The sequence below is a fragment of the Ceratotherium simum genome, chromosome 11, assembly GCF_057802395.1.
Source record: "Ceratotherium simum simum isolate JZ-2026a chromosome 11, ASM5780239v1, whole genome shotgun sequence".
NCBI lineage: Eukaryota > Metazoa > Chordata > Mammalia > Perissodactyla > Rhinocerotidae > Ceratotherium > Ceratotherium simum.
Window position 1 is genome coordinate 45,163,380 of NC_141910.1, and position 144,179 is coordinate 45,307,558.

The 144,179-nt window shown below is 42.7% G+C and overlaps 1 protein-coding gene across 1 annotated transcript; it reads right to left on the reverse strand.

Annotated features, from left to right (window-relative positions):
- Window positions 1-5,901: 5,901 nt before the first annotated feature.
- VIT (vitrin) lies at window positions 5,902-108,220 on the reverse strand. The gene is made up of 14 exons (XM_087436422.1): window positions 108,025-108,220; window positions 85,903-85,972; window positions 77,294-77,359; window positions 64,712-64,868; window positions 58,969-59,102; window positions 54,272-54,349; window positions 46,598-46,789; window positions 41,275-41,331; window positions 34,810-34,872; window positions 29,927-30,074; window positions 16,428-16,531; window positions 13,164-13,390; window positions 11,042-11,555; window positions 5,902-7,306 (listed from the first exon to the last, which is right to left on the reverse strand). The coding sequence occupies exons 2-14, from the start codon at window positions 85,952-85,954 to the stop codon at window positions 7,128-7,130; spliced, it is 1,971 nt and encodes a 656-aa protein (XP_087292548.1). The 5' UTR covers window positions 85,955-85,972; window positions 108,025-108,220; the 3' UTR covers window positions 5,902-7,127.
- Window positions 108,221-144,179: the final 35,959 nt, after the last annotated feature.

The window sequence follows — 144,179 nt, forward strand, 5'->3', positions numbered from 1 at the left end:
CCAAAAGCCATCTCTCCTTCCCGTCTGCTGTGTGACCTTGGCCAACTCTTTAATCTCTCTGAGTCTCACTGTCCTCTCTTGGAAAATGGAATACTAACTGAGGATGTAATGAATTATGAAAATAAATTCAGCACATAGCCAACTCCCAATTATGGTTGATTGTCATTCAAGACCAATCCCTCCCAAAAGAAGTATGCAAGAAGAATGGTTTTGAAACACACGTTTATTCAACACCATAAATTTTGTGTGTATTCAGTGACATGTGAATGTAAAGCTGCAGCACACTTCATGGCACACTAGGACTTCATAACCCATGTCTATGATTGGTTTTACTATTGTCACTAGAATTTCCCTCGGCCTCCCCAGCCTGTGGGTGCAAACAAAGTTATACGAACAGTAACTACTCAATGGTGTGGGCTTGTTCTCACTGGCATAATGCAGGACCAAGTATTTTCAGGGATCTCAGAGGGATGCCCCAGATCTGCTCATGAACAAGCCTGTGGTCCTGCCAGGACAGTCTTGGCTTCTGCCCATGTGGGCAACTCCCGTCTGAGGCTGCCATGGCTCCACCGGTATTTTGTTTCCAGAGATCTTTGCTAATTGTCCAGGATTAGAACGACTCCAGGATGAAAGGGTTGATTTTCCACTTCAGGAGAATGCCCCCTCTCTTTAGGTAGAAACAGGCATGTGGATGTTCCAGGCCTTGCATTTAGGTCATAGGAGATGGAAAGATCTCCTAGAGCCTCCACACCAAATTACACTGCCGCTTTGCCCTCTAGAAAACTCTGTCTGCTCGTTTATTTTGCTTGGTGCGTATCTTAGCCATTACCACAATAGTTTGTAACCTTCGACTTGTCCCTGTTCCCTCTTACTTTAAAATGCCACACAACCCCCCCTATTGAGGTTGGAAAGAGTCTACCTTTCACTACAATTTCAAGGAGAACTTGTAGAGTATTATGATAATTAAAAAAATCAATATCATAATATCAGGATATTTACAGATGCCTTGGGGATGTCAGGCCAACAACAATTAAATTGATTTTAGGTCTTGTTTTGGTGTTTGCACGGTTTCCATAGCTTCCAGACCCTCCTGGTTTGTGTGCCCTGGGCAGTCATGTAAAGGCTCTTTGTTGAGAACCTGGATTCCAATTTGTCATTAATCTGAATACACTCTGCTCACCTCAACCAAGTGTGAAACGAGAGGAGTTGCAGAAAGGGGCTATTCAGCTGGAAAGGTATTTTTTATAACAAAGTTTCAGCTGCCAAGCCGAGTATAGTGTTTGCTTACTTGGGCACTTAGCGCCCACAGGCCCGGTTTGTGTACAAGAGATGGCAGGGATGAAGTGAAGCTCAGTGGTTTTCAATCACAGGACATTCAAAAAAGTTAAAAAAGAAAGAAAGAAAAGAAAAAAGCAAAGCCTGCGTTGGAATTGTGGTCTTTCAACCTTATTTGTTTTCCATGTGGATGGTTATTTCAATAGTACATTTCTCCTCAGTCAGGACTTCATCCTAAAAATAGAAGTGGATCTCAGAAGCAGCACTTCTGCCTGCCTGACATCTGAACAGTTTTCAACAGCTGGTGGCCTATAAACAAGTAATACAGTGTAGCCATTGAGGCCAAGAGAAGTGAAAGGAGTCTTAGAGAGACAGTCATTGGTTTTCTTGGGTAAAGCCTCTAAGCAAAACAGAGGGAGACTGCGGAGCTGGAAGACTACTATTCAGTCTGCATTTGGGTTTCCTAACTCAGGAACTTGTGGACCTGCATTCACTGGCATTCAAGACAACTCGATGCTTCAAAGAACTTCAAAAGGTTATTAATTGCAAGGTGATCAGACAGAACGACGTGAGTGCTCACCCGCAGCTGGCCACATCAGCTTGGTTTGCTGAGTGACCCTGCCGAAGGAGGCCGCATCGTGAGCTCAAGCCCTAATGGGTGGGGAGTTTCACTCAGTTGCCTCTCTGCAGGGTTGTTCAACAGTTTCCAGGTGAAGCTCATTCTGGAGGAGAGTAAAGTGAGGGGGCTGCCTGATTCTCCCATCCTGCTCCTGTCCGTCCTTCCCTTTCTGAGGCTCTGCTGTCTCCCTGACCTTGGAGTTCATGAGTTCCTCCAGTTTCCTTCCAAAAATTCCCCCTTTGTTTGAGCTACTGTGAATTGAGTTTGTGTTACTTGCAACCAAGAGAACTTGAACTAACACAGCCTTACATGGCCAGGTCCCTGCCTGCCTCTCCAGCTTCATTTCCTGACACCCTGCCTCAGGTTTCACTCTGTCATTCTCTCTGTGAATCACACTGTTTCATGGCTCCTTGCCTTTGCTCCCATCATTCCCTCTGCTGGGACGCCTTTTCCTTCTGGCTAAAATGGACTCTCCCCAGAAAACCCAGCCCAGGAAGCCTTCCCAAGCTTGCCTGTCACCTATTGAATCAGTCAGACGTTATCTGTTTCTTCGTGACTCTCCCACACTAGCCCTAAGCTCCTTGGGCAGGGACCGGGTCTTCTTCATCTTTGGACTCCACTGCCTATCACAATGCCTGGCGTAGCATAGGTTCTTAAAACATTTGTTGAATGAAACTCAAGAAGGCAAATAGAAAATGAGATTTTCATTTCTGCAGGAATAATGAGAGCAGAAGATGAGGAACAGAGTTACCCAGTGGATAGATACCTGAAGAAGATTCTGGTCCTAGAAAAACAGTGATTGTAACGTACAGTAATGAACCACAGAGGGGCATTTGAAAGAGTGGTGCAGTCTGGATGGAATTAGATCTTCTCGTTCTCTTGCCATTGTATCCTATTTCTCTCTTCCTGAGATATCTCTGCCTCCCATTCTACCAGTGCCATTGTATTAGGGGTTGGCACTGTCAGGTGACTTAGATTCAAAGTTCTCATTCCCTATATTTCATGTCCTTGATGATAGATGTGGAATGTGTCCACTAATGAGAAGGGACTAAGGAGGTCACTGGAAAATAGATAGGTCAGGATTCTGTATCCAGAGAGCCTGAGTCTATTTGAGCAAGTCCAAAAAGGAGGTGGCATTTGGACTGAGACTTGAAGGATGATTAGGAGTTTAACAAGAGGATGGGGAGCCCAATGTGTTCCTGGAGCTACAGGGCCTGTGGACTATAAAATCACCCATCTGAAGTGAGGGCAGGATGGCTATCCAGAGAATCAGGAGGAGGATGGGGGAAAGTGCAGTTTGCATTGGGCATTTAACAGCCTCTTCACTTTATACATTTAATAGACCCTGAGAGTTCATTGCAGAATTATACATATATTTTAAATTGTCAAGCTTACTAGAGAACCCCACAGGCAGCTACTTTGGTTATTTTGTGTGTCACCATTATAAGAAGCGAAGTGGGTAAGAATATAGACCCTGGAGTCAGATTGTCTGGGTGTAATTCCGGGATCTGCCTCTACCAGCTCTATGACCTTGGGAAAGTTAGTTGACATCTCCATGCCTCAGTTGCATGATCTTTAAAATGAGAATAATAATAGTACCTCTCTCAGCAAATCATAGGGATATGATAAGTGAGGTGATAAATGTGAAGCCCTTAGAATGATGCCCAGCGTGCAGCAAACATTCACTAACTGTTAGGCACTATTACGATTTTATTTCTCATGAGGTTGTTTGCAATCGTCAGTCATGCACTTTGTGCATAATCCTATGATATTAATTATTTGATTTTAATTATTCATTTGTGTGTGGTTTCCCACTGGACCTTGAATTCCTCAAAAAGGCACTAGTTGAATAAATGTCTCTTTCCAAAGTAATTGAATTCATGCTTTCAAGCATATTTCCTACTTATTACATTCATGTATTGGTAATCTAAGGGGAGAATTTAGGACTGTTGCGGGAAAATAACATTAGTATTTGGAAACTCCTCTTTGAGGCTGGAAAATCGTTGGACACAGAAGCATTGTCTTCTTTATAAACCCATGCTGCACCCTCCCACCCAGCCCCAGAGACTGCTGCTGCTGGAAACCTTGCTTCCCGGAGGTTTCATCCTGTTCTAAAGGGTTTAAGGAGCCCAGAGAAACAAGAAATATCTGAACCCTGTCAGTTTGGCTGAAAATTTTTAGCAGAGCCTTGTTGCAGAACTTTTAGCACAGAAACCTCTTTCAAAGGGCCCTAACTCCTGAGAGGTGGGAAAATTAAGCTGAGTGGAGTTTAGACATCATATGTCGCCAGAGAAGCTGGCCCGACGCTCCTTATCTGCTTGTTTTTGTTGACCTGGAGGAGAAAGGGCACGAAGGATCTTTTCTGCTGAGACCATGGAATGAAAGATAAAGTCATCTTAGGAGATTGGCTCTGAGTCTGCAGGACCCAGAGAGCTCTGCAGAGGCTGGTCTGGAGCCCACAAGTGTGCAGAACCAGGTGGGTGTGTGTAGGATAGGGATGGGGGTGGGCGTGGGTGTTCTGACCCCCCAAGAAGGCAGTCAAATGAATCAGTAGATTGGAAGACAGGAGATCTGAATTCTAGTTCTGTCCCTACATATCTGCACAAGCTTCTTCTGGCCTGGGTTTCCTTTATTGCCTTTGGAGGGTTTGACGTGGATCGTCCCTAAAGTTTTGTTTCTATTGTTAAGATTTTAGCCCTGTTCCAGCAGTGTTGGGTACAGTTTAGGTTGAGCAAGGTGGCATTTATATACAAGCCCCCCACTTCACCCATCACCACCAGGACCCTTATCTCCAAACTGCTCTGTGCAAACCCTGATCTGACCCAGCCCTTCTCCCACCCCAGCCTTCCCACTGCATCACGGGCAGTGCCTATCTGTTGTCAGCAAGCTCCCGGAAGCCTCATCCCCTTCTTGCTCCCACTTACCTGAAACCTGGTTGTCTTCTGCAACCTCCCAAGTGGAGGCTGTTCATGCTCTCTCATACCGTGTATTTCAGGAATGGGGATAGGTCTGCTCTTCTCCCCCATTGCCCTTCCAGTATCCCTTCTTTCCTCCCTCAAAGCCACCGGCTCCCTTGAAGATCTAGCCTCAGCCCTCCATCCCTGTCTTCTCCCAACCTCCCAGTCGGCTTCTCTCATTCACTGAAGATACCAAAGCTTGGCTCACTATTTCTCTCGCCATCCTGACTCCTGTCATCAGCTTTGGTGATCTGAACATCCACACAGACAATTCTGACAACACCATAGCCTCTGAGTGCCTCAACTACCTCACTTCTGATGATCCTTTCCTCCACTCAGCATATACTCAAATATTTGTGGACAACGTGTAGACAATGGGCATGTTTGAAGAGGCTTCATTTACCTTCAAAATTATAATACCTATAACTAGGGTGACCATATAACTTATTTCCCAAATTGGAACAATTTTGTGAATGAAAGAAGATAGCAAAATAATTAAAATTATATTATTTTTGGAAATATTTACTTATTGATGACAAATTGGTTTTTATATTAAGACTCCTATAAAATAAAACTTTTTTTATAAAATTGTTTTCCAAAATTAAATTTTTCTTCAAAAAATTAAAATAATTTATATGTGTACATTGAAGCAACATTGAAAAAACTCCTTTGTGTCGATTATCTGCACATTCAAAAATATAGGTAGAATAATTCTTCCTTGTACTTATTTATTCTTTCTCATTCTTTAATTAGTTTCTTAGTTGAATCTTTCACTAATAGTGTGTCACTGGTATCTTTAAGAAGAATTTCCTTTTTTAAAATAGTTTTTGTATTTTGAACAAATCTATTTGCAATTGCTTTCAAAGTAAAATTTATGGTTAATAAATTTGAAATTGCTGACAACTGTAATTGATTCTTCTCCATAGACCTCAATATTTTAGATTGTTGATATACTCTCTCTCCAGGTAGTGAGAAATTTGGTAAGCTCAATGCAAATTCTGCTAAATAGATGATATCTTCAATTTTTTAATGTAAATGTTTTGTCCCAAGTATTGACACAGATACTATCTCTTTGCCTCCATTCAGAGTAGCATTCTTCAACACATATTTTTACAACACATAGCTGTCGACATGTAAGTCATCTTTATTTATGACCCTCTTGAACATTCTCCCATTGCACATGTATTTCACCTCTTAATAGATGAGTCCTTGGTAGAAGCTGGAAGTAAAAAGCTGAGTTCAACCATACTCCATCCCAACTTGTCTTAATGCAACTATTAATAATATCTAATTAAATAAAAAATCCAGGACAAATGCTAAACTGGATGGGACCCAGGACAACAGGTATAAACAGGACTCTCCCAGGAAACGGCTATGACACTGACCCCTCAGAGGTAGCTCAGTGGTTGTCAATCCTGGCAGCAGAGCAATAATGCCAGAGAGCTCTTCAAACATGCCAACGTTCAGGCTCCATTCCCAGAGACTCAGATTTGATTGGTATTGGGACGGGGCCTGAGAACCAGCATTTTAGCCTCCCAAGAGATTCTAATGTGCAGCTCGGGCTAAAAGCATCTACACGAGCGTAATGCACTGATTTTAAGCCAAATCAACTTGATTCTCCAGGACCATTCCCCAACTGCTCCTAAAGCTATAGGCAGCAGGTACTCGGTGATGCAGATAATAGAGAAGAGGAGGTAAACTAGGAGCCACATTTTCTCTGCATCCCTGTGGGTGTGTTGTCACCTTGGGGCAGGAGTGAGTGCGCAGCAGGTGCTCTGGGGAACAAGAAGAGTGGAGGGTGGTCCCGTCACAAATGCTGTGAACAGTACCCACGACACAGTCAGAGTGATGGCATGTAATCCTTTCAAACATTTAATTAAGCAACTCCTATATTGTCACAACGCAAATGAAACTTGTTGAGAGTCACAGAATTCTAATGAGAAATCAAGTTAAAAAAACCTCACAGAAGCTCTAGTTAAGCCTGTCTTAAGAGCTGCACTCTATTCTGAGCATTTATTTTGAAAACAATTGTCAAAATGTAAAATCATCAGCACCCTCAAAACGACGTATCATTTTGCCTCAGTCTATGAATTTGTGATCCTCTTTCTAACTCCAAGTTTTGAAGTACGAAAAACCATGCTGGCAAAGAATGACAACCACGCATCTGTTGTCCAAGCCCTCTGTGCCTTGCTGCCCCGCATGCCCCATAAAGCGTTGGGGGTTGTCCCAGAGCCAGTCAGAAAGTAGCACGTGCTGGTGCCTTGCCTGCTCTGAATTCAGTTCCGAGGCTGTGAGTTGAACTCTGTACAAATGTTCTGGATGACCTTGGGGACAGATTTGTAGAGGTTGTCAAACTCGTCCACAAAGAAGGAGTGGTCCTTGGCGGGGTGAGTGGCGATGACTTCCAGCTCGTCCTGTGCAGCCCATGCCACGCCGATTGCATAGGTGATCACTCCTGTGGGGACAAAGTTTAGATGAAGCAGATGTGCCCGAGAGAAGATACTGCTAATGAATCCTTGCCTTCCTCTTGCTCTGTTGGCTATTGTGTTTGAACGCAATCGAATCCAACGTCAGAAATGTGCCCAAAAGCATGAACATCTGCTATATGCCAACAGTAGCAAAACTGATATAGTTGCTGTCTCATAGAAGTTTATAATCTTTGAGGGAAAAAAACAGACAAAATGGGGTAAATACACAATAATAATTTCATGTCCAGGTGCAGCAGAGGGGATGATATTTTGGGATAAGTGAAACTTTGGTGACATGCGGATCACACCACATGGCCCATGCCTGTGTGTAGAGCCAAACAAAATCTCAGAGAGCCTTAAATGCATCACAAGTCAGTTCAAGATCTTTAACTAAAACAGTAGAATTGAATCACTTTAGACTTGAGGGTGACTTTACAAGCCATAGAATCCAACCTCATTCCTGGTGCAGGAACCCTTGCACAACGACCCGGAGAGATGGTCACCCAGCATTTGCTCCATCACCACCATGAAGAAAGGGTTTCAAGACAAGAGAGTGGCCAACAGTGTTGAATGCTGCAGGGAGGTCACGTAAGAGGAGAAGGAAAAAGTGCTCATTGGATTTAGAAAAAACAAGACGTTGGTAGCTTGGTGAGAGCGGTTTCAGGGAAGTAGATGCCAAAGAAACAAAATGAATTGCTGTGTGTTGAGAGTGAAGAAGAAATGAAGACGTGGGGACGGCACATATAATCCTTTCCAGAAGTTGGGCTGTAAAGAGGAGGGGGCAGCTGGTAAGTGGAGCAGAACATGGGGTCAAAAAGATTTTTTTGTTTGTGTTTTAGGAAGGGAGGGACTAGAGTACGTCTAGATGCAAATGGGAAAGAGTATAGTGGGATTAAAGGAGTTGGACCACAACTGGAGGCAAGATGCCCTGGGGAGGAGAGGACAGATTCAGAGACTAGGCATCTGTTCTCAGTGGGAAAACTGGGAGACTGCCTGGTATATGGTACTTGATTTGGGTTGGGGGCAGCTGGACAGCAGGTGCTTGACCTTACTCTACAAAAGCCTATTCCCACACCACCTTCAGGCTGGCTGGAGTAGGGTGAGTGAGCCAGGTGGGCACAAAACAAGGCAGAGCCTGGGTGTGGCCTTCCTGCCCAGCACCTCTCCCCCAGCCACCCACCGTGGCTGATGTGGTGATCTCCAGCATCTTCTGGGTGCCCTGTCCTGCTGATTGGAGAGCCATCCACACCTCACACGGTTCTAGTCTAAGCTGCTTTTCAACTGTGGCTCATTAAGCCGCATTTAAGCTACCAGTCCCTTCTCTTACCTCTCTGGTATCTTTTCTCTGAATATTGTCTACATTGGGAAAAGCCATCTTTGGGCTTTAAAGTGCTGCCAAGTGGCAGTGAGAACAACTTTGCTGAAGAATGAGGTTTAGACTGACTAAGCCCTCGTTTCTGCTCAAAGATGGAAAGGCTGACCCCCAATAAAGACAACACAAATAGTATTAGGAATTTAGATTTTCAGGGCCGGCCCGGTGGCATAGTGGTTAGTTCGTGCTCTCTGCTTCAGCGGCCCAGGGTTTGCAGGTTCAGATCTTGGGCGTACACAGATGCACCGCTTGTTGAGCTATGCTGTGACAGGCGTCCCACATATAAAGTAGAGGAAGATGGGCACGGATGTTAGCGCAGGGCCAATCTTCATCAGGAAAAAGAGGAGGATTGGCAATGGATATTAGCTCAGGGCTAATCTTCCTCACAAAAAGAAGAAGAAGAAGAAGAAGAAATTTAGCTTTTCAGATTCTTGAGGCCATCTTTATAGAAAACCTTCTAGTGGCAATCCTGACAGATGGTCACCCAGCCTTGGCATGGACATTCTCAGGGACACAATGCTCATTGCTCCGTGTAATTTACATCTATTGGTCCTAGTTCTTTAAAGCTGCCCAGAACATGCCAGATGCTCTGATAGCTCCCAGGACATCTCCCTCAGTCTTCACTTCTGACGAGGAGGCCAAGGATAGCCTCTGGGTGAGGCCCAAAGGAGGCACATCTAGAAAAATAAGTGCGAGTGGAGCTGAACATGAGCTGGAGACAGATGTCTGGAGAAAGCAGGAGAGCCCCGGGCTTATAGTCAAGGGCTGGCCCACCTGGCTCTGCCTGCTCACTTTGGAACTTTGGGTAGGTTGTTTCTGAGCCTGAAACCATCTTCACTCTGCTGACATGAGCCCAAGAGACATTGTAACTGCAGGCACACAGGCCGTCTACCATCCTGCCACTAGGAGTACGCCCCACAGGCCCCACAGGGGTAAATCCCCACTGGGAAGACTCTGCCTGAACCTGCTGTCTGGTTACTTTGATTTCCAGAAGCCAGACCTGCTGGTTCCTAAAGGCGTATTTGTTTATTTTTACCCCTTCTTGTTTGGGGAAGGATTAAAAGCAGCTTTAAAGAATACTGAAAATCCTGCAAACTAACGCAGAAGAAGAAAACAACCACAGACCTGAGTGAGTCTTGTTCACTAGTGCTCATCTGCAGGTCTTTGGTGTTCACTGACCACTCGGGTTACTTTTTTTTTGCTGAGGAAGATTAGCCCTGAGCTAACATCTGTGCCAAACTTCCTCTATTTTGTATGTGGGTCCGTGCACGGGATCTGAACCCGCAAACCCGGGCAGCCAGAGCAGAACGCGCCGAGCTTAACCACTGTACCACAGTGCCTGCCCCTCAGGTTACTTTTATTGTCATACTGTTATCACTTGTGGTTTCCTCCAGGTTGTAGTTTCATGATATTTTATGGCACTTTTCAAAACAGTGATTATACATAGATCCCGTGAAAAACGCATTCAATGTGACTGATTTTCTAAACATTTACAAAACTATTTTGCTCATTTTTCATAGTTTTAAACTTTTTGTTGCCCTCTTACAAATTTTTATATGGAAATAGCTCTTTAAATATTTTGAATGAGAATATCTTCAAGGTCTCCCCAAAACCCCCAACATCTGGATAGCAGTTGATTATAAAAATAGTACTTTTCTTTTAAAACATTAGTATTTTCGGGCCGGGCCCGTGGCTTAGCGGTTAAGTGCGCGCACTCCGCTACTGACGGCCCGGGTTCGGATCCTGGGCGCACACCGATGCACCGCTTCTCCGGCCATGCTGAGGCCGCGTCCCACATACAGCAACTAGAAGGATGTGCAACTATGACCTACAACTATCTACTGGGGCTTTGGGGAAAAAAAAGGAGGAGGATTGGCAATAGATGTTAGCTCAGGGCCGGTATTCCTCAGCAAAGAGGAGGATTAGCACGGATGTTAGCTCAGGGCTGATCTTCCTCACACACAAAAAAAATAAAAATAAAAAAATAAAGCATTAGTTTTCTTCAAATTTCTAACACAATTTGTTGGTCTTCAATAGAGATCAGAGTAATGAGTCAAATTCCTTTTCAGCTTGGTGTGCGGTACCTCAGAGTGTGGGACACAAAGTCATCCAAAGGCCTTGGGTTTGCCACGACACTTTGGAAACTGCCTTGATATTCCCTGCTCGTTCCTTCATTGCTGCTCAGAGGGGCCTATTTAACTACACCCCTAATACGCTCTCTACAGTTTTGAACATTTTATTAACTTGTAGACAAAACCAATGCATAAAATGACAGTCGCTTGCCTGTCCCACCGGCCCGCTAAGCCCCAGAGAGATGCTCAGCACAGCCTGGTCAGCAAGAGCAGCTTACCCTGGTGATGGGCAACCATGGCCGGTATTCGGATGTCATCGTAAGACCTCCCATCAGTGATGAGGATCATTAACTTCCTCTTGTTGGGCTTGGACTTCTTGAAGAGCTGTTCCAGGGCGTAGCTGATGGCAGCCCCCGTGCTGGTCCCACCGCTCCAGTACCCCACCCTCTTGATGGCGTTGAGGATGTCTGGCTTGGTGCTGTAGTCGTCAAACCCGAACTCCAGCCGCTGCTCGTAGGTGTACTGCACGGCCCCGATTCGAGTGTCCGTTTCCGAAATCTCAAACTCTTTGCTGAGGTTGGCCACAAACTGGAGAACCGTGCGGAAGTTGCCCGTCCCCACGCTGCTGGAGCCGTCGATGACAAAGCCGATGTCGGCCGAGTTGAAGCAGGTCTTGCTGCAGGCCAGTCGCTCGGTGTCACAGACCCGCTTCACCAGGGGCTGCACGGTCTTGTGGAGGCTGAACCAGCTCTGCACGTTGAGCGAGTAGAAGCCGTTTGTTCTGCACACTGCCTGGAAGACAGAGGGGAGGGACACCTGCCGGGTCAGGGGTCAAATCCTCCCATCTATCACCATTCCCCTTGACCACCAGTCCGCACTAGTCTGCCTAAAGCTCTTTCTCCATCTCAGTTCACCTAGCCAAGCACTCACAGGGGCAAAGACCCCTCAAGCTATCTCTGGACTCACTCCCACTCCCTCAGCTGGGTCTCTGCTTTAGTGCAGAGCCAGCAGTTAAGCTAATCCTCAGAGAGAGATGAATCTTTGGTTTCAGCTTCATACTTATGCCTCTCCAGGCCCCTCAGTTCATTTGTACTGGCAGCGAGCCAGAAGATTGGCGCTGGAGGGCACCAATGCATGAGAGGATTAAAGGCAGCTTTTGTTCTGATTGGGAAACAAGACACACATGAGAAACAGCTAAAGAATGTTTCCAGAGCAGCCCTTTACCCAGAGAGAAGGGGTCCCATGCAGGTGTCAGCTGTTGTTCTAGATGTTCTTGGAGAGATTTGTTCACTAACCCCCCACCCTAATCCTAACAAAGTGGAATTATAACCCCTCTGTCATAAAGGAACAAACTGAAGGTCAGCTGTGAAGGGACGTCTCTGAGTCCTTGAGACTGGAACACAAATCTCTGCTTTTAAAACTCAAGCACTGTCCTCCAGACAACCCTGCCTTCGGGCAAATGAATATTTATTTACTTGTGCCCAAGCTTGTTCCAGAAAAAATTTAAGGCAGCTGCAAATAAACATTGAGCAACACGATTGGTGTGCTCCTGGAAGTGACCGAGCTGGTGTTCCCAAAGTGAAGCCTTTCCTCCTTGTTGCTGCCTCTCCTGGGGTCACAGAGAGAATCACAGACCTGAGGACTACAGATGAACTTGTATAATTAAAAAATTATTTTTGAACAAGAAATGACTTTAAAATGTCCTAGGAAATATTTTTAATTGGTTTCTAAAAACCTAAAGGGGTTTCACAAAACTTCCCATGGACTAGGTGACATTTGAGATGAGCGTTGAGGCGGAGCTGAATCCTAGCGAATAGATGGAGAGGAGGGATTCTCACCCGGCAGCCTGAGTCAAGTCATGGCGGGAGAGAGTGGTGGTGCTGGTGTGGACAGGAGCCCAGCTGCCTGGAGCATAGGGCCTGTGTGGGGGTCACAGTAGATGACCAGGAGCAGCAGTTGACAACCTGATCTCCTTGACTTGGAGCAATATCACCTTTTTCTTGTTTATCAGAGTGGTTAATTTGCAGTGTGCGTGTGCACATGTGTGTGAGAGTGTATGCGTGCCCGTGTGTGTGCTCCTGTGAAGGCTCGCTGGGCTGCCTGGTTGAGGTCCCTTGGGCTGTGGGAGGAGCCCAGGAGAGGATTCATGTGACATCTTGGGGACAGTGCTCCTCCCAAGTTGCCGATGCTGGCCTCAGTTCACCAGGTGTGATTGGGGTTTTGCTTTGAGAAGGTAATTCCAGGTTCCAGGCTTCCTAGTCCCTCACTGGAGCTCCCTCCTGCCTAGAAGTGAGCTTAACACTCATTTGAAGGAATGAGAAACACGGCGTTGCTGGCTGTTACATCTTTGCATAGTGCAGGGAATCCTTACGTTGGGTGGCTCTCCAGGCAGTTACATACCTTGTTTGCAAAGTTGGGCTCCACCACGTACTGCTTCTCATTTTCGACGGCACCTTCAATGGTGATGAAGAAAATGTTGATTCCTGACTCTCTCGCAAGCCTTGAAGCCTCCTCCACCTTGTCCGTGGGCCAGCCGTCCACTATTACCACAGCCACGTTGGGAGCGCCGCCTCTGTTTCCATTGACTTTGGAAAAGAAGTTCTTCGTCACAAAGGAGATGGCCCGGCCTGGAAGAAAAAGGAAACTCATGCCTGGAGTGATCGTGGTCATGCCGATTATAAACGCAGGAACAGATCTCAGCAGCATAAGGAGGTCCAGAAAAACACATTCCCTCCCTCCCTTGTTTCTTTCTTTCCTTTTCTTTCTTTTTACCACATTAACTATTTTTAGGTGTACAGTTCAGTGGTATTAAGTACATTCACAATGTCATGCAACCATCACCACCATCAATTTCCCTGCCCAGTTTCATTTTAAGCCTGTAACTTCTCTCTTGCTTTAAAAAGAAGTTTTAGGGACCAGCAAGCAGGTGAAGAAGACATTCTTGAGAACAAAAGGGTCCCTTCTCTGCCTGGGTGCTGGAAGCCCGCTAAGCCCCTAAGCGGGCCCAACATTGTTTCCGAGAGCGTGGGTGGGAGGATTTGAGCTGGAGTGATGGGAGCCCCTTCTTGGCCTCCTGCTGCCTGCGGGGAGCCCAGTGCTCCAGGAGCTGCTGGGTGTGGAGGGCTGTATTCCAGGCTCAGTGGTATATTTTGTCCAGTTCCATGCCAGGGGCACAGGTCTGGCTGGCCAGGAAAACGCTGTAGCCTCTAAGAACTGAGAGACTGTGTTCTAGCCCTGGCTGTGCCTATGAATAGGGTGACCAACTGTCCCAGTTTGCTGGGACTCTCCAAGTTTTAGCACTGAAAGCCCCATATGCTCCTGGGCAAACAGATAACTGGTCACCCTAGTGTCAACATAGCTGCATATGTTAGGGCAGGGCTCTCAACCTGGGCTCTGTGGACCCCTGGGGCACTGGGGGTGTAAATCCACAAATCCCCTGAAATTATACACAATATTTTGTCTATAGAAGTATTTGTTTGGGTAGAAAGACCATAACTTTCAAGGGGTTCTCAAAGGGGTCCTCAATCTAAACAAAAGTTAAGAACTACCTTCTTAAGATTTTAGGATTAAGAGTCATTACCCTCAATGTTTTGGTTTTGGCCAGCATATACTGGCTCCACTGGCTAGTATAATCTTACCTGTGAAATGAAAGGATCATATGGTTACATACGCAGTTGCTGGAGAAATGTCTTGGAGTGCCCATGTGAACTGGCTGCACAGAACACAAGTGCTAAGGGAAAACCTGGGCTGTTGAGAACTGCTTTCATAGCCAAGGGCTAATTTTCCTCAAGGCCCAAGGCACCCAGCAGTCCCCTCTGGCTTGATGTTAGATGCCTGAAGACAGAGCACCTTGACTTCACCCAATCTTAAATTTGAAGCCTATGGTCAATTAGTGCTCAACATACATTCCATCCACCTTCCGGCATATCTTGAAAGCAGAGGCTGGAAATCTGAAAACTACATTGTTGAGACTCCCTTGCAGCTGCAGTTCTGGGTTTGTTTTAGTTTCATGAATTGATGCACATATGAGATTTAGAAGATGAAAGTGAGGCAGAGACTGTACTTTTGATTCTGCTATTTCTGCTGACAAGTGTCTGTAGAGTATGTGACTTCTCTGGAGCAGCCTTAGCAGAGGTGCCTGTGTTGGGCAACTAGCTTTGTTGGTGTTGAGGTGGTGGGGTGCAGAACATTTGTCTTGTGGGTGTGAATGGAGCAGGCAAGGCATGGTTTTAGAGCCAGCAGCTATAGCAGAAGCTTCCTGATCATGGTGGCTTCCTGGCCCAAGCAGATTCCTGAAGAGGCTGTGGTGGCAGAATTGAGAAAGCCATTTCCTGATCTTGGAAGAGGCAGCAGCTTCTTGGAGGTCCTGGTTCTGCAGGAAGTCTTTAGAAGCCACACTTGAAAGCTCGGCCTAGAGTTCATTTCTTCAGCCCTTTCAATAATTCTGAAGACAGTTCAATACCCTGAAATAAATCCCCTTCTGCTTAAACAAGCTGAAATGGAGTCTGTTCTCTGAAGCCAAACCCTGATCAATACAGGGCAGAGATAGAGCATGTTATCCACTGAAAAAGGCATGATTATGGGATTAAGACACCTCTCTAACCCCTCAAGGAAATAGCGTGTCCTCTGAAGTTTTTAAGTTTTACTCCATGATACATTATTGGAATTTCACTGATCTAGCTATTAAATTGAAAATAAATCAGAAATCAACTCTATCATGTTTGTGATGAGGTAATACTGATTTGGGGTCCCAGATAGCAGTGACTTGGCCAGTGTTTATTTAGCATTGTTCAAAGACCAAAGGCTCTTCCTTTGCCAGGTACTAATATACTGATCTACAGAGAGGTACACTGAGGTGGGAAGGGAAATAATTAAATCAGATTTACTGTAACTTCGAAGATCCTCCTTCAAAGGTAATTCTATTCCTTTTGTGAGATCCATGCCAAGCAACTGTGGCTCACTTCTCCATTTCCTTGGATTTTAATGGTACAAATAAGTTCCCTAAGAAGTGGACACCCCTCCCAGTGCCCTCAAAGCCAGACTACCATTTATAAATTAATAATGGCATGGGCTCATTGGCAGCCTTTGAGCTTGGTTAGTGTGAAACTGTTTCCTAATGCCGAATCACCTCTGGGTGAACTGATAAAGTGGAATTTCTGGACCTGCCCCACTGAGGACAGACCTTGGACTTCCAGTAACACATCCCCACACCCCCAGCCACCACCAAGCCTCAGACATCACAGGAAACTCAGCTTGAAACAAAGACCATGCCTTTCTTTGCACAGTCATCACTATAACAGAAACAGATTGGAAGGAGCACTGTGGGTCTTCCTGAGTGGAACTGGTTAAAAAATTTAACGTTAAATAGTTGACGACTTGTAGACTAATCAGGAAACAGTCATAATAGCAGTCCTGCTTGTCCTGAGGAAAGCTGCCATCCCAAGGAAGCAGGCATGCTGGAACTCTCCATATGTGTGATAACATACGTGTGATAACAATTCTTGCCCCCTGAAAACATGATAATACTTCAGAAAAGATACAGATAGTATGTGAGTCATTTCTTGACGGATGATTATTATTTTTTCTTCCTCCTACATAGAAGACAACCATATAGAAAGAGAACCATGGTAGCAAGATGGGATGATCTGACTCCAGATCACATACCTGCATTAGAAAGCCCTCCTCTCTGGGTAATTTTCTCTATGGCAGCCTTCAGATCCCGGGAATTCATGTGCGTCTTGAGATTAAAGTGGGTAGCAGGGTTGTCTCTGAAGAGTTAGAACAAGAAATAAAAATTAGCTGAAACATTGTTACCTTTGGAGGAAAGCAGAAATCAGAGTTGCTTCTTTTATACAGTAGCCCCCCTTATCCGTGGGGGATACATTCCAAGACCCCTAGTGGATGCCTGAAACCGTGGATAGTACCAAACCCTATATATACTGTGTTTTTTCCTGTATATACATACCTATGATAAAGTTTAATTTATAAAGTAGGCACAGTAAGAGATTAACAACAATAGCTAATAATAAAATTGAACAATTATAACGATACACTGTAATAAAAGTTACGTGAATGTGGCCTCTCTCTCTCAAAATATTCTATTGTACCCTTCTTCTTGTGACGATGAGATGATACAACGCCTACGTGATGAGACGAAGTGAGGTGAATGACGTAGGCATTGTGACACTTTAGGCTACTACAGACCTTCTGACCATACGCCAGAAGGAGGATCATCTGCTTCCGGGCCACAGCTGACCTCGGGGAACTGAAACCGTGGAAAGCAAAACTGAGAATAAGGGGGACTATCGTGTACAAATAGAATGGAAGCTGCTTCAAAGCTGTAAGCTGTGGTTTATAAAATGCCCCAGTGTGGACAGAAGGGATGGAGAGATGGAAGGACTGGGGTCCTCTTCAGTGTATGTAGAGAAAAGTGGGCCTTTTCAGGACTCAGAAGGTGCGGGTTCTAGTTTTGACTGCGCTTTTTCCTAGCTGTGTGACCTTGAGAAGTCATTTAACTTCTCTGGGCTTCATCTGGATAAAAACAAAGATCATAACATTCAGATTGCTAAGGAGCAGGACTGTTGTCAAGTGGGATTTTGCAAATGTAAGGATGTCCCCAGGCTGCCCAGACCCCCCTCTCCAGGAAGAAAATCTCAGCGGTTGGCCACTCCCAAGGTTACCCCAGCACTGGGATAGCATTTTAACAGCGGAGTCCAGGAGAACACATCCCTTCATCTTTTCATTTTGTGACTCCTGTGACTGGGTGAGAATATTCAAATTTCACCCAGAAAGTCAACATGTATTTTATTGAAACCTGAAAAAGATTGGCTGGAGAGGAGTTGGAGTGAATTAAGTGGAGAAACAGAACGAGAATCCTTCTCTAGGGCTGCGTCTCCATGGGTGAGCCGTGCGAACAGGCTTGGGAGCAGCTGAACAGAGGGTGTGGAGTACCTTTCATGAGCAGGTGGAAAGCATGTTGGGAAGGACAAAGGCTCTGCGGGGTGGATGCGGGTGCCCATACCCAGGATGAAGTGGGGATGCACAGTAAATCACATCTCCTGAAGCACTGACACTCAGCCACTGCAGGGCTCCATAAGAGTGTCACCTTTAAGGTCACACAGGGCCCCGCACTCCAGAAGAGCCTGCAGTTGATTCAATGCTCTGATGTTGCTGTCTTGAAATTCTTCATCATTTTTGAACACAGGACAACTTATGTAGCTGGTCCTGGCTGCAGATTACTAAAACCTCAAGGAGAGGGAGAAGGAGACCTTTAAAAGCAGCCTTTCCACAGACACCAGGAGGAGAGCCAGGGAGCAGCAGCTTTAGGCAGTTTCAGGTGGGAATTCCAAGGGGACCTACAGTGGGTTCTTAGTGAGCCCTTTGGGGGATCTGGCAGTGTGCTCACCAGGGAGCCAATGTCCCCTTTCAGGACCTGAAAGGAGACATTCTCTGCCCCCTCCTCTCCTTCCCTTCCTTGCTCCATCCCTATTCTCTGACCTTCCTAGCTGTCTCAAGGTCATCTCTGTCAGAGGAGAACTCGTGAACAGGCCAGAAGGATGCCCCTCTGTCCTCCATTTTATTAGCGAATATGAGGGGCACAGCCTGGTTCTTGGACAAAACCAAAGCAAGATGCCCGGAGGCATGCTGATCTAAATGAGAAGGGATGTGAAACTGGGAGGGCCGGCTACCTTCAGGGAAGACGAAGCAAAGTTTAAAACAAGCTCAACCACGGTGGGCGTTGGGGCAAAACCCAGCCAGATAGACGCCACTAGGAAAAAACCAAGTTCTAGTTTAGGACTAAATAAAAGCCAACCAACCAACAACAACAAAGCAAACTGCAGAATGGAGACATGTGGGCGTTTTAGCTGAGCCTGACCTTACTATCAACCAACAGTGTGAAGCCTCCGTCTCTGAGGCTGCAGTAACACGACCCACGTGCAGGTCACAGGGAGGAGGACGCACAGCGAAGTGGTGCTGTCGTTTTCAGGGTTATGTTCTTCTTTCCCTCTGGGCTCGCCGGCTTGTGGGTTTGTATTCTTACAGATCAATTTCAGTAAATGCTGTACTTGCCTCCCAGCCATTGAGGCTCAAAACCTGGACTCCGTCTTTACTTGCTCAGTCATAGAACCTGTCAGTCTGGTCCACCAAATCCCGTAAATTCCTCTTGATACAATCACTCGCTTTCATTCCCTCTTCTGTATTTCTGTGGCAACCCCCTGAGTTCAGGCTCCCTTACCTCTTGCTGGTTCTACTGCAAGAGTCTCTGTGTTGGCTTCTACAACGCCAGTTGTACGCATACCTGCTAGAGAACTCTTCCTCACGTACAGCTCTGACTGTAAAATTCCTCCGCTCAAAAATCATCAGAGGCTCCCGTTGTGAAACTTCATATTTTGGCGTTTAAAGCCTATCCATAATTTAATTCTAATCTGTCATCTTCTTATAGTTCTCTGTCTTTCTCTCTCTTGATTCTGGTCAGAATGAGCTGCTCATTATTTCCTGGTTTTCTAACTTTGTGCCTTTGCTCATCAATTCTCTCACCTGGAAAACCAAAATTGTGCCCACACTCCAAGCTCCAGCTACTGGGAGCTACCTGTCTCCCTGATCCCTGGCCCCAGCTGACCGTCTCTGCGCCTGACTTAGCTTTCTCTAACCCACAACACCTTGCATACTATGTGGCACCTGCAGGTATTCAATTAACAGCATTGAAGCAACAAATATTTCTTCATTCTTCTTCTGTGCCTCTCTCCCTCTAAACCCTGGTGTCCCCCAGGACGTGGTGCTATCTCCATCATGCATCCTCCTTAATTATGTACTTCCCTGGGAGATCTCGTCAACTTCAGTGACCATTCACATGCCAACAGCTGTCCCGCACACACTGGTCGGCCCTCTCTCTTGAACCCCAGATACACACACGATGACTTCCACACATCTCCATCTGGAATGTACTCTGTAGTACCTGGGGGTGGTCCGCTGGCCCCACAGGTTTGATATTTCCCAAACTAAAGTCATTTGTCTTCCAAACCTGCTCCACCCAACCACCCATATCCCTTCTGTATTCCCTCTTCTGACTCATTAAGTCATCCCAGCAGTATGCATTCTTGATACTCTCTGACACCTTCTTCATCAAATGCCATGTGCTGTCAGACCAGCCTCTTAAGTAGCTCTTGTATCTCTCCCATCCTTTCCATCGTCAAATTTAGACTTTCATCTTCTGTTTCCTGAACTATTGCTATAGCTTCCTACCTGGTCTTCCTGTACCCAGGAAGGAAGTGGCCTCTGCAGAGGGAGTTTTATCTAATAGGCTCTAACGGAGGCAGATTATTTGGGAAGATAATGATGCCTCTTCCAAGGGGCCTAATTTTGTATTTGTAATTTTGTGTTCTTTGTCTTAAAAGGGCCCCCAAACTGCATAAGCTTCTGAGTCCCCAAAGTCTGGGTCTATTCTTTGGTGACCAAGGAATATAAACTTTTTCAATTCCTGAAAAAAAATGACTTGAAACAAACAAACAAAAATTATTGGGTACAAAATAAAAAATTGCAAAATCGATATTGACAATAATAAACATGTAATTGTCTACCAAGTATAACCCTATATGAACTTCATTAATTGTAGAATTTTTAACTCACCCAAAACTGTAATTACATTTGAAAATGATTTGCGGGCTAGATTTTCTCACTTTACAAGATTTCTTGAGTGTGTCTGACACTTGTGAAGAAATCATAGCTAATCATAAATTAAGTGTTGCTCTAGACAAATAACATAAAAAGCGAAAATATAAAATTTTCGTTCAAAAGTTTTTACAGAAAAATACATTTAAATGTGGAACCTAGTCACCTGGTCACATCCATGTGTTCCCCCAAGAACCCTGTGCAGGGGGCTGTCTTAATGTTGATCACCTGTCTCTTTCCCATACTATATGCAGAGTCGAGTCTTATTTGTGATAGTCATGTTCTGTGAGGTCACCGTGAACATCAAATTAGCAAATACTGAGCCACATAGGGTTAGGTTTCTATGGGCCTCAGTCACAACATTTTCATCAATAGATCAATACATAAACTTGTCTTATATACGTTTCTGTTTGAAGACAACTAATTTAATGTATGTTTCTTACATATAATCAATTATATACACTATTTCTGTATAATGAAACACTAGCTGAGAAGGATTTAACGTTATCCTGACCCTGGGTAATGTAACCATAAATTTCTTTGGCTTTCCGCCTCACAATGCTATCCACTATGCTTCTTTATTTTTTTTAAATCAGTCGTCATTTCATGAATTCATTAGTTCAGCCACTTTCCCACCTTTCCACCGCTTCATCACACACTATAGATGTTACTTTAGCACTTTCCAGAGCAGACTCAAGTGCAGAACAGCAAATTTCCTTTTTTCTGAATGTACCCAATCGCTGATTCATTAACACTGAACTCACGACCAACAGCACCATAACTCATGCCTAAAGGAAACTTACCTAACACTTGTATTTTCTCCATTAACACACCATAGCCTTCTTACACTTAGAACACTAGACTGCATTTCAGCACTACTCTTGGGAGCCACTTTATTTATTTATTTATTTGAGATATAATTGACATATAACATTGTATTGGTTTTAGGTGTACAACATAATGATTTGATATATGTATACATTATGAAATGATCACCAGAAAAGGTTAGTTAACATCCATTTCCACACATAGTTACCATTTTTTTCTTGTGATGAGAACTTTTCAAATCTCTTAGCAACTTGCAACTTATACAATACCTATTGTTAACCATAGCCATCATGTTGTACATTACATCCCCAGGACTTATTTATCTTACAACTGGAAGTTTGTGCCTTTTGACCACCCTCACCCATTTCATTGGGACCATTTTAAATAGCGAAATCGCCAATGAAAAGCACAAAAATGCAGAAAATGTGCACTAACTACACTGCAAAAAGGATACTTGTTTACAGCATGGGAGCTGAAACAAGAAGGCAGAGCATTACCTTGTTTGACCTCAGCTGGGAATATGCGTGTCAAGTGACTACTCAAATGTATCACTCTTCTGTGCATGTCTGCAAATGACTGTGAAAGTGCTGCGCGTATTGGTTTTGGAGTTACAAATAAGTTTTAGCGAGTAGGTGCATTCGCAGACGTGGAATCAGCAAATCATGAAGATCGACTGTAAGATCTTCATGAGAACAGGCACTATGTCCTAGTATTTTCTATCCCTAGTGTTTAGCATACAGTGGGTAATAGGTAATTGTGAAACAAATAATGAAAGAAACAAAAAAATGTCCTCTCCTCTCTTGGATCATCCCAGGCGCAGCTGAACACTCTGCCTCTGAGCTCCACACTGCTCACTCTCTCCCTCTATTACATCACAGAGGTGGATGAATCCATCTCCAGAGGCAGACAGATGAGCTATTCATATACCCAATGAATAGATGCTTTTAATTTTATTTGTTATTTCTTTTAAAAATATTGCCTCCCTTACTAGATGGTGAAGTCCTGAAGAACAGAATCTCTATTACATTTACTTATTTATTTTTAATGGATTGAAAGGTTGGATCAGAGAACCTCTGCAACTCTTTCCAATTGCTAAAATTATGATTAGAGGCAAAGCCACAGAGCTCATCTACCCAGGGACTTACAGGAAAATGTAATCAAACTACTTGGATGAATTTCACATCACTGTCCCCTGCCAATGGCATGGTGCTTAGTACGTGGTACACACTCAATAAATCTTTGTTTTAAATTGCAATGTAATTAAATCAGAGGAATGAATGATAAGTCTACCCTGCAGACTGTGGCAGCTCTCGGTAGTGTACGCGTCCTTTTTCAGCATACATGGGCTGGTGGCCTGACACCCTAATCTGATTACTTTCCAGAGATGGAGACTGTTTAACAAGTTCAAAAAGGTACACTTTTTTAACAAGTTCAAAAAGGTACCACTATATTTTTATGTAAGTAACTTTTAATTTGTAATTTTATTACAAGATCTCATTAAAGGAAAACACTTTTTTCTCAGCAATATCAAAGATTTCCTTTGAAAATAAGAGAAGAAAATAAACAAGGAGGTTTATAGCTCAAGGAGAAAATATAAAATTGTTCTATGTTTGGAAGAAGAGCTATACTAATGAAGAGAAATTATAGGGAGCCAGAGTTTGGCTGTGCATAGAAAGGAATAATTTATGCAATAGGAAACGACTGCCCTGCAGGTGATTAAGAAGAAGACCTGTCAGAAATGGGCATGGGTGATTCCTAGGCAGGCTTGGGGCATGGGGGCAGGGAGCTGGGAATGATCTTCAGTGTTGCCAGACCTCCCCATGATAAGACTCACCCGAGGCACTCGGTGTACCACGAGGTTACCAGGTCTCCTCCTGGCAGAAACTCGGTTCAGTAGGTCTGGGCTGGAGCGGGGAAATGTTTTTTTAAACAAGGGGTCCAGGTGAATCTTATCCTGAGAAAAGTTTGGGAAGCCCTGGATTCTGAAGGACTTCTGAGGCCTGGTCAGGCCTAAGGATCCCATTGGGTCAAAGTCCCAGAGGCCACTGGTTGACCCCGTACCACTTCCAGTCACATGGAGTGAGCCTCTGAACGGAATCTGTATGCCGGCAGAGACATGTGAACTAATCATATTCCCTAGAGTGACAACCTCCCACAAGGCATCACCTTCAGGTTACAGTAAAATATCCTGACTATATTTAGCCTTTCAGTTTTCATAATGCTAAAACGTGATGATCTATGGACTTAGTCACTGAGATGAACCGTGCCTGTGAAATCAGGAGGAGGTTCTAGGGTGCTCCTGGTTGCCCAAGGACATGCTGGCGGCTGCAGGTTCGGTGGCAGACTTGTCCCTTGAGGACATTACCTGGCTCAGAATGAGAATGACTCTGTCCCCATCCCCTCAAAGGACTGAGCAGCCTGGGCCAACCTGCGGAGGGACTTTGTATGACTAGCCCCTTTTGAAAGGACAGTGGCCTTTCTCGCATTTCCTAGGATCAGAGATCGGAGCAAGGTCTTATAATCAAATTTTGTTTTCAGATGAGTGTTTTTTTTGTAATTAGTAACAATAATTCCACCCCTCTACCAAAAAGTAGAAAATTACCCTGCACACCTCTTCCTGCTGGAGGAATGTGGACATGCGTCGTGCTGATCTGAGAGTTACTCTGGACCCAGCGGGCTCACAGGCTCGCTAGTTTGTAACCATGTCACACTGGTAAGTGCTGGGACATGGAATGTCGTGGTGACAGACACAGTGTTTGGCACTTCCCAAACTCAGACGTGCATCTGATCACTTAGGGAGCTTGTTAAAATGTAGATTCTGATTCTGCAGGTCCAGAGTGAGGGCTGAGGTTCTGCCTTTCTAACGACCTCCCAGATGATGCTGTGGATGGCACTTTGAGGAGCAGTGTCTTAGGGGATGCTGTAAGAATCAAGAAAATCAGCAGCAGGGCTGCCAGTGACGAGAGGAAGCAAGAAGAATAAATAAGAAGTCTAGAGAAGGGGAGAGAAAGGCTGAGAAAGGGGAGGGGATAGAGCTCCCGCAACCCTCTAGGCTGGTAACCTGGGGGAGACGGGAGGGACCAGGGGCACGGGATTCATCACAGGCCCGTGAGAATATTTGTGTCTTCACTCTCTGCTTGCACAAGAGAATCACCCGGGGAGCTCTAAAAATTAATGATGCCTGGGTCCCACACTCAGAAATTCTGATGTAATCGATCTGAGGTTTGGTCTGGGCATTGGGGGGGTGGTTTCAAAATCTCCCCAGGTGATTCTAATGTGCATCCGGGTAGCCATCTGCTTCTCCAGCAGAACCATCCAGGAATCAAGGGGGAATGATTTCAGGGGGGGCACTGGGATAAGCCCAGTCAATGCGCGATGGGAGTTCAAGGGGGACCGTTGAGTAGAAGTGGTGGAAGTCAAGTGCAGTCCTTGTATTTGTGCCTCCAGGAGAATTGCATGGTGGGGAATAGGAAAAGCCTAAGATTCTTGTGAAAATTGTATCCACAGCTCACTCAGCCTTGAGACTGTGTCCCTGAGGAGTGCGGCTCAAGGGCTCACCTGCCTGTCTCCCAGAGAGGAGAGAAGTGGCACACTGGGGTCTTTGCAAGTGTCATTAGGCCCTGGAGAGCCCTCCCGGGCAGAAGACAGGCAGCTGTTGTGGGATCCTGTTAGTTCCTGTAGAGGCGGTATAGACTGAGGGGGTGAAAAGAGGACTGGGCGAGAGATGGAGAGACCTGAATTCTGAACGGGAGCTGCCACTCCGTACCTGGGAAGCTGAGCTGTCCCTTCCCCTCTCAGGCAGTTGGTGATTCTCAACCTCGGCGACAGATTGGAATTACAGATTAACACACTAACTTCGGGGGTATTTGCCAGATTCTAGTTTACTAGGTCTGGGATGTGGCCCAGGCATCAGCATTTTTAAAAGCTCCCCAGGTAATACCAATGTGAAGTCAGGGCCCAGGCCTGCCTTCCTGCCCTGAAGTCCTAGGTGCTGAGACGCACATCTCCTGGCCCCGCCCTGCCCCCTCCTGCCTTTGCTGTAGACACAAGAGGATGTGACGGATGGTCCTCCTCGCAGCTGTTTCAGTTTCCTATTTCTGCTGTAACAAATGACCATAAATTTACTGGCTTAAACAACACACCTTTATTAGCTTACAATTCTAGAGATCAGAAGTGTGATATGGGTCTCCCTGGCAGGGCTGTGTTCCTTTCTGAAGGCCCAGGGGAGAGTCCGTTTCCTTGTCTTTTCCAGCTTCTAGAGGCCACCTGCATTTCTTGCTCATGGCCCCTTCCTCCACCTTCAACAATAGCAGTCGTATCTCTCCGACTGTTCTTCCATAGTCTCATTTCCCTCTGACTGACAACAGCTGGGAAAGGTTCTCTGCTTTTAAGGCACCATGTGATTAGATTGGGACACCAGATAATGCAGAATAATCTCCCCATCTCAGGGTCCTTAACTTCAATCACATCTACAAAGTCCCTTTTGCCATGTGAGGGAGCATCTTCACAGGTGCCAGTGTTCGGACATGGACAGCCGTGGGGGCCATGATTCTGCCCACCACACCAGACCTGACACCTTGCTTCCTCCCTCCTCTCCGGTTGTCCCACCCTCGGTGGCTCAGCTGATCCACGGGAGCCTCTGGGCATCCTTCCTGCTTTTTTGGGCAGAAAGGGAGGCTCAGCTGAGCGTCTGATTGAGGGTCTTCAGTCTGGGGCTGAGGTTGGGTGGGCTGAGAAGTAAGAAGAGAAAGGAGACGCGGCCCAACGCAGAGCCACTGCCTAACACACGGGGCAACGGTCACAGAGCTGTGAGCAAAGAAAATCTATTTCATTCTGAAATTAAGAAAAACCAACATTTTGCTTTAGTCTATGTTTTCCAATGTTGATATCCTAGGGTTGATGACAAAGTTCAAAAGAACATGTGCAATTCTGTTCCATTGATACTGGAATCGGGGACTAAAAGGAAATCCTATTGAAGATGTAGGGGGCACGCAGCACCTGTGGATCTGGGCTGCAGCTAAAATGTAAGCTGCTTGGCTAGTTCACCCTGTTTGCCAGAGTTCACTTAATAAGCTACTTGCTCTGGCTGTTCTTTCATTTAGCCCTTTAGTCTTCCTGTTGGTATTAAGTGCAGTCATGAGCCTTCCAGCTGTGTAATTCTGAATTAGAATGCACGTGCGAGACACAGGCTTGATCCGGGGCTTTGTTCAAGCACAGGGTCTCAGTCTTCTGTTTGGTGGAAAGCTTCAATTATGATGATGAGCGAAATCTTTGCTTTGAAGTCAATTTTGTTTGACATTTTAGGGATTAACCCAGGATTTAATATCTGCCCTCCCCCCAGCGGTCATGCATTTAGCTGTGCGATTTTGAACAAGTCACTGAACCTCTCTGAGTCTGTATCAAACCCCACCTCTCTTACTAGAGGCGCGAGATGATTGTGGAAGGAACAATCAACTGTGGTTGCTGAAAGGTGAACGCAATTGTGGGTTCCAAGCCTCTGCATGTGCAGAGCAGGGGGAGGTGGGAGAGGGAGCATGCCAGTACTGCAGTGGTTGAGGCTGGCCCCCTGGCGTGGACCAGAAGTAGGAACTCAGCCGGTGCAAAGAGCAGAAACCAAGAGGCTGGCAGAGGATGATGCTGCTCTGCTGAGAGGAGAATAGAGTGGATAAGCAGAGAGGTGTGAAGATGCAAGGAAAGAAGGAGGGAGGGAATGACCAACGACTTGTCAGTCCTGTGACATAAATCTCCCCTCATTTGGGCTACCTGGACTGGTTTCCTGTTTCTGGCACCCAAAAGATCTTTGTAGGATACTGAGGAATCAGGATGTGGAATGAGCATTGCATTTTGCAAATCAGACCATTTTTATACTTCTTGTATTTTTACTTCTTATGTGCCTTTTGTTTCCTGTTAATAGTTGGTACGAGTCTTTTAAATTCCAAATTTAAAAGTCTAAATTTAGACTTAAAAGTGTATATTCAGACTTAGCTCTCCTAAGGAAAGCCAAGGGAAGGAGTCTTCTAGGAGAGCTGTGTGGATCAGTGGCAGCAGAAGTGGAGGTGAGAAGCCGAGAGGAGGAGAGAGTCTGAGTTACATAGTATTTCCTCCTTGGCCAGCTCCTTCCCAGACTCAGCCTCACCTTTGAGCACTCATTCTTGATGGAGCCACTTCTCTGAGAGCCTCCTTTCCTCACTAGGACACAGGAAGGTGGAACCAGGAGCTCTCTGAGGTCCCAGCGCTCTGTGATTCCAAGAGAGCAGGGCCAATTCCCAGTGGTTGTAACGTGGGTGTCAGAATCGGGTGAGAACCCCAACACCACAAGAGGAATCAGATTCTCAGCCGGCCCAGCGCCAGCCCCTCCCGCTTTGCTTTTCCAGAAACACAGGCCTCACATCTGCATCTACCTCTGCCTCCTCACCCTTCCCTGCCCCACTCCCTCCCTCTCTCTATGCACTAAGAGCCTTTGGTAAAGATGGGTTGAAGGGGCCGGCCCCGTGGCTTAGGGGTTAAGTGTGTGCGCTCCGCTACTGGCGGCCCGGGTTCGGATCCCGGGCGCGCACCGACGCACCACTTCTCCGGCCATGCTGAGGCCGCATCCCACATACAGCAACTAGAAGGATGTGCAACTATGACATACAACAATCTACTGGGGCTGTGGGGGAAAAAAAGGAAGAGGATTGGCAATAGATGTTAGCTCAGAGCAGGTCTTCCTCAACAAAAAGAGGAGGATTAGCACGGATGTTAGCTCAGGGCTGATCTTCCTCACAAAAAAAAAAAAAAAAAAAAGATGGGTTGAAGGGACCCACCCAGGCGAGGAAGCCAGGCAGCTGAACTCAAAGCTATTTCAGCTGGGTACGTGGATTTCCCCTTCAGCTTCATCACAGCCACTCTCCAATTCATTTGTTCCCCACATTCCACTGATGGAATTCCTCAGCACAACCTATCATTTCATTATTGATCATTTCACCTAATCGGAACCCGAGGCTGGAAGGGAGAGGCAGCTTATTCAGTCTGTTAGCCCAACATTCATTTATTGGATGTCTTCTGAGTACAGAGCCAGTCACTGAATTACAGAACGTCAGGGCTGGCAGAGCCCTAATAAATCATCTGGTCCGCCCTCTGTACTTACAGATGGCGGCACTTACACGGAGAGGTTAAGTGACTTGTTTAAGGTCACACAGCAGAACTAAGGCCAGAATTCGAGATGCTGTCACCAGTTCATTCTGCTTTCCACCCCACCCTGTGCCCACAGGAGGGTGGAGATGGCTGATTAGTCTGTATGTGCATAAAGCGAAGGAAAACAGATGCACATTTCTCTTAAGTGTTCCAAATTAATAAGGACCCCAGACAGAAAAAAAGATGAATAGCAAAGACATTTTTAGAAAGTGAAATTGGAACGCATGGAGGTAAACTCTTTCCTGCAAATGGTGATCACATTAGGAAAACGTGAGGGAAAAATGTTTTTCGAGGAGAAGGAGTCTTTGTTGAATTGTTTTTCTTTCCTTGCTACATTTGTTCTTCAATCCATGTTCTCCTCAGCACACACTATTCTCCTGCCATTTTTCTTTTCCTTGACGTATTTATCACCTTATTTTCCTATTATACTATAAACTTTGGTATACACAGCTTTTAAAGCAGCTATTTTTAATGCAAGATGACACACCAAGCTTTGAGCCCCCCAGTAAAATTGAACGGGGACATCTGGCACTAAAATGCTTACATTTCCTCCCTAGAGAAGCCTGCTATCCACTCGCTATCTTTGAAAGGTAACACAGGAATGAAAATAGGTTGACATTTTGAAAACAAGAAAATAATGACCGAAAAAACGTATTTTCCTATTTCAAGTTAAAGTCCTCAAGATAGATCATTTGACATTGAGGGTTGGCATTTGCAGTAATTGGTTATTTTCATATATTTGACTTTGACTGTAAACAAGTGCCAGTTAATTCATCTACTAATTTTTCTTCACAGGAATAGAAGATAGTACTAAATGTGTTACTGGAATTTAATTCTAAAAATATAAATGTTATAGGTTCTTACGAAAATAAGGCATTTTTGTTTATTTCTTTTGACAACTCAAAAATAAATATTGTAGTGTCTTCGACATAACAACCTCAGTTAAAATGCTGCTCTGGGTGGTCCTCAGGAAATGTTTGAAGGGTTGGGAGACCCTTGGAATGTTGTCAGGTATGAACGTTTTTACCTTTCAGGAAGAATAAATAAGCTGTGAGCAAGAGGCACCAAGGTCCACATGAGTTTCCACTTCCAGGGCCAAGCTGCAGATCTGCGGGGCAGGAGGGGTCATGGTATGTCTGTGGGTCCTTTGTCGACAGTGAGATAATTATCCTGCCCTTAATGGTTCTTGGTCAAAAGTCCACCTATTGTTTGAGATTTGTGCTGGCTTGTTCTTTTGATTGTTTATTTTCTGTCGATATCTATATATACTGTTTCAGAGAGAAATCTACCTACCTCCAAGTGTTTATGAACCTGGCCTTTCCTTCTGGAAGTCTCAGATTTCTTAAGTGACATCTGCATTGCTTCCATGTCTTTCATTTACACTTGCATCAGGAAAGAGAATGAATTTGTGCCCTAGGAGGTGCTGGTGTTACTTGCGGTACAAAATTAAGAGTGCGACATCACTTGGTTTCTGGGTTCAGAACAGCACTCACCCATACTGAACGACACCCATCAGCGGACCGGCGGGGCCGACGTGAAGCGCTTGGGCGACGTCAGCCAGGAACTGCTTCTGGATTCGGAATCGACGTTTGCCAATGCTTGCGCTCCCATCGATCAAAAACGACAGGTCAATTTTGCAGTCTGGGGAATGGAAAAGGACTCTGTTATTCTGATTCTCTCTCACTGCATCACCTGTACATTCTCTCACTTCCCTTTCTCCACCAGAGCCCCCTGAGATTCTAATGAAAACAAGTAAAAAGAAGTAACAAGAAGCAGGGTATATTCATTTATTTATATCCATAACAGATTTTCACTGGGCACCACGGTCCTGGACAGTTGGGCTAGTACTTTATTTCCACAACTGTTCTAGAATTCTCTGTATCAGCCTTCAGATGCAGTCACCTCCCAGTCAAGTTTGGAAAGGCCCAGAATGGTTTCCTAGGCTCAGACCATGTAAAGTGCAGACCCCCAGACATGGGAATTCCCAAGACTGAGTCTCAGGAGCTGGTGGTCTTTTACTCTCATCCTAACTTTTTAGAATTATGTGTTGTATCTTTAAAAAGTGTGAAAGAATCTGCAAAGCCAGGGCTGAGGGAAGGGCGGGGATTGTAGGATGAGAAATTGATACCAATCTTCTCCTTCACTTCCCCACGTGAGGCAACCATAGAAATTATCCACATTTATCTACAGATATCAGTACTTGCTTGTAGCTATCTTAGATCTCCCCCCTTTCTTTTAGTTGTGATAAAGACTAGGATAGTTGTTCTGGTTAAGATCTCTGGACTTCTGTGACTATATATGTAGGTTATAATGGAGTTGGGGATGGTGGGGCTGCAAGCTATTTTCAGTCTTTCAAATGCTAATGGGAATTTCAAAAGCTAATAGAAGTTAGTGTCTTCTTTGCTCTCAACTGAAATTTTATCAGTTTATCAGTACGATAAAACTGATTATTCAATGCTGATCAGAAGTTCTTATTGGGAGGTATATATCCCTTTGATTAATAAAAAATGAGAATGAATTATTTAACAAGTGCAATTTGGGAGACAAAAATATTTCAAAACAGTTCCATGGCGGGAAGGAGAGGGAGAGAGAGTAAAGTTAGGAATTTCGGGACTGGGGTATCCTGGAGGACCCGTGGGCCAGCGCTGCCCTTTGAGGGCAGGGGTGTAGCCGCCCGGACAAGCCCAGATCTCTCTGAGCTGCACATGACCGCCCATGAGGCCACTCTTGGCTTCTGTTCTGTATATTGCATTTGCGTTGCTCCCATGTGACTGGAGTCTCCCCATTCCCCAGAAGGAGAAGCTCCATAGGCTCTGTATGTGCTGTCTGATCTTGCAGAGGTGCATGGCAATCCAAACCAGAGAAGTAGGCGATGACAGGGTCCTCTCTGGGCCTGTCTGACTTGGCTCCACCTGGAATTAGTGCCTCAGCTCATTAGCAGATCTTGCAAGCTTTTACCTCCTGTCTGCCTGGACATTCAGTGCATGCCAACTCCTCCTGTTCAGCTGGCTTTCCCTGTCCTTTGCTGCCCCAAAACTGCCTATGCCCAAGCGTGATCCTAAGATGAAGATTGGAAGAAGCAAATAAAATCAAGAAGTGAAGTTTAAACATGCCACTAAAGCCTAGGATCAAGCAAAAGAGAAGCAGAACTGCTCTATGGCTTGTCATGTTGGACCCCAAACAGGGCCAACTCATTCTCTCCCAGGTCTGGGCTTGCAATGTGAATTGTTGCCAGCAGGTGGCAGTGGTGTTCTTCAGGGCTTGTCCCGCACGGGCACCTAGGGTTTGATAGAAATTCGGACCCCTAGGCTCCACCCAGACCTGCAGAATCAGATCTGCATTTTAACACGATCTCCGGGTGACCCGTGTGCACATTAACGTTTGAGAAGCACTCCTGAAGAGGGGTTTTCCTTCCAGATGTCAGGAGATTAGTTCAATATGCCTTTTAAAATGAAAACTTTTTTTTTTTTAAATAACTATTAATTAGTGTAAGGACCAAAGGGGATTTTCTTTTTAAATGAAGAGTTAATGGATTTTGTAGCCTCTATTTTGGTTTTCATAACCAATTTTTTTCTCCTTCTTAAATCTTGAACTGTGTTCAGGATTGATGTGTTCATTTCATAGCTAGGTTTTAGGAAGGTGAGATGTTTCTCTATTTCCTTAGTTCTCTTCACTCACTAGCCTGATGGCTGACATCAGGGTCACCTTTGCTCTGCCTTTCCCAGAATGTTTTAACGACAGTGGTTCTGGCTCAGGGTATGTGCGCACTGAGATCTAGTGGCTTTCTCACATTGAGAAGAAAACATGCTGATCTGAAGATGACAACATCAATACTAGAGGATGGAATTGGATTATGAAATGTTCAGCATGAGCGATTTATTATGGTCACAGAGGATAGAGGTTGGAGGACGAGGAAGAAAAGGTAAGATACAGTGACTACAGAAATCAATCTACCAATTTTCTTTTTTTGTGTGTGTGAGAGGAAGATTAGCCTTGAGCTAACATCCGGTGCCAACCCTCCTCTTTTTTGCTGAGGAAGATTGGCCCTGGGCTAACATCCGTGCCCATCTTCCTCTACTTTATATGGGACGCTGCCACAGCATGGCTTGACAAGTGGTGTGTTGGTGCATGCCCAGGATCTGAACCTGCGAACCCCGGGCCGCTGCAGCGGAGTGGGCGCACTTAACCGCTATGCCACTGGGCTGGCACCCCCAATTTTCTTAATTGCTTTGGTTTTCTTCAACATACTACAATTTTAAGATTAACGCTTTGTGTTGTCCAACACATTAGGACAGTGTTTCTTAACCCTGGATCGGAGTTGCTTATGCAGCTTCAACAAATAAAGATGCCTGGGAATCACTCTGGGCTATGCTTCTCAAGGGTTAATGTGTGCAGTCCCTTGATTCTGTAGGTCTGGGTGGAGCCAGAGATTCTGCATTTCCAACAAGCTCCCAGGTGATGCCAATGCTGCTGGTCCTCAGACCACAATGTGAGCAGCAAGATCTAGGGAGAGTCTGATTCAGTAAGTGTGAGGAAGGAATTGGGCGTCTTTAATTTTTAAAAACGTCTTCAGATGATTCTCATACACAGCTGGGTTGAGACTCACAGCCCATTGGTGGCTGACTTGTAGCGACTATATGGGAGCAGAATTTGCTACCCCAAAATGTGTCTCTTTGGTTTGATTATTGTTACTTTTTTTAAATATTTTTTTCTTGTGATGAGAACTTTTTTTTTTTTTGAGGAAGATCAGCCCTAAGCTAACATCTATGCCAATCCTTGTCTTTTTGCTGAGGAAGATCGGCCCTGAGATAACATTTCTATTGCCAATCCTCCCCCTCTTTTTCCCCTTTTTCTCTCCAAAGCCCCAGTAGATAGTTGTATGTCATAGTTGCACATCCTTCTAGTTGCTGTATGTGGGACGCCGCCTCAGCATGGCCGGACAAGCAGTGTGTTGGTGCACCCCTGGATCCGAACCCAGGCTGCCAGTAGCAGAGCGTGTGCACTTAACTGCTAAGCCACGGGGCTGGCCCCTGGCTTGATTATTTTTAAGAACAAAAGACTCAAAGAAACTTTGACCTTCCCCTTAACTGCCTAAAAGAATTTAAGTAGAAGGCCTGTTCCAGGAAGGAGTTAATACCATAGATAACTACAGTATAATATAACTAGGTGTGGTAGACAGGGAGGAACTTAGCAAGACTCATTTGATCAAAGTCCTCTCCACTCTCATTGTTTCTGCAAGGCATGGCAAACATTTGCTTTTCCATCTCCATGTGAATTGCCTTCCTCCTTCTTGAAGTCCCAAACCACTACCCCCAACATCCTCTGTCTTTAGCTGAGGATGGTATTTAAGGTGGTGGCTTCAGCCATTTTGGCAAGTTACTCAGTTTTCCTGGGTTTCTCCCGTGTATACATGTTATTAAATTTGTTTGATTTTCTCCTGTTTTTCTGTCTCATGTCAATTAAATTCTCAGACCAGCCAGAAGAACCTAGAAGGGCAGAGGAATATTTCTTCCTTCCCTACATGACTTTCTGGGGGAATTTGCAGGTGCTTTCCTTGGCTTGCAACACACAACTCCCTCCAGGTTTTCCTCTTTTTCTCTAGTCCCTCCTTTCTGGTATCCTCAGGTATCTATTTAGGGTTGAAGTTCTTTAGGTTTAAGTCCTCTCTTTCTTCTTACTCTATCCTGTCTCCCTAGGTCACATTTTCTGTCCTCACAGCCTTGGTTTTGAATCATAGCTCATCATCTTCCAACTCTAAATGTCAGGCTGGGCTGTTCCTTCTGAAAGTCAGATCTGGGTAGTCAACTCTGTAGTAGACCGAATGTCTTAAGGAGGATGATAGACATAAATGATCTCCCGGCCCCCAACCTCCTCCATCCCAGTGGTCCTTATGGCAGCACCATTTATCCCAGTTGCTCAAATCATCTTTATTTCTCTTTCTTGCACCTCTACCTCCAACTTTCTAGATCTTTTCTTCCAGATTCTTCCTTCTCTATATCTCTTGAATTTGCCTATTTCTGTCCATTTCTACTTCCAACTCTGAGCTCTGTCTACCATCATCTCCAGTGGACCACTGTCCCTACTGGCCAGCCAGTCTCCTTTCATCTGCCCTTGTCTCCCATTCTATCCCATCCCATTCTTCACCCTGTTGCCATAGTGATGTTTTAAAAATCTAATCCTCTCCCCCTCATGCACACAGAAAGTTTAAATCCTTCAAAAGCTTCCCTTTCCCCTGAGAACAAAGTGACACAAGAGAGGAGATAAATAGATCTAGGATAGGAGAGAGGCGGGTTTGGGTGGGAGTGAGGGGGTGGAAAGGAAAGACAGCAGTCAGATGTCAAAGCCACTATGGGTTTCTAGTTGTCAATTAACTTACTTGGATCTCCCTCGGATACTGGCTCCGAAGACTGTGTGCTTAATTCTTCTTTTGGAACAAATCCTGGAAAGAGCAGTAAAACTTTTGTTGACTTACAAGAACAGGAAGCATCTGGCCTTACCCCAGGGATGGGGACAGTGGATCTTCACACCCAGCTCAGGGGGCTTGGCTTACTGCTAACTGTGCTCTTCTCCACACCACCCCCATCGTAAGACATAAGAATAAATTAATATTTACTGACAGCCTACTAAAGACACAGCACTCCGCCGGATGCTCAGGGGATCTGAAGTCAGAAGACTTGAGTTCTGTCTCCTGTGCCTGTTAACTTAGTCTACCTGAGCCTTACTTTCCTCATCTGAAAGCACTAAGCACTTTGCCAGTGTAAATGATCCCTCTGTAAACTCTGAAAATCTCAAGGTCAGGGCATGAGTCTCGCTCATCATATAAACCTTTACTGTGCCCACCACATGTAGGTCCCCAGTCAACATTTGGCGATTGAGTCAATGAACAAAGATGAGCGAGACACAGGGAGGACAACCTAACGGGGCTGGACGTAGACTGGAGGGGAGGAGATAAGATACAAGCGACTCAAGCAAGTAAGAGGGTCTAAAACGCAGCCCTCCCCTCCAGCAGTCTGAGATGAGAGGTGAAGATGCAAAAGAGTTTCATGGTTCAACAGGCTGTGAGTTGAATTTCAGTCTCAGAGATTTTCTTCAGAGCCATTTACACGGAAGCCAAGTTCACAGATATATCATTTAAAGAAATAAAGACAATAAATAGGAATCCTTTTAGGCTCCGGCGAAGGGAAACTTGCCGAGAGCTCCCATTTTCAGGACGCCCGCAGCGCCCTGGAGAGCCTCAGAGTGGCGGCGGGCGCTGGGGGCTCTGCTTGTTCTTGGCTGCCGTGAGCTTTCTCCTGGCTTGTTAGTTTTTCCAGTTTGCAAAACACATGATTTCATCTTCCTGTTAAAGGTCAGCTGGCTCATCCCACTTCCTCACATCCTTTAAAAAAATCCACTTTGAGTGTCTAACGGGATTTCTCAGCCAGGAGCCTTGGGAGGGGAAGAAATGCGAGTCCGGGGGCCTCTCTCACCTACAGTAAAACCTGCCCGAGGACCACCGAGAGCGAAGGCCGTGTTTGCTGCCGGAAACGGGGAACAACACTCATTCATGTGAGGGGAAAACCCGAATACCATTTTGCAAAGAAGGAAGGGGAAATAGAAGGCAGTGAGGGTCTAAACCCATTTTCAGGTGGAGAGGAGCTCACCCCCTTCTGGCCTTTTGTCTTCACGGTTCCTTTTTGTTATCCAATGTTGTCGCTTAACCCAGGCCTAACACGCCCTTTGCAGCATCACTGGACCCTAATGTGTGAGGTGACAACTCAGAAAGGCTGCTCTAGCTGAGCTCTCCCTCTGCGTCCCCGGCTGGCTGACTAGACCCTCCTAGTTCTGTATCCTGTGCATCTTGATCTAGTCATGGCGGGAGGTTGGGCTGTATAATTACCTGCATTTAAAAGGACCGATCCAGGTTTCCACAAGTCCATTTCCCCCGATTTTCAAAATTAAAAAGAAGCAAACTTGTTACTTAGAGGAAACCAGCAGAAGCTCTCCAGTGAACTGCCAGGATGATACCGTTTCCCAAGTGTGGCAGCAAGTTCAGTAAAGGAGCATGGGACCTGACTGTGCCATGAAGCAACCTGAAAGCCGTAGGATTTTCTCATTTAAAGCTCTTAAAGCCAAAGGCAAAAACATCTTTGTCCTTTTCTCTCCTTCACCGTGGACCAAGTAATGGAATAATAGGAATCTTGTGATTCAAAGGGCCCTAAAAGCTCATCCAATCCAATCCAACCTCGCAGCCTGCTTCTAAAGCATCCCTACTAGTGAGTGGCTGGCTGGTGCTTGAACACCTCCAGAGACAGGGAACTCATTCCATACTCAACCAAAGTAGTGCATTCCTTCTCGGATTATTGAGACTGGGAGAAAAATTTTCATTGCATCGATCTGAAATCTTTATCCATCCCTCCATCCACTCATCCCTCCACGCACACTTACTAAGCACTCTATATGTGCCCAATATCATTCTAGGTACATATGTCTCACCCATCGTCCTTGGAACTACACAGAACAAATCTGGCCCCTCCAGAGAGCAGGCAGTCCACTCGTTTCCTGAGGCTCTGCTTCACTCTGGGCCTCAAGCAGAATAAAGCAAAGTGGCACCTGGCATTCTGTTTGCAGTAAGATGCTTAACGCTCTCCACCATGAACTGGTGCTGATGAACTGGAGGAGTGGTCGGGAAATGGGGATTCTTAGCCAATAGTCCCTGATCTCTTTGGGGGAATCATGGCTGGGAGGGGCTCAGAGGCAGCACAAATGTGTTAGGAAGACTCATTAGGACACCAAAATGGCGGGTTTTCTCCCTCCCTCCTCCCCCCAGCTCAGAAAACTAGGGGCATAATCAACGGTTTCATTTCTTAAAGGCCATCGGCTTTGCTGCATGCTGGAATTATTAATACACTCAAAAGAAGTAATATTTTTCTTTGCATGATTAAGACGCCAGGCTATTTTGAAAGGTGGTCTGTGCTCTTGCACATTCTGATTTAATGGCCAGAACTGAGTCTAATCTGGCTCAGCCATTAAGCACATGCATGACCTTGAACAAGTAAGCAACCCTCGGTGAACCTTCATTTCTTTGTGAATAATATTAGCAGATTGGGTGAGATGATCTCCAAGTTCAAAATATTCATAACCACATTTATGTGGTTAAACTTGCTGCGTCTTTAGCCTTATTACTCTATCGCCACCTACTGGTAAAAATATACACTTAGCCCTTTTCCTAAAAAACGTGCTGGTGACATCCCAGGTTCTGTCCAAGGCTTTCAGCACCCTTGAATGTCATGAAGAATTAGAATGCTGGGTGCTCTGTCACCTCAGCAGAGATAAACAGTTCCTGACATCAGGGATTTCGAAGCCTCTTACTCCCCTCCTGAAGCCTGTCCTTCTATTAGTGCCACTGTCCTTTGTTGGTGACAAATTTGTACCAAATCACCTTTATCCAAAAGCCAAGGGTTGAAAAATATTTGGACAGCTGAGACTTGGTGTTTTTGGACTTGGTAGTAGTGAGAAGTAAATTTGTGAGAACATTTGTATTCTGGTGTCAAGGAGTAACAGGGTGGTGTAGGGGAAAAGAAGTTATAAGACCCATCCTGAGTCCTCCAGACACTAGCTGGGGGCCCCGGGGGGCTCGCTTACCTTCTCTGATCCTCACTTTCCTCCTGTGTAGAGCTGAGGTCATAAAGACTTGCCCTGCCTCACATGGAGGTAAATGTGTACAAAATCACTCTGAAAAGTGTAAGGCACTCTTAAAAGACAGGGGATTATTTTTGCGACAGCCCTTGCTTGGTCATCTCATAGATACAGTCAGTGTCTAACAGAAGTATTCATTCGGAACAATTTCCATGGTAGAAACCACTACCATTTACTGAGAGACTGCTTAGTGTAAGGCACTGACCAAACGCTTTATAAGGTTAAGTCACAATAACCCCGTGAGTTAGGTACAACTCTGACCCCATTTTACAGGTGAGGACACTGATGCACAGGGAGTGGCAGGGCTGAACTTCAAGCCCAGGCAGGCAGGCAGGCTCCAAAGGCTGCACTTAACCACCGTCTTTTTATCACACATGAGGAGTCCTTGTCACTTCAGCATCTCAGGGTGCTCATTTAGGGCACTGAAGAGCACACTCCCTGGCACACCACTTGTAACTCACATTAAATGTGAGGGGCCGACACCATCCCTGCTCTAAGACTCTGGCGATGATCTCTGCACTGGTTACAGCTCCTTCTATTCCCTGCACCTCTGGAAGTCACCGGCATAGGACCCAAGTGGGAGCTGTGACACATGGCCCTTAGGGCTCTAAAGTTTTATGGGTGGAAGCACAGGTGGCCCTTCCGCTCCCAGGTTTCTCCCCAGTGACTCTCCTGGGGTGCAGTATTCAGGAGGAGGCGGCAGTCTGAGAGGAGCAGGCTTCTGGAGCTAGGGGAGTCTCCACACCTCCCTTCCCCTCATCCGGCTTCATGCTCCGAAGGCTGCAAAATTCCCGTGAACTTCCTCTTGCTCTAGTGAAACCGGAAGCACTCAGAGAGCAGCTGCGCTGAAGGGCATGAGAGCAGCCCATCGCACAAGGGCTGTCAGAGAAGGCTGAGGACAGTCTGAGGTCCTGGGCCCGAGCCATCACACTAGCGAAGCATTGACAGTCCCAGGTTTACAAATGAGTTACCCTCCCAAGCTAGATGTGAGATATTTGTTTGGGACCTGGCAGCCTTTTCTCATGGAAACAACATTTACTCCATGGTGAGGTTTCCAGGCCAGTGAAGCTTATTTGATGGTACCATGAAGTCAGACAGCATAAGGATGATTCTGAGAAAAAGTCTCGGAGTTCTAACTTAAATCATCAGGAGCACACCACCCTTCCCTCCCACTGGGGATACAGCAGGAGCCACCATGCTAGCACCGGTGGCTCCCATCCCAGCGCAGAGATCCCTGGTTGCTGCCAACCACCCCCTGAGCCATGTCTGATTTGTGTGGCAGGTCTGGGTATTTGTGCCTTGTCCCAGAGGTGGGTCCCAGGATGGGCAAGGTGGGGGCACGGGCTCCCCAGGTGGGGGGCCTCTTAAGCAGACCCAGACTCATGAGCGCCCTTGGGCGCCTGGGCTGGCAGAGATTTTCTCTTTGACACACTGAGAGTTGACAAAGCAAAGAGACATTTTCTAGAGATTAAAACAACTTGGCATGCCCCAAACTCTGGTGGCCTGGAGTTGAGCTGCAGATGCCAGCAGTGTGTGGGGAGGAAGGAGTTTGCAAGAACAGCAGAGCCGGGATGGTCGGCAGCGGGCAGCCTACCCAGGCTGACATAGGCTCCAGCAGGTTTCTGGAAAGCAGCTCCCGAGAGTCCTGCCTTTGGATACCTGAGGGGGTTACACAGGGTCAGCTGAGTTATGCAAACAGCAATCTGTTTTCTTCCCCTATTTTGCTGCCTGGTGAAAGTGCCCCTAGTTCAGATTTTCCTTGGAAGTCAGCCGAGATCCCTGCAGTTGGCTCTACTTTTGGGGTTTGCAGAGGAGGCAAAGATCTTGGTCAAGTGGGCAAGAGGAAGGAGCACCCCGTGCTTGGCTGCCGGAACAGTCCCACGAGCCTGTTAAGGCCTAGAATGGCCTTGGAGTCCTTGCCCTGCCCAGCGATCTGATTCTTAAGCCCTTTGTCCAGGACAACAGCATGTACCTTGGCAAAGGCACAATTGTGAAGCTCATAGAAGCTGCTAGCTCTGTCTGGGGGACCGCACGGAGCCCCTGCTCCCATCTGGCTTCAAAGCGGAACAGAACCTACTGTCTCTAGGAATCTTTTAACATGTGAAGGACAGACAGGTATCCCCCAGCAAGAGAAAGACCTGAACTCTTCTCTTTTGGGGTTCCAGGCCCCCCATCCTCATGCTCCATGGCTGCAAATGGAAATGTGTCCTTCCAGCAAAGTCTATCAGCTCATGGTCCAGGCCCTGAGCAGAGTTTGTAGAAGCATCTAACCCTGTTCCATTTTCCTTTCTAATCTCTGCAGGCCTCAACCGTGTCTCAGAGAAGAGAACTTGCTTCATCCCTCTGCATTCCCAGTTCTTGGGCCTAACCTTTAAGGGACACACACAGAAGTGAAGAAAGGGGGCCAGGGAGTGTCATAATTCATGGGAGAACTCCAGGGAGGAGAGAGAATCTGTGCTATCCCCCACGTCACAGAAGTACCGGAGCAAAAGCGGCTCTGCCCTTTTCTGGGAAATGATAAAAATGTCTGTCTATCCTTTACCCAAGTTCCTCCAGCACAAACCCCAGAGAGCATCCCTGTGCAGGTTTATAAGAGCCTAGTTGGGCCGGCCCCGTGTCTTAGTGGTTAAGTGCGCGTGCTCTGCTGCTGGCGGCCCGGGTTCGGATCCCTGGCGCGCATGGACGCACTGCTTCTCTGGCCATGCTGAGGCCGCGTCCCACATACAGCAACTAGAAGGATGTGCAACTATGATGTACAACTATCTACTGGGGCTTTGGGGAAAAAAAGGAGGAGGATTGGCAATAGATGTTAGCTCAGAGCCGGTCTATCTCAGCAAAAAAACAGGAGGATTAGCATGGATGTTAGCTCAGGGCTGATCTTCCTCACAAAAAAAAAAAAAAAAAGAGCCTAGTTACTGAATCCTTAGGAATTTCTATCACAACCTCTACAAAACTGCCTTGAGGGAATGGCGACGGGTGACAGCTTTGTTTATTAAATGGCTTCCTCACAAGCTGGGCCCTTGAGCAGTACCTTTTGTTGGCATAACTGGTTTAAAGCTCTCTGTCCAAATCGAAATCACATGGCAAGGATTTGGAAAGACACACCGCCTGTAAACAAGCTTACCTTTCATCAGTAGCTGGAAAGCTGAGTTCCGGTTCTTACCTGGATTGGCGCCGGGGCTGTTTTGGCTGCTTGCGTAGACGGTGGTGGACCAGAGATCTGCAATAACATTTGACTGGTCATAACATGAATTTTAATCAAACTGTTTTCATTCTTTCCATGATCCAACCTAGCAAGACATTGCCAAGGTCAGAACCAAGGTAAAGCTTGTCTTTGGGCGATCTGAAGTTGCCCCAGAGAAGGAGGCATAGAAAAGGAAAAAAACTGCATTTAACTCCAAACGCTGACTGAAAATTCCAGGTAATAATAACCCTTGTATTTCACAATTGTCAAATAAGTATCTTTTTACTAAAGGGCCATATGTCTTTATACTTCATTATTCTTCCAGTAATTCTCCTCAACTGTGCCACTCCTGAGGAGGCTAAAGTAAGCCTTCGATAGAAATGTCACTTAATGTTTAGCAATTTGCTTAAACTGCGTTAACATGGTATTAATGCAAATCGCATTAGCTTTCAGTCGTTTTTAAAGATACACAATGGGTTATCCTTAACTACTCTGTGAGGGAATCAAATACACTACAGCATTCATTATTCATTGGGCAAGTTCTCTGAAGCAAGGCTTTAAAAGGGAGGAGGGAGATGGGAGATTCTGTGAAGAGAGAAGCAAAGTCGGTTTTGGCCATGTAAAAACCAGCTGAGGGAAAGAACCAAGACTCATGGAGGGGAAGAGATAAGAGGTCATGGAAAAATATCAGTTTTTCTTAGAACTAAATCTATCTGCCATCAACTTTTCACTCCCTTTGTCTTTGTTCCAATTATTTGGACACAAACTCAAAATAGTTTTATTTTCTCTCTAATTATAAAGATAACACACGCTCACTGTCAAAATATATACTATGGATAGCAAGAAATCACCTGCAATCCCCCTGTCCAGTGGTTACTGTTTACAATTTTGGTATATAGTGTTGTATTCCTTTTTCTATGCACATGTTCCCACATATAATACACGATTACAAAAATGAGATTGGTACCGTGCTGTTTAGCAGGCTGCTGCTTTGACTTAACAATGTGTCACAGGCCAATCTTCTGTCAGTAAGTGCACATATTCATCAAAATTTTAATAGCCGTATAGTAACTTTTTTAACTGTTCTGATGATGGACAATTAAATCATCTCCATTTATTTTTCTATTCTGAACAACATCTGTGTCTAGGCTTCTTCTTTTCAGTTGGCTGATAATTACCTTAGGATATACTCCTGTAAGTGCAAATTCTGGGTCATTTCTCCACACTCTTGCCAAAACTGTGTATTATCAGTTTCCAATGTGAATTGGTGCGAAATGACATCTTATTGTTTAATTTGCATTAATTTGATTCCTGGAGAAGTTCAACTCCTTTTGTTATATTTATTGGCCATTTATAGTTCTTTCCCCATGGCTTGTCTGGTCATGACCTTCACCCAGTTTTCTTTTGGAATGTTTGTCTTACTATTTGTGAGACTGGATTTTAAGAATAACCTTCTCTAGACACCTTAAGGAGGCTAAACTTTCAGAGATGAGGGACATTGCATGTGAAAGGGATGGGCAGTTACAGATGCCGGTCTGCTTCCAGTCGCAGATTTCACCACTTCCTCCTCCTCAGCTGCCCTTGGTGGAGCGTGGCGTGGAGTAGAAAGGTGAACGATCACGGCCATCACCATGCCTTGCCACTAGGCAGAGCTCTGCTCCCCCTCCCTTTACTCTTCCTTGTGGACACGTTTAATCTGTTAGATCAGCTGAGGCAACCATGACACTTCCTGGAATGAATCTGACTGGGCAAAGCCACTCTACCATCTAAGCTGCGGTAGCTTGAGCTGGCCCTGCAGCTGCGCCTGGAGGGATTTTCCGTCTTTTCTAGAACTCTTTCCTCAGCATATCTATGCATCTATTTCCCCAGGCTGCCCCCTCTGGCCCTGGGATGAAGCTCTGCGGCCACCTGGCTCCTGTGGGTGCCGTTGAAGTCCTTGGCCTCTCCCGTGAAGCACAGCCTCACTCCCACCCCTGGGAAAGGTCTCTATCGCTCTGGCTCTTGGCTCCCTTACCCCCATCCCTTGACCTGTTCCTCCCTGTCTTGTTAGGTTTGCACACGCATGGGTCAGTTAAGGGGCCATGATGTGGCCTTGGGGTCCAGCCCCATCTTCCTTGGAGTCCTTCCACTGACATCAGCTCCTCTTCATGGGCTGGGAGTGCCCCTGCTGCAAAGTTTCTACTCTGTCCTGCACTCCCTCTAAGCTCCTATGTCCTGTCTGAGAGGCAGCTCTTCACCTCATTGTAGAGCAAAGCTGACCCAGAGACCCCAAATAGAGATTGCTCCTGTTCCGGCCACATGCTTATCACATGTCCTAAGCTGGAGTGACCTACTGCAGGGATCTTGGTGGGATGCGTTCACCGATGCAGCCCAAAATCCTAGAATGGTGCCTGACACATAGTAGGCACTCAATAATATTTGTTGAATGAATAAGTGAACTAAGTTTTGCTTGAACACCCCATCCACAACCACTTCTAGAATCTTTTGGCTATGGTCACATATATAAGAGAAAAAAGAAACCCTTAATAAATGCAGTAACAGTAACTTACTTGTCCATCAGCAGTAGGAGAGTTGCTCTCTTAGAACTGGCAGAATATTTTCAGCTCATTTGAAGAAATAAAGGAGTTATCCATATACTAGATATTATTTAATATAGTTGGGCTAAAATATCACAGCAAATGTCTATAGCCATACATTAAGATAGGCATTCGTGAAAGTAGATTGGTGGTTATCTAGGGCTGGGGGAGGGAGGGATTAGGGAGACATGCTGAGTGACTGTTAATGGGTATAGGGTTTCTTTTTGGGGTGATGAAAATGTTCCAGAATTGATTGTGGCAAGGGTTGCACAACCCTGTGAATATACTAAAAACCATTGAACTGTACACTTTAACTGGGTGAATTGTATGGCATGCAAAAAATATCTCAATAAAGCTGTTATGAAAGAAGACATAGGCATTCACACATCAATTTGCACTTCTCTTCATTCCTACGGAAAATCCTTTGAATAGGCAATACAAGTCTTAAAAAGGCCTCTCTCCCTTCCTCCTTCCCCAATTTGGCTCCTTTCTTTGCAATTATGGGATATGCTGCCTGGAGTGCTTGCTGTGAATATTTGTCTAGCGGTCTGTGGGGCAGGGTGGACGCGGGTGCTGGGCAAGGAGGAACAAGGAACACTGATGGCTGGGAGGCTGTTGTCCAAAGCTCCTGTCCCCAAGCCAGGAATAATGAAGCTTTGCTAGGTTGGGAGCCACTGTTTCAAGTTGCTTGAGGTTTTCCATAAGCTCAGGGCCAACTTGTAACAGGATTTCCAAGCTCCCAGGGTAGCCAAATAAATACGCCACATGTTTAATTATATGTGTTAGGTCAAAATCGACATCCTCCAAAGAGACACCAGGAGCAAACAACTTAGCTACTCAAAAACGTTTGAAAGAATCAAGGGCTCTAAAAGTCAAGAGCCTGAAATTAAGAAAAAGGAAAACTTTGGGCTATGGGACCCCTGCCACCAGCATCCTTCCTAATTATTTCTCTTTTGCTGTTGGGCACTGAGTGCCTCTGTTCATATTAGCTTGAGTTCAACAAGAATAGGATGGTGGGGAGGGTCTAATGTATTTCAGAAATTATTTTTATGGTATTCTTATTTTTGGGATTTTATATCCTAGCTTTTTCCATGAGTCGTTCATCAAATGGAATAATAATCATCCCTATTTCATAGAGTTGTTGGGAAGATTAAATAAAATAATGCATGCAGGGTGCGTAGCACAGGGAAAGTATGAACTATGTGTGTTCCATTGTTATTTATTATTAATCACAGCAAGAGTTGGCTGTGTCTGAGACCCTCTAATCTTGCCACCCCATCCATGTCAAGAAGGGTCAGGCGCTCATGCAGGGTTTGTGATGCTTCATTAGTGCCTGGGGGGTTCCTTTATGGCAGGGATGTCTCCTGCAAGCGGAGTCACAGGAGATCCAGGCTGCTGGGGTTCGAATCCCAGCTCTGCTACTTCCCAGCCATGTGACCTGGGGCCAGTTTCCTCCCTGCCCTCGGTTTCCTCATCAATACGCAGATTAGTCAATTTAGAAATAATATATCTACTTCAGAGAGTTGTTATGAAGATTTAATAGGCTAATATTTATAAGGTGCTTAGAAGAGTGTCTAGCACATTGTAAGTGCTTATTTGTATTTGTTAAATAACAAGATGGATAGATAGACATCTGGGCTCTGATATGGAAGCAGGGAAGGGCCACGCTATGTGGCAGTAATGTTTGGAAGGTGGAGGTGAGGCTGAAAAGAACATGTCCTGGGCACTTTTTCCTTAAAAGTGGCACAAAGTGGGAAATAATTTTTAAAAATTGTGGAGATGGGGCCAGCCCCGTGGCCTAGCAGTTAAGTATGGCATGCTCCACTTTCGTGGCTGGGGTTCAGTTCCTGGGCGTGGACCTACATCACTCCTCAGTGGCCATGCTGTGACGGTGGCCCACATACAAAATAGAGGAAGACTGGCACAGATGTTAGTTCAGGGCGAATCTTCCTCACCAAAAAAAAAAAAAAAAAAAAATGCAGAGAAAATAGTGGCATTTCAGCTGTGGAATTTTCCACCCCCTTGCCAGAAGATCTTTAGAAATGAGATAGGTCCTTATTAGCCGAGGATGGCTTACATATAAGCCTGTGTAGAAACTGGAGATTGGATTATCAAATGAGGTTTTAAGGTCATGTTTGACATAATACTGAGATTAATTCCATAAACTGGGCTTTGCAAAACCTAAAACATGATTTAAGAAATGGATACAAGTGATGAGACAAAAAGCAATCAGAAAAGGAATAAAACTTTTAGCTATCTGGCTTTTCCTAAAGGAATTCTTTGGGTTTTGTTTGTTTCTAATATTTGAAGACTTCCAGGAGTGTATAATTTGTCACTTAAAACAAAACCAAACCCAACAGTGTTTACATAGAAACCTACTATCCATTCAACTGAGCTTTTGGAGAAATGGCATTTTGCAATGGGAAAGTTTCACATAATATCCTACCTTCCAAAATATAACAGCAGTCCTATTTTTGAATCTATATTAAGCCCCTTCTACACTGTTTGTTTAGCTCTTAGCTCAGTCTTGAATTATTATTGGGTTCAAGTTTATCACCTGAATCTGAGACACAACCACAGACCCCAGGTCTCAGGATGCTCCCCCCTCACCCAGCTCAAAAGGTGGAAGATGGGCACTACACGCGGGCGTTCAGACAGAGCTGTTACTCTAAAAACCCAGTCTCCCACTTTTCTAGCACATGGCAACACACAGTCTACCTACTGACCCAGCTCCCGGCTCCTGTGGCCCACGGGCTGCGGTCTGGGGCTGCTGGTGGGAGAGCCTGTAGATGGGGATGGCTTTGACAAGGTGGTGTAGGTGGCTTCGGCTGTGCTGGTCCCCAGTACCTGAATCAGGGTGACTGGCTGTGCAGTTGTCCCTGGAACTGATGGCTTCTGATAGGCTTTTGTGGTCTCACCTGTAAGAAAAGTGAATTAACCAGGGCCTACAAAATAGCCGGTAGACTCTTCGGGACAGAAATAAAATACATGTTTATTGAACACTAACTATGAGCAAAGACCTGTGCTAGCCACTGTGGAGGGTGGAATCCACCTGCCCTAAAGGGATGTACAATCTGGATGGAGCAATAAGCCGATAAGCAAACCAAAGCTTAAATAATAAAATACTTAAGTGACAGTTCAAAACTACAGCAACATAGACAAGGCAGAACATGATGAATTGCCAAATTACTTTTCCAGACACCAGAAGAAATGGTTCATTGAACACATTTTGTTGCTGTTTCAGTTAGCATTGGCCTAGGGATGGAAGTTACTCCCAGGGCTTTCACTATGACTTACTCTTAGAGAATGTGTTCTAGATGTTGTCGTTTAAGCTGGTTCATGACTAGTCGACTAACTCCTTTGGGCCCCCATTTCCTCATCTGTAAAACGGGGTAACGGAACTGATCAGACAGTAAGGATCATCTAGACTCCTCTTCCACATTGTGCTCTTCATCCGTCTGTGATGATTTAGATTGCTTCCATAATTTCAAATGGGTCCCAGTTTGTTAGTACTCTGGGTGCCCTGAGAATATCTCTGAAGGTTTAGGGGACAAGTGGTTTCCCACTGGGCATTGGGGATTGTGTTGAGAACCATAGGTCTGTGCCAGAAGGAGACACAAAATGGCCCCAGAAGTGAGCAGCGCTCCAGTCCTGGGAGAAAACAACAGCTGCTGGTTGCGTGTGCCTGCCAGGCCCCACAAGGGGAAGGGGTATGCCAGCTTCTATATCCGTGCATCTGTATTAGTTTCCTGTGGCTGCTGTAACAAATTACCACAAACCTGGTGGCTTAAAACAACAGAAATTTATTCTCTCACAGTTCTGAAGGCCAAAAGTTGGAAATCAGTATCACTGGGCTGAACTCCATGTGTTGGCCGGGGTGAGCTCCCTTGGGAGGCTCTAAGGTAGAATCTGGCTCCTGCCTCTTCCATTTTTTTTGGTGGCTGCTGGCCTTCCTTGGCTTGTGGCTGCTCCTCTCCACTCTTCAAGGCCAGCATCCTCAATTCTCTCTCTGCTCCATCGTCACATCACCTTCTCTGTGTGTGTCAAATCTCCCTCTGCTCCTTCTTGTAAGGATACATGTGTTGCATTTAGGGCCCACCCAGATAATCCACAGGATAATCTCCCCATCTAAAGACTCTTAATCAGATCAGAAAAGCCTCCCCACCCCCCTTGCCATATAAGGAAACATTCACAGGTTCCAAGGACTAGGACATGGATATCTTTGGGGAGGGGGTGCATTTTGAGCCTATCACAGCTTCCCAGCTCTGGCCTTAACTCTGCTTAGGGATGATGCATCTTGGGTACGCAGAACAGCAGGCCAAGGGGACAGCATGTGAGATAAGAAGGTGCTGCACTCTTCATGGGAACCATCCCACTTCCTCTCTGACATTGTACAGCAGGCTGGGAAAACTGTGTCAGACCATCATCCCAAACCAGCCATGCAGACAAACACGTGGTGGGGTGTTCAGACCCACTGCCCAGCACTGGCACCTGCTTGCTTCCCCCGCACCACACTGTCACCTTCTACGGGAATCACAGCATTGACTTGGGAGAGCAGGTCAGGAAACAGCACCCTGGAATTGGGTTGGAGTTCGGCTATCTGGTCTACTCTTGAAGGCTTTAGCTGGTCAAAGCAGGAAACAGATCCCTCATTTACCCTGGTTCTTGCTAACAGTTGGTCACCTTTAAATCTGCCTGTAGACTGTGCCAGACAAACTGCTAAAGAGCTGGTAGCGGCCTCGGGGGGTTCAGCCAGTTTTCACGCCATCCTTGGGCAAAACTGAACCTGCGTGATTTATGACATTTCCAGTACTTTAGAGGGATTGAGCTTCCATTACAAGTCCTAGGGAAGTTTCTAATTTCTCTAAAGTGCTCTTCTGTTTTACCCTCTGGTAAATACTACCAGGCATTAATGCCTCTTTAGGGAGATGCAGGCCTAGGTTTGACCTACTTCATAGAGGGAAAAGCCACTTAATAGAATCGTTTGTATATTTTATGAAATAGGATATAACTATTAATTTGGAGAGAACTATATAAATAAACTGACAGTACATTTTACTTGCAAATTATTAATTAAACCACAATTAATTAAATTAAAAATAAAACCTCTACTTGTAGAAGTATAGATGTACTATTTTCTACAAAAATAGTGAATATGTCATGCCACTTTAAACTTATTAGATATTGAAAATCTGAATTATCTTTTTCTCACACCATTGGCTAATTCCAAGGTTTCTGAACACCCCCGTCTGCCTTTGTTAATATTGATTTACTAGAGAGCAGATTAAATATCTTGAGGGCAGTCGTGAGTGTTACTTACTTAGAACACAAATGCTTTCAAGCATGTCATAAATTCAACCAACAGAGCCCTCTCTGGTCTTCCATGGTCTTCCATGGGCTGTTGTTTTTGCCTGCTCTCCTTCATGGGAATAGAACTGTCTTTAAGAGGGAGATAGAGAAAACATTCTACCCTAATTGCTCCCAATTCCTTACTGAACATAATGCCTGATGTGATGCAAAGTGAATTCATGAGACCAGGTTCCTTTTGAGCAATTTGAAATAAAACCAGTAACACAGTTTCTTCATATAACCTCAGGTACAAGGAAGTTTGGTCTCTTTTCAAAGATTTTCGTGGGAAAACATTTCAAAACTTCCCTTAAGCTCTTAACATATTCCTCTTTGGACAAGGTCAAGAACAGCTCCAGACAACCACCTTCTCAAGAGCAGCAGGAGGTCCTCAGAACTCCCGACACCTGGTCCATCACTAGGACCACAGTGGAGGTATTAAAATGCAAATTCCAGGGCCCTATGCACAGAGACTCTGATTCGCTGGGTCTGGGGTGGGCCTTGGAAATCTGATTTGAGAACCACAGCCAGCACCAGGCTGGACTCCTGGCTCCAGCCCTCACCAGCCTGGCCACTTAAAGCTTTCTGAGCGTGGCTCCTTTTGCTGTAAAATGGGGGTGGTCAGACCTACGTGGCAGGGCTGTTTTCGTAATCAGAGATCATGTCTGTAAGGGGCCCGCACAGTGCTTGGCACACAGTGGGGATTCCATAAATGACAGTAGCTGACATTTCTCATCATGATATGCCTCCTCCTCCCCCAGTGGAAAAAACTGCTCAGTTGGTGTCACATATGAGGTGACTAAAGGAAATTGAAGCCAATTTAGCAGCAATCCTAGAGGTCAGCGTGATGGGGGAGGATTTGGCTCTTCCCATGCTGACTCGTTACATGCCTCAGGGGTACACGTGAGGGCAGGACATCTAACGTTCACTGGGCATCTGCTATGCGTCTCTTTTACATAAGCATTCACGTCTGATATTAATCACAGTCCTGGAAACCCATCCAAGTATACCCATTTTCAAGATAAGCAACAGATTTTTCAAGATGTCAAGAAACGTATCTAAGGTCACACAGACAATCGATAGCAGAGCCAGGATTTGGACCCACATTTGTTTGTTTCCGAATTCCATTATTTTTTCCACAAGAGAGGCCCAAAGTGGAAGGCAAGTCATGAGTAGCTTTAAGATTCCTGAATGTGGTTCCCGTCATAGGGTGGCCTGAGGTCTGTCCAGGGTTCTGGCGGAAGCAGTCTATTCTCCAGAGATGGGGAAGGGTGGCTTGGTGGGTGTAGGCAGTGAGGGCAGGAGGTTCCTGGGAAGTCAAACTCATTACAATAAACTTGGGCTTGATTTTCTTCTGGGGGCGAGGTACTGTGCAGACGGTCAAGGGCAGCCAGGAGGGGGTGTCCTGAGACCCTTGCTCAGCAGCCTCGAATACAGATTTACTGTCCCTTGTCTCGCTGCCGGGCCAGGGATGTGCCAACCCAGCTTTTGGTGAACTTCTACAAACCAACATTGACTGGTTTTCAGTTAGTTCAGAGTAGCTTGGGGCTCTAGCCAAATAGCAGCTGCCCACCTCTGGTTGCTAACTGCCTGGGGGGCCGGGGGGGTGGGGTCATCCTAACCTGATTTACCTGTTAACTCACATTCCTGGAGAGAAGAAGAGGCATTTTGTAGGGGCGTGCTGAGACCTGAACAACTGCTGGCCCTATGTCTCCATCTCTTCTGCTTCCCCTAATTTCTAAAGGAATTTTATCATTTAAGGAAGAGGAGCAACAAAGGGGGCCATCCTTTTACGGTTCTCACTGGAGTTTTTTATTTGAATTGGTAAAACGTACTCTAGGGTGGGACTATAACTTTTTTTTTTTTTTTATAATTTTATTTATTTTTCCCCCAAAGCCCCAGTAGATAGTTGTATGTCACAGTTGCACATCCTTCTAGTTGCTGTATGTGGGACGCGGCCTCAGCATGGCCAGAGAAGCGGTGCGTCGGTGTGCACCCGGGATCCGAACCCGGGCCGCCAGCAGCGGAGGGCGCGCACTAAACCACTAAGCCACGGGGCCGGCCCAAGGGTGGGACTATAACTTTAAAGAAAGATTCCTCTGCCGTGAAGCTGGGCGAGGCCCCAAGTATCTCTTTTATGTTGGAATCCTTATGGGGTAGTTCAGAGTCTGGTACATAGAAGATGCTCACTACATGGTTCTTGAATGAATGAATGAGCTTGATTTTTCAGACTCTGACAACTGTGGATGATCTTGTTACAGGACAGTAATACCTAATGATAGTGTCATCGAAGGTTGAGATGGTTTGGTAGAGGGGACAAGTGACATCAGTAACACCTGATGTTTTAGCTATGACCTTTGCTAATTTTAAATTTACGAGGCAGCAAAGCACGAGAAAGCTTTCCTGGCTCTCCGGCCCTCCTCCTGGACGTCAATGAGTCAGGCCTATGGAGCACGTGCTTGCTGGGGGGGGACAGTGGTCAGCTCGGCCGTGGTGCTTGGGGTAGAGAGAGAAGTTTTGGAAACGATCTCTGCTGTTGAGGACGTAGAAGCCAAACAGATTTTATAATCTAAGTCATCCATCATTTGGCTGTAGTTTCTCTCCCCTCCACCTCTCTCCGCCCAACTTTACCTGCCTTGAGTGGATACAATCCGAGTTTGGGTGCTGTATGGGCCAGTTAGAACGGTGCCCTTGGGCAAGGTATTAAACCTCTCTAAGGGTCAGCTTCGTTGTCTGAAAATAGGAAGGACACCAGTCCTCTGCCTCAGGGTCACTGTAGTACAGGCGTCTTGTCTGGCACAGAGAAACACTCGATAATTGACGGCTGCAGTCACAGCAGGCTGTCGAGACCCTTCAGACCCTTCCTGTTGTCTGCATTCTGGCTAAGGCCCAAAGCTGAAGCCAGCAGGCCTCAAGTACCCCGTTCTGATTGAGGAGAGGTGCCTCTGGACTGCCCATGGGTAGGCCCATTCCAGTAGAACCCGCACCATCACCCAGGCCAGTCAGCAGAAGGAAAGGCCTGGAAGAAGGGGAGGGTCAGTAGCCACCTTTTGGGGAGAGCAGTGTTCAGGGTGAGAGGATGTTCCCTCCCTTCCTTGCTGCTTTGTCCTCCCCAAGCCAAATGGAGGGGCTTCAAGAGAATCACTCACCAAGACCGCTGGCCTGCAAGGAGAGGAGACGGGCCTTTCCTTCCCCACCCGCCTTTCTGAGCCACGGCACCCGTGGCCCACCTGGGGCACTGCAGGAGTGGAGCTTGCAGAGGAAGTGTTGGGGAATATTCTTGGAGTTTAGAAGTACTCTCTCTCTCAGGGTAAAAATAAGAGATGCTTGACATGTGGTCCCTTCATGTGCTTGACATGAAGTTGGGGGCCTTACTTGAACAGAGGGATGGTTTCTGAAGGGGGGAGGGGTGCTGCTGGAGGGGCTCAGGCCAGCAGGGCTCAAGAGGCCAAAGGAGAGGTGAGACGGGAAGAGAGAGGCGACCTCAGCCCATCCTAGTTCTCCTCAGATCCCGGAGGGGAAGAAGAGAACTCCAGTCCTTCCCATCACTCTATGGGAAGGGGCTGCCCAGAGGCTGCTGGACCAAGGGAGGGGACACCGAACTCAGAGAAAGGGATGGGGCATAGATCTTTGGCCAGGCAAGAGGGGGCCAGGATAAAGCTGAACACTGCTCCCGGGCGCAGATATCCACACATATCACCTACTCAGAAATCACTGAGAACTGCTGCCCTAGATGAGACAACAGAGAGGCCAAGGGCACCCACCCTCCCTCCATCGACTGGCCAGTCACTTAAGGACACCTCGGTCACCTATTCCTCTTCTGTGTGCACACACCAAATGACGACGGGTGATATCTCAGAAATGGGCCCTGAGCCACTACCATCCGCCGCCAGCTTGGGGGTAGGAAGTGGGGAAAAGCTGTATCCTTGCAATTAAAACAAAAACAAGTCTGGATTATTGGAATAACTAAGAAGTCATTAAAGATATAGTTGGAGCAGTAACTGGGGGAGAAAAGAAAAACCATTTCCTGTTTTCATGCCAGAGCTTCTCAAATCAGGACTCTATATACACCGTTATTAGCATAAGAAAACATAGGATAATGGTATAGTAAGGGGTTTCTGGAGCCAGACTGGGTTTGATTCTCAGCTCTGCTACTTACTAGCTATGTGGCAAAGGACAAGTTACTAAACTTCTCTGTGCTGCATTCTCCTCAAACTGTAAATTAGGGCTAAGAATAGTACATACCCATGGTGGTGTTGGGGTGATTAATCGCAATAATGAGGTGAAGCTCTTGGAACAGTACCTGGCACACGGCAAATACTCAAGAAATGCTAGCGTCTGTTGCTGTTCTTAAACCCTGTTCACCTTAAGTACATGAACAAAATCTGCTAGCCCATGGAGTTTCTGGAAGCAATGCAAAATCCCATTATAAAGTAACTCACAGTTTCTCTTTGTGTGGGATATCAAAGTACCCCCAAAGACATAATAATGCACAGCATAGTTCTCGCTTTAACACAGAAACCAAGAAAAAGGTATTTTCTTGGCCTGAGGTCTACCTGTACCCTCTTTGTGGTTCACATGATGCTGGGTAGGGACAACTTCATAGACTGTGTATCTCTGGCCTGAGTTGTTCAGATTAGCTGCTGGCTGTTATCACATAAGCTGCATCATCCACTTGCTTCACTTCATACCTAAGTAGAGACAGCCTTTTCCCTTTCAGCTGCCAGGGAAGATTTCCAGACAGAATGTCATGTCATCTTCCAAAGTAACAATACAATAAAATTCAAGGCAACAGTCATTCTGAATGAAAATGACACATAGAGATAACCTCCGAATTGTGAAAAAGAAAACCAGAAAATAAGGCCTCGCTCTTTGGCCCCAGCCGTCTTATCCCATTGATTTCTGTGCCCACGTTCCTGGCATCTGTTAAAATATTACTGGAGTCAGTGGAGCTTGACTGGTTAAGATGTTAATTTCTACACTACCTCCTAAAACACAATATTCCATGTTTACGAACTCAGAAGATTTAGATGAAGTCACACATGAACACTTACCTGCTTTGGCAGCTGCGATTTTAGATGATGAATATGTAAGAGCCGATGGGTAGGTTACACCCTTTTGGGGTTTACCTTCTGTAAAAGAGAAAAAAAAAATTATTTCTAGAGCTAGAGGTTTTAGATGGTTCTGTTCTGATAGGTTGATTTCCTCCTTCCAATTTATCTCCCTTGAGTACAATAAAATCAGTCAGTCTCCTCTGTGCTGAATTGTTGATTACAATAAGGAAGTCAAGTGGAATTTTGTTTTTCTGTATAGCCTGTGTTTTATTATTATTAGAAAGGAAGCAATAAAATGGAGTCATGGAGCACGACTCAGAGTTATCAGCAACCCTTATTTTGCCCGAGAAGATGTGACACGTAAGCTAAAGTTTTCATACACGTGGCTTTGAATGTTTAATTAGGTCAGGGGATGAATGTAAAAACACTCCCCATGCTCTCATTTTGGACGCTGGAGAGCTCTGGTCACAGGCTGGCTATGCATGAATGGCCGCCTCTCACTTTCATGGACCCTGTGGGATCCATTTGAATTCCATGGCACTAGAGAAACCTGAAAGTAGGTAAATATAGATCAGTCTTGAAAATAAGCACTAGTTGCCCACCCAAGGAGGGAAAGTTTAGATGCCAGGCGAAGAGAAGGAATGCTAATGTGTATCAGAGAAACAGTGGAGGCATAAAAAAGAAAAACGATCAGGGGATGGGGCTGGGTAAGCGAGTACCAAGCCTGGTATGACTGAAAGTTGCCTGAGAAGGCTGCCGTCTTCAAAGCTTTCCTCCACCATGAAGTGATGCCTGAAATTCCCCCTTAGGAGTTTTGTTCCGCAGTGAATCGGAAAGTCAAAGCGTCACTGGAAAGTAGAAGCCCCCTGAAGGCAGGTAATTTGTCTCTCTTGGTAACTTGAATTCCCAGTGCCTAGACCAGTGTCTGGCCATAGTAGATGCTCAATAAATATTCAGTGAAGGAACATCTTAATGCTTAGATCTCTGTTAAAATTCAGATACCCTTGGGAGGGGTCTCACTTGTTATCCAATATGTACATCCAATAATGAAACATTTTAACTCTCAATCTGAGGGAATATTTTTATAGGATGGGGCTTGGGGAGGAGGTGGTGAGGAGAGCCTAGTAGGGTAGAACAGAATTTAATGTGTGATTTTGGCAAAGGTCCAACTGGCACAAAGGATTGTAGAGTCACGAAGCAGACAGAATAACAGGGTCTTAGGAAAGTCCTCGGATGGGGAGTAAGAAAATCTAGGTTTCTGCTTCTATTTTACCATTAATTAGCTGCCTTAATCTCTGAGACTCTCATTTTTTTAATTCAGAAAATATGGATAATGATATGGACCAACTTACTACACAAAGTTGTAGGGATCTAATGGGAAAAAAAGTTAAAATGTTTTGGAACTATATATCACTATAGAGATGCAAAAAGGTTATTCTGGTATTGCCTATAAATGTCATTCAAAGTGAGGATGAGGCAAGTGTTTGAGCTTACTTGAGTTACTTCATCTCATTAAAGTCACCTGGGAGCAGAGCCTGGCATTTCAGGTCCCCCGCCCTTGCCTGGGCTTACTCTAAATAGACAATGATTGAGGTTCTATCCGACCCAAGGAGGGCCCCTTGGCTGTGGGCCTCACTTTACCAACAGAGCACTGCAGAGACATTGTCTCTATTTCCCATTCTTCTCACATCTAAAATCCTATGCTTCTTTCTGTTTCCATTCAGAAGGAAAAGGAGCACGAGCTCAGTTTTCTGAAATGGGGATCAAAGAACAAATGGGCAGTATTAGGAGGTCTATCTCTGACCTTTCCATCCCTGGACCGTCAAAAGATCGTGCTGACCACAAATGCACATCCCCTCTCCTGCCCCCTACCAGCCTGCCAAAACAAATTAATTAAAGGAGCACGGCAATGTGTGAAAATTGGAAATAAAAATCTAGAGAAAGGTCACAGAGGCATGAGCCTTCAGAGGAAGATTCTGACATGATCTGGCTAAACTTGTTGGCCGTGAACCTCTGAAGAATGGGGAGCACACCTCGGCACCAGTTAGTTGCTGCTCTCACGCTGCAGTGCACTCTCCTAATTCATCCATTCGAAAGAGACTCCCAGCCGTTGCAGAAGCACAAATGTTTATTATCATTGGCAGAAAGTGTTTTGGTTAAATGTCACTAGGTGGAATGAGAGGACACGGAAGTTGAAATTTATAGAGAATAATTTCAGCACATTGATTTTAATTTAAAAAATGCAAAACATCTCTACTCTCATGGAATTAATTTTTCTTTTAAACCTCTGTTGGGATTCTTGGATTGCAGGCTAAGCACTTCAGACAGAAACACTCTTATTTAGCCAGGAGCTACTTGGTAAACACCTACGTGGAGGTTATATTTCTCTCTAGGCTCAACAAACTTGTATTCTAGACCTTAGCATTTTCATATGGCCCCTATCCTGAATTTTTGTTTCAAGGCAAACCTCCTGGTACTGTGGTTGATGACCTCCCACTATCTGACATAGAAACCAGTCTAATTTGAATCCTCGGTGTGCAGAATTCCGTGGATAAGAGGAAACAGGGATTGTTCAAGTTGAGAAGAATCCTAAAAGGTCTGTTTGTGGTCCTATTAAAACTCTGATCAATGCAGGGTAGTAGGGGTTGGGGCATGGGACACCTAAAGATGCCAAAAAACCACCCAGATTGGAATATCTGCTCTGAGACGTTTTTCTCTTCCTTGCTTCAGCTGGTTTTCCATAGGTGGTTCCTTCTCAGGAGAGTCACATGGCTCCTAATATTGTTGGGATGCCAGGAAGGTTTTCTAGAATGTAGTTTAAAATCCTGTGGAGCCTCTTTGGAGAAAATGGGAGATTCAAAGTCCAGGGTAGGGTAAGTGCAAGGTGAAGATAGAACATCGTGTAGTGCTCAAATGCTAATGGGGGCAAGTCAAAAGCTTGAAGGGATCCTACTGGCCAAACTTGGAAAATTTGAGCACCAAAAGGAATAATGATGACAATAGATTATAACATATTGTATTTTTAAAAACAATCCATAAGTCCATTGTGGTACTTGAAAAAATAGGTGTGGAGTGTGGGGGGACCCTCTTCTTTATATAAGAATACTAATAAATGTGGAGGGAACGACAGAATTAGAACAACTATAATTTACTACCAATGTAATTCTTGCTACAGCAAGGATCATCAATGGATGTTAAAACCATTGGTTAAAACTTATTGGGGGACAAGCTATTCATGCTGTTTCAAAGTATCACCCCACAGATTACTTATTAATTACACAGTGTCTTTACCATGGAGAGATACTGTAAAGTATCCAAGTAATCAGATTTAGCATCACCAACAATTGGACAAACTGACATTATGGGCCTCCTGACATGGTCATTGTGAGATGACACAATGGATGTGCTATGATCCTACCTAGGCAATATTCTTGCAAAATATTTAACTTGAATCCAATCATGAGGAAAGAGTTGGATGTGTTTGTGGTCCAGATTGTGGGATATTGTACTAGACAACTGGCTAGGACTTCAAAAATGTCACTGCCATTTATGGCCAAAAAAGGTAGTGTGGTGGTAGAACGTTCTAGATTAAAGAAGACTAACTAGACATGACAACAAAATGCAATGGATGGTCTTTGATTGGATTGTGGATCTCCACCCACCTCCAAAAAATAAGAAATTACTATGAAGACTATTTTAGAATAATTGGATACAATTGACTAAGAACTATTTATTAGATAATATTATTGTATCAATGTTAATTTTTCAATGTGGTATTGGTATTGTGGTTATTTAGGGAAATATTCTTGTTTTTACAAGATGTGTGCTGAAGTATTGAGGGATAAAGTGTCATGACACCTGCAGCTTATTTTCACATGGCTCAGAACAATATATAGACAAAAGATAGGTAGGTAGATAGGTAAAGCAAGTGTACAAAATGTTAACAATTGGTGAATGTAGGTGAAGGGAATATGGGTATTCATTGTACTTATTCTTTTAATTTTTCTGTAAATTTAAAAGTTTTCAAAACGAGAGGTTAGGTTAGAGAAATTCACAAAAATAGACAAAAGGGAGAGGGCAGGTCACATAGCCCAAAGATACTTGGTTACCTCTTCGCGGTGAAATCACCATAGTCATTAGCTCACTGACTAATGACCTCTTTGGAAGAGGGGGAAAAAGATTGAAAATGATTATCTACAAAATCCCATGGAGCTAGGTAATGAGAACTGACTAGTGAAAATTAATTAAATAAAAAGAAATCTCAGATAAAATTATAGCTCAGTTCTCTAAGAGCCTATGTCCCTATTTACTCATTTACCAGAAATCTCAAGGAATAAGTTTCCAGATACGAGGCACATTTGGCTTAACTAAAGATGTGGTTCAAAAACCCAAGTTATTAAATGTAATTCACTTAATTAAAAGTTTGATTGGACTTACAGACAGCTGCAGTGTGTTTAAAATGAGCAATTGCAGCTTTTTAATATTCCCAGACTTTGTAGTGATTTATCACTGTAATTATAATTCATTGTTTCATGATGCTAATTATCAGAAGAATTAATACTTCAGATTTTCGTGAAATGAGGTGGGCCATAAACTCAAACTCACAGCACATTGAAAAGAGCACATTTCATCCCATGAGGTCACTTAACCCAAGCGCCCTTGTAGAACAGCAGCATTTCTCCAGTGTGCGGGCCTACCTGTGACAATGAAGGACTCTCTCCATCGTGGTAGGGATAACGATTGGACACCATTGGAATAACTCCCTTTATAGCCAGACTGTCCAGCAAGTTTCCGAACAAGTATTTTCCCTCCTGAGTTATCGAGCACGCCACTAGGAAGAGAGAAAAAATAATTTTTGAAGAAAGAACAAAAAATATTGTTTGGCATGATCAACAGGCTGTCAAACCAGCCAGCATCTTTATTTAGAGATAAGAAAGCAGCGAGATAAAGAAAAGGTTTATCTTGACCTGTAGCCCAACCACCAAGAATGGCACCTCCATGGAACAGCCCGGCATCTGATCTCCCAGGTGGAATGTCCATCTCCTTCTTGTTACAGGGCCTGATTGTTCCATCCATCAGGAATTTCTCTTTGCCACCATGCCTCAAATTTCTTTTCTTTGCTTCCCTCATTCCCACTAGTTCTTTTAAGTAAAACCTCTTTCCTGACAATTTCCAATTTGGTTTTGTGACATCACAGAATGATTCCAGTTATTTCAAAGGATGGTAAGACATTTTTAAAAGCAAATTGTTCCTTTTATTTGGAGGTTTTAGATACTGTTGTGACAGCAACTGACATATCTACCTCTTTCCTTCCACGTGAGACAGGGGTTCCCTTCTGGTTCCTAAATATCACTTTCACATTGTCATTTCCTTGCCCCAGAGCCTAAAATGGCTCCTTTGGGTATCTGTAATTTATGGCATGGGGGAGCTAAACAAAATACTTATATTTGTTCCCATCAACACCCTTCCTTTCCTCCAGGAATGAGAGTTGCTATTTCCTGCTCTTTCACCTTCATGGTGAGTCAACAATTTTCAACATTCAACTTCCCAATGACCCAGAAGGAAAGAAAATGATAATAATACTTGACATGTAAAGCACTTAATTGCTTTAAAATCATTCCTACATACAGTATCTCACTGGGTCCTCCCAGCAAACCTATGAGTTGGAGTGGAGGGAATGCTGTTATTCCCGCTTCATAGAAACAGGCTTAGACAGGCTGAGTGACTCACTCCAGATCTTGTCACTAGTAAATTGCAAGGCAGGGATTTGAACCCAGGTCTAAATGACCCAGAATCCTGGGTTTGTCCCGGTTGGTCACAGTTGCCTCTCAGGACTCAACAGCACAGGCGTCCTGGATGCCAAGTCTTCATCTTCCTTCACTTCTTTGCGACCCAGCCCTCTCTTCCCCTGGGACCTCTCAGAATCCAGTTACCTCACTTCTCCCAGCTGTAGCCAGGCTGGTCCCAGCTCCCCTGCCGGACCACACGATTCCCACTCACGCATCTGTTCGTGCTGCTTTTTCGTTCTGGAAAACCTGGTTCCCCCTCCTGCCTGACCAGGCCTGTGCAGCCTCCAGGCGCAGCTCAGTCCCCAACACCTCCTTCTCCACAGAGATTCTGACATGACTTAGCTACGCCCCTTCCTAACAACGCCTTAAAATCTTTTCTCACATCTAAGACTGATTTTATTTGGTCTTGTGCTGTTTCCTCAAAATTTCTTGAGTTAATTTTGTCTCCCATTTAGACTGGAAATTTTCTTATGGGAAGAACAATGTTTTAAGCTTCTGCATTGGAAGGCCTGTCAGTGGTGCGCGGTAGCTGCTCATGCTGGCTGGTGAAAACCAACTGTCAAGCTTTCAGGATTGTACGAGCTGGTTCATTTCACACTGGTAGCTCAAAATCAGCCATGGTGGGGGAATTTATACCACAGAAATTGGTAAACCAGCACCCACCCCCCGCTTTGGGAGAGCTGGTTGTTAAACATTCATTATCACACCACTGGCATAAGCTGAAATTCCTAATTATTAAAAAAAAAAATTTATCCCATGGTCCCTTTGCTTATAATTAATGGGGAAATAGAAATAACTCCTACCTTTTTATTTTCCCCTAGAGAAATTATTCTGCCCTTGGATTTATATTCCATTGTATGGAGAAAATGTGTGTGTGTGCAGGTACCGGCACTTGTTTAAGAGTCAGAAGCACTGCAGCTGCCATTCAGAGTAAGGAAAGGGTTGGGGCCTGTGCTGAGCTTCCCTCGGGCTGTTTGAAGGGAATGAGGAGGGCCCAGGGGGTTCTCAAGCTGGACTAGGCTGCGGACATCCTCGTGAGGGTTATGTAAGACCGAAAGCCCGGACTTTGGGAAAGGTGCAAATGCAGAACTATTGTGTTCTCGTGAGATTTTCCCGTTGCAGGCGAGAGTGAAGCCTCATCTTGTGGGTGGACTTAACTGGAGGATGTGGATCTTCATAGGAACATCAGTGGTGTGTACACTACAGGAGGCGATAGCAGTCCGTGAAGGTGGGATGCACAGGAGACTGGACCACTGTGGGATATGTGAGAGGAGGGAGAGAGCCTGAAAGAGGCTGTGGTTCTACTTATACGGCAGATGGAGGCTCAGAGTCATGGTGATTTGGAGAATTTATGTAAATGTGACCGTATTTGTATCCTCACTCAGATGTAGGTACTTCATATACATTCTTTGAAGGAGCAAAACCAGGTCCACTTCTTCGCATTCCTCGGACGCCCTGCATGATGCTGAACATGGCCTCGAGGTTTGCCTCCTCCCTGACCTGGAGAGTCAGCTTCTTGGCTCGGAGAAAAGGGACTGCCCACTTCGAGGCCAGGTTTTGAATGGCTGCCATTCTCATGGTGGGCATCTGGTCAGAAATCAGCGTGAAGAGTGCTCTGCATGGAGATGCCCTCTTCATCGCCCATCTCAGAGAAATCTCCTGTCTTCCCAGCTCTTGGGCCCACTTTAAATACAGAAATTAGTTCAGGGCAAGACTGAGCCAAAAAATGATGTCTCGGATATGTTCATTATGCCTTTGGTTTGAAAGAATCAAGGAAATCACTCATAATAAGACATCTGATTATGATATATTGTATCAATATTAAATCCTTTAAGCTAAATCTGAATTTCTAAACCAAAGTACGCTCTCTCCAGGTTCCCCGTTCTGACTGTGGGGGACTCTGGCAGGACAATGATAGGAAGTCCCTCAAGCACTTTCTACTCATGTTCTCTGTCTTAAATCTTGCCTTCTGAAAACAGACTCGTTCTGTTTGTGAAAAGCGGAACTGATAGTATCCAAAATTCATAACTGTTTTCCCTTAAGACATCTATTCATCCTCCCCACGGACAGTGATATTTCTTTCCAAATAGTTTCCCACTATATCGGTCACTGGTCCAGGAAGCTACAATGGCACTCAGTTGCTCAAGTAGCAAATCTTGTTTTTTGAAACATTCAAGCTCTCCTCTGCCCCTCTGCCCTCATCTATATTCTTCCCAGCAAGTTCCCACACTCCAACCCAAACACTAGCATTGCTGAGTCCTACTCCTTGTCAATGCCCTTATTTTCTCCCCAAAGGTGTGTCTGTCCATCATAAAGCCTTTCCCAACTCTGACTGCTCCAAAGTCTACATCCCCCGATGTCCTCTCTTGGTACACTACACAGTGCTGGGACCCCCTAGTTCTCATGTAAAGGTATCATCTGGGTGCTGGGCTGGAACTCAGGGAACACGAGTTCTAATCTTGAATGTGCAGCTAGCCAGCAATTTAATTAACTTCCTTATGCCTCAGTTCCTCTTCTAAATATGGAGATGCTAACAGCAGCCTCATAGAATTGAGACAACGCTAGAACGAGAGAATCACAGTGTCAGGGATTGCTGTCATTATGATGACATCTTTGGTGAGGTTGAATTGACTTGTGTGGCTCTGTACTGCATAGGAACATGGAAAGGCAAGAGAAAGGCAGCAAATGCCAGAGGAGGCAAGTGCTGACCATATCAAATCACAGTTGGAAAAATACAGGCAACCTTAAGACAGCCTCAGCCTCTGCAGCAGGTGTCAGTGTTTACACAGACACAGACTGGAGGGTGCTGATGGTTGTGGAGCTGTTTGGGCATGCACATGTGTGTGTAAAGCTGTGTGAGAGCATGCACACGTGTGCAAGTATGTGTGGGAGGCATGCATGTGTGTACAAGCACATGTGTAGGGGCATGCACGTGTGTATGCAAACAGTTGTGTGTGGGCATGCAAACGTGTATTCTTGCATATGCACGTGTGTGGAGATTTGTATACATCTTTCCTTTTTGCATGAAATTGATTTCAGGGTAAAAGCAAAATATTTTTATTCCATAGTCTGTTTAAGAAACAGCATTTGGTGGTGTTTTTCTTTTTTTTCTTTTTGTTTTTTTTTTTGTGAGGAAGATCAGCCCTGAGCTAACATCCGTGCCAATCCTCCTCTTTTTGCTGAGGAAGACTGGCCCTGAGCTAACATCTATTGCCAATCTTCCTCTTTTTTTTCCCCTTTTTCTCCCCAAAGCCCCAGTAGATAGTTGTATGTCACAGTTGCACATCCTTCTAGTTGCTGTAGGTGGGATGCCGCCTCAGCATGGCCAGACAAGCGGTGCGTTGGTGTGCGCCCGGGATCCGAACCCGGGCTGCCAGTAGCAGAGTGCGCGCACTTAACCGCTAAGGCACCGGGCCGGCCCTGATGGTGTTTTTCTTTAATGTTCCACTACTTATCCTTAAAGGAGACTTCATAGTCCCACTCCCATTAAAAAACCAGTTAGCTCATCATCTCTCTGTGATGATGGGGAAAAGAGGAGTTTGCCAATAAAATCTACTATTAATCCTTAAATCCTATTTTATGCATAGATTTTTTTCTTACTGCTTCCCCAAATTTCAGAGAGTCTACTGACTAGACACCTTGAAAGGGAATGAATTTCACATCTTCTCCTCTCTCTGACAGAGATACAACTGAACAATCAACTGACTGATGTGCAAGTAAAGAAAGGGAAAGAGACACCAGAAGCCTGAATAATTCAGAAACTTCATCCAGGATCCAGTGGCCAAGCATTGACTCAGAAGCCAGGTCTCAAAGCAGCGCTGGGTGGTGATTAGGAGTGTGGGTGCTGGACTTGGGTTCGAGTCCTCACTCTGATACTTTTTAAAAGTGTGGCTTTTAGAAAAGCTATTCAACCTTTCTTCATCATTAAGACGTGGATAATAGCAATGGATACCACATATGAGACTTGTGAGGATTAAATTAGATAACACAGTTGAAATGCTTGACACCTACACAGTAGCCCTACTCTCAAAGATATTAAGTAAACATACATTTCCCTGTGTTTTGACTCCAAGCTTAAGCAAAAGAGGTTGAGGATTCTGTGAAGGTCACTTTGCCTCTCCCCATTTAGGCAATGACTTAGTCCAAAGCATGTCATACCTCCTGTCCTCCTTCCTGGATCCCAAACCAACAGCTGACAAAGCAGTGCCACCTGTCACCCTCCTTCTCACTTTTCCTGTTCCCATTTGTCTGCAGGCCATCACCATAGCCGTGACATTTCTTCTCCAAGCTCCTGGACCTTCCTCAGTCACATTTCTATTATTTCCTCGCTCAGCACATACAGGTAGAAAAAAATGCTTTACGTCATCAAGAGCTTTGGCTTCCTTGTCATGAACATGAAAGAGGAGGATTCTTCTCCCCTCCCCATTAAGCTATAAAGAGAAGTCAGTCCTCCTTTCTGCAGAGCGCTGTGAAAGAAGATCCCGGACCACGCACGGCTTCCGGGTCATCCCACGGCACAGGGTTGCCAGAAGAAATACAGGATGCTCAGTTAGATTTGTACATTGTTGCTTGCTAAATCAGGCAACCCTGCACAGGGGGCTCCCTGCCCACACCCTGATTGCTAGTTATTAAGTAGCTCAGAGCCACCCACCTGTGAATCGCAGCGCCACACACGCTGGAGTAGGATGCATAGACGTCCGTGCCATAGACGTGGTATCTGGGGTCTTGGCATCCTGCTGGACATTTCACAACGAACTCAGGATTGATTATCTTCCCAGCTTTGACATCACAGTTGATCTGAGGCACAGCTGGGAATGCAAGATGAGGTCAAAATTACACCTCATGGTATCAGCTTATACATGGGGTGCCTCCGTTAGGTCCTAACTGTTCATTTACTTAATCTCTAAAAGCCAAGGCCTGCACTGACCCTGGATCCCTTCCATATAATGAAGGCAAAGATGTAATTAGGACATTCCTCAGACAAAAGGAACAACAATGACCATCCATTGCATTTAACCGGCTGAGAGCAAAAACAAAAGGCTCATTCCCATGCTTATTTGGGCAATCAGTTTATCGAAGAAGAGAACTCGGGGAAAAGACCCACCTCCTGTGGACAGAAATGTCATCCTGCATCCATGGCCAGAGAGCACTGGTTTCTCAGGCGCTCTGGAACTGGCTCAGGGAAAAAGACAACTCTCAGACACCTGACAGGAGGAAGGAAAGGTATTCCAGGAAGGAAAATGAGGGAGCCTGGGCCTTGGGGTCAGGAAGGGCCTGGACAAGTTTGGCCTGCTGCAGCAGAGGCCCCGTGCTGGTAAAGGAGGCTTGAGCGCTTGTGTTCTGTGTGGGATGAGGGACTCGATGGAAGGTTTTTGGACACGGGAGATAGATAAGGAGAATGATCTTTCGTCTTCGTCCTAGGGAATGGGTCCTAGATCCAGGGTCAAGATGGAAATGATCTTTTCTCATCCGCCTCAATGCTTGGTGGAAAGCTGGGCACTCCCCTGCTGAGCATCCAGGGGAAGCTCCTTCATACTTTCCTCCCTCCTTTTCGGCTTGTGACTGTCACTGCTGGGCTAGCACTATCCAGCAGGCAAGTCTTCTGGAGCTGAAAGCTTGCCTGAGGATGAGGTAGAGCAGGTGCTCTAGTGGCAGTACCTAAACGGGGGTGCAGCTGTATCTTCCTTGAAGAAAATTTCCCTCAAAAACTCCTGAAGGAAAAGATCTCAGTGATGATACTATGCTGGTGCCCTTGGAGCTGGGAATGTATTCCATTCTGGGCCCCATACTTGAGAAGGGACTCTAAAACATGAGCACAGTTCAAAGAGTAAGCAGGCTCAGGAGGCATCTGGAAACCACCAGATGTGAAGGCTGGCTGGCAGAAATGGGTTGTTTGGCCATAAGAAGGCAAGAATTTGGAGCCAAGCTGTCTTTACAAGTAGGGCTCTTGTGTGCTAGGACACCAGATGGCCGAGCTAGAACTAAACGGTAGACTTTCTATAGAGACAAATTTTGCCAAGAACTTTCTAGTAATTGAAGTTGCCCTTGAAGGAATGGGCTGCCTCATGAGCAGTGACTAGGCTGGAAGTATGCAAGTAGGGATTGAACCATTGAAGAGGAGATTGCTACATTGGGTGGGAGGTAGAAATAAAGCCCCACCCAGTACTAGGAGTCTGTGATTACATATGTGGATTCGGGATCTCTGCCAGGCCACCCACCCTCTCACTGGGTTACTGAAATGGTCTCAGAGTTGTTAATGGCTTCCAGCTGTATCCAAAATGCACACTTTTTTTTTTTTTTTTTTTAACTCTTATGTACCCGAATGGAGCAGAGTTGTGGCTCACTCAGATTGGACAGAGAACTGAAGTTAGAGCTCTTGCTCTTTTCTTACCTACCCCTCCCAGACAGCCAGGGCGGGGCCAGCCTGGGAAGTCCTTCTGCTGGGAGCCCAGGGGCTGAGTTTGGTCACAGGCTAAAACAATTTGTGGTCTACATTAAGAAGTGGAGCACTATGCTTAAGACAGTTTTGCGGTTTCGTTCTCCCCGCCACAGGTTGCCTCCTCTCCAAAGTTATTTTCTTTTTGTCTTTCAGTCTTTTAAACTCTGATACTCAAGTCTGCGCTTACTATTTTGAGACTTAGAGTATTTTTTTAAAAAGGCAGTTTTGGGGCTGAAGATGCCAGTGTAGTCTCTCCTTAAATTAGTTAATTGTCTGATTCCTGGGTGTAACTGAATACGTTCAGCTCTCCTCCTTTCCGCAGATCACTCCCCCACTCCCAAATGCATCTCCTCCCTTAGATGCAAAGAAAATGAAAACATTCCTTCTTGGTCCTTAGTTATTCGAAATAAGAGGTGATAGGCTCTGTGAACTGGGATTCAACTTGGATGTGACACTGGCTCCCTAAGATTTTGGATCTCCTGGCAGGCCCACCCAAATCTTCTGGAGTTGAGTAAACAGGGTCTATCTAGAAGCTTAATGCGTGAGTGTCATACGATGATCAAATCTGTTGAAGGACTTCAGGGTGCACACAGCACGTACAGTAGGATTTTCCATGAAATAGTTGGTTTAAAAAGACCAGGGGAAAAAATGTCACATGGGAATATTTTGCTTCCTGCTAGTCAAATTTTCCCCCTTCCTTTATGGGACATTTGTTTTTGTTTCTTTGTTTGTTTTGTCTTGTTTTTACAAAGCCCTGGGAAGTACCTTAAATAGGATCTGCTTTATCTGCATCCAACTGGATTAGCAAAATTGGTGAATTAACTTGTCCCACAGGGGGGAAAATGAAATCCAGCACATACGCTCATGCACTTGGGAAAAACAGGGTGCAGGGGCAAAGTGGGGCTAAAGGTCAAATATTTGTGAAATTTATGCAGAACATTAAGCTGGAGAGAGGGAACTAATTAGAATTTTCAGAGTAATTGCCAAAACACTGGAAAGTGTAATGTCTGAATCTAGCCGGGGAGAAGCAGCCATTTGCATCTTTTGGGCAGCTCTTCTTTGAGCATATGGAAACTGTGGTTTATTTTTTACAGTATTCTCCTAATTATTTGTGGAGTAGTCTATAGCCTTCCAAGAATCTTCCATCCATCCACGTAAGGCCCCAATGAAATGGTTTATCTTTGCATTGCCTCTGAAGACTTGAACTCTTCAATGCTGACAGCTTAGGTTTTTCTTTTCTCTCTTTCTCTTTTGTTGCTTAGGTTCATTTTATTTCCCTTCCCCCTTCTCTGAGTTTTATCAAAAGTGCAGAAATAAGGCTTCCTTAAGAGAACAAGTCAAAATTACGGCAGCTTAAGAAGCATCTTTCTCAGGTCTGAAGGGAGCAGGAAGACCTTTGGCAAATGCCCAAACAGAGTCGGGTGGGCAAGGATGCTAGGTCCCCACTATTAACCTCAGAGGAGAACTTATTTAGATGTCATACAAAAGTTTACTCCCAGGAACGTTTGGAGAAAGCAAGAAGAGGAACTTCCATTTCTTCCCAAGTGGACAGTTGCTGGTGCGGAGGGAAGCCCTGGGCTAGCGTCACTGAGATCCTGGGGGAGCCCAGATTTGCTTCAATGGAAGCTTTGCACAGAAACCTGTTCCTTGCCCATCTGCTCTGCTTCTCCTTCATGTGATTCCTTAAGGTTACCTGTAATGCCTTCTCATGGTCTCTATCACTTTCGTAACAGAGCTCACATTAGAGCATCTCAGAATCTGCCACGGATTCCTTCCCAGAGGCCCTCAGCACCAGCCATAGGGCGAAGAGAAGAACCATTTGCAACCCAGACAGTTAGAACTAGAGGATGCTTTAGGTGCTGCTCACTGAGGTAATGTGTCTTCTGTATTGATCTCAGAGGGGTCCTGAGCAAAACTGGTACTGTTTGAGCCACTATTTTCATGCAAAATTGGAATCTTAGAGTCAGAGCTGCAAATGTTTCTGCTCTGTGTTGGGTCTCCTGCCTGGTCTAATAACAGAGTGGTTATCGGGTGATATCACATACAATGAGCTAATGATGTAGCAAGCCAAATTGAAGTGTATACTCTGCTTCTTATTTTGCCATTCATCTTTTCAACGATGCCGGGCAGGCCACATTTTTTCCTGAAAACAAATTTCCTAATCAATTAGAGAAGCCATTGTAAGCTTGCCTCCTGGCTGTTAATGAGGAAGAATTATGATAACATAAAAGCACTTATGCATAAATAGTTTTCATATTAACCTTGATTTTGTTGGACTATGATATTCAACTACAGTACAGTTCTACTTTTAAGAGATTTATGCAAAAAAAGTTAGTTTAATGAAATTAAAATGACCATTGACACCCAGTGACCAGGTCATGTTAATTCTTCCTTTGTAGCGACTTCTTTTGCAAAGCACTCTTTTCCATTTTTCTTAAACAATCTTTGATCACATTGAATCTTGGCTCAAACACCATCAATAGCTTTATGTTGCCTTGAGGAAAAATTCCTAAATCCTTAAATCCCTTCCACAGTCCCCTCCATGGAGCTTCTGGGTTTGCCAATACTGTCCCTGGTACATTTCAAACGCATGTTATTTGCAAACTTGGCCTGTATCATTTCTCACACTTGGAACCCTTTTTCTTTTCATCTGTTTAAATGCTACTACTTTTTCAAGGTCCCAGTTCCAGTTGTATCTTCATTCATCTGCTGGAACATAAACATCACGAGGGCAGGGATTATTGTCTGTTTTGTTCACTGCTGCTCAACAGAATGTCTGCCGAATAACTGAATGAATGAACGAAACCAATCCATTAGCAAGTCCTGCTGGTCTTATTTCCAAATCTGCTCTCTCTCTCTACCTCCACCTTGATCCACGTTACTGACATTTCCTGTCTGGACTATTAACACAATAGCCTCCAATCTTGTCTTCCTTCCATGGTGTGTAAACTTTGCCCCAGTCCTTTCTCCACTGAGCGGTCAGTGTGACACTTTTAAAAATGTAATCAGATCTTATCATTCTCCTGTTGAAAATCCCTCATTGGCTTCCTATTGCCCTTAGGATAATGTCCAAACTCCTTAAAATGGTCTATTAGGCCCTAACGGACTTGGTCCCTGTACTCTTCTCTACTTATTCTCCTACCACTGTTACTTGGATGATGAAAGGTGCCAGCCAGCAAAGGCCTGGGAGAAGGACCTTCCAGGCAGCAGGAAGAGCCAGGGCAAAAACTCTGATGTGGGAATGGGCTTGGCGGTTTGAAGAACATCAAGGAGGCCAGTGTGCCTGGAGCACAGTGAGTGAGACAGAAAGAGGTCCGTGACGGGGTCTGGGAGGTCAGCGGGGTCAGATCACATGGGGACTAGATGAAGTAACAGTTCCACTGTGACCAAGAGTCAACAATTGCTCTTGCTAGAACTCTTTTCAGGACTGCGCAATATTCTTTTCAGAAGAAATTTCTTTTTTTTTTTTTTTTAAAGATTTTATTTATTTATTTTTTCCCCCCAAAGCCCCAGTAGATAGTTGCGTGTCATAGCTGCACATCCTTCTAGTTGCTGTATGTGGGACGCGGCCTCAGCATGGCCAGAGAAGCAGCACGTCGGTGCGAGCCCGGGATCCGAACCCGGGTCGCCAGCAGTGGAGCGCACTCACTTAACCACCAAGCCACGGGGCCGGCCCCAGAAGAAATTTCTTGACAAGCCTACTTGGGATAGAGACTGGGCTCCCAAGAGCCTGCATGAGGCCTGAACTGTTCAGACAGGCGAAGAGAAGAGCCTACCTGTAAAATGGGCTCATATATGGGAGAGGGAGGGTGGAGTATGAGACAGTAAGGGAGAGAGGGTGAGGGTTGGAATGAGGTGCTGGTGGAAGAAGATCGTGCACTCCACAAGCTGATTCCTTCTGCAGATCCTTGAAAGTCTGTAGTAAAGGCTCCAAAATATGACAAAATGTCAGATGCAGGGAAGTTTCTGGTAGGAGCTAGTAAAGTAGCTGAGTTACAGGGCAGAGCAGGACAGGAAGGCCACGGGAACACAGGAGGGGCTTCATAGAGAAAATCATGAGGAAGTACATTGCAGATCCTCCAGAAATCATGGGAATGGCTCCAGACTTTTAAAAAGGTTGTCAAATTGGTATTTACACAGGTTTAATCTGACTTCTGAGGATCCATGGTGGCCCAGCTAACATTGGGATGGCAGCACTCTAGATGATGAAACTACCGTTTTGGTCAATGGTGGGGCTGGATTTGAACCCAGATATGTCTGATTCCGACACTATACTACACTCTTGCCTGAGCCAAGCTTTTGCCAAGAAGGTGTGCAGCATTAAAGGTTAAAGAAATATTTTCCCTGGAAATAAAAGATTTCTCAAGAAGAATACATCCAGCAACAGTTGAAGGAAACATCAAACATGCAATAGAAATAGTTGATAAAGACAAACCCAGTAAAGGACACTGGCCGCAGCAGACAACTCTGAGCTCAAGCTTTCAGCACTTCAAACTCTATAAAGGTTGGTCCTTCTACCCAGTGTTCTTGCCAGGCTTGAGAAAATACCTCCATCCATACTCCATGGAAGGATGTGACAAAGCAATGATTGGATAACAGAGGTTAACTTACCTGTGGCAACACAGTTTTTGGGCAGCCACAGAAGTTTGTGACTCTAAAAGTAACCTATTTTTAGTTTATAAAGGAGTCTAAAACACATTCTTTCACTTGATCCTTACAAAACCTGGAAAGTCATATTGTCCTCTCATTTTCCAGAGAGGTAAGTTGACTTGCTCAAGCTCAGGTACCAATTAAGTGGTGGACCCAGGACCAGAACTCAGGCCCTCTGGCTCTAAACCCAAAGCTTTACGAGCTCCACCTGGTTGCCTCTTCCATAACTGAAGAGAAGGAGTCAAATTGCTGCTTCCCTACTCTAACCCTACAGGGCTTTTCTGAACTTGAAGATCACTGACAACCACCAGTGGGTGAATGCAGGAGATATCTTGCAAATAGTTTGTGGGTATGAGTGTGTTTGTGTTTGTGTGTGTGTACACATCTGTGCATTTTTCCCAAATACCTGCAAGGCAATTCTTCTAGTGTAATTTTCCCTGCATTGTTTTCCTGTTATTTCTGAGGATTGCCATGGTATAGTTTACTCAACTAAAAATCTGCACCACAGAGAGAGTCTGCCTCCCTTCTCACCCACACCTCAGAAGGAGGGCCAGAAAGTTAATCTTCTTCTGTTTTCATGGGCTGAGAGAGGGCACACACACCAATCTGTGTGGAGAACACACTGGTATTGGCACCAGGTGTCCAAGAAGGAAGCAAACACTGGGGATTACTCACAAGTTGCTATAGCTAACAACGTGTGACCCTCCTCAAGAAGCCGTGTGCATGTTATACAAAATCCGACAACCACAGAGTTGTATATCTCTTCATCAGTGTCCAACACACAAATAACCAAGTCCCAGCACAGTGACCTCCTCATTCCTGAGGCAGTATCTCTGGGAATCATCCACCCTTTCAAGGTCTATTGCAAAAATCTTTCCATGCCTTACAAGGTATTAAGGTTAACTTATTGGAGAGAACTGTGAATTAAAGGTTGTACATTTCACCCCAAGTTAAGACTATTTCAACAGACTCCAATGGAATGGAAATATTTCAGAATGTAGCTTCACTGCCAGTGCGGAACATCTTGCTGTAGGTTACCTTGCTGATTGTTGTCTTCATCATGTAGATTTCCTGCTCAGAAAACTCTCAGGGGTCCCCACCCTCTAAAGAATGGTGAAGAACAAAGTTTCTCAGACTGTCGTTGCCTGGTCCTCACCCACCTTCCAGCTGCATCTCCCATGACTTCCCCATGACTTAAACCCAACCACACCACTCACTGTTTCCTGACCTCATTTTCCACTTGCTCCCCAGGATATCTGGGCTTAGTCCACCTAGAAAGCCTCTGCCTGTAAAATTCTACTTATTTTTCATGTCCTACCTCAAATGCTCCTTCATGAAACCAGTATGAATCCTACTGCAGACTCCTTGTTATTCTTATGTAGCATTTACCCCAATTTGCTTTATTTCATGGTGTTTTTTGTTGTTGTTGTTAATTTGTCTGTCCATTCATCCACCAAATACCTGATAAGCACTAATTATATCTTCACGGTGTTTTTGGTCTAGTTGGGAAGAAAGACTGTATAAAAAAGCTCTTATAATAATGCGTGATAAACATATACTAGAGGTCGTGTAGCAATCTAAACTAGTTTTATGTGTGTATTGGCAATGGGAGTTGGGTCCAGGAAGGCTTTCCTTTGCATGCATTTATTTTATCTTACACAAATTGGATGCTCACTGAAATCAGAGACTTTGAGAGATGAATAGCCAGTAACGTGTTGCATGGAGTTCATCGTCATGGCTCTCACCTGTGTAATGCCAGCTCATCTGAACCCACCTTGGACTAAGGCCATTGCTTCTGGGCCTCTTCTGAGGCTTCCTTATATGCGGAAAAGCTATTGAGGAGACTTTACAACTTCAGAGCTTTTCTCTCTCTAGCACAGACACTCTGCCAGGCAAGGACTGTTCTAGAGTCGTTGGTGGACATAGTTTATGTGGAAACGTATGATGGGTTTATTACAGTGTGAGCTGAAAAGCTCCTGAGTTGAAGAATAGGCCTTTTTTTGAATGTGTAATCGACACATAAATGAAGTCAATCCTTAAAATTCATAAAGTATCATGACTGCCTCAGGATCAGAGTGTTATGAACACAGCTAAACCCTTCAATTGTTGTTTGGAGTTAGATTTGATTTGATTTAGAAAATAAGGTGATGTGATAAGCCAAGTGTGATGGAGTAAAGTTGTACCCAATACCACCTTGTATGCGGAAGCACAATATTAGCGTGGGATGAATGGTCGTGTATAGGTAGGGGGAGTAGAGCTGGAAGAACTTGTCCCATTTCTTTTCTTCATCTTTGCTTTCCCTTTTGTAAAACCTCCATGCCAGGTTATTTTCAACATGTACTACGTTCTTGGTCCAAAGGGCCCCAGTGGAGCTAAGCAATGTCCATGAGGGCCACTGGGGGCCATTGGCAGACCAAAGAAATGGAAAGAAGGAAAAGGAGATGAGAAGAAAAGGAAATGAAAAAGAAGAGAAAGTAGGGAGGAGAGAGAGCGACAATTACCTAAAGCAACAGTAACCATGTGTGTAGACAGAATAGATGCACTGGAATGGCGTATGGTCTCAGCCCAGGCTGAAGGATGATACTAGTGCTGTTTTCTCCTTTTCCTATCTTCCCCATATCTCTTCTCCCTCATTTCTTATTTGGTAAACCTTCATCGTCCAACACCCTTATCCGCCTCCAGGCAATAGATACTTCATTCCTTAGTCTTGGCTAGCTTGGGAAGAGGCATTGGAAAAGCATTTGGGGCTCAACCTCACATAGACCTGAGTTTTAAATCTGGCTCTGCCAACTCGTGGCACCGTGTCTTGGGCACTAGATCCTCAAGAGTCGAGAGGAGTGCCACATGTGCAGTAGGGGTCAGCAAATTGTCCACCAACTAAAATTCTCAAATTACCTCCTCTTTGTTACTTTACTTTCAGTCCTCGGGGTGGTGAAGACTTTTAGTCTTGAATAAACACTGGTGAAAATTGAGGGCTGGTTAGAAGAGAGGTCAGAGGGCACTGAAGAGAATCTGTGAGTTCACATTCATATCTGTAAGCAGCCCCGATCTTGGTTCTCTCTCTAGGCCGCCAGTTCTCAAATTTACCTGGCATCAGAATCACCTGGAAGGCTTGTTAAAACACAGACAGCTGAGCCCCACTCTAGAGTTTCTGATTGGGTGGTCGGTGGGGGAGGGACGGAGGTAGCGGGGGGCAGAGGTCCCAGGCGATGCTAATGGTGTTGGTCCAGGAAGGTGCTTTGAGAACCACTGACCTGGTCTGTTCTCACACTGCAGCCGAAGGGATTTGTACAAAGCTCTGCTTTTATGATTTCACTTTTCTGCTTAAAACCCTTCAGTAGCTCTCTGTAAGATATATTTTGAGGTGTCAACTGTAAGAGTAAAATGATAAGCTTTCTTTGTTTGGCAAAGAGGAGGGAGGCCAGTGTCTCCCCTCTTTCTCCTCTTGGAGTGTCTCCTTGACCTCAGCATAATAGGCCCATCATAGGCTGACCTTTTGACTTTACAACGCAAGGTTTCTGGCCTTCTGACCCTTGGATCCGCAAATACTTCCCTCCAGAAGGAACTCGGGGTCTCCAGCTATACAAGAGACAATCACCAGATGGGCGCATTTATCTCCCAAGGAGATAAGGGAAGTTGTAATTGTTTTACTGTATAAATTTGTGTGAAATTCTTTCCAAACTTGGTAGACGCTTTCCTCTGGCCTGTGCACGCATGGAAATCTGTGACGCTTACTCACTAATAAATTGTGTTCACTTTCTTCTCTCTTCATATGTTGGTACAAGGGGGTTTCTATGGCAGAATTGTTCTATTTCCTTAACACAACCCTAACCACTTTACTCTTCTCTGAAGACCACCTGCCAGGCCAGGCTGATGAAATTAGATTCTGTCTCCCAGGAACTTGGGACCAGGACTGAGAGAGATGCTCTGCACAGAGGGAGAGAGGGAGACAGCGAGGAAGGCACACTGAGGGACACAGAGGCACGGATTCTTGAAGCCTTTCCCTCTGGGGCACAGCCCAGCGAGTTCCATCTGCCCTCTCTGCCTTGTATTCTGCAAGCTACTCCGTGCCCTGCCCAAATCCCCTTTTGGCCTTGGATTTCTGCTAATTGCAACCAAAATAACCTGCGCTGAGATACTCCCCATTGCCCTCATGATGAAGTCCAGATTGCTGGACACGGTAACAGAGGTCTTCACAATCTGGTGCCTGCTTACTCCTCCACATTCACCTCCTACTCCATATTTCAGTCATTTTGAACTACTTTTTAGTTCTTTCTACTCTTCATGCCTTGGGCATGCTGTAACACTCTTTTCTCCTCATCTTTACCTGGCCAATCCCTATTTCGCCTTCAGATATCATTGTAGGTATGTCACTTCCTCAAGGAAGCCCTCCCAGATACACAGCTTCTACTGCATATTTTTGGAGTACTTTTAGCTCCTGAGTCCTAGCACTGACATAAGACATCATAATTGCCTGGTGACTTGTCTTTCTTCCTCCCTAGATTTTGAGCTCTGTGAGGGCCAAGACTGAGTGTTGATTGCTGTTCTATCTGGGTGTCTAAAACAGTACCTGGTACTTGGCTGGCCCCCAATAAATACTTGTCAAATGAATGAAAGATGTGCTGCCCTTGCCATCAGTCACCTACTCCAGTGGCAGCTTGACAACGTTAAATAGAAAAAGTGAAAATGACTTGGGCCTCAAGTTATAGACCATAATTTGGAAATACTTATGAGGTAAAGAATCAGATATGGCCCTGGTTTGAGAATATCCTATTATTACCTCCATTGTATCTTTTTCCCTCCTTATTTAATGATTGTGCCAGAGTCTCTAATTAGAGAAAAGGCCTCATGCATTTATCCATTCAAACGTGCTGCTTCGCTAGGGAGATTTTGAGAATAAGGTTAGAATTTAGCACATCAGAAATTCAATCCATTTGAGATCTCTCAAAGAGGTTTGCCCTTGGGTCATTTAGCACAGACATTCATAGTCACTGAAAGCTGTTGTCATGGTAATCATGGAACCTTTCATGATTTTTGTGTATCAGTTAATGAAGACACTGGAAACAACCCAAAGGAATTCATACTTGGGTGTGCATGTGTCTCCATATTAACCGAATCACTGTTTTGAACACACATCTGCCCCTGAGCCGACTCTCTTGGCTCTTGGTCCTGACAGGAATAAATAAACAACTGATTCCTTTTTAGTATTGCAGCCTAGGAGGCTGTGGATGGCTGCCCTTTTGGTCTCATTTCAACAGGAAACCCCACATGGACGATTTAAAGAAGCAGAAGAAATAAAAATGGTGTGTGAAGCAAATTCTTTCTTTTATTTCAAACTATTAATGTTGCTGATTTTAAGGCGCCTAAATTTAATGCCTTAAAGAAGTTTCAGTTGTGGAGAGCACAGAACATTGACTATATCTCAAGTCTTTATTTTATGGTCTTTTATAAATACACCTTAACTCAAGCCTCCATCCAGTGTGCAAATTTAGACGCAGATATCTCAGTGTGCTCACAACATCTGAAGATTGCGAAGCTTCCACAAAAGCCCAGACTGACTACATTTACAGGAGAGGGAAAGAAACTTCAGTCTTATTTCATTAAGCAACTTGTTTTTGGATTTTTTGTCATCTAATCTTAACCGATATACCACCCAAAAATGAAATTTATTTTTCCTCTTTCCATTGATTGGGTGTGAAACATCATGGGCTTTTCTGTGAGATTTGCCTTCTGATTCCAGGGCATGCTGGAAGGTGGGCAGGTTTGCTGGACCTTTGCATTAGCCCAACTGAATTTCCTGGTATGGGGAATCAAGACAGCATTTCAATGGCAGGAAATTACCTACCCCAGCTTAGCCATAAAGACATAGTTTTGCCTGATATTTGTATGTACATTTTGAATTATTCTAGTGTAGTGGAACTACATATCTTTCACCCTAAAATCAGGACTCCCATCTCAAATGCTTTTTGGAATGGGGTAGGTGAAAAATAAGAACCATTACTAATTAGTCTGAGCGCAAAGTAATTGAGATAAGACCAAAAAAATAAAAACAAAAAAATTACCCAAATTATCTACGACAAGTGTAGCAACCTTCCACACAGGAGATTCAGTCTTATATCAGTGAGGAATTGTAATTTTACTTACTGAACTTAGGCCTTTTAATCTTCTTTGTCATTTCTTTATTTGAATGTATTCCAGTCACCAGCAAAACTACATGAAGAAAATACAAAAAAAATCTAATCAATCTTATTTCACCTAAATACTTTCTCTCTTTTGACCCTTATATTTGCTTTAATCACACATTCAAGGTGAAACTAATTTTCCCTTAAATTAAGGTTGGGGAAATAAGATGTATGGTTTGTGTACTTTTCTTAGCATCTGCTGAAAGGGCCTTTCAAAAATACTTTTTGGATACCTGTCCTCTGTGTTGTCATCTTTAAATTTCACCACACCAACCCTACCATCTCCATTTTCACGAGGAGGTCATGTGGGCCTGGAGAAGTCCACTGATTTGCTTGGTCCCAAGTATAAATGATACAGGTAGGATGAGCACCCAGCCCCTTCTTGTGCTCTTTCCTCTGTTCCACACTGAGTTTTCAGATGGCCAATTTCCAAATGGCCAGAGAACTGCGTGCGCATGTGTGTGCATGCGTGTGTGACAGAGGGGGCTGCTGAATGGAGGGGATATGTAAAAAGCCTCAGAGGAGGGCTGTCTGGGAAAGGAAGACAAGGAGAAAGGGGACTGTGGAGAAGAGAGAGACTCGTCACAAGGTGTGTGGTGTGACCTGAGGGTGCCCTGACGTCCCTTCCAGTAGCGCCTGGTCTGTGCCCCACAGAGGCCAACAGCAGGTAGCATTTTTTTTTTTCTTTTTGGTGAGGGAGATTGGCCCTGAGCTAACATCTGTGCCCATCTTCCTCTATTTTGTATGTGGGATTCCACCACAGTATGGCTTGATGAGGGGTGCATCAGTCCGTGCCCGGGACTCGAACCTGCGAACGCCAGGCCGCTGAAGCAGAGCATATGAACTTAACTACTATGCCACTGAGCCGGCCCCCTCAAACAGCATTTGGATACCACTCTCCTTCAGGAAGTATAACAATAAGGGAAAAAGGGGGAACTCTTCATCCTTTATAATTTAAAGTCACACTACAAATTTGAGCCTTGTGTTTTTAAAAAATAACATTGACCAGTTTTTTCTTATTACCAAAATAATACATTTTCCTTGTAGAAAAATGTAAAAAACACACAAAAAATGCACAAAATATGAATGAACGTGAAAATATAATATTTTCAGTCTTTTTCTAAATGTATATATGCATTCATACAGGTACTTTTAAACAAACATTTGATCATGCTCATACTGTTTACAATGTTTTATAACTTATTTCTACTTGAGGTTATATACAAACATTTTTTCTCGTCATTAAATGTTTCTCTCACAATAATTTTAACTGCCTGCAAAGTATTGCAAGGTATGGATGTATCATAATTTAGCCATTCCCAATTTAATATAAAAAGCTTCATTTTTGCACCGACCCATTATTTCCTTAAAATAAATTTCTAAATAGGATTTCTTGTCTGAAAGATGTCCACTTAAAATTTTGATCTATATTGTGAAAATTTCTCATAGTAATTTTTTTATTGTCAGTGTCTGAAAATGTTCACTTCTCTGTTCCTACAGTAATTCTACTCATAGACAGAAAAGCAGTGTTTTTCTTTCAAAGAGCTAGTCCATTCTCTATTCTTCCTTCCTTTCCAGGCATTTTTCTTCCTTACTCACTCAAAGATGTACTGCTTTAACTTACCTGTATTTCAACTATTTTTTTGAGAAACCCACTGTCTGGATGGGGTTGGGACACTGGAGGGGAACTTGAGGCAATACAGTAATCAGAATAGGCATTTTACTTCCTAGTTTATGCATTTGTTTTTTTAACAGAACAAAGATGCTTGGTTTAGGCATAAATGTTCTTAGGAATTCTTGAATTGGAAACTATCTTTGAAGGAAAAAGTGGCGATGTCACCAAGTGTCTTGTTAAGAAAATTTTTTTTAATCTTATGATTATCTAGCTAATCTTTGCCAGTGATGCAGCTCCCGAATTATCCTGTTTTGACCGTTAGTGTTAGTTGAGGCCTGGACAGTTGACATAGCATGTCTTGCAAGAATAGGAACATGAAAGAGAACTGAGTGAGAACCGAAAGTCTAGCCAAGTAGAATGAAGGCTGACATTTTTAGATGTTATTTACTTCTGGGGTTTGGGTGGGTGTGAGTGTCCTGGAGGTCTGGTTTTTATAGTCGACTCTGTGTCATTTGGCTCTGCAAAGACCACATCTTCATTTTGTACAGAAAAATAAATAACTAGAACCCTAGAATATTTTTTAAAACAAGTACTAAATGAATATATGCAAAAAATTAAGCAAATTAAGTAGAGAGAGTAAGTGAAATAGTAATAAATTTGGGTATCAATTCTTGTAGAACACCAAACACTGTCCTTCTGGGTCTCTGTGCCTGTGGCAAGTGGTTTATAAGTCTTAGTATCATTAGGACTATAAATATTTCAGTAGGACCACCCCATCACCGCATTTGCTTGCCCAAGACCCTCCAGCTGAAAACATGCATAGCTGGGTTCAGTTGTACAGTAGTAGTTAATAGAGTCATTATTTTCAATGGTACACAGAGGCCCTCCCCTAGCTTAGATGCTTATAATTAAAGCTCCCCAGAAACCACTCCTCAAGGGAGGGCTTGTCAATAAGGCCTGCAAATTTGCTCGTGCCCTGGAGCAAGTCTTCATTCCTCATCAGCAAGACCTCTCTTGCTATGCTGGAAAAGGTGAATTGCTGTTAACTGGGTGAGAGAAAAATCAGTCTCATGTTCCCTTTCTTAGGAAGCTGGGCAGAGCACCGAGATGGCTGGCTGGTGCTCACTTCAAAGCACAAAGTGGAACACAGGTCTGAAACCCAGTCCCTTCTGTGGAAGTAGTGAGTTATCTGGCTACTGACACCATTAATGTCTAGAAGGCTTGAAGAAATTAAGTCTAGAATCCAAAGTTCTGAGGCCATCATGATTTACTAACTCTGCAGCAATGCTTCTCAATTTTTAAAAATTCAACGTTCCAGTTTTGAATAACACGAAAAGTTCTCATTTTTCAAAACTAGTGCTTGAAATTTCAAAACAAATTAAGTATTGAAATTACTTTTTCAAATAAAAAATTTTCCCCCCACTTCTCTCTCTCTTCCTCTCTAGTATGGTGATCGGTACAGCTAAGATAGCTGAAGTGTAATTGTTTTAAAATTCAATTTAAATAAATTATCATCCAGATATATAGATGGAGAAAATACAAATAAATTGGCTTGAAACAATGTAAATCTCATTAATGATAAAAAATGCTAGCTAAAGCAAAATTATGGGATATTTTCCCATATCATGTCAATAAATATTGAACACAAAATTATACTTAATCCTGGCCTGGATTTGGGATTAGGGCATTCCGGACACTGTTGGTAAAGTCTAAGCAGGTGGAGTCATTCTGGAAAGCCATTTGGTAATATATTTTAATAGCAGTAAAAACATTTACATTCTTTATCCTAGAAAATATAACCCCAGGAATATACCCCAAGTTATAATCAGAGAGATAGACAAAGATTTATGTAAATAGTGTTCATTACAGCAGTATTTCTAATGACAATCTGGAATAACGAAATTTTGGAAATGTCCCAACAACAGGGGAATCCTAAGCATTTATTACAAATGATGTGTAGAAGAATATTAGATGACCTGAGAAGTGCTCGGCTCTAACCTTAAGAGTGCTTCTGAAAAAATTTGAACATATGCTGAAAGAAATAACTGGAACAAATATACCAAAATGTTAATAATGATGGAATTATAATTCCTAGTTTATATTTTCTGTATTCTTCCCATTTCATAGTGTGTTCCTTATATATATTCTATATTTTGTATAGAGTATGTTTCTTTTCTAATTAGAAAAAGACAACATAGCTGTTTTTTAATTTGGTCACATTGAAATCATATAGACTATAATAACGAAAAGTGCTTTCTAAAATGATTGGCTTGTGTTCCATTGTACTTGTGCTCCAGTTTTCCTGTCAGTAATGAATCATCATCAAAATCCATCTACTTTCAAGAAAAGACATTAAGTGCCAGAACATCTAATCAAAGATCAAATCAGTAAGTACTTACTGAATAAGCATGAGGTGTCTAGAACTTTTATAGGAATGCCTAATTCTAGCCCACGAACTTCTTGTTAGATCCTTTTAGAGCCTCTCGATACTAACTCAGGCGGTGTTGACAAGGACTCTCTTCTTGACCGAACTGTAGTCAGGCTCCTCTAAGCCCTCTTCTCAACTAGCCTTCGAGTTTGGGCTTCAGTGTTCGTCTTTGTTGGGCTTGCATTGCCCAGTTTTAGCAAGTCCTGTTTAGAGAGAATCCCCCACCCTTGGCATCTGACCACCCTGGTCTACCTTTAGCAAGAATCCTGTCAGTTTGATTTAGCAAGTACCCCCCTACCCTTGATGTCTCGTCTTAGTAATTTCCATCCACTGACCCCTGAAACCGGCTCTTTGGATACAAATCCCCGCTTTCCTTGCTGTATTTGGAATCGAGCCCAGTTTTATGCTGAGGTCTCCTTTCCCCTATTGTACCAGTTCCTGATTAAAATCTGTTTCTAAAGCTTTAAATACTGTCCACCTCTGGTTCTCTTTAACATATCCACGATGCCTTCCTGAAAACCGATTTATAAACAGATCATTTTAAAGCAGTTCCAATTTCCCACATGCTTTAATTTGGGATTATGTACTCAACGAAACATTTAGCATCAAGTAAATCAGAGCTTCATAGCGAAGACAGGACAACTTATTTTGTACAATCACATAAATCGTAAAATTATGCTTCAAATCATAGAATATTAAAGCTGGGAAGAGCTTTGGAGGGCATCACTTTATTTTATGGAAAAGAAACCAATGTCAAGGTTAACACCTTGGCTAAAGCCGTGGTTCTTTGCGGGCAGAAGTTGGGACCAGAATGCAAGTTTGCTGGCTGCAGCCTTGTCTCTTTATTCCGCTTGCTCCCCATGAGTGCAGTCATGGTGCTCCAATGACAATGGGCAGCATAAAACTCTGCCATTTCATAATTTAAACATATCTAAAACAAACACGCTGGCTCTGAGATATATTAATTAAACATTTAATTGACATTAATTTAGAAGGCTTTTGAGGCATCATTGGATGGCTCTGTGTGATATTGTGATTTATAATAAATATATATTTTGGTCCTCTGGCTACAATTCCCGGCTCACAGCTACCAAATCCTTTGGAATTTCCTGAGCTATAAGAACAATGGGAGCATCTTTTGTTATAACATTTGGTTTCTAGTCCTCAGTTCCTGAAATTGCTCAAGAGCCATAAAGGTGAATGGGTGTCTCGTTATTCGTTATGCATAACAAGCCCTCTCAGTCACAACTGAGTTTATGTTAATGAGGTGATTTTGGGGAATCCTTTAAAGATGAGGGGGCTGGTTGCCAGGGGAACCAACCATGAACAGAGGGTTGGAACTTTCAGTCCCATGCCCTGATTTCCTGGGAGGGGAGAGGGGCTGGAGGTTGAATCAATCACCAACGGCCAATGATTTAATCAGTCATTTCTATGTAATGAAGCCTCCACAAAAACCCAAAAGGATGAGGTTCGGAGAGCTTCCATGTTGGTGAACCAGAAGGCTTCCACGTGCCACCACGCTGGGCACCAAACTCCATGGGGACAGAAGCTCCTTTGTTTGGGACCTCACCCTATGTATCTGTTCATCTGGCTGTTGATTCATATCCTTTAATACTCTTTGTAATAAACTGGTAATTTAGTGAGTAAACTGGTTTCCTGAGTTTCTGTGAGCGACTCTAGCAAATTAATCAAACCCAAAGAGGGGGTCACTGGAACCTCTGATTTATAGCCAGTAGCTCAGAAGCACAGGTGAATTTTTGGTTGGCATCCGAAGTATGGGAGGGCAGTCTTGTGGGACTGGGCCCTTAACCTGTGGAATCTGATGCTATCTCCAGGTAGATGGTGTCAGAATTGAGTTGAATTGTAGGATACCCAGCTGATGTCGGGGAATGGCTTGGGGTGGAGGAAAAACCCACACATCAGAAGTGGGCACAGAATTGGACTCTGATAACTTAAAAATCCAGCATCCCTAAGGAGAATAACTTACTTAGCCATATGTCTTGAGTGCCTATGAGATGTGCTGAGCACTGGAAATGCAACAGTGAGCAAGACACAGCTCTTGCCCTCAAGAGTTCACAATTTTGGGGGAGCCAGATTAATGACAGGTGAATGCCATGCAGCTATGATGCGAATCAACACAGGACACAAGGAAGCACAGAGGAAGATGGCCTGATCAAACGGAGGGCGAAGGGAAGCTTCCTGAGGACCAATAGGGTTTGTGGGCACGTGGGGGTGAGGAAGAGCATTCCAGGAAAGGGAATAGAATGATCAAAGACCTGGAGGTGAGAAATGACTCCACCCTCAGTGGAATGAGGTCCCAGGTCCCCGGAAGCCAGGGTGGGAGCTGAGGTAGAGAGGAGAGCAGGAGAGGACAGCAAGAGCCACATCAGGAAGGCCTCGCCAGCAAGTATGGCTCTTTAAGAGAGGTGGGCTCTGTCATGAAGACTAAGGGAAAACACTGAGGAGTTTAAATCAAGAGGGCTGATCCGACGTGGGCTTTGGGGAGATTAATCAGGGTGTGGTGGAGATGAATTAGAGGGGTAAGGATTTAGGTCAGAGAGGCTGTCACAGGACTGAGGAGGGTGACAGGGACCTACAGGAACTGTCCTGCGACAGAGACAAGACAAGCGGACGAATGAGAGAGATGCTGGGGGCGGGGAGGTTTGGTGGGTGGGCAGGGAGGGCGGGAGGGTGGATGTGTGAGGACGTAGAGAGGGGTATTTGTGATAGCAGTTTTCTTTCTCTACTATGATTTCTTGCTTTCTGAATGAGCCACTCTTATGGGAAGAGTTGCAGAAAGGCAGGCTGAGAGGGTGGTCAAGTCTCCCTTCCTGGTTCTGTGATGCCGGGGACACGGCAGAGTGGGAAATGGCCTCAGGGTTTGTTGGTTTGGTTGTGTTTGTTTTACAGTAGCTAAATTCTTCCTATTCCTAACCCCCTGTGCCACCCCCTCGCCCCATGTAGGAAACCTACTAACTTGTAGGTTAGTATGGGAGGGGAGACAGCCTCTCAAAAGAGCAAGGTGGAAATGAAGGACCCTGTGCTTCCGAGGTGAAAATTCTTTAGCAACTCAGTGGTGGAGTCAGGACCAGGACCCATATCCTCCCTGCAACTCCCAGTTCAGTGTGGCTTCGACCACACCGAGAGCCCCCTCGCCTTCCCAGCTGTGTCACCTCTTTCTCTTCCAGTCCCCAATTTTGCTGTGTAGACTCCCTCTGCATAGACTTTGAACATTCTGACCATATTATCGGTTGAATTGTGTCCTCCGTGAAATTCATATGTTGACGTCCTAGTCCCCAATACCACAGAGGGTGACCTTATTTGGAAACAGGGTGTTTGCAGATGTAATTAGTTAAGGTAGGATGAAGTCACATTGGAGTAGGTTGGGCCCCTATCCAATATGGCTGGTGTTATCAAAAGGGGAAATTTGGACACAGACACACATACAGGAAGAACACCATGTGAAGACAGAGGCAGAGATTAGGGTGATGCCAAAGATTGCCAGCAAACCAGCAGAAGCTAGGAGAAAGGCATGGAAGAGATTTTACCCTCACAGCCCTCTGAAGGAGCCAACCCTGCCGACACCTTGATTTTGGACTTCTCATCTCCAGAACTGTGAGAGAATAAAATTCTGTTGTTCTAAGCCACCCAGTTTACGGTACAGTCATGCGTCATTAAACGTCGGGGATACATTCTGAGAAATGTGTTGTTAGGTGATTCCGTCATTGTTCGAACATCACAATGTACTTACACAAACCTAGATGGTATAGCCTACTACACAGCTCGGCTATATGGTACTAATCTTATGGGACCACCATTGTACATGCAGTCTGTTGTTGTCTGAAGTGTCGTTGTACAGCATGTGACCGCATTCTGTTGTGGCAGCCCTATAAACTAATACAGGCTGAAAGGCCTTTGCATCTTTCCCTGGCAACAGTTTCGCAGTGACCCACAGGGTCACTCTACCTGACAACGCCACTATACAATGGGGTTAAGATTAACAGAAGATTACCCTTGTTCTTAGTGCTAAACTCATCAACACTTTTCTCTGGGTCTACCCAAAATTGTGTTCCCTGGTGATAATGGATAAGTTTAAAAGGTTTCATCTCTAAAAAGTACAAGTTGCCAATGGTACAAGTAAGGCCATGTCAGTGATAAGAATTGTTTTTGAGAAATTAAGAAACAAGGAGATCCGTAAATTCAGAATTTGAAATATGCTCTATATGAAATATTTGCTAGTTGTTGAAGAATACACACACTATGTGTATATTATGTGTGTATAATATGTAATATATAGAGACATACATAATATATATATTTGCTTTATATAAAAACATATATACACATACATCTTGAATTTGATCTATACAACATTCTCGCTTAAATTTCTCTCCAAAATGTTTATCATAAAAAGATACACTGAACTGTTTATATGCTCTGTCTTGGTTTAAACCTTCTCTTGGCAAGATTCTTTGGACCTCGGGAGAATGTTAAAAGTATATCCAGATACACATATAAAAGTACTTACCAAGGAACATTTCAATAACAGATGCCTTCATAGTGAGGACAACAATCCCCATAAATATGGAAACGGCACCCTGGAGAGGAAGAAACAAGAACATCATCATATTTCAGCCAAGAGTTCTGAATTGGACGCAAGGAGTGTGGGGAGGGGCTGCTTCATTTTGCATTGCCCTCTCGAGTCTTAGGATTCCAAGCTGTGGCTTTCTAAAATCAGCTCACGGAGATGGCAGTGGCCCCCGCGATGATACCTGGAGATCTAGTCTCAGTCAGAAAACCCATTCTAGCCACTATTCTTCAGAGATTCGGTCTTTACTTAGAACTGAAGAGGAATTAACTCCACAATTTCAAGAATATGGTCAACTAGTCTTCAAATTAGGACAAAAGCCACAGTTATAGTATTTAGAGAACATTTTTAGATTACAAATAAACAATTCATTCATTCATCATTCAATAAATATCTATCAAACTCCTGTTATATGAGTACAGATGGTTAGGCAAGAGGTGACAAAAATTGAAGGAAAAAACAGTTCTTGCTCTTCAAAGACTTATAGTTTAATAGAAGTGAGAAAACATACAGGGACACAAATAACCATAACGTTAGAGAGTGTGCAGGCCCCATAGGGCGTATAAGGGGAGTTTGTAGAGCAGTGGTTCTCAAACTTTGTTGCATATTAGTATCATCTGGGAGTTTTAAAAGACCCTGATGCCCAGGCTACACCTCAGACTAATTGAATCAGAATCTCTTGGGATGGGGTCTAGGTATTGTTTTTTCAACACTCCCCAGGTAATTCCAATGGGTGGCCAAAATTTGAGAACCAGTGGTTTAGAGCAAGGCTTCCTAAATCTTAATGTGCATGCAAATCACCTGGGAATCATGTTGAAATGCAGATTCTAATCCAGTAGGTCTAGGGTAGTACCAGAGATTCCCCAAGAGGCCAGGGAATTTTAGAAGAAGGAGAGATTATGTCAGCTGTAGGAAAGCCTCATAGAGGTGGTAGCAATTGGGTCAACTTTGAAATATGAATATTGAACATGTGGAAATAGGGTTCCAAGTGGGGGGAACAGCATCAACAGAGCCTCAGATGTTGGAAAGCATAATGGATATGAAGATGTTCTTGATCTATAAGGAGTTTTCCCCCTTCCCTTAAGGCTGTGAGGAAACTCTCAAAGGTTTATTCACACTACGATTAATTGAGCATACATTGTCTCAAATCCTCACAATAAGTCAATGTGTTAGATTTTAGGATCCCCATTGAACAGATAAGGAAACTAAGGCTTAAAAAGGTTAAATGTCATATGGTGATCAGGTAGTGGGTAAGATTAGAATGGAGGTGAGAGTAGGTGGGAAGGATCTGCCCTGCCCACAGGCGATAATGAAGAACATTGTACAGAATTTAGACTTAAAATACATCTGCTTTTCATTATCCTTATAAGCCAGCAATTCTAAACAGTGTCAATGATACAGTACTCCTCTCTTCTGGGTAGGAGGCTCCCACTACATCCCCTCCTCCCAGTGCCACTGCCATGTGGCCTAAAGCTGACATTCATAACCTGACACTCTGCTATGCCCAGTGGTGTGCTGGTAAACCTGCTCTCTGAAAAAAAAAAAAAGCCCTGATTTGTAGCATTTGTCAATTTCTGTGATGTAAATGGCTGATTTTGAAGCCACCAAGGTGATGTCACTGAAGGGAGATTTGGAAAGAGATCAACACAATCTGGTACTAGTTAGGTCCAGTGCAAGTGTACATCCAATCTTTAGATACAGTGCTATGCAGAGTTCATTAACAAAAAGGAATTATTAGGTGGTAATTCAAGTACCTGATGCAATTAACTTAAATAAAACTGTCTAGTATATGAGAGATTTTACTACAAACAATTAAATTAGGCAGCAAGAGTAACCCCAAACAGAACTGATCACTTGGCTAATTTCCAGAAACAATTGCAATGTGTTAAATTTTCCAATTAAGAGAGTTGACCACTGGTTAAGTAATAGGCAAATAATTGTTTTTAGCCTCAAAATAGAAGTAAATCATATATACAATCTATTAGGCAATTTGATGCTTAAATAACATTAAATAGCAAAAATTTACATATTTTGTAAATAGCGTGATAATAAGAAAATTTTCTTGTCTTTTACTAATTTGAGAAGCTCCAGAACAATTTACATGTTTCAGGTCTAAAAACTTAACTTTCCTGTGGGATAAATACAATATGTCAAGCTGCCCTACTGGAACCACCTAACCAGCTCTATCATTGGCTGCTGCTGTTCAGCACTGTGGATTTTGTCTCTGGGTCATCAACTTCTCTTTTTCTCACACCCACACCTTTTCCATCAGCCATGCCTGTTGGCTCTACATTCACAATATACCCACAATCTGGCCATTTCTCATCATCTTTACCATTGCCACCTGGTCCAGGCCATGCCTACTCTCACCTGGATTATTGCAATTAGCCTCGTAACTAGGCTGTCTCCTTCTTCCTCTGCACTCTACAGTCCACAAAGCAGCCAGCATGATCCTGTTCAAAGTAAGTCACTTCACGGTATTCCTCAGATCAAAACTCTACAGTGGCTCCCCACCTTACTCAGAATAAAAGCCAAAGTCTTGACAAGCGGCTCAGGACCCTACGTGATTTGGCCATCATTGGCCCTTCTGACCTTATTTCCCACTATTTGCTGGCTCACTTAGTAAGCTCCAGGCACACCAGCCTCCTGGCTGTTTCTAGAACACACCTCTCACCTCAGGGTCTGTGCACCTGTTGTTTCCTCTACCTGGATGCCCTACCTCCAGACGTGCACGTGATTTGCTTCCTCCTTTCCTTCAAGTATTTGCTTAAATGTTACCTCTAGGCAAATGTTACCTTTACTTAGACTGTTACCACCCAATTTAAAATTGTAATCCCTCTCCCACCCACCACCAACTGGTACACCCTATCCTTTTCCTACTATCTTTTTTTCCATGTCACTTCTCACCTCTGACATACTTTATAGTTTGCTTATTTTATTTGTTTATTGATTGTGTTCTCCACTACAGTACAAGCCCTACGAGGGCAGGGATTTTTATTTGATGTTTTTGTGTGCTCAATAAATATATGTCGAATCAACGAGTGAGTAATTAGGGCTCTCTCCTTTCTCTAAGAAATAAAAAAAAGGAAACAAAACAAAGGGAAGATATCTTGTGAATACACTAAAAACTCCTGAATTGTACATTTTAAAAGGTGTATTTTATGGTACGTGAATTATATCTCAATAAGCATTTTTGACAGTTAACAAATAAATCAAAAGGGAAGATGGAAAGCCGAGAGAAGTGCTCTCAGATCTCTCCTACAACTTTAGAAGACAGGAGGGACCCAACTTTTACACACTGGGATGGATGGATAAAAAACAACAGGATTCCAGGAAACACGCTAACTCCCGAGGGGTATCACCCAAGGGCTGACTCGTCAGTAATGGAACCCGACCAGAATCGCTGTGGTCTCTTGGAATGAGAATGTTTTGAGGCTTCTTTCTTTTACCACTTCAATTTCTCTCCTTGCTTGGTCCATTTACTCATATACTTAAAATGCAAATACGCCTTTTGAAATGTGAAAAAAATTCCAACCCTCTCTCAGCCATTGCGGAGCCTGGGGATGAGGACGGCCACCAGCACTGTTAGCAGTTGCTGCAGGCGGTCCGATGTCATGGAGCTGTGGGGTGCACAGTAATGTTGGAGCCTTAATTCCTCATGTGCTCACCAGGGTTCTAACAAAAATGGAACAAGGGTTTCCAAAAGCATGTGTTACTGATTCATAAATGTATGGATTGTGCTGCGAAATGTAATATAAAGAATCCTGAATATGAAGTTCTGGGGAAACAAATGAAGCCTGATTGTGAAATAAAAATATACATTAATATAAGTAGAGTATCCAGCCAATTTAATTAGATCTCTCGCTGCCCAGAGTTAGAAAAGAGCAAGTTGGTAATAAATAACAATATCACCTTATATTTATATAGTTCTTCAGTTTTTTTCTCTAATTTTTTTTATTGTGGTAAAATACACAAACATAAAATTTACTATCTTAACCATTTTTAAGTGTATATAGTTCAGTGGTATTAAATACATTCATAATGTGCTGTCATCACCACCATCCACCTCCAGAACTCTTTTTGTCTTGTAAAACTAAAATTCTGTGCTCATTAAACAATAACTCTCCATTTTCCCATCGCCCCAGCCCCTGGTAACCACCATTCTGCTTTCTGTCTGTTATTTTGACTACTCTAAGTACCTCATATAAGTAGAATCATACAGTATTTGTGACTGGCTTATTTCAAATAGCGTAATGTTCTCAAGGTTCATCCATGTCGTAGCGTGTGTCAGAATTTCTTTCCTTTTCAAGGCTGAATCATACTCGATTGTATAATATACCACATTTTGCTTATCTATTCCTTTGTTGATGGACACTGGGTTGCTTCCACATTTTAGTTATTGTGAATAATGCTGTTATGACATGGATGTATAAATATCTCTTTGAGACTCTGCTTTCAATTCTTTTGTGTATATACCCGGAAGTGAAATTGCTGGATCATATGGTAGTTATATTTTTAATTTTTTGAGGAACCTCCATACTGTTTTCCAGAATAGCTGTACCATTTTACATTCCCACTAACAGTGTACAAGGGTTCCAATGTTGCTATATCCACACCAACACTTGTATTTTCTGTTTCTTTTGATAGTAGTCATCCTAATGGGTGTGAGGTGACATCCCATTGTAGTTTTGATTTGCATTTTCCTAATGATTAATGATGTCGAGCATCTTTTCATGTGCTTTTTGGCCATTTGTATATCTTTTTTGGAGAAATGTCTATTCAAGTCCTTTGCCCAGTTTTTTTTTTTTTTTTTTTGCATTTCTTTTTTTTTTTTTTTTTTTTTAATTTATTTTTCCCCCAAAGCCCCGGTAGATAGTTGTATGTCATACTTGCACATCCTTCTAGTTGCTGTATGTGGGACGCGGCCTCAGCATGGCCGGAGAAGCAGTGCATCTGTGCACGCCCGGGATCCGAACCCGGGCCGCCAGCAGCGGAGCGCGTGCACTTAACCGCTAAGTCACGGGGCCGGCCCCTTTGCCCAGTTTTAAATCAGGTTGTTTTGTTGTTGTTGAATTTTAGGAGTTATCTATACATTCTGGATATTATCAGATATATGATTTGCAAATATTTTCTCCTATTCTATGAGTTGCCTTTTCCTCTGCTGATAGTGTCTTTTGATGCACAGCATTTTTAAATTTTCATGAAATCCAATTTGTGTATTTTTTCTTTTGTTGTCTATGCTTTTGGGTGTCATATCCAAGAAATCATTGCAAAATACAATGTCGTGAAGCTTTTGTCCTATGTTTTCTTCTAAGGGTTTTATCATTTTTCGTCTTAGATTTAGGTCTTTGATCCATTTGAGTTAATTTTTGTATATGGTGTTAGGTACGGGTTCAACTTCATTTTTTTTTTGCGTGTGGATATCCATTTTTCCCAGTATCATTTGTTGAAGAGACTACTCTTTTCCTATTGAATGGTTTTGGCATCCTTGTCAAAAATCATTTGACTATATATGTGAGGGTTTATTTCTGGGCTTTCTGTTCTATTCCACTGGTTTATATGTCTATCTCTATTCTGGTACCACACTGTTTTGATTGCTGTAGCTTTGTAGTAAGTTTTGAGATGAGGAACTGTGAGTCCTCCAGCTCTGTTCTTCTTTTTCAAGATTGTTGGCTATTTGGGGTCCCTTGAGACTCCATAAGATATTTTGAATGGGTTTTTCTATTTCTGAAAAAAAAGTCATTGGGATTTTGATAGGTGTTGCATTGAATCTATAGATTGCTTTGGGTAGTATAGATATCTTATCACTATTGAGTCTTCCAATCCATGAACATGGGATATGTTTCTATTTATTTGTGCCTTCTTTAGTTTCTTCAGCAATGTTTTGTAGTTTTCATTGTAGAAGACTTTCATCTCTTTGGTTAAGTTAATTCCAAAGTATTTTATTCTTTTTGATACTATTGTAAATGGAATTGTTTTCTTAATTTCATTTTTGGGTTACTCATTGTTAGCGTATAAAAATGCAACTGATTTTGCGTGTTGACTTTGTATCCTACTACTTTGCTGAATTCATTTATTAGTTCTAACAGGTTTTTTTTGTGGAATCTTTAGGATTTTGTACATATAAGATAATATCATCTGCAAATAGAGATAATTTTACTTCTTCCTTTCCAGTTTGGATGCCTTTTATTTCTTTTTCTTGTCTAATTCCTCTGGCTAGAACTTCCAGTACTATGCTGAATAGAAATGGTGAAAGCAGGTGGACATCCTTGCCTTGTTCCTGATCTTGGAGGAAAAGCTTTCAGTCTTTCTCCATTGAATATGATGTTTTCTGTGTGTTTTTAATATATGGCTTTTATTATATCGAGGTGGTTTCCTTCTTTTTCTAGTTTGTTGAGTGTTTTTATCATGAAAGCTTGTTGAATTTTGTCAAGTGCTTTCTCTGCATCGAGATGATCATGTGTTTTTCCCCCCTTTATTCTATTAAAATGGTGTATTACAGTAATTGATTTTCATATGTTCAACCATCCTGGCATTCCAGGAATAAATCCCATTTGGTCATGGTGTATAATTATTATAATATGCTGATGAATTCAGTTTGCTAATATTTTGTTGAGAATTTTTGCATTACTGTTCATAAGGGATATTGTGTGGATAAGAGAAACTGTAGTTTTCTTTTCTTGTAGTGTCTTTGTCTGGTTTGGTATCTGGGTAATGCTGGACTCATAGAATGAATTAAGAAGTATTCCCTACTCTTCAATTTTCTTGGAAAAGTTTGAGAAGAATTGGTGTTAGTTCTTCTTCAAATGTTTGGTAACTTCACCAGTAAAGTCATTGGGTCTAGGGCTTTTCTTTGTTAGGAGATTTTTTGTAACTGATTCAATCTCCTTACTAGTTATAGGTCTATTTAGATTTTCTATTTCTTCATGATTTAGTCTTGGAGGTTTTGTGTTTCTAAGAATTTGTCTATTTCATCTAGATTTTCCAATTTGTTGGCGTACAATTGTGCATAGTACTCTCATATAATCCTTTTTATTTCAATAACAGTGGTTGCTTCAGAGAAATAGAACTGGGTAAGTGGTGGTCAGAGATGGGAGCAAGTCTTACAGCTTTGTTCTATTTAAATCTTTACCCCGTGCAAGTATGTTAATAAACCAGAAATTAATAGTCTTTTGGGAAGAGTTCACATAGACAGATGATGCTGATGTCAAATGAGAAACTACAGTAATCTCCTAACTCCCTCCTTGCTCCTTGCTCTCCTTGCCCCAGGTCCCCCTTCCCTCCAGTTGGAAAGCACCAGCTGCCTAGAGCACAGGTCTGATTGTGCATTCCCTCTCTGAGAATTCTTCTTCACAGTCCACTCGTTCTCTACAAAATAAAGCCCAAACTCCTTAGTGAGGCATTAAAAACTCTTCATGAAACGGTCCAATTTACCTTTCAAACCATCTCACTGCAATTCTCTTCTGTAATCCTCTCCTCTGAGCCCAGCACACCCTAGGCTTTTGGTCTTTTCTCTACCCCCTGCACATCAGTGTCTTGGCTCATGCTTTTATTATCATTCTATCTGGAGTACCTTGCCACCCCTCCTCTGTCTCTTACGAGCCTATCTATCTTTCAAGGTTCAGCTCATGGGCCAACTCTTTTATGTAAATCTCCCTGATCTCCTAAAGTCAAAATTCATCTTCAGCATCCACTTAATCACTTAAAAAAATTTGTATACTCTGTGCTAGGCAGAGGGGAACAAGATGCAGGTCCTATTATCAAGTTGCTTTGAGTCTTCTAGAGGGAGACCCACGTGTGCTCATCATAACTAACATTAATTGAGCACGTACTGTTAGTTTTACATCAACTCATTTAATCTTCAAAACAACCTGATGAAGTAGGGGCTATTTCTTGCCTTAATTTTAGAGGTAAGGAATTGGAAGCATGCAGAGGGTAAGTACAAGGCTAGCCTTAGGACACAAGCCTGGCAAGAAAAGGGGCTGGAATTCAAACCAAGCATTCTGAGTCCAGATCCTGTGTGTGCATTTCACCACTTGCCATAACTGGCTTATAATAAGCAAACACACTTCCCTCATCTACATTCTGATTTAATTGATCTGAGTTGGTATCAATATTGCTTTAAAGCCCTCAGGTGACTCCACAGTGCAGCCAGGATTGAGAACCTGTCCTGTGGAGGGTACAGCGATGGCAAAAAGGATGGATGGTTAAATAGACCTGGCATGGGGATTGGAAGAGGCTTGAATTAGTTTAACTGGCAGGTTGGAAAACAGTGAGTGGATAGAGAAGGACTGAACACACGGGACAGGGGAGCTTCAGGAACTGAGAGCTACTCAGCCAGGCTGGGAGAGGAAGCAGACTGTCAGAGAGGAAAGAAGGGGCTGGTCCACCCTTGAATGTCATGCCTAAAGAATGTGGAATTGATCCTTTAGGCAATAGGGAGACATGGAAGGCTTAAAAATTATTTTCGCATTCATCATTTTTAATAAGCCCCTTAGAGGCTTGCTTGCACCCCTTCCTTGTAGAAGATCTGCCCTAGTGGAAGTCTAGGATTTATGTAATGCTGGTGTTCGTCTGATGTATGATGCTACATGGGGCAGCACCTAACAATGCTCTTTGTCCGCGAGGCAGAAAGAGCCAGTGTCCATCTGGAAACATTTAATAGCTAGGAAAGGCTTGCGTTGTATTTCCAAAATGCCAAAAATCCCTTGAGGACAGATGTCTGTGAATGGGGAGAGGCCACATCTGCAGCCTTGTTTTCTCCATCTCTGCCTGATGTAAGGCCTCAGCTGCTTGTCAGTGGATGTGGGTTGATCCAGTGAGGATGGAAAAGGAAGGCTGGCCCTGGGAGGGGCCTTTACAAGGTGGAGGTGGCCTCCATCTGCATATAAACCTTTAAATAGATCATATTCCCCTGGTCTGGGCCTGAAACACTGCATTTCCTGTTGCCATGACAGCAGTGGTCACTATTATAATCCCCTAGGATTTTGTGAAGGAGAGAGAGAGTGAGCCAGAGAGGCCAGTAGGTTTTTTCTTTCCTTATTTTCCCTCTCTTTCCAATTCCTTCTGTTATCTTAAAGAAGATAGCGGAAAAGTGTAAGCCAAGAAGGATGGAGAGATTTTGTCTTTTCTCAAAATGTTGGCCCCTAAGGATGCACCAGCCTACTTGAAGATGTGCTTTGAGTCGGGCTACATGCACTGAACACTGTTCGTTGCCTAAGCAGAGAACTGGCTTCCCCCCTTCCTCCTTCCTAGCACAAGTTTAATTTGGTAAAGGGAATAAACGCAGCCAGGGGACTCAGAGGAAGCTGGTCCATCCCCAGCTCCTGGGGTGTATCCTGATTCCAAGTCTAAGCCAAGGATGGTTATATATACATTCCCCCTTGCTGGTAATTGCTTCAGGACCTCAGGCTTGAGCCCATCAGCATAGGGCCTTCTCCAGATGATCGTGACTAGTTCAAGGGTGGGCCGTGTCCTGAGTTGTATCACACAGACAGAATGGAAAGACTCTAATCTTATGTTTTTGAGGGAGAGGTTGCTTTTCTTGTTGGAAATGAACAAGGGAGCAGGTTGTTCCAGGTGTGCTGGCAGCCATCTTGTGACGATGCAACAAGTCAGTCTGAGGAAAAAGCCAATACAAAACGAAGGAGAACAGCCAAGTGAATTATGGAGAAATGAAGCTGGAGCTCTGATTGTCTTGTGTCTGGAGGCTGGGCCCACCTCAGGACCACTTGTCACGAGAGATAATAAATTTCCCTGTCAGTGGAGCTTGCTGCTGAGAGATTATTCCTGACTGCTTCCTAACTCACAGTGCCTATCCCTACAGTGGTTTCTACTAGAGAAGACTGTAACAATATAGGTTTACACCAGAGTCTGCAGAGTGTTTTCTCAACAATTGTCTTATCTGAACCACCTAAGAATCTCTTGAGGAGGTAGAATGGACATTATTATTCTTATAATTCAGAGCAGTGAAGTGCCTTGCCTAAGGTCACATAGCCTAGATCTTCCCTATTTTAATCTTGTGCTCTTTTTACTGTATCAAACTCCTCATGTGATTGTTATGGTAAATTCCAAACAACTCCATGATTTACTATATGATATTATAAAATAAAAATTCCACTTCTCATTTGTACAGTAATTATCTCTTTTTAAATCCCAGTTGCGTCAATAACTTTAATTTCACAAAAACTCTGAAGCGTGTGGTCCTGGGAGAAGCAGGGAGAGCAGATGCCTTAGTTTCTGGCCACTTTCCTGATCCTATTTCCAGTCTGAAGGAGCTCCAGCTGGACTCAGTCTCCTGTGCATGACATAGATGTTTCTGGGCCCTTCTACTTGAGCCAGTTTGGGTTGATTTCTGTTTTTTGAAGCTTTGATTAAAATGCTTTTCATGTTTGTTGTTTTCGTTATGTCCTGTTTCCCTGAAATGATTAGTAGTAAGATGGAATCACTTAAAATGAAAAGGACACATGTACATGTCTTTTGATAGCATCCAAACAGGGGGCAGAGAGGCTGTATCCAACTCTGGAGCCAGGCTCTGGGAAGAAGCGTGACAAAGAATCCCATGAGCTGTGGCAGCCACTGAGGAGGAGGAACACAGCCTGCACAGCTGGGATGCTCTGGGAGGAAAAAATGGGAGTGGGAGACCTTGACATTACGCTGTCAAGATGTCACTGTGCAGTTCTGATATATTTATGACCGTGGTTCACAACCAGCAGTGATTTTGGCCCCTAGGAAAGATTTGGCACTGTTTCAAGACATTTTTGGTCGTCACAACTTGGAGTGGGGGATGCTGTTGGCATCTAGTGGGTAGAGGCCAGGGATGCTGCTAAATATCCTACAACACACAGGACAGTCCCACAACAAAGAATTATCCAGCCCCAAATGCCAATAGTGTCAGGGTTGAAAAACTCTGATTTATGAGAATGTTTATTTCCCGATCTATTTATAAGAATCTTATGCTTACTGATGTTCCAATCTAGGAATTTTCCATAAATATGATAGGTAATTTTTTTGATGACTAAGCTGTGAACTGCTCAGAATCCCTTTCTCCAGGGTCACTTTTGATCCCCATGTATGGTCAGCACAAATCCTAAAGCAAAGATATTCACTCCCGGGCAGTTGGGTGGATTAAAGAGCTCATCCGTGTGTTCAATGACTGATATATGCCTATGCCATCAGGTGTATTGATCCATGGGGCATGTTCCCTATATGTCAGAAAACCAAGAAGGGAAAGCCTTTTTGGTGCGTTTGTTTCAGGCCATCATTTTGTACCTTGTTAAGAACCTGACATATGGTAATGCTTATCACATCCACAAAGCCTTCGACCAATAGTGATTTCTAGTGAGGCTGCAAACAGTAATTACGTTTCTGAAGTGGTAGTTTTAGATCTTATATTGCCAGTGGGAAAAAATACTAGTTTGCAGGCATGCCCCCAAATGAGCTCTAAAGAACTCCTTCCAAGAGTTATTTATCCTCTGTACCAGAAGGCAGCGTGAAGAGCAGTAAATCTGGTGGGGGAGGGGCCAGGATCTCAGGAAAAGACAAGGTGGACCGTGACCACTGCTCTTGGTTACTCTGGAAACCGTGCCCAGTTTAAAAGATTCTCATGGAGCTTTGGAAGACGAGTTTCTCTCATCAGAAGCTTCTTTACCTAATGTGTTTGACACTGGACTAGCCCGGCCTCCTCCCAGTGGGTTTTCTCCCTTGGGCTTTGAGGTTTGTGGCTGCCAAGGGGCCAGCCGCTGTGAATTTGGAGCTGGGTGTTTGGTTCAGCCCAGCTGTGATCCCCAGAGCCTCCACTGGCCTGAACACTGCGTTTTGGCCTGCCTTCGATTCTGAGGCACAGAAAAACACTTTTGGGTCTGACATAGCCTTCGAGCTGAGGTAGGAAGGAAGATGAGGGCGTGTCTGCAAGATCCATAGTATCTTCCAGTCTGCCTCTTGGTAAAGAGTGGGTTCGTCTCAAATGACAGGGTTCCAGCTCTCCCCAAGCTGCCGAGAGGCAGGCGCGGGGCTTGGGTCAAAGCTCATGCTTGAATCCCAGCAACCAGAGGCTTGGGGAAAACAGAGCGTACGGAGGAGGGCAGTGACCGTGGCTGAGAATTGAGGGCTGTGGATGATTAAGTCCTGGAAATTGGAGGGGACCAGCAGAAAGAGAGTCATTTCGAAGCAGGAGACCCAGCTCTCCAAACGGAGTCATGCATCCTCATGCTCCAGGGCCCCCCCGCCACTGTTCCCAGCTGACAATTGTGGCCCAACTGTCTAGTGGCCCGTTACACGAGAGGGGATTTGTCCCTTTGCCCTCCCTCATGGAAAGCATTAGAAACTTACAGTCCACTCCAATAATAGTAACTATCATTTATTGAGTGCTTACTGTATGCTACACACTGCACATGTGTGGTTTTATTTCATTATCTTGGTGATCCTATCAGGTAAGTACTATTGTGCCCATTTTTCAGAGTAGTAAATTGAGGTTCAGAGAACTTAAGTAAGCTGTCCAACATTATAGAATGATTATAAAGTAGAACCAAAATTCCATCCTAGGCCTCAAACATTTAACCCCACTCACTACCCCTCTCTACCGCTCTACACATTGGTTCACCTTCCTTTTGGCCTTGGCACATCTATCCTAGGCTTTTTGAAATAGTCTGTTGACAATGGTGGAGATGCACATTGTAAAATGTATACACTGTGTAATAAAGTTGTCTTAGTTATAAGGTCAAGAGATTTTTTTTTTAGAGTCATATTTAGGCCTGAATTCACTCACAGCTTTCTCTCTCTCACAAATGTTATTTAGGGTCAAGTGATGCACCAGGCATATTTTTAAGTTTAACCAGGCATAACACACCCATCTAAATAAACATTTGAGTGTATTGTAATTGACTGTGTAATGGGATGTTAAAATGGGATAAGCCTTTGTCTTGGTTTCAGCTGAGACTAAATGCCAACTACTTCCATGTTTCGGAGTGCTCTCCTTGAGGCTCCTCTCATTAGCGCCTGAAGTGGGTGGGAGGAGGGGGGACCACCTGCTCCACTTCCACATTTCTATATCTGGCGGGGAGGAGGAGGAGGGGAAATGCCAACAACTTTTCTTAAAGTGATTCCTGTTCTCCAATCTCTAACTACCCTCTCGGCTTCCACAGCTTCTTGTGTAGTCTGGAGGGAGGCATCAGCCGGGGATCTCATTTCTTGGTGACCTTCTTTGGAAGTCCAGCTTGGACATCCAGTAACTGCATTTGAAATGACTGAGTGGTTGTGTCCCTTGGGGTGGGGGAGCAGTGGACTGGTGTCTGACTCGTGATAAAGACATTTACAAGACGGGGACTAGCTTGTGGCAAATGAGGCCACCTGTGTGTGAGTCAGCCTGGGGTCGCTTTAGGTCCTGCCCAAGCTGGGTGCATGGAGGGCTGAGGAGACAGCAGCAGAAAGTGGCCGGAGACAGATCACCAGTTGCTCAGGGGCTGAGGGAGGAACTGTAAACCCCCAGCCAGAGCAGATTCATATGTAATGGCATCCATCGAACTGCAGGTGAAGGGTCCCCAACAAAGGGGGGGCATCTCCGAAGAACCCATGGAAGTGCCCCATGGGAACAAGAAACAGCTGTATAGGCCTGCCAAGCTCAGAGAACTGGATGCCAGCTCACAACAGTGCCACCTAGTAGGGCCCTCTGTCCCCTTTACCTTTCCTCTCTGCACCCACTTCAACTCTGGACATGAAGAAATGACCATTAGCAGCCAAGGGGAAGGGGGTAAAGGCGCAAGGCAGAGCAGGGGGGCCAATCGTGCCCCCTTCCCATTGCAGAAAGCAAGCCTGCAGGTGCGGATGAAACTTTTAACTGTGAATGCCATTTTTAAGTATTACCTAAGTATTACATCCATATTAATGACTGAACTTGTTTGGGGGTGTAATGTAAGCAAGACCTTTTTAAAAACTGAGTGTGGCCTGAAATATTAAGAGACCTACTCAGATTTCATCCAGGGCAGAGGTAGGAACTGCCCCCAGAGAGTATGTGAGTGGGCATTGGGGTGGGTGTGCCTGGGGAAAGGGAGGAGTGTTAGGATGGTGCTCTCTGTGTCTGCTTGTCAAAGTACACCCTGAATCTCTCCTCTTTTCCTCCTGGCTCAGCCTGCTCCGGACACACTGGCCTTCCAGGCATGGTCCTGCCTCAGGACATTTGCACTTGCTCTTCTCTCTACCCAGAATGTTCTTCCCTTGAGCATCCACATAGGTTGCTCCCTGGCTTCCTTCACCTTGGTCTCTGTTTAAATGTCCCTTTATCAGACATTATCTAACCATGCAATGCAAATCATCAGCCACATCTCACTGCTCTGTCCAGTCCCCTTGTCCTACTTTCCTGTTTTTTGCAGCCCATATCACCACCAGACCTTTATGTGTATTTGTTTATTGTGTGCCCCAGATGGGCAGCTCTGGGAGAATGCAGACTATTTTGTTTACTCTTCTTCCCAAGCACGTAAAATTGTGAATGATACATGCCGGTGGCCCAATAAATATTTGTTGGTGCTGTCGTTGAAACTTATCTCTGCTTCCTCAGTTCCTTTCACCTTTCAGAGTACAGATTTACTCACTATATTATAAAAGCAAAGCCAGTCTGGGCAAGTGGACTTGCACCTGTACGTCCAAAGCACATTTTCTCTGTTTGGGACACAAAGGAATCCAGAGGAAGGAGTTTACCTAGCACCGAGATGCCAGCGACCGCATCCCTTGGAAACTATACTTTGGGTTTCCCTGAAGGAATAGGTACTTTTTTTTTTCTTTTTGAATCTGAGAAGAAAGAATGCAGAAACAGAGTTCCTTCTCACTATAGCCTGAAGGGTGATTTTTATGAATTTTTACCACATGTCCACACAACACGTTAGCCTTTCTCTCAGGGGAAGGGTTTGAGTCATTTTTATTAGAGTCTTGTCAATGTAGAGACCCTGATCAGGGAAGTAGTCGAAGTCAAAAGGAAGTAAGATTCTGTGACTCGCTGCTAACTTAGCCCTAGAGTGAAAATGAGGGACACCTTCTGGAAACTGGCTACACAAAGGGCTTGATAATGAGCTCTGCTCTTTGGCCTCCCCCTGAGAGTCAGGTCTTCCCAACACACCTGAAAAGTGATTCTTAAATCCAGAGATTATCCAAGAATGACAGAAATAAAACCACCCTTCCCAACAGCCTTCTCTCGTAAGTTCCTTGCCTCTCCCCTCCATCACTATTACAGTGATGTCTATACTTGCAAGGAGGAATAACTTTCTTAGAAATTTGACTTCACTTGAAAATGATGTGTGGGGGATCAGAATTTACTACTCTCAAATATGTCTCTTTGGTTTGATTTTTTTTTTTTTTTTGCTGAGGAAGATTGTCCTTGAGCTAACATCTGAGCCCATCTTCCTCTATTTTGTATATGGGACACCACCACAGCATGGCTTGATGAGTGGTGCGTAGGTCCGTGCCTGATATTTGAACCTGTGAACCCCAGGCCGCTGAAGCAGAGTGCAGGAACTTAACCACTATGCCACTGGGCCAGCCCCTGGTTTGATTATTTTTAAGAACAAAAGACTAAAAAGAAACTTTGACTTTCCCTCCCAACAACTGCCTAAAAAAATTTAAGATAGAGGCCTGTTCCAGGAAGGAGCTATCCCCATAGATAACTATAGTATAATATGAACTAGGTGTAGTAGACAGGGAGGAACCTAGCAAGGCCCGTTTGATCAAAGTCCTCCTCATGTCCCATTGTCTCTGCAAGGCACGACAAACATTTGTTTACCAAACGTTTGCTTTTCCATCTCCATGTGAATTGCCCTCTACCCTTTTGAAGTCCCAAACCACTATTCCCAACATCCTCCTTTGTTTTTAGCTGAAGATGGTATTTAAGGTGGTGGCTCTGGCCATTTTGGTGAGTTATGCAGTTTTCCTGGGTTTCTCCCATGTATACATGTTATTAAACCTTGTTGGATTTTCTCCTGTTGTTCTATCTCATGTCAATTTAATTCTTAGACCAGCCAGAAGAACTTAGACAGTAGAGGATTATTTCTTCCTTCCCTACAGATGTTTTCAAAGATGGTAAATATTAATTTAGTGCAGTGACAGGAAAACCAAGACTCTCTATAATTGCTGCCTGGTAGGTTAAGAGTGTGACTTCTGGAACTAGAATGCTTGGGTTGAAGCTGAGCTCCACCACTTACTAGTTCTGTGACCTCAGACAACTTACTTAACTTCTCAGTGCCTCCATTTTCTCATCTGTATAATGGGGATAGTAACAACCCACTCATATGGCTGCTGTTAGGATTAAATGAGTTAATATATGAAAAGGGCTTAGAACAGTGCCTGGCACATAAGAATAGCTCTGTAGGTGTTAGCAATTATTATTATTGTTGCAGTTGGCGTAGTGGTTAATCATGATTACCATCATCATCCTCACCATTCTCATCACCATCCTCTTGCAAAACGTGGCCCATTTAGACTCTAATTTAGGACTTAACAGAGGTAAAGCAACTAATTGAATCTCTCTCAACAAGATGTTGCCCAGGGTTAGCCACAGCTTGATCTTTGGACTTCTTGGTGAAGGAATCACATAGGTTTGTGACTGCCATTGAGCTCAATTCTTCTAGGGCCCCAGAGGCAGCAATTCTGTAGTTTTGTTCCTTCCTTCTCCGCTCAGAGATTTGTAAGCATCTTCAGCCCATTCTCATGAAAATCTTCTACATGGTTGTAGGGCAATTGGACCAATCAAATGGCTGAGGAATGACATCTAGCATTCTTAAAAAGAATTGAAAAAAGTATCTAGTAAAGTAATACGAAGCAGAAATGGGCCTACACATTTTTTTTTTAAATGATAAGTCCAGAATAAAATACAAACACCAGAATATTCTCTACACTGAATCCAAACCAAACCAACATCTCTTTTGTTCCTGGCTTGTCGATTTGATTCAGGAAAGGATTTTGGCATCCATTATCTCAGTTCACCTTTCCCCCAGGACATGAGCTCTGGAAGGTGGCAGCGGGTTTCAGCCGAGTCATCTGCCGTGTGGGGGACTGGCCTGTTGCAGGTTGCCGCAAGATGTGCAGTTTTGAAAGGTCTCAGCTCAGAGCCTCGCCTACTGCCTGCTTTGTGCACTTCCCAGGCAGCCCCGAGCATCTCTGATAGGCGGTCCCTAAGGATTTCTTTAAGGTTTGCAGTCTGTTGAAGGGGAAAAGTCTTCTAGCTGATTGAAAACAAATTCTAAATCCGGTACCCACAACTGTTTGTTTTACAGATGAGGTAACCATAGAAAAATGCAATAAACAAAACTGAAATAGCCTTTGCTCCGCTGTGAACGTGGGGCTCCGGGAATCTCGTTGGATTTTGGCCCTTCACCTCCTGGTCTGTAAACAGGATTTCACCTAGATGATCTCAGACTGACTTAAACTTGTTTGTGTGTGTGTATTTTTTTTTTTAATTAAAATTTTATTCTTCATCCCCCAAATTTCCATTTGGTTCTTTTTATGTTTTCTGTCTCTTTGTTGAACTTCTCATTTTGGTTTCCTGATTCAGTTAAATTATTTATCTGTGTTCTCTTGTAGCTCTCTGAGCATCCTTAGAACAATTATTTTGAATTCTTTGTCAGGCGATCCACGTGTCTCCATTTCTTTGGGGTCGGTTACTGGAGGTTTCTGGTGTTCCTTTGGTGGTGTCACATTTCCCTGATTCTTCATGACCCTGTGGCCTTGTGTAGGCATCTGTGCATTTGAATAAGCAGTCACCTCTTTCAGACTGTGCACTGACTTCTGTAAGGAAACACCTTCACCTGTGGGTGGGACACACTGGAGCCTGCTGTGACCACAGGTCTAGTGGTACAGGGCGCCAAGTACGGGGGCTTGTAGTGGCTCCAGATCTAGGGAGGCGTGATACCTTGACAGCTGTGGACCACTGGGGTCCACAACATTAACAACTGTGTGGTCTTTGGCGAGCACTGTGGGGGATCCACAGGGGCTGTTAAGGGTTGTTGGTTCCTCAGTGGCGCCTCCAGGCCCAGTGGCTAGGGACCAGGGCAGGCAGGGGTGATGACCGGAGCCAGTGGTGTGCACACACTCAACTGTGGGGCCAGCTGCAGGTGCCTGCGTCGTGGCAGGGGCCAGATGCAGACACACATGTAATGGCATGGACCAGGGCCAGCAGCAAGGGTGGGGGCCAACTGCGGGCGCACTAGCAGCTGCGGGGCCCCTGGGTGTCAGCGTGTACTCCTGTGGCTGCAGGGTCTCGTCACAGGCTGCGTATAGCAGTGGAGGCTGGTGACAGGAGTTGGGCCAGTGCGGTGCAGGTGCACAGCTGGAGGGGCTAGTTGCAGGTGAGCCCAGTGGTGCATGCCAATGATAGAAGTCAGGGCCAGATCCAGGCCCCCAAGTGACTGGCTTAATTAAAATTTAACAAGCAGCAGTGTTAAAAAGCCATTTCTGATGCCTAGCCTAAATTTGCCCTGGTCTATCGCTCCTTTCTAGCCCCATTCTCTACACTAACAGAAACTGCTCATTGCCACTTGCCCAAGGACCTTTCATGCCTGTAAAAACTAGCAGGTTCCCATTGCACTTTCTCACTCTCTCTCACTCTGTATGTGTTCAGGGAGCCAGGAACTTCACCACCTTCTGCAAACCACAGGGAGACACATTTTTAGGCAGCGCGAGGGGGACCTTTGGGGTTTCCCAAATTACAGACATCACAGAAGTTGCCTCTCTTGCTTATCACTTGCTGATAAATTGATTAGCTCAGATCCTCTGGATGAAGAGATGGCAACAAGTTTCTAATAATTCAATTAATATCACATTGTTCCACAAATCTATTTGCTTTCCACGTCTGAAGAGCTCATGTTTAAAAGTTTTGAGAGGGTTGCAAATGATGTTTCACTGCTGATCTGATTTCTTCTTTCCCGTCACATATCATAAAGGACATATTGCTAACATTTGGGTGCTGATGGTGTGCCAGGCACTGACAAACTTTTTGCCACAACCCTCTGAGGTAGGCACTAATGATAGACCCCTTTAACAGATGAGAAACTGAGGCCCAGAGAGCTTAAGTAACTTGCCCAAGTTAACACATGTAAGAAGTGGCAGAGCTTCTTGCCTGACAAACTCCCACAGGACCCACAGCACAGGAGGGCCACTTGGCCCTGGCCTTGTGTGGAAGGCTTTAAATTTAGATATTTGACATTATCTCCACATTAAGTTATACAGACAGTCACAGAAAGACACCAGAGAACTGAAAGAGGTCTGTCATACAACTTGAACCACACTGTCCTCAGATCACTGTGGATTTGTATATGTATACTGTACTCACACACAATTATGTTACATTTATGTAACATAAAATTAGGTTATATTTCATTTTTGTATATGTTAAAGCCTTTGGTTAGGTAAATATAAACATTTTAAATATACCTTAGGTTCAGTTACCCCATTTTATACTTCTTCATTTCGTAACATACAGAGAGTCTCAACAATGAAATCAGCTTGGCCACGTTTTGACATTGGAGATGTCCCAGTGTGCAGAACCATAGAACTAGGAGGGAAACTTAGAGACTTATCTTGTTCAACTTCTTAATTTCATACGTGAGAAAATGAAGACACAGAGATGTTGAGTAATCTCGCCAAGGTCACACAGCTAGAATGCCCTTCCACTGGCAGACGGACCTGTGTGCTCTGTCCTGCACCCACTGCTGTTGATACCTGCCTCCTGCCTCCAAAGAAGCAAGGAGAGAAGTTGCACACATGGGCACATGTTGATGGGAACATCCTGGAGTCCATAAAACATTTATTTTAAGGTGAGGGGGTTCAGAACAGGCCTCCCCCGGACGTGCCAGTTTGGAATGTGGAATATTTTGAGCTAAAGGCAATCATGACCCTGTGGGGTTGAGAAACTTTTACCTCTCCTTTAAAGAATTTAAATTGGGGGCCTTGCCCATAATAAGAGTTATTACCAGAAATAAGTTTTTATGACCTATCTGTATGGCAGGGCAAACCTCTAATTACTGAACATCTGCCCTTCTTACTGTCCTGTGAGTTACCTTCCTCTCCTCTGAAGCCTCAGGCCCCTATCCCATTCCTCAGCTCAAGGTGGCATACACACCTCACTTTACCTTTTTGTCTCCGAACTTCTCACGTATGTGGGGTTCCTGTACGTACAAAATTAACTAAATCTGATTTTCTCTTATTAATTTGTCTCATGTCAATTTAATTCTTAGACCAGCCAGAAGAACCTAGAAGGGTAGAGGAAAATTTCTTCCTCCTCCACAAAAGCCAATGACTCCTTCCTGTGTAATCTTTTTTTGTGGGCAAAAAGATTACATTTCTATAGAACTTCTCACATTTCAAAGCCCTTTTGGAACTGAGAATCAATATTGAACCTCATGACCACCCTGGGAGGGGGTGTGCGTAGGCATTGCTATTTCTGTTTTTCAGATGGGGAAACAAAAGTAAGAAATGTCACACACCTTTCCCAAGGTAACACAGCTAGGTAGTGGCAGAGCTGTTACTGTAATTTAGGACTCCGGGTCTGGCACATTGCACTGAACCACACTGCTTTCCTGTGTACAATGTGTCTTGTAAGAATTACAATTACAGAATTACAGACGAGAACAGCACAAGCATTTTTGTTCTTCTGAGGCTTCATAAACCATTATCTAACCCAGTGTATTTTCTCTGAAAGAAACCATTCTTTATGTGATCAGTAACTTGGCAAAAAAGATAATTAGATCATCTAAACAATATTCATAAAATGAACACTATTTCTGGATAGATGTGAAGCATTTCCAATGTTCCTAACGTATTTCCTTTCAGTGGTGAGGTGTAAGATCCATTTTAATGAAGCTTAGTCTGGGAAATCAGCATATTGCAATTAAAAATGCAGCCCTTGTAGTCTTAGAATTCTTTGTCTAAAGCCCTTTTACAGGAGAGGGTATTTTAATTCAATAAATAAAAGACAGGCACTTCCAGCTTTCCTACAGGAGGTGTAGCTACCACTTGCCGCTGACACAGACAACAGAGGAAATACACAAATAGCATTTGATCTCGCCTTGCTGCAGGGGTGTTTTCATCTTTCAGCAGACGGAGGGAAAAACAACCTCAGAACTTTACCAACCAAACCTTCCAAATTTATTACAACACAACGTAATGGCAATATGCTATTTTCTTAGTGCTCACATTTTTGAATAACCACCATGGCCAAGAATGCCTGGTTTTATTTTTACAATAAATCCAAAGAAAATCTTGAATTCCACTCTCGATTTCGGGATGGCAAAGATGCCGTGGGTTGTTCGGAGCAAACCATCAAGTCTAATCATTCAGTCTCATCCTCTCCGTTTAACCTGTGCCTGTGGCGTTTATTTCATGTTCACACTGGTTTGACACAAATCATGCTTAAAAGAGATTTCGTATCCTGCTTCTCTGTCCAAAGTTGAGCTACAATAGTAGACTTAACAATGCCAGCCCTTTCTTGGGTTTATCAGTAAGAGAAGCAATCAGCTTAAGAAAACATTTCCAATGTAAACAAGATACAGAATTGCACATGTAGCCACATTCCACTGAGATCTGTCTGAATAGAGAGAAGTATAGATCCATGCTAAATAATTTCTCTTTTAATTTAGCATCAATGTGCTCATTTCTCATATTGTTTTTCATACATTGTTATAAGCAATTTGTTATATTGCTACTGTATTCCATGTAAGAAGCAAGGTATAAAAAAGGGCAAGATAATATAGAGAGAGTTAAATGTACTTTAAAGTTCTACACAAATGTCATACTTTTCAACTTATTTTAACCATAATTAAGTTAGTTTAAAGATACAGTGAAAATCTTGTTCTAATCTTATTATCTTAGCACAATTTATTTATAGTTGATATATTACATAACATTAGTTGTTTACAAGAATGTCAACTACTACCCACTGCCATCTCAGTTCTCTTGAGACTGAAATTTGTACAGACTGATTACTTGGTCAAGGTATGTACTGTAGTTTCTTAGTGATAAATATGTATTTATAATAAGGAACGGAAAGCAAACTATCTACATAGCTTAGTAATTCATTGGACATACCTTGTTTGAAGAAAGCAATTTTTTTCAAAAATTTCCCACCACACAGAATGGATATCCTTTTCTCCTTAAGCTTTTCCGCATCACAAATCCCATCCAAATTATTCTAGAGAGGAAACAAGAGGTCCAAGCACCTTTTCTCTTCTTCTCAGAGCAGCTAATCAAACATTCCCATCAACCTCTCAGCACTTTGAAAAGCAGATTTTACACCACACACACGTGCACACACACACGCACACACACACACACACTGCTTCTCACACTGGTTTGAGTGCTGAATTAGGCGGTCCTCTTTCAAATTTCCACTCCCACTTGCTTTTTTTTTTTTTTGGTAAGGATTTCTAAATATTCTTTTCTAGCCCAAAGCACACATTTTCAGTAAGCAAATTCTACAATTAGAAATTCTAAAAGGTAGAAGAGAAGCACCTAGATAAAACGGAAAATAAAATATATACTTTAAAAATGACTTAAACAGGGCAATTAAATTTTTCCTTTCTTTCTTTTTCAAATGCCAGTGAACAGCTAAATTAAACTGCGTAAAGAAAGAAAACTGCAAGCCCCACCAAGCTGCTTCTACTGGACTCTCACTTTTGGAGTGAAAATACTTACTTTTCCTACATGTCAATAATATTTCTTTGTTCAGTTTGCTTCGGTCTTTTCTGTATTTTGGCAAGCTCAATGAAATGACTGTAGTCTACGCTGCTAGTAACAGGACATGAGATAATAATAGTGGGAAGCAAAACCTGACTCATATTTCAAAAAACTAATGATGGACAGCTCACATCATAAGTGAAATCTGCATAAGTTATTTACATACTAGTGTCATCAATTAAGTTGAAGGGATTCAGACGTAATACATGCACTAGCACATCACAGCATTTTAAAAACAGACCATACAAAAGTCCATCTGGCACTCCTTGAGATTCAAATGTCTGTCAGTCTGACAGAGCATCTTCTCTCCAGCAGGGCGGGAGGTAGCACAGAGCCATTCCTCCTCCTGCTGGGGAATGTGTACTCTCGCAGCCAGGAGGAGAATCTTCCCACCAGCAGCCCTCCCTCCCGCCCTCATCTGTTGGTCCTGGGATTGCTTCTTATTTAAGATTATGGTTTGAATATTATTTAACCTTTTTTTCTCCATTTGGTTCTGCATTTAAATTATTTCTCAATCCTGTTTCTTCTTCACAACCTCCTGAGCCTAGGTCCATTGTTGGTAAGGATGGTGCTGCCACATGGAGGATGGCCTGTCCCATCATTTGAGTCAGGGAAGGTTCAGATGAAATGGCAGCCCAAGCATGATTAATAATAATAATCATAATAATTTCCATTTACCAAATACTTTCTTTTGCTAGGAATGGTGATAAGCCCTCTACATATATCATCTCATTTAATACTTAGAAGAATCTAGAGGGGTCAGTACTATTACTTCCATTTTACAGATAAGAGAACTGAGGCTTAAAGAGATTAAGTAACTTTCCTAGGCTCACCAGCCAGAAAGGCAAGAACTGGGATTCAAATTCAAGGCTATCTGACTCCCAAGCGATGATGCTACGTTAAGACTTAGAGCTTCTTTTCTTTTACTAGTTTAATGTGTTTTCTTATCATGAATAAGGCAGAATCAAATGTAAGTGTCTTGCAAATCATATGCAGCCGTGCTCAAAGAGCAATGCAAATTAAAAGGCAATAATCTTTGCGGTGATGAAAAATTTTCAAAATTGATAGTGATGGTTGTACAACATTATGATTGTAATTAATGCTAATGAATGAATTACCTTAAAATGGTTAAAATGGCAAATTTTTTGTTATATTTGTTTACCACAGTAAAAAATTAGTAAAAACAAAAAAAAAGAGAGAGAAATTCTCTTTTAAAAAAACCAGTGCAATACCACTTTATTTTATCAGATTGGCAAAAATTAGAAGGCTGGAAAATGTCCATGGCACATATCCGGTGGCCCTGACGGGCTGCTGGTGGTGTGGACAAATGTGGCTATTCTAGAGAGCCATCCAGAAGCAGTCAAATTACTTATGTGCGCTAGAGCCCGTCAAACTCTTTGTGGGGTATATTCTCGGTGAGCTTCTCACACAGGGCCATGAGAAGTCCATCCTTGGAGAATTAATGAGTTAAATGTGGGACATGCACACTGTGAAATACTATGCAGTAGCTACAAGCGAAGGACAAGATGTGGGATTTGAACATTGATCTGCAGGCCAGAGCACCGAAGTTTCACTGTTGGTTTTAGCATTTGACATATGGCAAGTAACCTAACCTCTCTGTTTCTTAGTTTCTTCATCTGTAAAATGGGAAAAATAATAAAACCTGTATTACAGAGTTATGGTAATTAAAGAAGTTAATATTTGTAAAGTTCTTAGAGCCTTGCCTCATATGAAGCAAGTACTAAATGTTTGCTAAATAAATAAAATGTACTTATAAGACTACTGTATTCATTTTCTGTTGCTATGTAACAAATTACTACAAATTTAGTGTCTTAAAACAACACCCATTTATTATCTCCTAGTTCCCAGGTCAGAAGTCCAAGCATGGCTGGGTTCTCTTCTCAGGGTCTCACAAGGCTGAAATCAAAGTGTTGGCTGGACTGGGTTCTTATGTGGAAGCTCTTGGAAAAAATTCACCTTAAACTCAGTCAGGTTGTTGGCAGAATTCAGTTCCTTGCAGTTGTAGGACTGAGGTTCCCATTTTCTTACTGTCTATCAGCCCGGAGCTGCTCTTAACTCTTAGTGGTCACCTGTACCACTCACCACATGGCTCCCTCCATCTTTAAACCAGTCAGGGCATGTTGAATCCTTCTCATGCTTGGCTTCTCTCTGACTTCCTCTTCTGCAACAAGCCAGAGAAAACTGCTTTTAAAGGGCTTGTGTGATTGGGGTATGCCCACTGGGATAATCTTCTTATCTTAATGTCAACTGATTAGTAACTATAATTACGTCTGCAATATTTCTCTGCCATGAAACATAACATCGTTATGCCCCAGGGGCAAAGATCGTGGGGGCCATCTTAGAATTCTGCCTACCACTACTATTGATCTTAAAAACGTTATTCTGAGGGAAAGTAAGAAACAGAATGAGAAACATAACACAATACTGGGATGGTTAATTTTATGTGTCAACTTGACTGGCCACCGAGGGCCCAAATATTAGGTTAAACATTATTTCTGAGTGTGTCTGTGAGAATGCTTCTGGATGAGATTAGCATTTGAATCAGTAGACTGAGCAAAGCAGATTGCCCTCTCTAATGTGGGTGGGCCTCATCCAAACTGTTGAAGGCCTGAATAGAATAAAAGGCCGAGTAAGAAAGAATTCTTTCTCTCTGCCTGACTGTCTTCTAGTTGGGACATTGGTCTTCTCCTGCCTTTGGACTTGGGCTTGGACTGGAACTACACCTTCAGCTCACCTGGGTATATATCTATATATCTATATAGCTATATCTCCAGTTGGTTCTGTTTCTCTGGAGAACCAGACCATTACAAATACGATCATGAAAAATATACTATACGCACAGAAAACAACAATATACCTTTTGCAAGAACACTTATAAAGAATGTCTCCTCACCAGACCCGTGGTGTTTCAGAGCCTTGTACTTGCTTTTCTGGAGGGCTTTTCCTGGATATGTGCAGTGCATGGCTCACATGCTCACCTTCTTCATGTCTTTGCTCCAACCTCATCTCCCGAGTAAGGTTTTTCTTGGCTACCCTGTTCAAAATGCCACCCCCCCTACTCCGCATTTCCTCTCCCTCTTCTCTGTTTTATTTTTCCCTATAACACTTATTACCCTTTAGTAATATTTACTATTTAATTTTCATTGTCATCCCCTACTGGAATGTAAGCTCCTGGAAGGTGGAGGCTTTCATCTGTTTTGGTCACTGATGTATTCCCAGCCCTTCGAACTGACACATAATAGGAGTACACTAAGTATTAACTAAATGAATGAGTACAAATACATTACAACACTTGCCTATAGGGAGAGGGAATGGGAGTGGAGAGTTGGGATAAAATGGAATAAAAAACATTAAAGCGAAAGTCCTGGGGTCTTGTGTGGACCAGTGATGACGGTGCTGAGAATGGACTCAAAGGCTGACGGCAACAATACCTACACAACAGTCAAGTTGGTAGCCTCAGGGAAATCTTTTAACTTCTTTAACTAAAACAAGATCACAGCTTCCAGGTAAGCGGCCTTGAGCTTGCTATTTGGCATAAACTGAACTTCTAGATTATTTCTAGTTGAGAACAGAAGTTATGATGTTCAGTTTTTCCTGCATTCCTGCTTGAGATTCTGTTTTGCTTATAAATCACCTATAGTGGCTTGAAAGCATCAGTTCTTTCCTAAGTAACTATCTGTCACTATATAAACTTAGTGTCCCAGTCTTGTACTGTATTCAATACAAAAACTCAAATTTCTTTTAGAACATTCTCTATTAAAAGTTTTTATTATTGTCATAAACATTGAACTTGATGGCTCTTTAAAATACTGCCTCATTTTTTTTCACTCCAGAGATAGAACTCAGGGAAATCAATACACTATTCATATCACAAATTCATTCTTTTATGTGACTTTTTAAAATGCAGGATGACAATTTAAGAGTCTAAGTAATGAGGTAGCCTTTTCAGACACTCCTGATACTTTTATTGTGTGTAGGTATAAAACACAAGAGTTAACACCTTTCATAACACCAGCTCACTGAAATGTCTAAGGCTACATTGTGTTTGATGCCACATCAATTTTTCAGAAAAATATGATTTACCTTGAATTCCTCTGCAACAGTTTTGAGACTTTTTCTTCCTGCACTTTGGTAGAAGCTTACTGCACTGATCAGGAGTTATATCAGTTTCTTGGACACTGTTGAATATTACTGCTAAGGACACTTCTTCTTTGTAGTGTCAATGTGAATGGAAAATTGGCTAACATAATTAACTTTTGTTAAATTTATGTTATCCCTATCTGTCATAAGCAAAGAAGTTATTACAAGAAAAACCTATCTTTCAAAAAATTGAAGGAGCCAAATTGGGAGCATGGATAACTTACAAACAGGTAGATTATAGGTAGCCTAAAGAGATTTTGCCAAGGCGTGTAAAAGAGCCTCCAAAACTAGAAGGAAGAGTTCTTAAGAATATATCAGAGGGAAAAACTGATTAGAGATTAGATTAGAGTTATTCATTATGAGGCAAAAGGTAAACTTAATGGTGCAAAGGAGATAGCGAAGCAATAGAATTTATCTTCTCCCTCAGGCTCTTAAAAAACCAGTGTTGGGAAGATTGCTACTCCCAAATGCTTCCCTGGAAGAAATGAGCTGGAACCACTGTATCAAATATTGGACAACATCCACAAAATTCTAGGCCAAACTGACAAAAAATAAATGCAGATAAATCACTGTGATTCCAATAGTGTAAAAGAGATTTGAAATCCTAAATGATGATATTGGAAACCAGAGACTATAATGTAGATCCTAGCATTAAAAAAGGCTGCTGGTCTGGCAGATTAGCAAAATACAAAATACTTTGTTCAAATCAAGGGCTCAAAATGGTTGGCAAGAGATTATAGGCCTTATATCTCCCTTTTATGCCAAGTAAGCAAATGGAGTCTCAAATAAAGGATTGGTTCACTGAACACTGGTCAGCTGGGGCTCTGCTGATCTAAGCTCTGTAGTGCTGTGCTGTGCAGCTCTGCTTCTCACTATAGGTCTGCGTGTTGGCTGGGGAACATTTGTCCTACATGCGTTTCTTTTGATGCCCATCTACAGGACAACAGCTGTACAGGGCAAGAGCTTCTCATGGCAATGGCAAAGTCATAAGAGGGCAATAGGAAAGATGTGAGGCCTCTTAAGGCCTAGTCATTTCTGGCCTATTTCACTGGCCAAAACAAGTTTCACGACCAAGTCCAAAGTCCAGGGGCAGAGAATGAGACTCTACCCATAAAGAAGCTATGGCAAGAGTGTGGTGAAGAGAGGAGTGAAGATTTTTATAGTTAATACACTGGCATATTTTATCAGTGCCCTTGTTTGCCATTGTGTCTTTCTTCCCCCTTTTCTGTCTGGATTCACGTTTCTTCCTGCTGATAAAAATATTCAAGAAAATAAGAATTGAGGATACTATAAAATAATAAAATACATTTTCCTTAGTCCTAAAATCCATCATCTTACTTAATGGGGAAACTCTAAAGGCATTTCCACTATGATCAGAAACTCAGCAAGATATCTACTGTTTCTACTACTATTCAACACTGTACTAGAGATGTTAGCCAATGCAATTCAACAAGAGAAATCTATTAAAGGAAAAAGAATTAGTAAAGAATGAGTAACACTATCTTTATTTACCAATATAGAAATTGATACAGGTGTGTGTGTGCCTGTGTGTGTGTGTGTGTGTACATATATATATCTCTTAGCTCTGCTTGCTGAGAATGCCTAGAGACAATGAAACCCCACTACCGAGGAACATATGTAGAACAAAAGCTTGGTTTCTAAATATCATTATTCAATAAACAGAATCAGATACCCTTAGAAAATACCTGATTCTGGAGCTGGGGATGGGAATGTGTAAGACGTACCTGGAACATTTTGAAACCAGTAAATGAGAAAAATGATGGTAACATGTCAAAAGGATGCAGGAACCAATTTGAAGGACCTCTCAATAGCCAAATCTGGGACAATTTGAACAACAAACCAAATAATGATATTAATGAATTAAAACACATACAATAAAATAATAATTTGGGAGTGGTTTTACTGGTATAAATAAATAATAGAACAAATAAATAAATGGGGGAAAGGAATAGCTTTTCTTTACAAAAGAATTCCAACTAATAAATGAAGAAAGAATGATGGAAATACTACCATTCAGCAAATAACACAATAGTGGGTGAAAAGATGGCTAGAAACAGGATATTTAGGTGGTCTCAAAGTATCTCCCCAGAAGATATTTATTAACTAAATAGGAGAAAACAACATCTTTACAGTGGAAAAAACCTGGAAGACACCACTTAACCTAGTGATCACAGTTTACATCATCAGTAATTAGACAAATTGAGACCATGTGCCTCCTAATATGATGTACTGAGAAGAACACAACATCACTTCTGTGGTATTCTTGCCAAAAATGTATAACTGACCTTAATTATGAGGCTACATTAGACAAACCCAAAGAGAGGAACAGTCTACAAATGAACCAGCTAGCACTTTTCAAAAGTGTCAAGGTCATGAAAGACGAAGACTGAGGAACTGTTATGGATTAAAGGAGACTAAGGAGATATGACAATGAATGCAATATATGATCTTAGATTTGATATTGGACCACAAAAAGGATGTTAATGAGAAAATTGGTAAAATTTAAGTGAAGTCTAAAGATTAGATAATGATGTTGTATCAATGTTAATTTTCTGATTTTGACAATTATATTGTGGTTATGTGAAACGTCAGTATTGGAGAAGCTGGATGAAGAATATACGGAAATTCTTTGTACTATTTTTGTAATATTTTTGCAAATCTGAAATTATTTCTATATAAAAACATAAATTTTAAAAAAAGAAAAAAGATGTTGCCATAAATGGAAAATTGGATCAGACATAGGAAAAAAGTTTTAGCAGAAATAACTTTAGATTTGTGTCAGGAGATCTCTAGTCACGTCTTTTGGCTCTTCGGCCTTGAACAAGTCACTTGAACACTCAGATTCTTCATTTGTAAAAGGAGGAAAATAATTTGCCTGACCATTCTGAGTATCAAATGAGGAAAAGTTGATTAAAAAAAACCTTGTAATCTGTAAATTGCTACACAAATTGTTATTATTAACGATAATTATTATATGGCCTTGTTCTGGATAAGATCAGAGTATTCAGGAATCAGATCCTTTTCTTAATAGTTATAGCTGCTGTCGAGGAGAAGTATATAGCAAATTTTGAAGTTTTCCTGTGGCACCCGACTATGTTGGCTTGTAAATCTATGTGAATGAGAAGCAAATGGAAGCCGGGCCTTGATGGGGAGCAATGAAAGGAGATGCACTTGGAGAGAACCAAATTCTTGCTACATGCGTAAAGAAAGGGCTCTGAGTGCCTCTTAATGATACAGAGAAAGGGCTGGGTCTCTTACAGAGGGGACCCCGAGAATGACTGCACAAAGCCAGGGTCACACAGATCAACGTTTGTCATAATGTTTTAGTCTTAATGTAGAAAAAGATGGCAGATTGCCATTTGGAAAAGCATTTGGAAAAATATAGGTGATCCGCATCTGGACGGAGGTGGCCAGAGTGGTGGTAGTTACACTGTGGGAAGGTGGCCCTGAGAGTTCCCATCAGTAGTGCAATGAATAGAACTTCTGTTTGGAAGGGCAAAGTCTGAGTCAGGATGGAGTGAACTGCATAAAAGCCATGGAAGAAATGACCAAAGGGACGATCAATAGATTTAACAGCATTACCATTAAAACTATAACATGGTTTTAAAAAAATCCACACATACAGTATGAAGGAATTAAAGAGACAAGTGACCAAATGAAAGATCATATTTGCAATAAATATGAGAAAAAGTTAATATCTGTAAGATATGTAAATACTTAAAATCAATAAGAAAAGCTCAAGAGAACCACCAAATGGAAAAAACAGGCCAATGACATAAAGAAATAATGCACACACATACACGCACACACTATAAATGGGCAATTCACACGTGGGGAAAAAACCATTTAATCTGGATGTTCAAGTAATACAAATTAAAATGACACTGAAACACCATTTTAAGCTTGTTGATATGACACAGATTTGTGAAAGAAAATATTCAACATTAGTAAGCATGAAGACCAGCATTCTTGCGTACGACTCATAGCAAGCAGTAGAAATTGGTACAACAAAATTTGTACAGTCGTCCCCCCTTATCTGCAGTTTAGGTTTCCACAGTTTCAATTACCTGTGGTCAACTGTGGTCTGAAAATATTAAATGGAAAATTCCAGAAATAAACAATTCATAAGTTTTAAACTACATGTCGTTCTGAGTAGCATGATGAATTCTCCCACTACCGTCCCGTTCTGTCCCACCTGGGACATGAATCATCCCTTTGTCCAGTGAATCCACGTTGTATATGCTACCTTCCCACACATACAGTATGAAGGAATTAAATTTAGTCACTTAGTAGCCAACTTTATTATCAGAGCAACTGCCGCGATGCTGGCAATTCAGATAGCCCGAGAGAAGCTATTGTTGTTAATCTCTTACTGTGCCTAATTTATAAACTAAACTTTATCATAGATATGTATGTATAGGAAAAAACATACTACGTATAAGGTTGGGTCCTATCCATGGTTTCAGGCATCCATTGGGGTTCTTGAAATGCATCCTCCTGCAGATAAGGGGGGACTACTGTACCAATTTCAGAAAGCAGTTTGCCATGCTGTACCATGAGAGGAAAAAAACATAATCTTTGACCCAATAGTTGTCCTTCTGGGAATCTATCCTAGAGAGAAAACCAGAGATGCATTGGGTTGTATCTAAGCACAAGACAAATAAACAGCGTAGTTTAAGCTGCATTCCTGAGCTGGAGGTCACTCAGCCAAGAGCTTGGCTTTCACCCCGGTAGGCGCATGGGCAGGGCCTTTCCGGCGCTCTGATCCTGGAGCACCTCTTTGGTTCAGCACCACCCAGCGTTCTGCTGGGCTGTTCACTAAGGTGCTGGGTGTGCCCCAAGGCCCAGGTTGTTATTGGCACAGTGGCCAAGTGGAAAGCTTCTAGAACACCTAATAGACGGGGACAGGAGTCCAAGTTCTGCTGTGTTACTTGAGTGGTTTTTCCCTTCTATGCCTCTGGTATCAAGAAACAATGATAATAATAGTAACTACAATATTAATAATATTTATTGAGCATTTACGCTAAGCATTTTGCATATATGAAATCATTGAATCCTCAAGCATCCGCAATGACTAGCAATCATTTTAGAAATGAGATAACATAGGCAAAGAGATAGGGTGACATGCCCGGGGCCATACAGCTGGGACAAGGGAGTCCTGACCCTGGTCTCCACCCCAGGTTGCTGTGAGGATTAGAACAAAAAAAAAATATGTGAAAGAGATTGTTTAAAATCATACAGCAGGACTTACACATATTTATTGCTTAAAAGGTAATAATACAGGACATAATCTGGGCACCTGCCTTGGCAGCATTTGCTGATGCTCCATAATTCCACATTTAAAATTCGAATAAAGAAATCCTGACTGGTATAAAAATCAGTATTGAAAAATCTTTCTTTCTTCCTTTTTTTTTTTTTAAACCATAAGCTGGTTGAGAAGGGATGACTTGCTACTTGAGAAAAATGGGAAAAGGTGTGGTTTGGGTGAGCTTATTTTTCCAACTTTCTGAATGCAAAATTTAATGCAGACCGAGAGTCAGTTTTTCAGCAAAGGGAGGTTTTCTCTGGCCCGATTTGTCTAGCGATATTTCCTTCCACCCTGCTTTCAGGTTGAAGAAGTTTAATTTAATTTGCTGGGAAGAAAAATGTTTTGCTTTCACATGTTTTGTGATGTATTAACGTATAAAAAGATTAATTAGCATAAAAGATTAATTACAAAGCACTTGAACTAAATGAACGCTAATTATGATGAAAGCTGAACATAACCACTTCATTAGCAGAACAGGAAAATTGAAAACAGCCCGCTTAAGAGGGTAGGAAGTTGCCAAGCACGCGACGGGTGAGCAAAGGCAGGTGGGCAACTCTCACGAAACCGCTGAAGCCTGGTAGTCGGTGTCCAGCTAGTGGGCGGGGTCTCGGGGCAATGACAGTCTTACAGAGTTTAAGATTCCCTGATTTAGCAAAGTCATGTTTGGAGATGCTTCCACGTATTTCAAAACACTGAGTTAGAGACACGACTGGACCCAGCGGGTGTTAGGGTATTTTTTTACCTCTTTGCTTTCTGACAGCTTCTTCCTACCCTCCTTTCAAGGCAGCTCTTCTTCATCTGTTCCTTAAATACGACTTTCCTAAATGGTCTAGCTACGTGTGCCCTCCTTAGTTTGTTGTATTCACTTCCATCGTTTTAAGGACAAAGTGTATGCTGAATTCTTTCACATCCTTATCTCTGGACTCTCTCTCATCAGTTCTCCTAGCTATCATTCATCACCATCTTCATACTTCACAAGCACCTCAAACCAAAATGTCCAGAAAGGAGCTTGTCATCCTTCTAAATTCCTTGTCCTGATTTATGGTGGCCCAAGCACCCAGCTCTGTAGGTCAGAACCAGAGAACTGTCACTGCTCTCGTTCGGCCTCACTGTTTCTTTTCCTCAAAAAAATACTTTTTATTGAGTTATAATTTCATATCATAAAATTCACCCTTGTAAAGAGTACAATTCCATGGCTTTTTTTTTTTTTTTTTTTGCTGAGGAAGATTCGCCCTGAGCTGGCATCTGTGCCAATCTTCCTCTGTTTTGTATGTGAGTTGCCGTCACAGCATGGCTGACAAGTGGTCCATGCCTGGAATCCGAATCCGCAAACCCAGGCTGCCAAAGCGGAGCACGCCAAACTTAACCACCAGGCCATGGGGCCGTCCCCCTCAATGGCTTTTAATATTTTCACGGAATTGTGTATCTATCACCACAATCAATTCTAGAACATTTTCATTAGCCCACAAAGAAGCACCCCTTAGTCATTCTCCCAAGCCTTCCTCCTCCAGCCCCTGGCAACCACTAATCTACTTTCTATCTCTATACATTTGCCAATTCTGGACATTTCATACAAATGGAATCATACAATATATGTAAGGTGTTTGTGATTGGCTCCTGTCACTTAACATAATGTATTTGAGGTTCATCCATGTTGTAGCATATACCAGTACTTTCTTTCTTCTTATGGATAAGTAATCCATTTTCTCATTGTTTCTTGTCTGGACAAGTGTATAAATTCCTAACTTGTTCCTTTGCTTCCAGTCTTATCCCCTCCAGTCCATTCTCTGCGCTATTTCCAGGGGAATCTGTAAGCATAAATCTGATTACGTCCTGCTTAAAACCCTTTGGTGGCTCCCCACTCCTTGCAGGAGGAGGTCTAAACTCCTAGGCATGGCATACCACTTCTAGGGTGCTTCCACTGACCCACCCAGCCTCTGTCCCACCCCTCTCCTCCTGAACCCTGGGCGCAGCCAGAGGGGACCTCTTACTCTGTTTGTTCTGTGTGGGGTGACTCCTTCCTGTATTTGCACATGCAGCTCCTCTGCCAGGAGTGTCCTTCCTCCCAGACTTTGCCTAGCATACTCCTGCTCATCCTTCTCTTCTTATATGTCATCTCCTCTTTGAGTCTCCATAGGTCATTGAAGGCAGTTCTATTGGGGTATGTGTCATTTGCTATAATTATTTGTGAATATCTGTGAACTTGAATCCAAGAGCTAAGTTTTGCTCCTCTCTCTATCCTCAAGGTCTGGTACAGAGTCTGGAATTCAGGCAGAAATTGATAAATATTTGTTAAATAAATAAATGCTTGGAGATAGAAAAAAATATAATATTTTTAATATTGCTGTTAGTAGCTTACAAAATCATAATGTGAATATTTTTGTCTGAGCACATGTGTAATAACTAGTGTTACTAAATATCAGACTGTTCTGGGAAGAAAAGAAGCAAAGATACAATCAAAAAGAATAGAGGGGATTGGCTCTGTGGTGTAGTGTTTAAGTTCACGCACTCCGCTTTGGCGGCCCAGTGTTTGTAGGTTTGGATCCCAGGCGTGGACCTATGCATCACTTATCCAGCCATGCTGTGTCGGGCATCCCACACATAAAGTAGAGGAAGATGGGCACAGATGTTAGCCCAGGGCCAATCTTCCTCAGCAAAAAGAGGAGGATTGGCAATGGATGTTAGCTCAGGGTTAATCTTCCTCACCAAAAAAAAAAAAAAAAAAGAATGGAGATTTTAGTGCCTGTAAATGGCTTAATTTATTTATCAAAAATTCACTAGACACTTGCTGACCACACTATTTCACTCTGAAACTAATAGCTCAAGGATCTCGGTAAATAACTGGTTCGTAGAAAGAATCTGCTTTTGGAAAGAGAAATCAAGAATACAGTCCATTTACAGTTGCAACTAAAAGAATGAAATACCTAGGAATAAACTTAACCAAGGAGGTGAAAGACCTGTTCACTGAAAACTATAAGACATTGTTGAAAGAAATAAAGAAGGCACAAAGAAATGGACAGATATTCCATGCTCATGGATTGGAAGAATTAACATAGTTTAAGTGTTCAAATGTTCATGACCTAAAGCAATCTACAGATTCAATGCAATCTCTATCAAAATCCCAATGACATTTTTCATAGAAACAGCACACAGAAATCTTAAAATTTATATGGAACAACAAAAGACCTCGAATAGCCAAAGCAATCCTGAGAAAAAAAGAACAAAGCTGGAGGTATCACACTCCCTAATTTCAAAATATACTACAAAGCTATAGCAATCAAAACAGCATGGTACTGGCACCAAAACAGACACATGGCTCAATGGGACAGAATTGAGAGCCCAGAAATAAACCCATATATTTATGGACAGCTAATTTTTGACAAAAGAGCTAAGAACATATAATGGAGAAAGGAAAGTCTCTTCAATAAATGGTCCTGGGAAAACTGGTCAGCAATATCCAAAAGAATGAAAGTAGACCATTATCTTACACCACACACAAAAATTAACTCAAAATGGATTAAAGATTTGAATGTAAGGCCTAAAACCATAAAACCTCTAAAAGAAAACATAGGCAGTATGCTCTTTAACATTGGTCTTATCTTTTGGAATAAGTCTTTTCAGGTAAGGGAAATGAAAGAAAAAATAAACAAATGGGACTAAATCAAACTAAAAAGCTTCTGCAGTGTGGTATATGTACACACACACACACACACACACACACACACTGGAATGTTACTCAGCCATAAAAAAGATGAAATCTTGCCATTTGCAATGACATGGATGGACCTTGAGGGTATTATGCTAAGCGAAATAAGTCAGATGGAGAAAGACAATTACTCTATGATTTCAGTCACATGTGGAAGATAAACAAACAGACACATATATATATATGGAGAACATATTTGTGGTTACCAGAGGGGAAGGGAATGGGGGGAGGGTGAAAGGGGTAAAGGGGCACATGTGTAAAGTGACAGATGGAAACTAGGCTTTTGGTGGTGAACACAATGTAGTCTATACAGAAGTTGAAAAGTAATGATGTACACCTGAAATGTATATAATGTTATAAACCAATGTTACCTCAATGACAAAAAAATTGTTTTAAAAGAAATATAAATATACTACAAAGCTATAGTAACCAAAACAGCATGGTACTGGCACAAAAACAGACACACAGATCAATGGAATAGAATCGAAAGCCCAGAAATAAACCCACACATCTATGGACAGCTAATCTTTGACAAAGGAGCCAAGAACATACAATGGGGAAAAGAAAGTCTCTTCAACAAATGGTGTTGGGAAAACTGGATAGCCATATGCAAAAAAATGAAAATAGACTCTTACCTTACACCATACACAAAAATTAACTCCAAATGGATTAAAGACTTGAATGTAAGACCTGAAACTGTGAAAGTTCTAGAAGAAAACATAGGCAGTACGCTCTTCGACATCAGTCTTAGCAACATCTTTTCAAACACCACATCTGACCGGGCAAGAGAAACAATAGAAAAAATAAACAAATGGGACTACATCAAACTAAAAAGCTTCTGCACAGCAAAGGAAACCATCAACAAAACGAAAAGACAACCTAACAATTGGGAGAAGATATTTGCAAACCATACATCTGATAAGGGCTTAATCTCCAAAATATATAAAGAACTCATGCATCTCAAGAACAAAAAAACTACCATCCCAATTAAAAAATGGGCAAAAGACCTGAACAGACATTTCTCCAAAGAAGATCTACAGATGGCCAACAGACACATGAAAAGATGTTCAAAATCACTAACTATCAGGGAAATGCAAATCAAAACTACAATGAGATATCACCTCACGCCCGTCAGAATGGCTATAATTAACAAGACAGGAAACAACATGTGTTGGAGAGGTTGTGGAGAGAAGGGAACTCTCATACACTGCTGATGGGAGTGCAAACTGGTGCAGCCACTATGGAAAACAGTATGGAGATTCCTCAAAAAATCAACGATAGAACTACCATATGATCCAGCTATTCCACTGTTGGGTATTTATCCAAAGAACTTGAAAACACCAATTTGCAAAGGTACATGCACCCCTGTGTTCATTGCAGCCTTATTCACGATAGCCAAGACTTGGGAGCAACCTAAGTGCCCATCAAGGGACGAATGGATAAAAAAGCTGTGGTATATATACACAATGGAATACTACTCAGCCATAAGAAACGATGAAATCCAGCCATTTGTGACAACATGGATGGACATTGAGGGCATGATGCAAAGTGAAATAAGTCAGAGGGAGAAGGTCAAATACCGTATGATTTCCTTCATTAAGTAGTAGATAATAACAACAATAAACAAACACATAGGGACAGAGATTGGATTGGTGGTTACCAGAGGGGAAGGGGGGAGGGAGGAGGGTGAAAGGGATAATTGGGTACATGCGTGTGGTGATGGGTTGTAATTAGTATTTTGGTGGTGAACATGATGTAATCTATGCAGAAATAGAAGTACAATGATGTACACCTGAAATTTTTACAATGTTATAAACCAATGTTACTGCAATAAACAAAAAATTTAAAAAAATAAATAAATAAATAAAAGAAAGAATCTGCTTTTGAATTTCAATGTGCAAAGTTCCTTTCACCTATACGCCATGAATTTTGATCACATAATTCTTGTAGTAACTGAAGGCGTGATCAATACACTTAGGTATCAAAGGGATCTGTTGCCACACACTAAATCTAAGAAGCCAAAATAGAATTTCTTCTTTTTAGGAGGTGAGTGATTGACTCTCACTGAATTGATCAGCAATCTATACATAATTCTGATATTGAAGTTAATTCCATGGTTTGTGTTTGATATTTTTGAGGAATTAAAAAAGATTTCAGTTTTGTAGAGTTCTTCCTATCTTTATTTTGTAGCAACAGCATGAGAATATCCTTTTGGAATTCTCAGTTGATGATGGAATGGTAAAAGTTAACTGGTTTGGCAAACAGGTTCACAAGGTTCACAGTATTCAAAGGCAGATCATAGCTTTATGTGCTGAAGCATGTAAGTCCAAGTGAAGCAATGTTCTCAAACATCAAGAGTTAATGAAAATGGAGATGGGTAAGCTACCCAAATATTATTTTTGTCCTTTCCTCTGTACCTTTCTCCTTCTCTTGTTGGAAAATTACTTGAATTAGCTAGCTGGATTCTTAGAATTCAAATTCTGATTAGTAAAGCACTACAAATGTCTCTCAGCCCCACTCCCCAGGGCAATCCTCAATTCTCCCAAATGTTTTCCTGGGTGAATCTGTGAGAATTAAAGGCTCATAGGCAGCAAGAAAGATAATGAATTTCTCTAAAGAAGTTTTTTTCCTAGCCAAGGGCAAACCTTCACGTACATTATCGAGATGATGATTGCCTGACAATGGAGCATAGACCATCTCAAAATCCTAGTCTTCTGGCACCTGAGAAATAGCAATGACACTCAACTTCTGAAAAACCTGGCCTTGCACATACTCTATGCCAAACAGAATTTTCAAGGAAAGAGTTTGTGTGATGGCACAGAACCTTGCTATTCATGTGTAGAGATATATTTGATGAAATCCTTTTCTTCTCTGAATTCTAAAAGCATTGGTTGGTTTTATCATCTAGGAAATATTAAGTCATACATTGCCTTTTCGTTCTCTAGTTGTTTCATGTGTTAATCTTTTCTTTCCAACTGGATATTAAGAACACTAAGAGCAGGTTCTGGGATTTAGACTTTTCATTTTCCAGTAGTCTGGCAAATACAGTCAATGCTGGGAAAGACTTTGATACAGTTTTAGACTAACATTCTTACTGATTAAAATTATAAACTCTCAAAAAATGTCAAAAACTACTCTTTGTCCCAAACAAAATCCTATCAAGTTATTTTATGGATATCAACAAACTGATTCTAAAGTTTATATTGGGAGACAAAGATCCAGAATAGCCAACATAATATTGAAGGAGAAGAACAAAGTCAGAGGACAGAGGACAGAGGATAGACAGCCGGAAAGAGACCCACACAAAGATAGTCAATTGATCTTTGATAAAGGAGCAAAAGCAACACAATGGAGAAAGGAGAATCTTTTCAACACACAGTGCTGCAACAATTGGACACCTACATGCAAAAAAAATGAATCAAGACGTGGACTTTATACCCTTAGTAAAAATTAACTCAAAGGAGATCATAGATCTAAATGTAAAATGTGAAACAATAAAACTCCTAGAAGATAACATAGGAGACATTCCATATGACTTTGCCATGGGTATGGCAATGACTTTTTAAATGCAACATCAAGGCTCCTGACTCATGAAAGAAAGAATTCATAAGCTGGACTTCATTATTAAAAATTTCTGCTCTTGAAAGACAATGTCAGGAGAATGAGACGACAAGCCACAGACTGAGGGAAGATATTTGCAAAAGACATATCTGATAAAGAATTGTTACCCAAATTTACAAAGAATATTTAAAACTTAACAATAAGAAAATGAACAACCTGGGGCCGGCCCCGTGGCTTAGCGGTTAAGAGCGCGCGCTCTGCTACTGGCGGCCCGGGTTTGGATCCTGGGCGCACACCGACGCACCGCTTCTCCAGCCATGCTGAGGCCGCGTCCCACATACAGCAACTAGAAGGATGTGCAACTATGACATACAACTATCTACTGGGGCTTTGGGGGGGGGGGAAGGAGGAAGAAAATGAACAACCTGATCTAAAAACGGGCAAAAGACTTGAACAGACACTTCACCACATAAGATATACAGATGGCAAATTAGCACGTGAAAAGATGTTCCACATCACATGCCATAAGGGAATTACACATTAAAACAACAATGAGATACTACCACACATCTATTAGAAGAGCTAAAACACTGACAAGAACAAATTCTGGTGAGGATGGGGCAACAAGAATTTCCATTCACCGCTGGTGGGAATGGAAAATAGTACGTCCACTTTGGAAGACAGTTTGGCAGTTTCTTACCAAATCGAACATACTCTTATCACACAATCCAGCCAATCACACACTTTGGTATTTACCTAACTGAGCTGAAAATTTATATCCACACAGAAACCTGCACAAGGATGTTTATAGCAGCTTTATTCACAATTGCCAAAACTTGAAAGCAACCACTATGTCTTACAGTAAGTAAATGGATAAATAAACTGTGGTACATCCAGACAGTGGAATCTTATTCAGTGTTAAAAAGAAATGAGCTATCCAGCCATGAAAAGACATAGAGGAAACTTAAATGCATATTACTAAGTGAAAGAAGCCAATCTGAAAAGATTAAATACTGTAGGATTCCAACTATGTGACATTCTGGAAAAGGAAAAACTATGGAAAGAGTAAAAAAATCAGCGGCTGCCAGGGGTTAGAGGGGAAAGGTGATGAATAGGAGGAGCACAGAGGAATTTTAGGGCAGTGAAACTATTTGCATGATACTATAATGGTGGATACATGTCATTATACGTTTGTCAAAGCCCATAGAACATACAACACCAAGAGTGAACCCTAATGTAAACTATGGACTTTGGGTGATAATGATGTGTCAATGTAGATTCATCAATTGAAACAAATGTATCACTCTGGTGCTAGATGTTGATAGTGAAGGACGCTGTATTTATGTGGGGAGAGGGGGGATATGGGAACTTTCTGTACTTTCTGCTCAATTTTTTGTGAACCTAAAACTGCTCTAAATATTAAAGTCTATTTTTTAAAAAATCTACTCTTTGGAGACACTGGGGAGTGACCCAAAGATGGAAGAAGGGGGAGGTATGTGTCCCTTAAAAGAAAACTACACTGCACAGGAGCCAAATTTACCTGGTTTTTGTCCTAAAAGCACTCTCCAGTCTGTGCAACCCTTGGAGGACAGAATTCAGGCTAGAAGTGCCTGTCTTATGGAGCTGAGAAGTCAAAGGTTGGAGTCTGGGGAATCCAGAGCAGCTGGATATTGAGGAGAGAAATGCTATAAAAGAGAGCCACAGAGTAGGGAACCCAAAACTGACATGTAAACCTCCCTCAAATTCTTGGCAGATGTTGAATTGTGCACCCAAAACTGACATGTAAACCTCCCTCAAATTCTTGGCAGATGTTGAATTGTGCACATATGGAATGAGACTTCAAGAAACTCCAGGGAAAAACATCATCTAAAAGGCTGAAAAAGTTGATCAGAGACTTCTGCAGCTGCCCGCTGCTGGGGAGACAGAATTTGGAGTTCATGTCCTGCTAAGTTAGTTGGGCTTGGTAAATACCTCAGGCTGTCCATTGAATTCATAGAAGGGCCATGCCTTAGGAGGAAAGACCACATCCTAGGATTAAGAAACCCACCATAAGATTAATGTCAAATTTACATAGATGACCTGAATAAAGCCTAAACCAGGCCTTCAAGAGATAGGTGATCCATCAGTAATTTAACTGCTAGAACAAAAAGTAATGTTTTTCAGAGGAAGATGAATCCAGAGTTTCTAAAATATATCATCTGCAGTATTCAGACTATGAAAAAAAAATGCTATATACTGAATGATATTAGAAAACGTGATCCATAGACAAAAGAAAAAAAAGTCAACAGCAAGAGACAGAGAGACTATACAGACCTTGGAATTAGTAGACAAGGACTATAAAATAACTATGATAAATATGTTTTAAAAATCTACAGAAGTATATGGATACGATGGTAGACAAGATGAAAACTGTAAAATTGAATGAAAAGAGCCAAATGGGAAGTCTAGACTGGAAAGTATGATATTTGAAATAACAAATTCATTGGATGGGATTAACACAGATTGGACACAACAGGTGAGCAAATTTTAAGACATGTCGATTGCAATTCTTGAAACTGAAGCACAGAGAGAACAGATTGGGAAAAAAATGAACAGAGTTTCGATGACCTGCTGGATGGCATCAAGTGATACAGCATACATATAAGTGGAGTCCCAGAAAGAGAGGAGAGAAAATGAAGCAGAAAAAACATCTGAAAAAATATTAGCCAAAATACTCCAATTTTTACTTAAAAAACAGAATAGATACAAAGAAAAACACATTTAGGCACATAATGTCAAACTGCTAAGAATCCATCCAGAGAAAAAAAGATATATTGTGTACAGGAAAACAATGATAAAATTATCATTGACCTTTCATCAGAAACAATAGAAGCCAGAAAACAATGGCATGACATTATTAAAGTGCTGGGAAAAAAAAGTCAACCTAGAATTTAAATCCAAAGATAATATCACTCAAAAACTAGAATGAAATGAACACATTTTCAGATACATAAAAACTGAGAAAATTTGTCACCAGCAGACAAGAAATGCTAAAAGGAGTTCTTCAAACTTAGGGGAAATGACACGTAATGGAAATTTGAATCTTCAGGAAGAAAAGAGAAACAGAAGAAATAGCAAATATGTGATTAAATGTAAAATATGACTTTTTCTCAAGTTATTTAATAGTTAATTGCTTAAGCAAAAATAATAAAGTATTAAGAAGTTTAACATATATGTAGAAGTAAAATATATTAATAAGATAGGTGGGTTGTATCAATGCCCTTATCCTGTAATACAGTTTTGCACAGTGATACCCCTGGAGGAAACCGGGCAAAGGGTACACAGGATCACCCCTGGATTACAACTCCATATGAATCTGCAATTATCTCAATTAAAAAGTCAATTAAAAAAATCAACAAATTTACTAAAACAAACAAAAAACCTTTCCATAAAGTAAATTCCAGGCATAGATGTTTTCACTGGTGAATTCTATAAAACCTTTGAGGTGGAAATAATACCAATATTATGCAAACTTTTACAAATAGAGAAAGAGAAATCATTTCCCAACATGTTTGCGATTCATCTGTGTTGTGATGTGTATCTGTACTTCATTCCTATCATTCTGTTATATGAATATACAGCAATTTAAAGCTGCTATGAGCGTTCTTACACAAGTGTTTTGTGCACATAGGTTTTAAATTTATTTTAGTAAATACACAAGAGAGGAATTCTAGATCATAGTGTAGATGTGTGTCTAACTTTACAAACTGAATTGAGCTCTAGTCTGGTTCTTTTCCTGTTGGTTCTCCAGTCTTAGTTTTCTTGTCTGTAAAAGGAGAGATTCAGATTATTTGATCTCTAAAGACTCTTCTGTTCTCAAATACTGTAATTGTGTGGTTAAGCCATTCCCAGAAGTTTTAATTTGTAATTAACTTTTTATGTGAAAATAATATCAAACTTACAAAAAGTTGCAAAAATAAAAATAGTACAACACCCATATACCCTCCTTTTGTCTAAACGTACCTATTGTTAACATTTATCCCATTTGTTTTGTCATTTGTGCTATCCGTATCTATATATCTATAACTATAACTTTATCTATCTATTTACACAGAATTTTTTCTGAACTCTTTGAGGGTAAGTTATATACATCATGGTCCTTTATCCCTAAATACTTCAGTGTGTATTTCCTAAGAATAGGGATATTTTCTTACATAACCACATTATGGTTATCAACTTCAAAAATTTAAGTTAATACACTATTTTATTCTAATCTACTATCCATATATGATGTGCTTTAGAGCATCGTACTCCCTTTCAATGCAGGATCCAGCCCAGGGTCAGGTACTGCATTTAGTTGTCATGTCTCTTTAGCCCTCTTTAATCTAGAACATTGCTACGGCCTTGCTTTGTCTTTTGTGACATGAACATTTTTGAAGAATACAGTTCGTCTTCCTTTTTATTTTAATAGAAAATTCCTCATTTTCTGTCTGCCTAATTTTTTCTCCCAGTTAGATTCAGGTTATCCATTCTGATCTGGAATACTGCACAGGTAGGTGATGTTGTGTCCATTTTGGGGTATCACATGGAAGTTGCATTTTAACAGAGATGGAAGCTCTAATCTGAAGGGATGACATTTTAAGCATGATTTTCAGGATTTAGTGTTGGAGATATGGCACATTTTCTGCTGAAATCTCACTTGATCCTTTTATTCATTCACACAACAAATATTTATTGAACATCTACTATGTACAGACACTGTTCTAGTTGCTGAGAATACTGGCAAACTAGAAGGCATGATTTCTCTCCTCATTGAGTTTACATTTTAGTCAGAGGTATAGACAAGAAACAAATAAACAAACAAACAGTATAATGTGGATCTTGAGAAGAGGAATGAAAAAGCAATTTTTAAAGATGTTGTGGTGGACTGTGGCAGGGGCAATGGGGTTTCGGGGGGCTAATTTAGTCATTTGAGCTGAGACCTGAATGATCAGAAGGAACCAAGTACAATGACCCTAAGGCAAGACAGGGAAAAGAGAAGTTTGGAGTTAGAAATCAAGGAAACTTCAGAGATCCATTCCCAAGGTCATTCTCAAACTTAATCTCACCATTATCTGCACAACTTCCAAAATATCAATTTCAATTCCAGTCTCTGATTACTTTTCCTATCCTTCCACCTTACCTGCTGTAATACCTCTGCTCCGACAATTTTTGAAGACTCATTGAGGCTTTCAATCTCAATGACCCTGGCTTTGTTTTCACTTTCCACCACCCTCATGTCTGCATTTCTGTCCTTAGCCAGAATGGGTTCTATGGTCATGCATTCTAAACTCCTTGACTCTTCCACCATCACAATCATCTGGCTGAATTCCGACCGTGGCTAAACCTAACTACCCACCTAGTCCTCACCTGCACATGAGCTGCTGAAGGCTGCCTGAGAAAAACACACAATATTCTGAGTTGTCTCCCATTAAATTCATGGCCATAAATACCACGGGCAGTCAACACTGCCTGCTGCTTCCTTCTGCCCTCTTGTGTTTGTTCTCCCACTCTTCAAAAAGACTATCTCCCACCTGCCCCTCTGTCCTCAAACCATCAGTATCAACCCCTCCCCCACAACGTCCACTCTCACCTGTTGATTTTGTCTCCAACTTTCCTTAGGAAGAAAGAAGCAATCCAACAGGAATACTCTCATCTTTCCACAACCAAATCTACAAAATATCTGTATTTATAGCCTCACCCTTCCTTTCTGTTTCAGAAATTGCATCTGCCTCTCTCCCATCCCCTGCTCACTGTCTCAGATACACCAGCCTTGGAATTACACCCTCTTTGTCTTGCCATATCAATTTCTCCTTCTCTTCCAGAGCATTCTCATCAGCATACTAAGATGCTGTAAAATCTGCCATCTTGAAAAACAGACAGACAAGAAAGACTTTGTCCCATGACTCAACATTCCCATCCAGCTACTGACTCAAATTTTGCTCTCTTCACACACAAGCTCCTCTCTCATTCTCTCCCCCACCTTTGCTAACGGGGCTTCGGTCCTCACCACTCCTCTGAAACTGCTCCCGCTAAGGTCACCCAGCACTTCCACAAGGCCGGTGCAATGGCCACTTTTTTGATCTCCTCTTACTTGACGTTTCAGTGCATTTGACATGTCCTCCTCCTTGAAATGCCTGCTTCTTGCAGCTACCCTGGTTTTGTCCCACCTCACTGACTACTGCTTCTCCATCTCCTTCACTGGCACTTCCTCCTTCGCTTTCCCTTTGTTGTTGGTGTCCCCAGCGCTCAGCCCTGGACCCTTTTTTCTATTGTACTCTGCTCCTAGGTCATCCAATTATTTCTGCAGTTTTCTCTTCACCTATATGCCAATAAACTCTCTTCACTGGGACAAACTGGTATTTGCTGTTTGAAGTGTTTAAACATAATTGGCACATTACAGTCTGTGTCGTTGGCCTTTGGATTCTAATTTAAAATGCCTAACAGGTTTTTAGACTTGTGAATTTTAGTGGAAAGGTATTTTGAAATGTTACTAAGCCTGCAAAAATATTGAAATGTTTCAGAGAACTTAGAAAGTCACTGTACATTTAATTTATTATATGTATCAGAGTTAAATACCTGGGAAGGTTTTTCTTGTTGGGTCAAGCATTTGAAGTGCTATTTACAAGAAAATCAGATATATTAAATGTATAAATGCTGTTAAGTTGTTTAAAGGAATTTGGATTGTAAAGGGGATGTTTAAAGAAATTCAGCCTGTTCAACTTAAATCAACTCTATCAAATATTAATTAAAGACCCCCTTAAAAGGGATTATATTTAAAAAAAAAAAAAAAGAGACCCTGCATGTGAGGGTCTCTAACCCCAAGCACTAGACCTGTGATGCCAGTGGCAGGGCAGGGGGTAGACTTGGAGAGTGGTCTCTTCCCTTTTACTGCAACAATGGATATCCTACCTGGTTAGCAAATTAAGATCTGTCTTGAGATAAGAAATAAATAAATAAAATTTATTATTTAAAAAGACTATTACTTATCATTAAAGGACTTCTCTTATGGTAAATTATTTTATGATTTTAGCACAGGAAAGTTCATTTCCTACCACACATAGTCAAATGTATTGCAGTTTGTTTTAGTTTCAAGCTTCCTGGTTCTAAATTTATAAGTGAACTCCAGTCAACCAGACTGAAAATTCTCCGTGTGTGGCCTGCCCTCCCTCTTCCCCTAATTTTGTAGTTGGAAACACCTTAAAAGGAAAAATAACTCCCCTTTGGGTAAAGTAAAGCAAAAATGTAAACCACTTCTTATGCTATCTCGAACAAATGTATGTTTCCCATTATTACATTTCATGGTTAAGAGTAGGCTCTTGAGAGAAAATGGGGAAAAGAAATAGAAAAATATCAAAGCAGATGCATAAAATTGTAAAAATAGAAGAGAGGGCTGTGTGAGAGTTTACTGAAAAAAAAAAAAAAGAGTAAACCTATCTATTTACTTTTCCTGCCAGCTGAGTTTTTATTATCTCTAAGAAAAGGTTGGTGAGAATAAAATATGGACTGTCTCCATCAAGCATCCCAGTCTCTACAGAACTCAGGTTGCTGTTTACCCTCCATCTCTTTGGACAATTGGTTCAACCCCTGATGCAGTCTTCCTGTCTAGAGGACTTCTTTCTTCAGCAAAATATCCTTTCACTCACCACAGGACAATTGTCACTCTGCCTTCCCAAAACAAAGGACATATCTCCCCCCACCCCATCTGCCCAAATGCCTAGTGAATAGTCTGGAAACTCCTGCAGAAGTGCCCATACATAGAAATGACAAACTCGAGAACAGCTATAATTATGAATCATCATGGGGTTACTAGAAGGTTCAGGAAGGAGAAGGAGGGAAGGATTGTACTATGGGAGTTAATATTGGGGAGGAGGTGCTGGATGTACTTTTTAAAACTGGTTTTTATGCTAGTTTCTGGAAAATGTCTCCATTATGCCTTTTTCCAAATTGCAGAGGTAGGTTTGAGGGTGAAGAAGTGAAGGAGAGGCTGTTTTTTAAGTAAGATTGTACAATATATGTTTCATTGTCTCTGAAACAACTGGTCACATCAGTCTATCATTCAATTCCTCATTCAAGTTTTGTATTTTACAGCCATAATCTGTGAGCTTATAACCTTTGAGCTATATGCAAAGGCACCTGAATACAATATATGAGCATAAAAACCTCCCTCTCTCTGCTCTCAAAGACTTTTGCAAAGAGACAGACGGCATAAAGAAAGAGGTTCTTAAACGATGGAAATCTAAGGAGCATGTGTAGTTAGTTTCTCTGCAGAGCCAATAGTGCATGATCAGAAAACAGCGTAATGAATAAGATTGAGAATGTGTAAATCAATGTTGATGTCAACAGCAGTGAAAAAAAAGAAGAGATGGGAGACAAAGTTAGGGTGCACTGAACTCTTTATAAGCTCTGGGCATTTGGGGGACAGTATCAAACTATTACGGAGCCAATGAGAGGAATTTGACAATGCCTAAGAGGGCTAATTAATGGAGGCTTACAAGAAGATGAGGCAAGTAAATTGGAGTTCAGCTCTCTTTTCCTTTCTCTCTTCTTTTTTTAAAACAGCTTTATTGAGATAAAATTTACATACCTAAAATTCACTCATGTAAAACGTACAATTCAATGGTTTTTACAGAGTTGTGCAGCCATCACCATAATCTAATTTTAGAACATTTTTATCATCCCCCAAAGAAACCCCAGTAACAATTAGCAGTCACTCCCATTCTCTCCCCTTTCAGCCCCTCGCAACCACTAATCTGTTTTCTGTCTCCATGGGTTTGCCTATTTTGGGCATTTCATATAAATAGAATCATACAATATATGCTCTTTTGTTACTGGCTTCTTTCATTACGTTATGCAAACGTTCATTTGCATAACGTTTGCAAAGTTCACGTTGTAGCATGTATCAGTATTCATTCCTTTTATGGTCAAATAATATTCCATTCAATGAATATACCACATCTTGTTTATCTTGTCATTAGTTGATGGACATTTAGGCTGTTTCCACTTTTTTGCTTTTATGAATAATGCTGCTATGAACATTCACGTACAAGTTTTTGTGTGGACATATGTTTTCATTTCTCCTGGGTAGATACCCAGAAATGGAATAGCTGGGTCATATGGTAACTCTATGTTTAACATTTTGAGGAACTGCCAAATTATTTTCCTAAGTGACTGCACTATTTTACATTTCTACCAGCAATGCATGCGAGTTCCAATTTCTCCACCTCCTCGTCAACACTTGTTATAGTCTGTCTTTTGATTTTAGCTATCCTACTGGGTATGAAGTGGTGTCTTATTATGGTTTTGATTGGTATTTCTACAATGACTAATGATATTGAGCATCTTTTTGTATACTTATTAGCCATGTTTTCTGTGTCTCTTGACACCACACATTCATTCATTATTCCCCAATCTTCTGTTCTCTCCTCTCTTTGGAGAAGGAGCACAAAACCTGGATAGGCAGGACCAGGATAGGATAGAGGCCATTTTCTGCGCTGAAGCTATCTCCCAAGGAAGCTCAAGGACAAATTCATCACTATTGATTCTGAATCATTAAAATTACTAATTTTGGTTTAATTCAAGCCAATAGACTTTTATTAAGTGCTTTTATTAAGTGCTTTTATTATGTTCAAACTAGTGGAATATTACATACTTACTGACCATCAGGCTTGAAATCTAGTAGAGAATGCAAGTTAAGCCCATCAATAAGTATAAAATAAGGAAGAATTAAGTAAATATCATAAGAAAAGTACTAAAGAGTGCTATCCACGGGTGAAGTAAAAACCTTCAAAACGTGCTTACTCTTTGACTCAGCAATCCACTGCTACAAATTTATCCCAAGGAAGTAATTACATATTTCCACAAAAGTTTAGGTACAGGGATGTTTATTCAAGTATTATTCCTAATTGTGAAAAATCAAACAGTTCGATAGGTAGGTAAGTAAATTACAATACATTCATAAAATAATTATGCATTTATTTAAAATGATTTACAAATATCTTTATTATATAATATGCAGAAAGTGTGGGAAATCTCCAGGAGCCAGGAAAAAAGAGAAAAATGAAAAGCAGAGTGGTAAACAGGTGAGCTGGTGCTGCAGCGGGCCTGGGGGGAAGGGGTTAGTTTCAGTTATCTAGGTGTCAGCCTGCAGAAACAGAAACCAGTTTAAGAGGCAAAGCGTTCATTGGGCCAGCCTCAGTGGTCTAGTAGTTCAAGTTTGGCACTTTCCGCTTCAGTGGCCCAGGTTTGGTTCCCAGGCTTGGAACCACGGCACTCGTCTGTTAGCAGCCATGCTGTGGTGGCAGCTCACATTAAAAAAAAAAGAAAGAGGAAGATTGGCAATGGATGTTAGCTTGGGACGAATCTTCCTCAGCAAAAAAAAAAAAACAAAAAACCACAAAGCATTCATTTGGGATCAAAGAATTGCAATTTGGAGAGCACAGATTCAGGTATAAACCCAAATAATGTTCCTATTACAGGACAGGGGCTTAGGGTTTTTGTGGGAAAAGGAAGGATGACATGAGTTGTATTAAAGGAGTTCCTTGGTGGTAGATGAGGTAAGGCTAGGTTTGTACTTCATGGATTGGCTTGAGATTCGGTCATCAGGCAAAAGGCTAGACTTGTACTGCATTGATGGGTTGAGATTCCATCATCAGCAAAGTCCAGTTCCATCAGTCTTTATGGTCAGGATAATTTTGTCCTTACTGACTTCTTGGAATGTTGGTGATTCTGTCCAGTTTGGAAGATAAAGAAAACAAGCCATGCAAGGCAATTCCTCTGAAATGGCTGCTCTGGCTCTATTTTAATATGGCTCCACTCCTGTCATCTTTCACATAGGGATTTAGGTTTTAACATTCACATGAAGACAGGAGACAAGAGCTGGGATCTATTAAAGGTCCCTGACTGCCCAGTGCATAGCCAGATTCCTTGAAGGACTACAACCTCGGGGGGGGGGGGCGTCAATTAGGGAAAATCTCACTCAGCAGCAGAAGTGACATGGAACTCCGTCTGTCTTGGTTAGTCTCTGGGTAGAAAATGTAAATTTATTTCGAGAATTTGTAATCATGGACCCATAACCTGTGTAGGTGTGGGGCCCAAATTATGCTACCTCAATTTAAGAGGAGTCCAAGGTAGGAAATTTTAAAAAATTTTCTCCTAGTCAGAGGCCCCAGGGCATCTGTCAGAGGAAAAGAGAAGCCTGCCTTGGGGACACAATCCTGCAGTACGGATCGCACAGGTCACCAACAGATCAAGTTCAAGGAAGATAAGCACATAATCTACAATTCAAGGTCAGTTTCTTGTACTTCAGAGATTTTTTTCTATAAGATTCTTCATTTTTCAAAAGTTTAAAAAGAAGATCCAAATTCATTCTTACCACTTTCATCTTTAAATGTTCCTTCTCGTTTCTTTCTGGCAGCCTGGAAATCCTGCCTTGGTTAAAGTGTAAAACCGTGAGTGACAAGTCCATGTCAGTGAGGATGATTTCTGGGTGGAAATGGATGAGCTCTTTTTTTTTTTTCCTGAGGAAGATTGTCGCTGAGCTAACATCTGTGCCACTCTTCCTCCATTTTCTACGTGGGTCACTGTTACAGCATGGCTGACGATTGGTGTAGGTCCGTACCTGGGATCTGAACCCAGGCACCTGGGCTGCTGAAGCAGAGCGTGCCAAACTTAACCACTACACCACAGGGCTGGTCCCTGAATGAGCTCTTTTAATTTGCCAATAATAACATGCTGAAACTATCCTTCAGATCAGAAAACAGGTTTTTGTTTTGTTTTTAAAATTTCCCCACTTACGTTTTTTCATTGCTGGCATTTTGTGATTACCCCATTATTTTTAGTTGTAGGTACTCCTGTTTTTTATCAGCTTCTCTGAACTATTGTCACCTATTTGATTAATTGCACGGTGGTGTGGTTTTGTAAATGCCCACCGGTATATCTGTAATTCTGTGCTTTGCAGCATCCACTCAACTTTTTACTGGCTCCGTCTACGCTTTCAGTTTCTCCTTGGTGTTTACAAATGGTGCACACTCTTCAGGTATCATAGCACGCCCTGCTTTAAGCATCATTATTTATTCTTTTAAAGGAACTAGTGCTATTTAATTTATAACTTGTAAAGAAAGTACTGTTACTATTATTGCTGTGAGAGGACTACTACTGCTTTTGGAATTTACTGCTCTAGGTTTCTGTGGACTTGTACTTCCTCAATGATGGTGTAAGATATTTTAACGGAAATTCAATTTTTTTGAAGACTTGTTCATCGCTTTAGAAATTCGTCTGGCTGGATCTTCTTGTTTTTGTTCTTTCAGATGATTCTACTTTTAAGTTTTAGTTTAAGCTTGGAGGTGGTGTCCTCCACAACAGAAGTCCTTTAGATTACAAAGAGGAGAGTGAGAAGCAGGGAAGCTATGTCTTCTGAGAGTGTTTATGGTCCTGGAGATAATCCACCTGAAAAACGGGACACCCAGGAAAGTCATAAGGGCTGTCCCCAAATATTGTGATAATGGAGGAGAGGGGGAATAATCAAGGAAGAGGTTCTAGCTTTAATATGCAGAAGAGAATGTTCATTAGAACCGTGCAACGACCAGACAGACAACACTACAGCTGAGGTGCTTGGTGCTAGTGGGGTTTGAAGGATCAGGCACAGCCTTCAAGTCCAGACCCAAGGCTTAGCTCCCTTTTAGACCTGCCCAATACGCATTCCATAGGAGGAAGAAAAAGTAATTGTGTGAATTATATACACAGTTCTCTTAAAATTTAATAGATTTAATTATGAGATGAAGCTTGGAAGCAGGGTGTCATTATATTTTATGCCCGTTTTTATCTCTTACCTTTAGGGGAAGAGAATTTTCTGTGATCTCGCCAATGTTCTTGTTATGATTTAAATGTTCTTACCTTTGGGACTTCGAGTGTGGAAGAATAACACAGCACTTTGGACAAATAGTTTTTATTTTGTCTCTACTCTTTGGAAGAGTCATTAAAGTACACAAGTTAGAAAATATGAAGGGTATTTTGTTTCTAAGAAATATAAATTCATCTATAATACATATATTAATGCACTCATGGATACGATCTGTTCTTTGCATTTGTCCATTCCTAAATAAATTTAGTAATAGCTTCTAAACTAGAGAAAGTTTCTCTTATAAAAAGAAAATCTTATAAGAAAACAAAACAAAGTAGAAAGAAAAATAGCAAAATCCTGATTAGATGTTAATTGTCCCATAGTTCCACAATGGGGCACTATTGAGTTGTGGAAATTGCCCTTTCCATGGGCAGAAAGGGAACCTTGATACAAATGATCACCTAAAAGGCAATGCTTTGGTTTCTCATCAATGAATTTTGTAACATGTATTTTTCTTTTTTCTTTTTTAATTTTTTATTTATTTATTTGTTCCCCCAAAGCCCCAGCAGATAGTTGTATGTCACAGTTGCACATCCTTCTAGTTGCTGTATGTGGGACGCAGCCTCAGCATGGCCGGAGAAGTGGTGTATCAGTGCACGCCCGGGATCCAAACCCGGGCCGCCAGCAGCGGAGCACGCGCACTCAACCGCTAAGCCACGGGGCCAGCCCAGTAATATGTATTTTTCTTAAGTGAAGATAACAAATCCTCACCAGAGCTGAGTATCTATTTTGTATAAGCTCACTTCAAAAGTGCCACAATCTCCTGTTGAATGGTATCAATTGGACCTGAATTCTTTGGCGACATGAACAAGCATAACATTTTACATTAATTTTAGAAATTTTAAAATGTGCAAATGATGTGCTAGATTAAAAATTGTCTTCTAGGGCCGGCCCCGTGGCTTAGCGGTTAAGCAAGCGCGCTCCACTACTGGTGGCCCGGGGTTCGGATCCCAGGCGCGCACCAACGCACCGCTTCTCCGGCCATGCTGAGGCCGCGTCCCACATACAGCAACTAGAAGGATGTGCAACTATGACATACAACTATCTACTGGGGCTTTGGGGGCAAAAAAAAAAGGAGGAGGATTGGCAATAGATGTTAGCTCAAAGCCGGTCTTCCTCAACAAAAAGAGGAGGATTAGCACGGATGTTAGCTCAGGGCTGATCTTCCTCACACACATACACACACACACACAAAAATTGTCTTCTAGACTTCGCATTTGTGAATACAGAAAGAATTATTTCAGTCAGATTATTTTTAAGTATTCCCAAGGCCCTAAAGTCCCATCAACTTTGAGTCTTCTCCAATGTCATGCTGTGTACCAATCATAGGTTGAGATGGTGTGATATATAAATGAGCTGTGATTTCAGGTAATTGGGTGGAGATAGCAAACTGGTTGTTCAGCATTGTGTGTGCAGATTGAATGGTTAATTTATTGGTTCTGTTTTCTTTTAAAATTGTTCTTTTGTCGTCATTAATGAATGTATTCAGGTATGTATTTTTCTTACTAATGTTTTTGTTTCCTTTTGGATGAAATAGCTCTTGCGTGAGAGGGCAATTTTGAAAAGAAAGGAGAAAAATGAATGTGTTTTCATTTCTGTGTATTACTTCATAGAGGGGAGACGTGCTCTGGTGGCATCTTACTCTATCCACCTTAGCCTATTGGTAAAATCCCTTACTCCAATGATGAACACATTGGAGAGATACATATACGTTCAGATAGGAGGAAAGAACAAACGAAAATCTACTCTACTGAAAGAGAGCGGAAACATTTCATAAGTCTCACTTCCTCCCATAAGCCTTTTCTAACTCTGCCAGTCCTTACTGATCTTACAGAAGTATAGTATTTAGAGACACTAGAGTTTTAGAGGACACTCAATCCAAACTTGCATCCAGTGGGATCTAAAGTATCCCAGAAAGAAAGCCACTTGGCTTCTGCTCACCTACACCCAGGGAAAGAGGATGCTCTGCCTGCCAGGTAGCATCTTCAAATGGCAAATTCTTAAAGGTCTCGTTGCTAAAGCCTTGAAAGGTTATATGCCATTTTTATGTTGTTTCAGATATGCTGGTCTCTGAGTGACGTCATAGCTGCAGTAGCACTTACCATCTATCTCCCCTCTGGAATGTGACTTCCTGGAAAACAGGAGGTACCTTAGTCATTATTATATCCCCAGCACAATGCCTGGAAAATAATAGCCATTGAAGAAGTGTTGGTTGTTGCATTATAATTTCTGGGAAATGGAATGGCTTATGATTTCAGCCTCTCCATCATTGTTATATTGCTAGTCTCACCTGAGCACAATGGAACGGTTCCTTAAAGAATATCACATGCACATACCAACTAGAGCTAATTTAATGGGTAGAAAGAGAGCCAGAGTTCTTTCTTTCTGGAATATAAAAGCTGAAATGCTAGCACTTTTAAAAGATTAAGGCCAATTTATAATAATTCAAATGAGATTTTTTTCTGGAATTAATATCAAGCTCATCTGTCTGTGACTTCTGTACAATGTTGTTCTCCTCTCTGAAGTTCAGGCTGCCTTGTCTCTCTGTGGCTTGAGACATTCTTCCCATTGTCTGATCTTGTCACACTGAAGTGGCTTTGCTGTGACACTGATGGGTTTCTCAGGCACTCCAGTCATTTGAGCCTGAGATTAACTCATTTGGCGCATTACCTCCTGCTTGCCTGTTGAGGGCATGTTTTCCATTTTGTAGAAGATTCCACAAGAAGGGCAAGGTAGCCTGAAGGGCCTGGCTTCTCCCAGTCCTCAAAGAGTTCCCGGTGGAGTCACACTGAGTTCCTTAAGTTGTTCTGTGTCTCCTCTCTCATCCGCTCCTCTTTCTTTCCCTCACTTCTGTCCTTCAGTGCTTTTGGGATTACGGAGGATCTTGTCATCAGATTTGTTTTGAGATGCATGTATTACTTTGAAGCCACATACTCTTTGAGAACATCTAAGCATAGAAATTTCTCTCTCTTTTTTCTGATTTATTTGAAATTCTCTCAGGTTGCAGACTTAATTTTTTTTCCTGATCATAAAAGTAAAATTGGTTCATTGACAAATATTTGGAAAATATAGAAGAGTACTGAGAATAAAAGAAAAAAAACTTGTATTCCTATCCCTCATAAGATTCCATTTTGCATTTTAGGCTCTGTGTGTGTGTGTGTGTGTGTGTGTGTGTGTGTGTGTGTGTGTAAGTCCTGAGAACAGGGCTTGAGTGCGTGGACCTTTGTCTTTGGGGGTAGCAGAAAATGAGGCAACATAACAAGTCCCATTTAGCATTTTGTTTTCGTATAAATCTGTATAATCTATATATAATATAATAGGATGATATTTTAAAGTATTAATTGATTTATTTTTTCTCTCCACACTTCTTTTTACTCCTGTAACCTTTCGCCAGATGAGTCAGGAGACAGGAGGCTTCCTTTGCTTCCGGGAAACCAGATAACAAAGGCTGTAAGTTCTTGATTTTTAATTTCAAATACTACAATCCAGGTGTGAGGCTGAGGCATCAGGGAAAAAATGTGTGTTCACCTCAACTCTCCCCAATATCTTTTTCCCTTTCCACTACAAATATGAGGACATATAATAAAAATTATATCAGGAAATATAACAAAAGAAAGATTCCAATGACAACAGCAACAATAACAAAAATTATCAAGAAATTAACTTCAAAAGAAATGTACAGGACTAACACACAGAACATTATTATAAAATAACTAGGGAGGGTCAGACAAGAAGATAGGAATAAATATAGAGACATGCCTTGTTATTGGATGATAGAAAGACTTAATATTACAAAGATGTTAATTTTCCCTAAATTCATTTGTAAAGTTCATGCAATCCCAATCAAGGATTACTTGTGAAATTTGACAATAAGATCTCAAAGATCAAATGGAAGAATAATCATGCTGGAATATTTAGGAAATGCTGAGTTAGGGGGAGGATGAGAAAACTTGCTCTCCCACAAATTAAAATGTGTTATGAAGCTATAGAAATGTTTTCAATGTACTGTCCGTGCAGGAATAAAAAGACAGTGGGACAGAAGAGAGATGTGAAATAGACTCTGAGGTATATGGAAGTTTTGTTTCCCCAAATTTACTGCAATAATTTCCCAATTTCCTTTATTGTAGTCCTCTTCCTTATTTTATTAGCCTCCTTCCAGTTTTTCTCCTTAGAACTTTCAGAGTCATAGCCTAAAAACATAATAGAGTTGTATAAACCTTTGGCTTAAAAGCTTTCAATGGTTTTCCATGCAATTGGAATTAAATCCATATTCCTACCCTGGATATCCGGATCCACTAGTCCTGCTAATCTCATCTCACAGCACCTGTCTCCATGCTCAGCACGTCTCAGTCACAGTGGCTGATTTTCCTTCCTCCAAAGAGCCAAGTTCTTTTTCTCTTGGAGTCCTTGCGTGCACTGTTCCTTCCGCATGGCGTGCTTGCCCCCAGTTCAATCTCATCTTTGAGCTCCAGCTTAACTTCAATGGGATTTCCTTCAAGCAGCTATAAGAGGAAGCTGCCCTGCATCTCCACCTCATCATTCTCTCTCAGGACTGCATTTGTTTCCTTCGTAGCACTTTGCAAGTTGTAACTACTTGTTTGCCTGCTTATCACTGTCTCTTCCACCATACTGTATGCTCTACTGTATGGCAGAGACTGCTCTGCTCCTCACCGTCCGTCCAGCATCTAGCACAGTGCCTGGCACAGTAGGCATTCAATCAATATTTGTTGGGTGAAAGAAGGAATGCATAACACAAAAGAATAATAAAGGTAGATTTTCAAATCAGTGGCTTATTGAAAAAATGATGTTTGGGCAACAGGATAGCTCTTTGGAAACAAAGAAAAAAAAAGAGCACTAACATAATATCTTCTAACACAAAAATAAATTTAAGATTGATCAAAGTTTTAAATTTAAATTGTAAAAGCATAACATTTTGTGAAAAAATCCTAAGTGAAAGTTTTTATACATCTTGCAAGCTAATACATGAGTATAATTCTATAAGATCTGAGTCACATCTAAGAAATTGCTTTTATCTTATGTTAAAATTTTGAAATCATCTATCTTAAGCTAAAATATATATTTTGCATTGATGTATATAAACCTAATGCCATTAGCAACATCATTGTCCCTCATCATTCAATGTAAGTTGCTGTAACAGAGACCATCCCAAAGGCAATGGCTTAAACAAGATACTTGCTCATTTTGCTCTCACAAAAATTACGGAGCTAAGCAGTTCAAGGCTGGTAGGGTGACTGCAACCTCAACCTGCTGGGGAAGAAGGAAGGATAAAAGGAAACACAGGTTATTTCATTGTATGGTCAAGCCAGAAGTTAGTCACGTGGACATGGCATGCATCTGTTTTGTTCATATCCCCCTTACGGGAACATGGCCATGCCTAGCAGCAAGGGAGGCTGGGAAATGTAGTCTTTAGTTGGACAGCTTTCTTCAGAGCTTAAATTCGCAAGTTCCATTATTTTTTTGGTGAGGAAAATTGGCCATGCGCTAACATCGGTTGCCAATCTTCTTTTTGCCTGAGGGAGAGTGGCCCTGAGCTAACATCTGTGCCCATCTTCCTCCATTTTGTACATGGGACGCTGCCACGGTATGGCTTGATGAGCGGTGCATCGATCCATGCCCGGGATTCGAAACTACGAACCCCAGGGCCACCGAAGCAAAGCGTGCGAACTTAATGACTATGCCACTGGGCTGGCCCCATGGAAGTTCCATTATTAAATGACTGGGAGATGATTATTGATGGATATCTTGGAGTCCTTGCCACAAACAGTCACTTGGCCCCAGTGCCACTGAGCTTATTCCTTTCTTCTCACGTA

Coding starts and splice junctions, on each gene's coding strand:
- VIT (XM_087436422.1), bottom strand. CDS start 85,954: ATGGGGATTGTTGTCCTCACTATGAAGGCATCTGTTATTGAAATGTTC. Junction 59,103..64,711: donor TGTGGCGCTGCGATTCACAG/GTGGGTGGCTCT, acceptor CTCTCTTCCTAG/TGGCGTGCTCGATAACTCAG. Junction 46,790..54,271: donor AATCGCAGCTGCCAAAGCAG/GTAAGTGTTCAT, acceptor CTTTTCTTACAG/GTGAGACCACAAAAGCCTAT.